The 144,179-nt window shown below is 36.5% G+C and overlaps 1 protein-coding gene across 1 annotated transcript; it reads left to right on the forward strand.

Moving 5' to 3' along the window:
- The first annotated feature begins 2,613 nt into the window (after window positions 1-2,613).
- On the forward strand, window positions 2,614-97,111 carry DNTT (DNA nucleotidylexotransferase). Its single transcript, XM_072871080.1, has 11 exons — window positions 2,614-2,816; window positions 6,754-6,928; window positions 13,290-13,415; window positions 24,710-24,880; window positions 26,157-26,228; window positions 29,263-29,386; window positions 30,711-30,843; window positions 61,404-61,506; window positions 70,267-70,530; window positions 71,987-72,070; window positions 97,025-97,111. Exons 1-11 carry the CDS (start codon window positions 2,614-2,616, stop codon window positions 97,109-97,111), a joined length of 1,542 nt encoding a protein of 513 aa, XP_072727181.1.
- The last annotated feature ends 47,068 nt before the right edge of the window (window positions 97,112-144,179 follow it).

A 144,179-nucleotide genomic window follows, 5' to 3' on the forward strand; every position in this document is an offset into this window, starting at 1 on the left:
CTCTTTCTTAATCTGTGCCTTTGATAATGCACAAAACTGATCCACAGCAAGAATATCAGAACATGGAAATTTGTTCTAGATTTCCCTCCAAGGATGTGAACTACTCTGAACTCCAGGAGACAGTACTTAGATGGAAGAATTTCTGTAAGTTCCTGTGGGTTTAGGCCACTAATCATATGTGGTGGAGAGTAAGGTATTATATGTGGTCGTGACTCAGATACTTTTCCTTTGTCATAAATAAGAGACATGGTTTTTCTCCGCTGTATTTGCTCTCTCCCTAATGCATATTCTACTTTCTGTGTTACTGTCAAAAATATTATAATGTAATGTTGTAGGACAGTAGGATATTCACTCATCTGGGATATGGAAATCCTGTTAATTTTAGAAGGTATGTTTAATAAAATTGCATCATTGGCAGAGACCTTTTCATGGTATTACACTGTGTTTATTAGACAGAGAAAATCTCTTTACATTAGGTTCAAAGCTGGAAATTGATTTCCAAAGGACCTGAGTGCCTAGGTTGCTTAGATATTTTGAAAATCCCACTAGGCTTCTGTTTGCAGCTTTTTGGCACCTAAATACCTTTGAAAATCTGGCTCAAGAGTTATTACAGTAACACAAAGGAATAATAACTTATGTTTTTCATGCCAGAAGGATTTTACTGGCACTGAGCATCTTGATGTTACACTGGGGGAAATTATATTTACATGTTTGAGAGCACTGAATTAATTATAACATAAAATAAGACTTTGTTTAACATATGTAAAGAATCTGTTCTCAAATACATTATTCCTTGTAGGGCTTGAGGTAAAGTAAAGCATTTTACCAAGCCTAGGAATGCCATAAACAGGCAGATGGCCAGTGTTCAATGGTTGATTAGTAGCCTGGAAAACAGACATGGAGCAACTAAAACAGATTGCTCAGCCTTAATGCCAAACCCTTCACTATTAATTTTTTTTTCTTCCTTGGTGCTATTCTTTTGCTTAAGCCTCTTAAAGTCTGCTTGTCCATTTTCCAGTTCCTGTGAAAATATCTTGTATAATTTCAAAATAACCTTGAAATGATTTATTTTGACAATTTTAATGTTATGAATCAGAAAGAGGAATAGATATTTTGGCTTCTGGGTTATCCTTAGGCAAGGGAAGAAATGAACAGTCTAGTCTATGTACTGAACTATGTATATATTTTCTTCATGGCCTCAGGAAGACCCCAGAGCTGAAACCTCTATATTAATTTTTGATGGTTAGTTTCTGTTCTGATGAAAACTGTTTCCTTATATCTGTGATAATACAGTTGAAGCAGCAAGAGCTATAGGGCTGGGAAAATGTCAGTAATACCTTTATAATTTAATTTTAAACTCATGGCCATAATTGCAGGAAACAGGTTTTGACTCATTTTTCCATAACCTAGGTTGTATATCCATCTGTGATAAAATGACTGAAAATAAAATTGATAGATCTGACTTAGGCAGGATTTTTCCACCTTGCTTCCTCTCCTGAACATGAGCAATGAGAATTGCAAGATATAACATTTCTGACACATTCTGAAGGACTGGTAAAATCTAAGTTCTCTGCTATACTAAAAATAAAAATCCAACTTGACATGGAAATGGGGATATTTACCACTGAAGTAGATTTGTGCTGAAATAGATGCACATGCTGTAAACCTGGTTGTTTGCACTCACTTTGCCCTGATGGAAATTCAGGGTGATACCTAACTGGATCCAACACAATGTCTGCAACAAATTTTAGCGTAGTTCTTTGATGACCAATACCCCATCCTCTAAGAGAGGATGGTACATAGCCTCCATAATCTCCTCTGTAGTAGTTTGGAGGTCATTAAGGGCTTAAAAGCAGAAAGGTAGTTACCTTTTCCCTACTCTGCCTGCCACAGATAGCAGTACATTCCAGGGCAAAGAGTAGAGAGCAATATTGACAAGGCATGCCAAAGGTATATTTAAACACATCTCTAATGCTTTCTCTTTGTCTTTCGTTGCATTAGTATCAAAACAGCACAGGATTTCTTTTATTGTAAATTTAATTTCAAAAGCTTATTTTTTGTTTGCTCTCTTAAAAAAACGTATCCCTTTTTAATTGTTAATTACACAGAAGTAGCAAGTGTACAGGCTATTCTACAACATATTTTTATACTGTTATTTAGTTGTATTCTAAGACATAGTTCCTAGCTAACAATAGGAATATTTTTTTTTTTAATAAATTGAAAATTAATCTGCCCTGAAATTTGGGAAAGTGAGATTGGGAAAAGATTTGCAAGCAGTAATTGATGGAACTGGGTCATTAAACCAGCTGAAGATCTGGTTGATATTTTGAGATAATTTTGCTATGATCAATATTATTTGGATAAAGTCTTTATAGGTAATGGCTGTTTTAAGGAATGAAAGTATATTTGCACCTGTCTGGAGTAGTTCTGTGCAAGACATCCCAGCTGGTAGAAAGCAAGTGATATTTCTGCTTGTGTAGCACCTGTTTTTGATTTCAGAGGGGAAACAGAAGAAAATTACTTCAATGGGTGGTGACATTAAATACAGCTGCTGCCTGGCAGAGAGCATGTTATCTCCCTTTTACCCAAGTGAAAACGCTTCTACCTTGCATCATGGACAAGATCAGAGCTCCAGCTGTATTCTCCCAGAGGAAGAGACAGAAAGGGATGCATTCCCCAAACCTTTCCTGCAGTTATGAAATAAAGTTCAATACATTTGTAATTTTTATTATGCAGAGGAAGATGGGGATGACCAGAAGGAAGTTTTTGATGGAGCTGGCAAGAAGAAAAGGTTTCAGAGTAGAAAGTGAGCTAAGGTAGGAAAATGTTTATATGTGTAGAAATAACATGTAGTAATGCTGCTTGAAGCATTCTGACTTAATAAATACAGTCATACAAGTGACTGTGGTTGAAGTTTTTGCCTATGTATTTGGTGGATGTACTTTGCTCTTCCCACTATAAAGATGCTTCAGGATTGCAGCGGGTGTTCCTAAAGCGTGGTTCATTGCTCTTGTCTTCTGGGCAGAGAGCAGGCAGAACAGAAACCCTAGCAAAATTTCTAATTTTTTACCTCTAAAATCTGTGGTTCTAAATTGTCTTAAGTCTGCCAGTTTTAATGTGTCTGCATTTTTCAGTGTGCTGCTTCTCACATGGAAAATAAAAAATGTAAGTTGCATTTGCAAATGTTTTTCACGGGATGTTTCTATGCATTTGTATGGTCTCACCGGAATCAGTGAATCATGTCTTTAGCTGATCTAAATCAGCCATTGTTTATTTCCCCCTTGAGTCAGGTTAAGATTAATCTAAACTTAATGCCCAATTCCTGAAATAAAAAAAAGTTAAATATACAGGAATGGAAAATGTGATGGGTTGAGGGGGGCATTTCTCTAGAACATCTCTGGTATTCTAATATTTAATCTTCCTGTGAGTAATACACTGATGTGAGTCTCAAAGATACTGGCTTACACTTTGGTACAATCTGGAAGAGCACTGGAGAAAAAACCTGGAAATAAAATACCACAGATACAGTGTTTCAAGGTGAAAATATACTCCAGCTGCAGATTTGTCTGGTGGTGTTTCAGTAAGTCAACTCATTTTGAAGGAAGCCTTCCTCCAGTAGTGCTTTTCATGGGTGCTAGTTATATCATTATGCAGTTTTCCGAAAGCTACATCATTATGTAGGTTCTCTGAAAAGCTGGAAGAAAACCAAGTATTGATCATTTCTCTGTATCTGTATGCAGATAGTATACAACTGGGTCCTCCTTATAAAAGCTCATTTCCACAGATTTTTCAATCCCATCAACTTCGAAAGCCTGAGGAGGAAGGGAGGATGAAATAATTTGTACAGCAAGATTCAAGCAGGTATTGAACAGAAGTAGGCAATTAGCATCTGATACAAAACTAATTGAATTCTCAGGGAAAAAAAATTGAACTGGGCTGTTCTGAATCCTACATTAACAATCCATTGAGAACTGAGTAGAGGCTTTATCTGGGCTGCTTTGACACACAGGTATTTATTGCCAATATTCCAGACTTTCTGTAAGTTGTATGCAAGGCAGGTGTTATGTTTAATTTCAGCTTAGCTGCTACTGGATAAAACAGAACTATTTAACTGTTGATTTTTGTTTTTGAAAATGCCAGAGTAAATGCTAAATTTGTTACGTTCTGTGCCAAGAAAAAAGCACAGCTGTACAGGTACCAGAGGAAACTGGTGCACAGCAGCTAAACTGCTGCTGTGAGCATAGTGATGGCAAAGTTCCCAGATCTGCAGCTTGGTACAAATACATTACATATGAATATTTTATATAAAGTGAAATAAACCACAGGAAGCAGAAGTTCTATGTCTCTAACTGAATTTTTTTTTTTACTCAAGTAAAGATGTGACAGTTTAATTAAAGTAGAACCTAACAGGGTTAAATAATAATAAAACCAATAGTATTTCATGGAGATTCACCTAACCTAGATTTGTAATCTTTTAGAATAAAATAAATTGGGATTTTTTTTTAATGGACTCTAGTCTACAAGTTGCACAATAGGGAGAGAAAAAAAATTGGGCTATACCATGACAGTTTTCATAGTTCTGAAGTATAGTACATTCAATACATTTCTTATACTTCCAAAATATAGTACATTTAATGCATTGGAGAATTACATGATAATATTTTTCTGTGGGGTGACTCCAGTGTTTATCATTGCAATTTGGTGATTTAATGAAATCGGTGATTATTGGTATGAATCAGAGTCACAGGGATAGGCCAAGGGGTTTTGTTGTCTCATAGAAAGTAGTTTGCTTTGAAAGGTTGTGCAGTCTGCCTTTAGCAGTTAGCATACATCATTTTTAAAGTCCATACTAACCAGCTGTCTCTACCAGTGGTGACCTGTCTGCTTGGACAGGTTGATGGCTTAACTTCTCCAGGTGTTACAAAAGAACTGCAAAGCAATCTGTCAGGTCCATTTGAAATTTACTGTATATGCACAAGGCTGTCACCAGCATGGGCTACCAGGAGGTTACGGAGGCTTGCAAATGGAGCCAGCTGCCATCAGGACAATTTATTTTCCAATTCTAGGCTCATTTCTATAAAACTTGTCAAGTAATGACACGGTGCCTTCCCCCCGAGAAGTTTAGGAATCTGTTTACTGATATCGGTTAATTTTGGCATATGTTTCAGAGATACTGAGGTCCTACAAGTTTCATGAAAATGGAGAGTTTCCTCCTTTATCTGTTGTTATCTTTGTGGGTGGCAGCACCCTTCTGGGGTGTGTGTGGAGGGGGAACACTAGGAATCAGTCAAAATTCCCTATCAAGTTAGTAGTTTTCTAAACTTGCTGAGGAACATCAGATGGCCAGGTAGAAATTTACAGATCATCCTAAGTACGTATGTAATTCTTTCTTGAAACATAATTTTATCCCTGTCCATTATTTTCCTGTGGAAGGTGCAGAACTGTGTCTTTTTAATCATGAACTATCATGGGATTCTTTCCAATGTTATTCTAGTACATCAACCTGAATTTAGTGTAATAACCTTTGTGCTACTGTATTTTTAAGCAATGTACACCATATAATCTATTGAACAATAACTCAATCTGTGAATTTTATATTCACTAAACTAAGATAATCAGTTTTGTAAGAGACTGGCCTCTCGGTAGCAAGGAAGTGGTCTTTAGATGGAGTGCATAACTCATAAGATTTAAGTCATGAACATTTGACAGTGCCCTGTGTAAAGAGCTTAATGTAAATACAGAAAAGTTAAATTTACAAAAAGATATTAGTAGCTGAAAAGCTTTAAAGAATTACTGTAACAGACTTTTTAATACTGTAAAGCTTTCATTCATTGATAGGAGTATTGGGAAGGGGCTGTCAGGTATTGTAAAGCAGCGTTTTCATTATGGTGCTGCTCATGCAAGCCAAATATTTTCACAGTTCAAAAAAAAAAAGTGTGATAGGATAGTGTCTTTGTCGTGGTTTAACCCCAGTTGGCAACTAAGTACCACACAGCTGCTTGCTCACCCTCCCCTCCCTGGTGTGATGGGGGAGAGAATTGGGGGGGGGGGGAAGTAAACCCCATGGGTTGAGATAAAGACAGTTTAATAGGACAGCAAAAGAAGAGAAAATAACGATAAAAGAATATACAAAACAAGCGATGTACCATGCAATTGCTCACCACCTGCCGACAGATGCCCAGCCCGTCCCTGAGCATCAGTTGCTGCCCCCCAGCCAACTCTCCCCAGTTTCTATACTGAGCATGACGCCATACGGTATGGAATAGCCCTTTGGCCAGTTGGGGTCAGCTGTCCTGGCTGTGCCCCCTCCCAGCTTCTTGTGCGCCTGGCAGAGCAGGGGAAGCGGAAAAGTCCTTGACTGGTGTAAGCACTATTTAGCAACAATGAAAACATCAGTGTGTTACCAACATTATTCTCATCCTAAATCCAAAACACAGCGCTATACCAGCTACTAGGAAAAAAATTAACTCTATCCCAGCCGAAACCAGCACAGTCTTATGGAAGGCAAATGACGCTGAAAGAAAGAAAATGCTGCGCTTAGAGGAGCTGTCAGGCTAAGGTCTTTCCTCAAAACAGAGTCAGTGACTGGAATAGATATATTGTGATATGAAAACGCAACTGCTTCCCACATCCTAACGTACAAGATATACTACAATTTTCAGGAAGTGCATGGTAAGTAAATATGGAAATAACAGCTCTGTATCTGTGGATTCAGGAAAAAAAGAAAACTTCTTTTTGTATACTTCTTGACAGTGACTCTGTCACTCATATTGTGGCCGAGAACAACTCTTACCTGGAGGTGCTAGAGTGGCTGAGAGGACAGGCTGTGGGCGACAGCTCCAGATTTGAACTACTGGATATCTCCTGGTTCACAGCCTGCATGGAAGCGGGAAGACCAGTTGATTCAGAAATGAAGTATCGTCTCATGGTAAGACAGGTCCTTCGGTACGAATACAGTGACATTCCAAATGAATGACTGCGTTTGATTATTTTTATTTTTTTTACCTAAAAACATATATACTTGTGTTGTGCTATAATTTTTGAATTTAAACATTTTTTTCCCTAAAGTTTACATGAGTAATTCACACAGTTTTAATAGATTAAAAAGACCTTCCATACCTTCTGTGTCAGTGTCCGGTAATGCTAAGTTACTATGTCGTCACATGTTACAAACTGTTAATATACATCATTCCTGTAAAAAAAAAAAAAAAAAAAAAAAAAAAAAAGGGTGCTATTAAAGGGGAAATATCCGTCAATGAAGCACTTGCTTTTGTTGTGGTACTTGTGGTATTTCCACAAATACTTCAACATCATGGTAAATGTCCCACTGAGAGCAGTGTGTTTTAATGGGCTCCTGATGGAATACTTTGCCTCTTCAAAACAATACAAAAATATTAAAATCTTTGCTGTTTGGAAGTGATCAGCTAACTGCTGGGCCCTTGAAGGACCTGTGGAATGAAGGCTGCTGCAGTCTGTGGACATGCATTTACAAACTTGGCACCATCAAGTAAAACTACGCTAAGAAAAAAAGCTTTTATTATATTGTATTATCTCTCAACGGGAGCTGTAAGTCAGAGTGTGTTGTGAATGGCAGGCTGATTATTTGGTGAATGTAGTTTGGCCTTTAAGCAATGGATGATGACATATTTTCCTCTGATCTATAGCTGACAAAATGATGTGCTAATTTCTCAGATTGGAGCATAGTGTGAAACGGTGATATTCAGTACCCCCAGTACAGACTGTAAATGATGAGGGTGTGGTAGGGATGCCCGGGTGTGCTGTGCACAGCATGACGACAGCACATGCCACTGGGCCATGAAATAGACCCTGCGCTGTGGATGAACCTATTGCCTTGTTCTGCATGTGCTCAGGCCTCACGGTGATGGATTTAACGTGCACTGGTGAAGAAATGAATTCACACGTCAAGAGAATTGTAAGTCTGATCTAAAACTCTCTCTGAAGTAAGGTGAGGGATTTCTGCTGATTTCTGAGGGTCTGGATTAGGCTCCGTGTGAACTGTGACCCCACTGCAAAACGATAACTGGGAAACCCATGCGCACTGGGACCATGGCAGTGTGGCGTGTACCTTCCTGTGAGGCAGAGGATGCCTGAATATTTAACAGCAATATGGCACTGTTTGCTCTTCTTCATCCTGATGTTTAGATTATGAAGGATGATTCATAAACACCACCCTTCCCCAAGAAAAACCCTAGCTCCCGATTAATTTTTTCAGTCATTTTTCATTGCCAGAAACTCTTTTCGAGGATTTTACATATAAGAATTACTGTTTAATAACACTTCGGGGCGGGGGAGGACTGAATACACCAGATGGAGCTGTCGCTCTCAGACTCAGCATAATTCCATGACAGAATACGTGTTTGTATTTGCAATCCTTTCAATGAAGTATTTTTGCAGTACATTTATAATATTTTCAGCGATCTGCTGGAGGGAGAATAGACCAAAGAAATTAATGCAAAACAGAAAAAAAAGTGAAAACCTTATAACTACTTCATTATGTAATCTCACAGGCAAACAGGTCATGAAAATATAAATACTGGGAATGCAAAGAAGTTTTCTAAACAAGAAATAAATCCAAAACGTGAACAAAATCCTGTGAAGTTTGAGAGTTTCACATCAGATTGAAAGTAAACCAAATTGATGTTTATGTACATCCTTAATTTCAGCAGTGCGTGAAAACCTATAGATTCAGATATCTCAGAAAATATATTTTCATAATTTTTTTTTTCTTCTCAAAGCAAGAAGTGCCTTTGTATTTCTCAAATATCTCCAATGATGCTGAAGCTTACTTTTTTTTTTTTAAATCAATGAAAAAGCTACTGTAAGTTGAACTGCCTTAGTTTTCTTTTATACATAAAAGTCCTTTTGGAATACTGCTGGAGCAGAAACTTCTGAAAAAGGTAGCAGCACTGTCAGGAGATCATCATTATACTTTGAGACTGGCTCTGCAAGTAAGAGCTTGTGTTTTTATTGAAACATAAAGATTTCATGCTAATAAATGTAGAGTGCAATAAGCAAGCCAGTGACAGCTGTACTGTTAACTTTAAAGCTTATAGTTAAGACCAGTCTTAATTATATAGTGGCTCTAAAGTAATAAACAATTCTTGTAAAGCAAACAAGGAAGAGAGAGGATTCTAGAAGTTCAGCAAATATAAAAATAATATTATTGTTGCAGTGTCATCGCAATTTTTTTTTCCTGCTTTGAAGAATGAGTAAGGATTGAAGTAAAGGTTAATTTTCTTTTTAAGTACTAGACTGAATGAGTACATAATGTAATTTAATTGGAGTTTCACTGAAGGCAAATTTGGTCCATTACGTCAGTCTTGTGAAATGAAAGTGAATTAACAAACCTTGAACTCAAGCTACATCATGAAAGCTTTGAGGTAAAAGGAATGGATTGCAGTGGGGGAATGTTTTGGGTGAAATCTTGTCTACATGTAGGTTAGTGGTAAAATTCTCATTAATATCAATAGCAGTAAGATTTCATATTTCAGATCTTACAGTAGCCTATTTGGAAGGTTGTTCTTCATTCAGGACATTTGTTTTAATGCATTACTGAAAAGAAATGCCCTTCTCCATGCAAAACAAGGGAAATAAAGTCAGAGTTACAGACTGTTAGTTAACATATTAATTACAGTTCTCACTAAAGTACATCTCTCCATGGTTGCGAATGATCCGAGAGATGCTCTGATGTTAGTCATTGATAGAGTACAAAAGATTGGGTGATCAGATCTAAGATGATCTGAATTCTTATTGATTCATTCAGTAACAGTTAACTTTTATAGTTAATAGCCATCACTTGATTTAATAGGCTATGGAAGTGTGGTAGCCAAATATCTACTTTAAAGGGAAATAAAAATATTTCTCTGGCAAAGGAATGCCTTTGTCCAGAGACATGTTTCCCACCACAAGCAGATGGGTATTTGGGACAATAGCAGGACATGGATGTTAATATGTATGCACGGGAATCCCTACATGCTAGAAAGTAGTGCTGTTTCCTGGGTAATGGAAAAGAAAGAGGCAGAAGAGAAGCTTTCAGAGGGATAAAAAGAAAGGAAGAGAACCATAAGTGGGTTGGCATCCTCAGCAGCCTTAGGAACTGTGCTGTGACTGAGTCTCTTCTGCCTTCTCCTCAGTCAGAACCCAAAAGTTGTTAGTTATTTTTTTAGAAAGGAAAAGAGATTTATTTCCTTGAACAAAGGATTTCCCTCCACATTAGGAAAAGGAAGTACTGCATCTTTTGATCCCTTGCCATATCATGTGACAGGCAACTCATATTTAACATTTTCCAGAGTGTCTCACTCTGTTGCCTCGTGAAAGAGAGTGTCTCTAACTAATGGAAGAAATCCTTCATACTGACAGTCAGAGTTTCCCAGAAAATAAAATGAAACTTATAAACTGGCTGCCTTCTCTTCATAAAATCCTGGATATCAGCAGACTTTAGTATTTGATCAATGCTGTCTGGACTTTACAAAGCTGCTGGCTGTTGAATAATGTGGCCTGATGCAGTCTCTATCTGCACACCTTATTCACTGCCGCTCCATTTTCTCTCTCTTTGTTATTTCCCTATGTCGTTATACTTCTTTGTGTGGTAAAAAAAAAAGTTTGTCAAAGAGCAAAGTAGTCCCTACAAGATTAATTCTGCAACTAAGCCTCTCTGCTGTGCAGACTGATGCTAGTGGTACAGACTGATTTTCCTGCTTATGCCATGCAGAAAATGTCACTGAAGGAGTGGCAGTGACATTCACTGTTACTGCAGCCTGGATGTGGGGTACAAACTCTGACTAGCTCTAGCAGTTAGAGGCTCTAGTTAAGTAGCCTACACATTTGGATATTTTCCAGTGGTTGCTCCTGTGTAGTTTACCATAATTTCGTTTTAATGTAGTGGAGATATCTGCAAAAAAAGGAATTTTAATGCTTATGTTTTTCTCATATCCTTATTTGCTTCTTCCCAGTACTACAAATTATTTTGAGGTAGTGTGAGTTTCCAGCGTTGCTTGTTCTACACTGTAATTGCTACTGGATTAAACTTTAGGTTTGTCCATTAATCTGTACAAATGATTTTATCCCATCTGGTCTTCACACCAAAAAGCAATACCAATCCTGTTCTTATGTTCTGCTGATGATAGGAGATCATCCCTGTAGTTCTCATGCAGGCATCATAATATTCCCTACAAATCAGACTATAGTAATTACTGTTTGCTAGACGTTTTTGCTGTTGATTTCTAGCCAAAGTTTCTTCTGTTGTTATATATAATAATGTCCTGTTAATTAAAAGCATAACTTTTGCTAATTAAGAAAAATGATCGAATATCTTTGTTAAGGCAGGAATAGGATGTTTGTGCCAGTCTACCACCCTCTTAAACATATAGAGTTGGTGCATTACTTTTGCTCTCATCCACAATACCAGGTAATGCTACGTGTAGGACTCTTGTTCTTTGTTTGTCTACATCCTAATGAAGATAATAGCTTATTATATATTCTATTCAGTAATGTTCTCTTTCTTCACAGTCTTTGCAGCTGGCACTATCATTTCAAGCAGTATATTAGCTGTAATCAATCATAGTTTATATGATTTAAAATCAATTTTAAAGTATAATTCATGAATGTGTGCAAAAGTGGATGAGTTGTGCTGTTGATCCTGGCTGAAACCATTTTGGTCATTCCCAAGAGTGGTCTTACACATAAAATAGCTTCCTTCCTTTCAGCGTATACTATGAAAACTGCCATATAATTCACTGCTTCTTCAGCTGTGCAAGCAAATGTCTTCTTTGTGTGTGTGTGAATACTGTTATTTAACTACTCTGTATCAAATACAAAGGCAATTTTAGCATGACATTATACGTGGGGGGTGTGTGTGTGAAGGCACATCCACATATTTATAGGTTTGCCTAGTACAGATGCTAGCTTTATGTCTGCATGTCTTTGGATGCAGGGGAGAAAGGGCTCATCATTCCATTATGGGGGTGAAAATTTCCTCTGTGTATCTTTGTGATATTTTTTTGTTGTTGTTGTTGAACCATTTCCCTGTGGCTTTTGGATAGTGCAATGCAATAAGTTTTTGACAGATCTGCCAAATGTTTACAGACAAAATGACAAATAGCAAAACATACACAGAAATGCTGAGAACGCTTTGGGTGTTTCCAATGTATTTCAGATTTGGGCACTTTTAATGAAAGCAAAGGAATTAAAGGACTGGGCATATAAAGCAGCAGAAAAGCTGGTGCTAGATTGTCTTTTTCCAGTTGCTTACCGGTCAGGACACTCGCATGTTGAGGACTCATGCTCAGGACTCTCTTTTTGCCAGTGGGGACACGACTGTGTATCCTACCTTTCAGAATTCCCTTCTTCCCACCCCACTGGGGTAGGTTACCCACAGACTTTTTTGTTGACCTTGGTCGATTTTGCATGGAGCAAAATTAGGCAAAAAGCAAATGAGCAAGTAGGTAGCCTGGTGCTTGGGAAACACGCGTTTAAGATTTGGCACCTGGCTCCTTTTGCTTGCTGCAGTGAACACCTAAAAATGATGTCTGAATTGGATCAGCATGTACGGAAGGGGCTGAGTGAGAAACCACATCGTAAGGTGAACACTGGCTGTTGGATGAAAGGATGGAGATGACTCTTCTATGGCTGTTCGTAAATATTTCCTTTGCTTTATAATGACCCGAAAATAGAACATTTAGCTTAATGAATTAAATCCAAACCAAAAAGTTTTATTTCATTTTACCTGGCAGAGGGGGGAAAAGTTTATTTTAAAGTCATATGAACATTTTTCCTCCACCACTGAGTTTAGCTACAGATCGAAAAAGTCAGTCATTTGAGCATCTCTCTCTTCCCCCCTGCCCCTTGGTCTAACATCCTCGATCTTATATTGAATCATCTAGTGTTTTCTGGGAAAACTCTCTGTTCTTTCAAGCTTATCCGCTCTTAAAGCTTTGTAGTTTTTCAATCTTACTGCAATAATAAGAGTAGTAGTAGAGAGACTTGCCATGTAGAGAGACTTTTTTTAAATGACAGTGCCATAGAAAACTCCCTGCAAGAACTTATACAGAAAACGAAAACTCCCAGTAATCACCAGATAAACTGGTATTGTCAGTGTAGTCAATGTGAAATTAAATGTTTTTCCTAGGAAGATGGTATAAGCATTATTATTCTCTTACCTTCTCTTTAAAGGTACATATTTGGGGCTCATAAAACATATTTTTGGTATTTTAAGCTATTTGACAGGTGTGTCACCAACCCTTCTCCCCCCTTTTTTTTTTCCTTGTTAGGAACAAGATCAGTCTCCTCCTTTGAATACACCTGAATCAGAAGAGGCATCATTTATTGCAAGCAAAGTATCTCAGTATTCGTGTCAAAGGAAGACAACTTTAAATAACTACAACAAGAAATTCACGGTAATACTTATCTTATCCATGAAATAAAAACTAGTATAAGTAAAATAATTGATACAGTACTTACATCGGTATTTTCTATGGCACCCTCAGCAAATTCATGAGTTAAACAGGCAGCACAATGATAACAATTTAAAGAAGTTATAAATCTACCATACTTAAATTATAATTGAGTGCAAGCTTAATTGCATCCTTTAAGTATTGCTGAAAGCTTAACACAGTGGATCTTTAAATACACTAATAGCTTGTAAACACATGAATTTTTAAAACAAATGATAGAATAACATTCTGAAAATGTCTTTTAGCCTTTCATCACAGTCTTATTTGGCAAGTTGGAAGTAATGATAAGCAAAAGTTTGGTTTAGGTCAGTCCAAGGTACTTCACAATTGCTGTGCTGCCTTCTCTTTTACCTAGGTGTTCAGTTCTTTGAAGTGTGGTTGTAAGCTTCAGATTTTCACAATTGCTTAGTTATGAAAACAGATTGTGTGGTCAATGTAATTACTTTAACATGACAAAAAAACCCCTTAAATTGTCTAGTTAAATAAAAATCTTAGAGGCTGTCATATATCCTATTTAATGCTCATAACTTTATACGGTTCAATGGGTATGAAGAGCCCGAGTCATCTGGTCTAAATTCCTCTTAAGTTATTGTGCCTAATGGCTCCTCTTGGCTCTAGATACTCAGTAACAACTATTCAATAGGAAACATTTGACACAGAGACTCTAATGTGGTATAGCCTGAATAAATCTGCCATAGTTACATTCATACTTTTCAACTATAACATGAAACACCTCCTCATCTTCCTAAAGTTTTATTATTTATAATTTTTATGCTTTTACTTTGTGTGCCTGTAAATACACACAGATCTTTCAAGTAAATATTATTTGTAAGATCCGTATAAAAAGAATAACAGATATCAGTAATTTGAGAATAAAAAACATTTACGAGGTAAATACTAAAACCTCTGGGAATTCAGAACTAAAGATAAACCTAAGAGCAACTCTGAAATGTCTTGATCTGGGAATGCAAAGTTAAAAATTAAACAACCTACATTTTGCCTTGTAGTGATGCTTTGAAATAATCATCAATTATACCATTTATATAATAGTGTTTATGGTACTCAAGTAGCTTAAACTGTTTGCTTGTTTAAAAATTTTTCCCTTTTTGAGCAACCTGATGGGAATTGAGTTTTGACACTGCTTTGAGCCTGCGGTTGGCTCCAACCCGAATGATTCCAACATTCCCCAAATGACTTCTTTTGAAATGGTTGCTGTGCCCCACCTCCTGCTAGAAAAACAAGGCTGTGAATGTTACCATTTAACCTCTTGAAAGCAGTCATTCTTCTTCACTGTTTACAAATATCAAATGCACGCTGCTGTAGGGGAAGAAGTCAGACCAAATGTAGTATGAGCCAAAGATTCTGTAAAATACTGGCCTTCTTGGAGGAGCAGGAAGTAAGTGCCTTAGTTCTACGCTTCCTGAAAACAGTGGAATGTGGGAGTCTGGCTCTTTGTTGAATTTTGTGTAGTAGGGCATTTTGTCAGTCGCTGTGAAGGTAAAAAAATTAAAAGTAATTATGATGGATAATGGCAAAGTACAGTGGCTACTCCTGGAAGGCACAAAGTTGTTGATTTTTAATTATCATTAACATTTTGAGCACAAAAAGGTCTACAATAAGGTAGTACCCTTTTAAATGATCCCTTTAAACATTTTTTTTAAATTTTTGAAACATCTAATATCTTTATTTGTAAATTCACACAGTATTTTTCCATTTTAAAAGATAGTACTATAACTCTAGTGAATATATAGTTTGTCTTCTAGCTGTTGAATTCCTGAATTTAGTCTAAGATTCAGTTCAAATGAAAACTATGCTAGCAGCAACGTATTAATTGAGTGGTTTCTGTTATACCTGTGTTTCAAAGGAGAGGCAGTCCCTAAATTACTTCCAGGTTTATCATTGCAGCAGTCTTAATGTCAGAGTACAACTTGTATTTGATAAATGAATTTAGCTGAATGCATTAGAAGCAGGGCAGTTTGACTGAAGCACTGAGACTCCCTTCTGTTATCCTATATATCAAACATTTCTGAGTCTGGGTAGAAATTAGGTTTCATAGTGACGAAGGTGGCAGTTTTTCATCCTCATACTTTGAGAGTAACTGTTCTGAGTTCATGCTGTATTTTATTTCTGGAGGTGGTACTGGACAAGTTGATAATGCATATGAGTCTGTCTAGCATCTCCATCTTGACAGCTGTAATGTGTGGTGGGTTGACCTTGGCTGGATGCCAGATGCCCACCAAGCCACTCTATCACTCCCCTCCTCAGCAGGGTGGTGGGAGAAAATAAGATGGAAAAAAACCTCGTGGGTCAAGATAAAGGCAGTTTAAAGCAAAATCAAAGGAAAATAAAGACTTATTCTCTACTTCCCTTCAGTAGGTGATGTCCGGCCACTTCCTGGGAAGTAGGGCTTCAGTACGCGTAGCAATTGCTCTGCAAGACAAATGTCATAATAACGAATGCCCCCCCTCCTTGTTTCTCTTAGCTTTTGTTGCTGAGCAGATGTCATATGGTACGGAATATCCATTTGGGCAGTTTGGGTCAGCTGTCCTGGCTATGTCTTCTCCCGAGATCTTGCCCACCTCCAGCCTACTGGTGAGGAGGGGATGTTGAAGAGACATCATTGATGCTGTGCCAGCACTGCTCAGCAGTAGCCAAAACACTGATGTATTATCAACACCTCTCTAGCTACCAATACAAAGCACAGCACTATGAAGGCTGCTAAGGGGAAAATTAACTCCATCTCAGCCAGACCCAATACCTAATATAACTCCTTAGGGCTGTTTCTCTTTTTCCTCACAACCAAAGCAATGACAGCTGAAGGCTTGGGTGTTTATGGACTGCAAGAGCTGGCCCGTTCCCTGGAGGCCTGCCAGTTAGTCTGCCTAATGTCACAGGAGCCTGATTTTCAGTTTTGCTGTTGTTTTGTTAGTCTTGTATTAAACCTGTAATTCATGTTCTCAAATAAAAGTCTTCCAACAGATTTTTCAGTGCGAGCACTTAGCAAATGCACTGAAGCATTGGTATAATTCACTTGTGCATGCTGTGGGCAGCCAACCATTAAATGACAGATTTTCCCTGGCTCAATGCCATACATCCTGAAAATTAGGTCCAAACCATCTTGAATTATGTGTTGATGATAGTATTTTGTTATAACCACTTTATTCTGTGAGCCAGGGTTTTTCCTTTTTCTTACGATTTTCCTGTTTTCCCTGGTTAGCTTGAAAATAATGTTTTTCGATCTTGCCTATAACAGGGGCACAAAGCTATTATTTGCTTATGCATTCTTGGATGAACTCATGGATTCTTCCTTACTGGACTTTGCCCTGATACCCTGTATCAAATTCCTCTTTCAAATGAGTAGTAGCTGTGTTTGAGAAAGAGTAGTAGTTACTTTTGACATCTTTTAGTCTCTTCGGAAGAGCAGGAAAACAGTCACTAATATGCAGTGACGTGCATACAATGAGGCTTTGAATGTGCTGATTTCTTGGGAGAGACACTTTTGGAAACTTGATTTCTGGAGAAATTGGTAATTAGTGATCAGTTTTAATCTTGAATCCTGTTCTGTATATATTTTACCATGAAGGACCATTTATTAAAACTGAACAGCAGAGATATTTGAGGAGAGCACATGAGGACAATGTGGTGGTTTAACACACTAGATGCAATTTCTATGTTCAACTGTCCCATGTTTCCTTTCTATTGTAATAGCCAGAAAATAACTTACAGAAAGGTGCAACAAACCAGTTTTATATCATGGAATAAGCTACAGAAGGGTTGGCAAAGACTGTGCTAGTGTTCGGGTTTCATGACTATGTTCAGTACGGGGCAAATCCTACCCAAATTAATTTTTTATGAGCTGTTGAGTAGCAGCAAGGCCTGTTGTGTGAAGAATAGACTCGGTATGTCAAATTGCATGCCAAGGAGGAGACAGTGGCATTGCGTGGCAGTTCATGGAGGAGAAATGCAACCACTCCAGACTTGTGGGGCCTCATGCAGTCTTTGGGTCACTGTGTGTCACGTACTGTGGCCTCATGGTACAGAGGTTGGGAACCACTGCCACGGGCTTTACTGATTTGGATGATTCAGGAATGTGCCTGAACACATAGCCCTGAATCCACAGGTGAACTGTAGCTGTTCAGATGGGTAAAGATGCAAAACAAAAGGGAAAATTGTTTCACCAGAGGCTGTACCTTAGCATGTTTCCTTTAGGTTTGTCTTGAACATTAATGCTATTATGGAATATAATATTACAATATTGTTCTCTGGCTCATTTGTAAATAGCTAGCCATCCTCCCCCTCTCCCACTGAAAGTATACGCTTGGGGGCTGCATTGTGTTTTCATGTGGTAAAATAAATGGAGTCATTCTGCTGTGCCCGAGAGGGATTGTTGGATTTGAATATTAATACTAGACTGCAATAAAATCCAGAAAGACATTCTTCTGTGAGGAAAACACAATTTAATTCTTACACAAGAAACTAATTAAGTCAGAGGCAAATGGTTCTGTGATTCTGAGGCTTATTGCTAATGCTACTGAATGTTACTCTGCTTTGGCTGTTACTTATGGTAATGAGAATGTGGATGTTTAGCATGGGAAAGACGCCTGGTTTCCTTTCCACTTTGTTAGAGGAAAAAAAAACCCCAAACCTTTTTTATTTTCTCTTCTTTTGTACCTACAGAAATATGTATCAGTTATGCCAGTGGCTCAAGCATTTATTATTATTCCATTTTAAAACAGACCTCAGGAGAACCTCAACTTTAAGTTTATAATGAACTTGGGAGCTCTATAGGTAGAAAACCACTAACTGAATACATACCCTTAATAACATGTACTGTTTTACTGACATAGCTTACTTCAGTAAAAATTCTCCAGACAGTACATCAAAACAGCAAATTTTGTAAAGGTATGTGAAGTGTATATCTGTCCAAAATGAACTGGTGGTTTGGGCTAAGGAGGAAATATATCTTCTCATTTTTAAGGTAAGTGGGAGACTGCTCCCTAAAATACTGACAGACTATAAATACACCTGCACATACTGGCAACCCAAATTTGTATGTATACATCAAGTCTATGCTGCTTTCTTTGGCCATATTAATGTGTGTAATGTACTTTTAAGATCTTATGTTTCTTATTACACTTTGTGTTTTTATCTGCTGTAGGGCAGTGTTACATGATTGACACTCTAACTAGCATTGCTGTGCTGTCAGCAAATCTTTTCTCACAATTGTCTTGTTTTCTTTCACATTATGTGGAAAAATAGGGAAACTTCTCAAGAGCACCACTCTTTTCTGTTGTAAGAGATGAACCTGCTATTATTGGTTAATATGAGGAGCAGATGGAGCTAACAGATATTTATTTCTAATAACAGTGTGTATACAAGGACCCTGAGATCATGCACATTATGCTATTACTGTTGTTCTCATTCTCTCAGCTCCTTTGTTTCTCCAGCTGATGTAAGATGATGTGATAAAATCTTTGGACCTGGGCAAGTATTGGGCTTTTCAGTTCAGATGCCAAAAATAAAATAAAAATAAATTCAGATTGGACAAAAATGGATCATTTTATTTGGAAATCACTTTACTCAACACTACAGGCTGGCTTAAATGGCATAATCCTCCTTGAAATAAGCACCTGAAAGTATTCCTTTTCTCTCTCTGTGTATACAAAAGGTATTCACATGCCCTATGACTCTTCCCATTGACGCATGAAAGTAGGATTTACACCAGGAAAAGTGAGAAGAAAATTATTTGAATGTACGGTTCATTCTAAATCTCTTTAAAATCACTTTGGTCAGTTTTGAACGGACACCAAACACGGGCAACGGCATGTGATGAGAACTAGGACCCACCCTTTGGATTTATGACTTACTAAATAAACTTCAAGTAGAAAACAGTGACTGAGAGGAAAAGCAATTTAACTCAAATTGCTGTTCTGAGTATAATAGTCTTTCAACCACGTATCATGTAGGGTTTTTTCTGGTGGGTTTTTTGTTTTTGTTTTTTTTTGTTTGGTTTGTTTTGTTGTTGTTTGTTTTGTTTAGCACACTTTGCTATTAGCTCTTTAGCGGATTAAGTTCACCTATACAATGGTATGTTATTATTTTTTTTATTTGTTCTGCAGTAGCATTTGCAGGCTCAAATAAGAGAGAGGCCATTTTTATAAGAGATGCTGTACAAACACATTGTAAAAGACGATTCAAGCCCTGGAGAGTTCATAGCCCTAATAGACAGCAAATGAAAGATAGCAAAGGAAACAATGGCAAGGCGGTCTGGAGCAGCTTTCCAAGGTCACACAGCAGAGGAGCAGTGGGTATAGGCATGGGAATAAGAGAAGTGCCCTGTCCATGAAGCTGTAATGCTTTCTTTATAAAACAGATTAGATTTAAAATATTTTCTTGGTAGTATAATATTGGTGATGTCTGTTCTCGCAGAGTCTTAAACTGAAGTTATTAAAGACTATTTTGCAAGTAGCAATGGAACTGCTCTGACAATCTTGTTGAAACGAGCAGGATAATATGAAGCATAGCATGGGACCATTAGCTTTTTTTGCCTTTCTGAATATGAGCAGACTCATGTACTCTCATATTCATGTTGAATGTTAGTGGGTTAGCTGTTCAGCAGGCATAAACCAGCATAGCATTATTATTTATTATTTTTTTCTGAGAATCGTTCTGATATATTAGTTGAGAACCTTGCTCTTTGTGTTGATTTCAGTGTTGTGATTTTTTTTTAGCATTTATGATATAATATTTTAGTGTGCATTTTTACATGTGCAAGATGCTTACTGGTAAGTTTGCTTTGTTAATGATATTTTATCTTATCAGGTTTTAAATACCAGATATTAAATGAGCTTCAAAATTTCTGTCAGTACATCCATCCTTTTCCTTATTTTTAACTTAATTCAACAAAATCTTTGTGTACTTTTGTGTCTGACCTGCTGGGATCTGAAAGTGCATTCCATCCCCAAATTTTTGCATAGCCCAAGTCTCTCCAATGTACATTCCACAATTTCAGACACGGATGGAAAATTTGCAATAACTGAAGAACTGAAATGTAGCCCAGCTATCTTTCACATTTAGCTAGGGCAGCCCCTGCAGAATACCCTGGAGACTATGAAAATCCCACGTTCTGGAAATCTCTAGAAATTTATTTTCCTGTTAAACCAGTACCTTTTAAACAGGCAATCTGAGTATTGATCTGATTGATAAAAAGACGGTGAGGTCTTTGTAAGAGATACGAAGGTTTAGAATAAACGAGGGGTCAGTAACTTTCCTTTTTATTTCACTGTAAGTAGATTTCACCCGAGATCTAACAGATTGCAAACTTTTTCTCAGCTAATATAGGAGTTTCATGTGCTTTTCCCCTCTGGAATATTATTCAATATGGACTATAGTATTCAATAGACAGCAATTCCACTTGGAGATCAGTTGCTTTCTTTTTTTAAAGCAGAAAGATTTTATCAAAAAGAATGTCAAAAGCAGTTTTATGTAAAAAGACAGATCTGTAATTAATTGCAGCATTTGCAAACAATGTTTTCTACAGGGAATGATGAATATTCAGTACTATTGTTTATTTAAAACAGCTTAATGAGCTTCGCAAAGACAGGAAAACACTGAAAAATGCAAACTAGAAGGATAAAAACGCTTTGATTATATTTTCTCATTGACTGTCAACAGCCTCTGAGTAAAATGCTACATGTGATTGTCTTTTTCAATAATGGTGGTGACACAGTTTTTCTGAAAATGGCCCTCCCGCTAGTAGGAAGGGGCTAATACCTCTCTAAAACAGCAGTGGTACTGGTATACACAGACACATTTATCATGATGGCTTATTATTCAGTGTAGAATACATCTATTTAAATGTGCACGTGAGAGCCTGCCTGTTGGGAGTGAGAGAAAACGTCCCCAGACCTTTTGAGCCTCCTAATCAAGAAGATGGCTTTGCCAGTTGCTGTCATTACTACATACTGCTGAGCAGGTACTTACAAGAACTGTTTTCTGTCTATGTTTTTTCTGTATAGACTATTTTAACAAGAAGGTAGCAATTATATCTTTTTGGTTCTGTCCCCTGATTAATCCTGCTAGTGTTAACCAGAGTAAGAGATTTCTTGCCAAACACTGCTTTCTTGAGTATTCATGTGCACAGATTGTAAAGAGAGAAAAATAAAGAAAAAGAAATCATAATTTTGTGAGTGGAACTGTAAACCTCACTTAAAGCAAGAATTAGCATCTCCTGCTGCATAGTAGGAAAGAATCTTTGAAGCTGATAAAGAATAAAAAGAATAAGAACTTGGGAGAATATCGAAAAAACCCCACAGCAGAGGAAACATCTGACTCCTATCACCCCGCTTGTAAAATATATTTCCCCATTTGCTTTGCAGTACTGTGTATGCTGTGTTTTTTCTTCCACATGCAAACTGGGATGAATCCATGTTGCTTGTGACCTCAAAGTGGTAGTTTCCCCTTTTTCTGCATTAGTTTTCTTTTGAAATAGGAACTATAATGTGCACCTGTCTTTAACCAAAAAGTATGTAATTAAATACAACATAATCTGTCAAGCAATAAATATCTTAAACGTGGAAAAAAAGAAAAAAGAATAGCAGTTGAAGAAATCCAACAATTAGCCACTGCAAGAGCTTTAAAGACAGCTGTAAGGAAGCTAAGGTTTTGTGCATTATTTTTGTAATAGAATGGTTTTTTGGCTTGTTTTCTCAAAGGAGCATTCTCCCCCCTCCCTTTGATTCCTTATACCAAGGACTAGTCGAGTGTAAATAGTGGTAGAAACTTCCAGATCAAGCATCTTGCTGAACAGCTATCTATCTGAAGAGGTCTTTCATGAAAAGTTATGAAAATGGAATTGCACAGCACTTACTAATCAGGGTATCTGATAAATAAATATGCAGCTAAGGGGAGGATTCGTCCAGCAAGATGGACAACAGGTGACTGATTCTTAGAGAGATCAAGGAATGAAGTTATACTGGTGATACAGAACAAAGCAAATTCTCTGTAACAGGCCCTAATTACTTATTCTTATACACTTTAAGATGGTAGCATAGGGGAAAAAAAGGAAAGTGAAGTGGTTTTGTTCAGCTAAGGTACCTATTTCTTCTAAAGAGATACTGTCAATCCAATTAAGATCTCATATTTTTTATTTGTTGAGAGGAAAGTTTTGCAAATCCTAGGGTCAGTAGAGACAACATTTTCTTGAAGATTTCCATTAAAACTTTAATTTTGCATCAATGAGACTATAATGTTTATAATCTGAACAACACATATCAGATGGTCTATTTTTCTAGAACTGACCGAATAATGAAATGTACTATGTAAATAATCTGCATTCATTGTGAAAGGTACATTTAATTTTAAGAAGTTGTTCTATTTTAGTGATCTAAATGATTGTACCTCAAGTAAAATCTTATTGTTGTTTACATCAGGCTGTATTCCTTCAATGCAGGGTGACAGATGCTGTTCTCAATTCCACAGATGTAATAAAGGGATGGCTTCACTGGATTTGCTGTCACATCAGTTAGTGGGCTTGGAACTGACTCCAGTTCACCTGGAGATATTACGCATGTAGCATTTAGGATGTGCAAGGCCTGTTGGTTTTTACTTGGCTTTATCTTCCAATATAAAGCACATTAACACTAAGATAAAAATCAAAGCAAAATCTAAAATTATTTTTGTTTAAACTATGTAATGAGACATTTAATTACAAATGAAATGAAATTGGAGCCTACATATGAACAGTGATCCCATAAACACTGAGGGCAGGAAAAAGCTGTTTAATCTTATTCCTTCCTAATATCCACTGCAGTCATTGTTCTAGTAAGCCATTTGCTGTTGCTGTCTGTCTCTGTGTTACTCATCCTTATTCCAAAACCATTTCTGAACAGACATGTGGACTACAGCTCAGTGAAGTGATAATTGCAGGCAGATGCATGCTGGCAGCCACTTCTTTGTTATTTTGTAATGCCTCGTGGGTCAAAGAAGAAACAGGAGTGAATTGGAAAACAGGAAGGGTATGCAGCAACTGATATAGTGGGACATATGGCCCTTTCAAGGCCAGGATCTGTTAGCTGCTTGTTAGAGACTGGCTGAAGAGTAAGAAATGGGATCTCCAGCAGGACTGCAGGACACGATGCAGTGCAGGAGCTTTGCAAGGCTGGCTTGTTTATGGTCTAGCCTGCCCTGGGCCATCTGAATGGTGCACAAGAGCATCCCTAACAGCCAGGTGTGGGATGCATTTTAGATAAATATTTTGAACAGTGAAAGTCTTTTCTGGAAATGGTACACTCTCAAACATCTCTGAGGAACCGCTTAATTTTGCAGTCTTTAAATTTTTTGAGGTTTTGTGCAAGGTTTCATTAAGAACTCAGATTTTCAGCTGTAAGCCTTCATAAGTTCTTATCTTATATTATTCACAGACTTATTTTGCAGCATTTGTTCTCTCCCAAACCATAGTATTCTACAGTGGGAAACCAAAAAACTGTTTCTCTTCTCCATCACTTTTCAATCTGTTCCCTGCATTTCACTTCTAAAAATTGCTGCTATTAAGATATAGACATATATTCTGGGAGGGAGAGAGACTCCAAAGCTGCATAAATGACATATGGATAGTTTAAAAAAAAAAAATTGTACTGGCAATCTCCAGGTAGTTTTGAGTGCAACATTGAATAAATCAAGCCATGGATATCTGAGGAACCATAAAGAAAATGTGTTTCTGTTTGCATAGGGCATACATCTGAAAGATAAGGAAAATGAGAATTTGTTCCCTAAATTACTAAATAGAAGCATGGGTAGGAGTTCAAAAAGAAGGTGGTTTCCAGTATTGCCACAGACTCCTATTTGGTTGTGTCTGAAAATGAAGATGTCACATACGGACCTGCTGGATTACTTATGTTTGGGTAGAATTCTAAAAATTATGGCGCTATTTCACATTGATTTATTAGATCGGCACAGAATTTGGAAAGTCTATCTCACAAAAGATTTTAAAGTTTGGCTTTGTTCCAGATCACAATCTTTTCCCATGTTTGCCTCTAAAATACAATTTCTATGATACCTGAAAAATTTCAAGTGGTTAGAAAATTATGCTGAATTTTTTTTATGAACTCTATCTTTTCACCCTAGTATAAAGAAATCATTCTTGAATTAGCATACAAAATAACCTTTCTAAGGAGTGTACTGAATAGTTTAAGCTTTTATTAACCTTTAACTTTTTTGTATGCCTCCCCCATCTCTAGGATGCCTTTGAGATAATGGCTGAAAATTATGAGTTCAAAGAAAATGAAATAGTCTGCCTGGAATTTCTGAGAGCAGCTTCTGTACTGAAATTTCTTCCATTTCCAGTAACCAGAATGAAAGATATACAGGGGTTGCCCTGCATGGGAGACCGAGTCAGAGATGTCATTGAGGTAATGTACCTCTGAATTATCTGCCAATTGATTCTTTTACAGATCTACTTTTAGAGGTCACAGAGTGCAGCACTGATATCTGTGTGTATTTACACAACCTTCTGTATTTCCTGTAATAACATTATATTTTCCTTGTTACTAAGAATGCAATGATTTCTGTAAACCTTTTGTAGTAACATAAGGTTCTGTCATGGAACCCTCACCCTTAGGAATAAAGGTAACTAATGAATAAATACAAATTAATCAATAATGCAGTATAATCTTTGTATGTATTTTTTAAAGGCTCACTCTGATTTGGATGTGACAGGTTAACTTAATAGTTTTGTTTGTGTGACTTCTGCCCTTGGCAACATGACTTTGCTCACCTGAATGCTTTATTAGAAATACTATTATTGCAAAACTGGTAAATATTTTAGTACTCTAATGTTAAATCCTACCTTGCTATGAGTTATAGCAGAGCCTTTTATTTAAGTAATGGATGAACTTTACATTCTTACTGGAGCTTTGAGTATTCCCTGCATTTTTCTTTAATTTTTAGCCTTTTCAGGACCCCGCATCTTGGGTGCTGTTATTCCAGCAGGCAGCTGATCAGGGGGTCTCCGCTGTCTGGAGAGGCCGTTGCTGAGTGGTGTGATTTTCTCTGGCTCCTCATTTGCCTCACTCCACCAGTTAAGAATGTAGCCTCTGAAGTGCTCTTTGTACCTACTACTTGGGGACTGGGAATTCAGTTATGATCCCACAGAAAATAGGATGACTTTTGGGGTTTTATTGGTGGGGGTTGTTTTGTTTGTTAGTTTTTATCAGAAAGACTGAAGGAACTGTACATTCAAGAAAAAAATATATCTGTTATTACAATGGTCTTTCTTTTAAGAGAAGTAAACTCAACCAAATAATGAAATTTAATTTTCAGGACAACTCATTGATAGCTTATGATAAATAACTGCTTTCTGGCTGTGAATTTATGAGTAAATAAGTACTGTGAAATATATTCCATGGTCCTGGTTTCTACTTCATCCTTGAGTAAATTTTATGAGTAAATAAGTACTGTGAAATTTATTCTGTGGTTCCAGTTTCTCCTTCATCCTTCAGTAATTTTCTGTCTCAAAAAGGATTGCAGAATTTGATCCTAATGGAATAAAACAATATGCTTGCTAACGATGCTCTTCATGTTTCATGTTTCTACAGGTTGATAAGACTTTCTTTTATATTATTTTACTAAATCTTACCGTAATCTTGATTATTTTTTTTTTTAAAAGTACTGTTTTTCTTTGCTTAGGACATTATTGAAGAAGGAGAGAGTTCTAGAGCTAAGGAAGTGTTAAATGATGAACGATACAAATCATTTAAGGTAAATCTTTTGAGGTTTGTTACTATTGTTTAAAATTGCTTATATTTTCCTCTGTTTAGTAGAGCTTAGACATAACCATCAATTTTATTATAAAGGAACATCCAATGTTAAGTATGAAGAAAGAAAGGTCTTGAATAAAGAGAAAGGGAGAGAGAGAAACTGTGATAGAGTAAGGAATAACGGAGAAATCAGTTACCTTTTTAATTAATGTGATATATATACACAGTTGCCCTGAAGCTTGAACTAAACAATCTCTTTTTCCTGAAAACTAATGTAATGCATACTCTTAGTTGTATGTTTAACCCAATGTTTGGTTTATTTTTTCCTCAGCTGATTATCAGTATAACACTACACCATCTTATTCTGGCATTAAGAAAACACCAGCTGAAGAAGATGACTCAGATCTATTTTAATTTTCTTTTGCGTGAGGCAGAAGGAAGAGGACTGGAGATATTTCTTAGGCAGATTTTAGGTTCAGAGTCATGGTCACACTTCTTCTTTCATAGGGAATCTAAAACACATAAATACTGCAGTTCCCACTTCTTAAATATTCAGTGAATTCTCCACTGGAAAAATATATACAGGAAAAATATTTTTTCAGTTTTATCTGCAGTTTTAGTCTCTAAAAATATCCTGTTTGTGTCTTAAGAAAAAATTTAAATTGGAGAGGAAAAGGAATGGGACTGTTTCATTCTCCCCTGCATTACTCACTTTTACTTCACCTATTGAAAGTCTCTTCCGTTCTCTCTGACCTGTAATACAAGTGTGAAAGGATGTTCAGTGATAGTTGACGCCATCTGTAGCAATACTCAGAGAAGAGGTGTAGATTCACATGTATAGCAGGATTCAGGAACCAGACTTGCCTATTAATGGTAATAAAGATTGAGGATCAGCCATTAAATCTTATGTTTCAGGGTTTAAAAAAATTTCTCGGAGATTAGAATAAAACCTATCAGGGGACAGATTATCTCTAATAAGCTTTATGCCTTGTTTCACATGCCAAAGTACAACAAACTTATGTGGCTCTCTTTAATAAGAGCTGAGCACAGTCTCAACATTTTGGCTAAACTGGCTGTAGCCAGTTTTTCGCAACAATTTTTAATGTGTTTCTAAGAAAGCCAAGAAGAATTCCATAATATTAGTGAATTCCTGAATTTTACTGTTTAGCATGGTTCCTGGTAACTGCTGCAAATCACTCATGACTTAAAAGATCACTGCTGGTCCCAGGACCACAGTTATCAGATGACTGAAATAAATTATGCAGCCTATGTTTTAGATATAGGGTATGTGAATGACGTGGTCAGTTTGTCTCTGTATGGAAGGGGATGCTGCAGAGAACAAGTCCATATAGTTCACTTTCACCAGCTGAAAAAGAGCAATGCTCACATACACAATTGAAGAAATGGACTACCTGCTACTCACACTGCACTCTTGGCAGTGTCTTTAAATTGACATCTATAAATATACTGCATAATAATGGATCTTAGTATGGAAAGAAAAAATATGGGTTGGTTTTTTTTCCTAAAAATTTGGACAGTAGCATAGAATCCATTTTCTTTCGTTCTTTATCCCAATATTAATTAAGTCTCTTGGAATCATTCTAAACCCAGTAATAGACCCTTTTGAAAATCTTTTAGCACTAGCAAAAACATTAAAAGATAACAATCTAAGTATTTAAAAAATCACATTATTTCATAAACACCCATGATTCAGACAAAGAATAGGTAATTTCATCCATTATATACAGAATGTAGAGTAATTCCTATTTAATATTATCCAAGGTTTTAATTCTTCTCTTTGCTTTATCTTAATTATTTCCAAGGAATTAATCTCATTAGAAAACCACAAAATAAGGCTAACATGGTTGGAATTCAGAGGTTGTAGATTCAATGGAAAACAGCAGTTATTCGTGTCTTACACAGCTACTCATTGAATTCTATAAAAGTACAAAGAAACTATTAAGAGCTTCAGTATTGACAAACTGAACATAAAGAACATGCTTTTGGGCAGGCATGAAAGTTTTCCCTCTTGCTTTCATATCACTGTTCATCTGAGATATCGATCCACTGAATAATGCTTACAACTGTGATGTTTTTGCTTTACATCCTTTCTTGGGGAATAAGTTAGTGTACAAAATTATTTTGGAATAAATAGAATATAACCATACTAAAACTTCAGAAACTGTTAGATTCGGGCATTTTTTTTTTCCAGTGGGCAAAATAGTGAAATCTGTACTCAGAATAAGATATAGAGGAATTTAGCTTGGATCACGTGAGGACTGAAGAATTGTATGACTGTTTATAATATGCAAGCAAACAAAAATTACCATTTGTACTTGAAATGGAATCCCGTTTTGGAAAACAGTATTTGGCATGACCTCCAAACATACGTGTTTTATAGAATGCAGTATAAGAATAGATTAGTTGTCTTCATGTACTTACCATCTGTTTCCATGCACCATTGAGGCCCATTGCCCTCGGTGCAGAATTTCAAGAGCCACAGGGTTCCCACTGACCCCATCTCTCAGGAGTGCTGCAACACCAACGTCATGCGTACAACTGGGAGCTGGTAGTGCCTATAATACAAAATCATAATGTCAGTCAAATTAGGAAGATAGTCTTGAGACATCTCCTCTTATTCCATGAAATTAGTGTGAGGGAATCCAGCTACTTAACATTATTGTTTGCATTTCTTAATTGTGCAGTAAAAATAGAGACTACTATCCTTATTCCAAACCTTAGTTGAAAGTGTACATTTAGCTAAATAACATAAAGTTACTGGGGATACTACTGTATTATTGTTCAGATTTCACTTTAATGAGAAGTGCCCATGTATAACAATTGTCTGTTCAACGTAACTATGCAAAGAAAGGAAGCTGAATCTGTATGTTTGTATTACACTATTATTTATCTTCAGTGTAGTATAAGTTCTGCCCAGTATTCTCCCTTTTAAACCTCGTTGTTACCTACTTATTGTTAATTTACTGCTCCTTTAGAAAACAACACTGAAATGTGTGTTCCTCTACTGACCTTAGCAATTTACTTCAGTCTTTGGAGTGGGAGTGAAGACATCTGAGAAGTGGTACAGAATGGGTTTACGAACTGTGGAAGAGGTAAAAGCTGACAAGACCCTGAAGCTATCAAAAATGCAGAGAGCAGGTAAGGTGAAAGTCTCATAAAAACTCATGTCTCGGAGCTCTAAGAACTTGGTAACAGAGTCAGAGGAGGAGGCAAAGTTCATTTATACATCCATTTTCTGGCGGCAACATCTTGTGACTATTAAATTATTAGGTTTAAAAGAATATTTGGTGTAACAGGGCTCCTAATTAAAAATGGTGTCATTATAAAAATATGAATATGCATTTTTTTAATCACTTATGCAGATACCAAATGAAATCTGCTCCTATACACAAAACTATTAATGGGTCATTATTGCACAGGTTGTGAAAAAATTAGAACATTAGGAAAGCCCAGAGCTACTTGTCGGAGGAGACCTGCCTCCTTCAAGGCAGCCCTACTTTAGTGATAAGTCGTATTTGTAATAAAATACTTGTAAAATTACTTCCATAATCCTAGCATGTCTTAACTTTAAAGTGTTAAACGTGATCAAATGAATAATGTTGCTTCCCGATAGATATGTTTTTGTGTGCATGTGTGCGCCATTTCCCTAAATAAAGGGACCCATTTAGACAAAGGACTCAGTTGCATTAAGAAAAGGAGATTATTTAACATGGCGTTCAAATAACGTAACTTTATTTTTGCGTTAAATCCATGTGTTTTACATCACCTCAGAATCCCTTGGATCAGCTTGCCCGCATTCATGCTCCTTTATCCTTTTTTCTTTTACATGTCATATCCAAATGTGAAGCAAGCTGCAGGACTGGGCTTTTTTGATACAAGCTCTGTGATCAGACATAAATATAACTGGGATATTTCACATACTTCTGAGCCCTGTACTTGGGTAGAACCCCATCATTTTGAGAAGAGTGCCTTTTAAAGCAGTACGTCCAGAAATGCCATTGAGGGCAGCTGGTAGGGAAGTCAGAGCTATTTATAAATATTCAGGTTTTCAGCAAGTGGAGCAATTATCCTGACTGCTGTCAGGAAAATGACAAAAATATATATAAACTATAAGGACAAAGATCAGGGAAGGAAGAGACTGTCTTTTGCCTGTGATCCTCCACACCCGGGGCAGGAGACTGACTCCAGGAATGGTGGGGAGGACGGAAAAGACTCCTGAAGAGACTGGATCAAAATGTATTTCTTCCCATGACATGTCCTGAAACAAACCTATAGTTTCAGACTCAAGATCAAGCATTTCTTAAAACTCTTGCCATTAGATAGGGTTCCCTTGCCCATGGTACGAGTTGTGTGGCTTGACTTCTTGGTGAGAGATGGCTATTTCACACTGGGCTTACATAATGCTATGTAGATTTTGATACTTCCACAGAGTGATCAGCACTTTTTTGCCTTTGATTTCCAGGGTTTCTCTACTATGAGGACCTTGTTAGCTGTGTATCTAAGGCAGAAGCGGATGCAGTAAGCTTGATTGTCAAGAATACTGTGTGTACGTTTCTACCAGATGCTTTAGTTACCATAACTGGTGGTTTCAGGAGGTGAGTGAAAACAAATGAGGTCACTTGGCTGTTTTATTCAGGTACACACAAAATTATGTTTGTGTTGCTGAAAAATCAAAGAAACTTAGTGGGAGAGTATCAGAGTTTGTTTTCAATCTTTGGTTTGTTTGTTTGTTTTTTAAATGGGAGAGCAATCCTGACGTTCCCAGGTTCCTGTGTTTTATCGCTATAGATGGTTGGTTTGTCAGAACAAAATCTATCTAAGATTAGCTTGCTGGAAAAATGATGTTTAGATCACATACCGTACTTGAGTGTATTTTTTTCCTCTCTTAGTGGATCTGAATTCCCGAGGCTGAGACTATTGAAGGCCATGCTGGAAAAAAAAGATACGATAGCTTTAAGGCAATCTTGGTGTTTGTTTTTATTTAAGAGAACTTAGTCACCTGAGATTTGAAATGTGCTAAGGCAGCGTTTACAACGTTAGAAGTATACATTGCAGTAAACACTGACTAAATTGAATATACAGCACTGACTAAACTGAATAGAGGCTAATCTCTGTATAGATAGGGAGATCTCAGAACTTCTTTCCCAGGTGATTATTTTTCCGAAAGCTTTTGGTCTTGCTCTGTACAACCAAACCTGAAACTGTTGCTCAGGACATACACAATTCATTCCTTCAGCACTTGAGAGCTTTCCTAAAGCCACACAGCAAAGTATTGAGACTGGGAATAGTCTTCAGGAGTATCAGGTTCCTTGCTCTGTGCTCAGTCTGCTGTTATGTCACTACTTATAGTACGTGTCATGCTCATAAAACAAAAAACCCTAGTCTGCACCTTAAGTCTCCTGCTGCTTAATTTGTTACTTTCTGAAACTTTGACTGTATTTTTAATATAAAAATATCTTTCAAAAATACTTAAAAAATTCTCTTAGAACTCAAAATATGCAGTTCTATCACTCTCTCATGCACCTAAAACTGGCACAAAAGTGAAAGACAGAAAAATGTTAATAACTAACCTATCACTTGTGTGATTTATTATTGTGAGCCTAGATAGGCCTGCATAGACTTGCTCCGGTGCAAAATTAAGACCTTATATGATTTGTAATTGCTATATACATGCACGGTGATTGTGATGAACGTATTTTATCACCTTTGTGCCACCTCATGATATTTATAATTATTCTTCGTATGTCCCACATTTATTGTAAGAATGTTTGCAGCCACCAGCTACATAATTTCTATAAAACAGTGTGGTCAATAAGAAGCATTAGGCTCAAGTATGAACCCTGACCAGAGGTATAAGAACAAGATGAAATTTTACATTCAAAACCTCAAGCGTCATCATTCTGTGAGTCCTTGTTTAAGAGGTATGTGATGGCAATCTGTTCACACTGATGCAAATCAGTCAGGGACTTTGTGTTAGTAACTTGGATATAACTGATTAACATATGTCTAGATAGGTCAAAGAGTTGCAGGGACAGAACTGTTATCACATTGAAAATTCCCAGTTTCTTCTGATCTAATGTATTTTTTGAGCTTTGTTGGCAGAATAGTTGTCTGCAAAGTTTGAATCTCACACATCAAATTTAAGCCAGTTGTTTTGCTTATTATTTCAGGAGGATATCATAGTTAGCCATTCTCTCTTTTATTAAGAATAAGCTTTTGTATCGCTGAATGGGTGTGTCAAACCAGAAGATAAATTATTTAAGTATCTAATGATACCTTCAGTGAGTAATACTGTATATTAATTATGTGCCTTTAAATTTACAGAGAATATATTAAAAAAACTAAGTTTCAAAATGTCAGCCTAAATGATAGTTTACCAGCCCATGGAAAACAAATGCTGCAGTGTAGGATTTGTAGAAAACTTGATTAAATGGATTGAAATACCTCTATTAGGCCACTATATTTTAATTACTGAACTGCAATAGAGTTGACTACATCTGTTCTTTTTTGCCTGTCTCATATGGTGGCAATATTCATCAGCATGAAGTATGTGTAAGCTCACTAGCTCATGGTTTTCAATTAACAAATTATTATTTGTTTCTTTCATTGTTATGTAAATATTTTAATAAAAGAAGCAGGCAAATTTTATTAATCAAATTACTTGATTCCCCCATACTACACCTTGTATGCTACTAATATAAGAGAAAAAATAGCTCATGATTGCTCTGAATAATACATTAATTCCCCAGGACCCAGATTTGTCTTGTATATTTGTTTCATAACTTGGAAAAAATAAGCAGTGGATTGTGTTCCTCCAGGTTTGTCAGGAGTCTTATAAACCTTACTTACTATGCAGGAGAACTGAATGAATTACAAGGAACAGAACTTCCATTAGCGATCTGCAGTCATGGAGATTTGATAGGGTAGAGATGAACTACAGGAAAGTTACATTCTTTTTCCCAAACTTATCAAACCAACCCATGGCTCGATATATTTAATGAGTTACTAGACCTTTTGCATTAGATTCCTGGAATTTCATGAAATCAGATGTTGCAGTATTTCTTTTACTCAAAATTAGAAAGCATAGTATAAAATTCAAGTAAATAATAGGGTTTTTTTGAAACCCCAGCAAACTTGTTCATGGACTTTTCTTTGATCTGATTTAGCTTTCACCTTTAGTCTTCTGTATTGCTTCTTGTACTAGTCTTAATGCTAGTTGGTGTTTATAGCAGCCATAATCATGGATGGTGGTAGATGAACCATGTTTCAGGTATAAATGAAGGAGCAGTTCAAAGGATTAAGAGCAAATGCAAGAGAAGCCACTACCTAAAGTACAAAAGCATCAGACCATCAATCCCTCAGTAGTCAAATTGCAAGCCCGAGTGCAGGAACAGACTTGGCTGGCAGTTGTATGTTAGAGAACAACAGGAAAACAAAGAGAAGGATGGACAACGGACAGTGAACGTGATGGAGTCTTGAAGAGGAGAGACAAGGATATTTTGAGCACAGGTTTGGCTGATAGTCTGGAGTCTGTGTTAGGACACAGATCACTCGTCTGTCAAGGAAGCAGGATTAAGCCAGTAGTTATCCATTTGCAAATGATAGAATGTTGGACTGGAGACTACTGTTTGTGTATCTCTAATTCAGAACGGTGGAAGACTCAGGGGGAAAAACCGGCCATAGACAGGAAGTGAAAATCAAATTACTACTTTGGATCTATACAGTTTAATCAAAATACCAGACCTGCATGTTGTTAGAGTAAGGCATGAAAATTGGAAAAGCTGATGCAATCTTACTGAGAACATACCAAGACCTGTTTCTCTGACCAGTTGTGTACAATTTATTTTCTCTTTTGTGCTAACATTCTGTAGTTTCAACTTAGTCCCCAAATTCTCTCTTTTAGCTTTTCTCAAGGGTCTTATTACTGAAGCAGACTTCAGTGTCTGCTACTTCCTTGATGCCTTTTCTTTCCGATACTTTCATCTTTCTGCCTGTCTTCACAAAACAATAGCTCATAAAACATCTTTAATCAGAAGTGCTTTCCTTGTGTTTTTGGTTGGAAGCGGCAATAATACTACGTTTGGTTGAAGGCAACTCTCTTTTGAGCTATCTGAATCCATAAAGGAATAAAAGCCTTAAAAGTCTGAAAAAGCCTGAAATAAAGGGTCGTGATGGCAACCCTTCAGTATCTCCCTAATTTGAAATCATTCAGGAGCAGAAATGAATAAATTAATGAAGTCTGGATGAGTTTATCCTTTGTTATTCTCCTACAGAAACCCTTAGCTAACTGCCTGTAAAACATATTCCTTGAGTTTCAGTTAGTATAGTTTTGCATGAGAGGTTGGGAGAATTTTTTTCTTTTTTTAAAAAATCTTTTTCTGACACTTATATGGGTCATTTTGAAACAGAAATTACAACACTGAAATGCATGGAAATACAGAAGTAGAACAACTGTAGTTATGAAATAAATAAATCACACCTACACAGTGTGGAATACACTTCATTGTCTCTCTAGTGAGGCCTATCAGCTCGACTGTAGAGAAGGAAGTCTTGAAGATGCTGATAATGCAACATAAAGCATACCATGGACAATGTTATCAGAAAGACTGAATTTACCATGCAGTCTGTTTGAATTGGGAACTCGCATGGCATTATTTTCAGTGCTAAGCCTCTCTTATTTTGAACTGCTGAGATTTAAGACTTTTTTCTTAAAGTTAATGAGACAAATTTTGGGGTGGGGAATAGCTCTTCGTACTACAAGTTACAGAAGCCACTGAGGGTGAAGTTTCTCCTGGGATGGGGAGAAAAACTTTATTTTAGCATGTGACATCCCTGATTAGTACTGTGTTTGTCCCAACTATATCCAAGGCAGGAGTGTAGTTTAGGCTAATCTATGTTATCACTTTTAAATGAGAGTTAAACTGAGCACCTGATAATTTTTTTCCCATTATAAAAAATGTAACTTTATTCTACAAAGAGAATTAAGGGTTTTTCAGTAGTAATAATATTATCTTGTCTTGTATATATTACTGCAGGTTACAGAAAATTTGATACCTATTAGCAATGTGTTGATGCTATTATTAATAATAGTTATTGCAGTGTTGTTAGTAACGACAAGTAGACAGAGAACCTCACATTAAGTTTCATGGCAGTGAAGCTGGAGTAGTTTCCCCCCTTTCTCCTGTAGCTCTATGGAAGGACATGGTTTCACAGAGACTTCAAGAAAAGGTTGTCATGGGCTGAATCATTATCACCACATTCTGCGAGATCCTGGGTTTTTGTGAACTTGATTTAGCTGCTGATATTTGGTTTTGCCACAAGAGGTGATCTAGACTGAGGGCTTCCTAAGAGCAAAAATGCTTGGAGGAAGCATTATATACTATATGTAGTTCATGGCTTCAGTCTCTGTATTGGTTATTCATATCTCAATACACACATCCACAAAACCCAAGTTTGACTGGAGAAGTTCAGATAAGGGTCTGGAATAAGCATTAAATACAATAATAAGAACAAATCATCATGTTCTTTAACTGCATTTCCAGTATGGCTTTCTGTTAGCCTTTGTGTGCTTTGTCCATATGATTCACAAATTATTTATGAATTAGGTTTCAGTTTTCTTGTGTTCCATGTAGCACACTCAAACAGTTGTAGTTAGCCCTGCAGCAGCAGGATTGTATCACTATGATATGAGCACATAGTGCCTATTGACGATATAGTAACTTATTTTTTAGAAATTACCTAGGCATCCTATTGGTATTATGATTTCAGTTGTGACTTTCTCAAATGAGGTTTACTTTGACACACTTTTGTTAGCTTCTCCCATCTTTGCCTTAAGATAGAGTGAAGTAGACTAAGGAGGCACTTTGTTTTAGATGAGTTTTCATATTGCAGTTCTTAAGAAGGTGTCCAAGTGTCTTGGGCCAATGCATCAAGCAGAATAACTAGTACCTATCCTGTATTATTTGTCTTGGTAGGAGGCTAATTCCTCCATCCTGCATCAGTCTTCAGGGAAGTTTTGTCTCAGACTCTCTTATTATTGAATTCTGTTCTAACATGAGCCTAATTGTAGATCACTATCTCCTTGCTTGAATTTTATATTGTCTTTTAGAAATTGGAATTTGAGGCTCTGTAACATTTGAAGATAAGGATTGCTAATAGAAAAGCAGTGAAGAAAGCAAAGGACAGGGTCAGTGTGTTTGTCAGGCAGCACCGCCATGCTTTTGTATATTACAATGCAAAAGGTTCTTTCCTGTGTGCAGTGACATTTCCTGCAAGGCAAAGGACTGCATAAAGGAATGACATGGCACAGGACTCTGGTCTTTCCTGTTGTGTATCAAGAAAATAATTTAAAGATATCTCTCCTTTCCACCTCAGAAATAAAGTAAAATGAAATAGCTGGGACAAAGAAACACTTCCAGAGATTATTTTACAGGCTCACACACTGATAAATAACTAATGTTATTGTGGCACCTTAATTTCAGAAATGAGACTTCTATAAGGCATCTGGAATCACAATTATCTAACTGTATTGACACATGCTCATAACTGAAAGAATGTGAGATCAAATGTATGAAGAATATTACACTTGCCAAGCTCTTGGTATATACGCAAGACTTCGTGGTTTATTTAACTGAGCTAGTCATGTGGTCTCTGAGTGAATTCCTTGATAAGTCCTGATAAAAAAGCTCTATTTGACCTTTTCATATTGGATACTCCTAATAAAAGTATTCTTTAGCAGGCTGTAGAGGTTCTACAACGAGGCTAGAACACCTGACATGACTCCAGATCTTTGTTAGGTTCTGAGAAATAAATGTATTTGAAGTCCTATTGTGCAAATTGTTTTCTTTCTGCTCAGATCTAGGATTAAAATAGTGCCAGACTTCAAATGAATATAATTAATTTAGCAAAAGTTGCTTTCATTAAGTTTTTAGACAAACTCAGAAGCAGAGGTTCCTTATTTTACTCTCACCTTGTCGTTATAGTGTATCTTTGCATTTACACTATCCTTAGACACAGTTATTTCAATGCTTTTTTTTTTTTACTTCAAAACACAAACTATAATAAGGGAAGATATAAGCTGTACCCACCTGCTCAAGTCCAAATACTGTAATTTCTGCTCACTTTCCTCCACTGATATTATACAAAGTAAAGTTTTTATCTGCTGTTATTTCATTTTGTCAGGGAGAAATCTGCTATAAAGGAGCTGTGAGGCAAGCTGCTCACTGAACATTTGAGCTGAATCGGTAGTTTGCACACACTCTAATTAAAGCAGATCCTAGAAGAATCTAGCAATTCTTCCAGCAACAGATTGAAGAGACTTTTTGGATATCATTCACGAGCACAGCTTTGCCTCTGATAAACTATAGTCCACTTTGGATAAGGCTTTTAACCCAGAGATGTTCTAATCTGATCTAGTTGGTCTTAAAGTTTAGTAAAACAGCTTCATGTTACCAAACTCCCTAAGTTTAGAAGCGTTTGACCTTGAGGTATTGGGATGCTCTGAATAAAAATATTCTGTGGCAGGAGGTAGAGGTAGTACAACTGGGGAAGAACAGAGATCATCACTAGTTTCTGCTTCTAATCTTCCGTAACCCATTAAAAAATAAGTTGAGAAAGGAGAAAATAATTTTTATCCAAATTAATGGCTAGCCAAGTCAATTTAGAAGATAATCTATTGGAGTAATATTCAGACACTTCCTTTTTTCATTAGAGCTTTGATTATTTTTCCACTCATTTCATCTATTATTAGCCATCATGAAGTAGAAGCTGATGAATAAGGTATCTGGGAGTCATGGATGAGAACAACTTTGTAAGAATACACGAGACAGTTGAGTAATCAGCACAGTGTATTCTTTCAAAACCTTTTAAAAACTGTCTCAGCGATCCAAGTTTTTTTACATGCCCTACTCTACTCAAACCTTTACCACTTTCACAGGTTTATCAGCTCATAAGAAGGATGCTGTTTAGTTATATATCTCTTTTCTCTCTAAAGCTACTTCAGGTGCTGGGTCCAGAGTGGAGGTGGCAATGCTATTGATTTCTTTGAACCCAGAGGTTTTGGACTGTATATGTAGAGCCAGAAACTCCCTGGATTAGCCTTACAGTTTCCATGGTAACCTACACCTCCTGGAATGCATTTGTAACAAACTTAGCAGTGTTTAGCGTTTTCTGTTTCCTATCATTGCTGATGATGACTACTAGTAAGTCAGCCTGAGCAATGCAAGCAATGTGCATACAGCACGATATGAAACCCCAGATTATATTATTTTAGGAATATTATAAATTCTTCTGTATTACCATTTAATTTTTTTTTAACTGAATTGGAAAAAATGAGAATGAAAGCCAAAACTAGGGGTAATGTATTTCCTTGTCAGGCAGTCAATCTGTAATTTTACTTATGTGCTGATACATGATCAGATTTGTTACCATTTTAATTCTAGACAAAGTTTCTATATGAAACTGGCTAAAATCTTTTAAATTACTGCCTTGATGACTGCTTTGTGCTATTTACAGTATTTGTTGTTATACAGAGTCTAAGGAATATTGGCGGTAGTATTTTCAAATTACAAAGGCAAACTTGTAGAAGTAAAGCAACATTTCACAAGTATGCTACTAGGAGTAAGATAAGGTTCTTTACAGTTAGATAATACTGTAAGATATTTCTTCACAATTCATATAACAGTAGTGTTTTGTTCATTTGATATCCAAATCTGATATTCAATGTTAAAATGAAAATCAAAGTATGCAATGAATAGAAAAAAATGCAAGAATTTATAGTAAAGATGCAACTATTTCTAGTGCAATAACAAGACTAAAATTCACAGGACTCTGACTGGTTTTGACCACAAATTGTCAATAGGTTGCCTTTTCCTATAAGAAGTTATTCTAAAATAGCTTATGAAAGTTTCCAGTTGAGCTTAGGCTGATAACTACATAGATAAATTTGGCTATTATCAGAGGCAGAAATGTCCTGTTACAGAGGACCCTGCTGATAGATGTGGTGAGATGCAAAACTTTAAAAGCAGCAACAATAAAAGTGAGTCACAATAAGAGAGGAACTTGCTTTTAGCAGATAATTTATGTATGTATATATGTGTGTACAGTAATAATACACGTATATACAAAGACTCAATATATATGAAGAAAGAACAGAATTACAGCTTATCATGGTATTCAAAGAATTTTTCTCCTTTTGCTTTTTTTCTGATTTGCCCTTTGAGGTCACTTTCAATCATTTTTGGTACATAAGGGTCAGCCATTTGACAATTCTGGGTTTCTGAATTATATGGAAATATTTTTAGAATGCTTGCCACTGCATAAAACCAAAATGTTAATGGCTTCACTACGTCAAATTAAATTTTAATGGCCATAGTTTAATTTTTCTTCTAGTCTGTTCACATCCTTTAAGTAGCATTAAATGTGATTCAGTTGTCTTCTAATATCACAGCTGACCTGAAAGCCTTTTCAATTAGCCTTTTAGATGAAGCAGATCTGATACATTTTAAATAAATAAAGATCTCTTTATTGGTTAAATGCTGATATTCACAGCTCATTTAATCCATTTATTGAGATGCAATGTCAAAAGAACAACAGTTTCTTTGTGCAATGTTGGTGAATAATGTGTAGAGGTGAGACAAAAAAAAATTACAGCATCTCTGTTTTGTAAGTGAATGGTATTTAAGAAAGAGGAACTCAAAAGATCCATTTAAAATTTTAAGAAAGATGCCCCACTGAGAAATGAAGAAAATTATTTTCCAAGAAGTTGCACATTGAAAACATTTTAGAAAATGGTGAGAAAAAAATAGTGAACTAAAAATGCAGAGTTCCCTCCTAAATTTATTCTGACATCTTGTAAATAATCTAAGCTCTAAACGGTATATGGATGTCCCATGTTTTTAAAATCTGTTCATTCTATATTAATGTAATATGTTTTTATTTAATATTTTCAGGGAGTATTTTAGTGTTTACAATGTCATATGCCTATTACTTATACAAAAAGTAATAGAAATTGTTAGAAATCTGCTGTAGTTCATTCAAAAGCATCTTTGATGTTTCCATAATTCTGTTTGATGTTTGTTCTCATTTTTGGATGACAGTTTCTCAAAACCTTCACTATATAACAGAGATGGCCTACTGTGATAAAGCCTTCACTGTGTATGGGGCCAGGCATGGGGAAAGAGGCTTCTGGGTTAATGGCTCAGCATGGGATACAACAAAAGCAATCTAGGGTGTCTGTTACGTAGAAGAGCTGGGTTGAGAATGATTTGGACCATAGATGTATCATTTCCAGTTGCTTTGGTTATCAAAGTGTAAGAGAATGGTATTGTCATCAGCTAGAGAAGATTTCAGCACTGACTTTGGTTTTGCTGGTTTAGTTGCTTGTATGAGCATCAGATTATAAGCTTGCCCACAAGTAACTTGCTTTCTCCTGATGTAAAGTCCTAGCTCTGAAACAAATAGCAGTCTATCATGATGGCTGGCTCATTAGACTCACCTAAATGGAAAGAAGTGGTGACAGCTGTCAGTACGAATAACAGTACTTCCAGCTTCAAACTCCAGCGGCTTGTGCAGTGGCACTTCTTAAGATAATATACCATTAGAATTCCAAAATGTTAAAACAGATTTTGCATTATTTACACAATTTTCGAGACAAGTTTGCCAAAGTGCATGTTTTGAAAAGTTATAAAAGGGGCTTATAATGCAACTATTTATAGTCCTAATATACCAATGAAATATACTTAATAACCTATATTCTACTGACCATTCCCATTTTAAAACTGTTAGCAATAAAAATTGTTGTGATTTTTATTATGCTAGGTTAACTAAAAATTCAGCATTTTAGAACAGTCAATGTATGCAGTACTGATTACTATTAGCATTATGAAAATGGAACATGTAAATTACTCAGTTCTGGTATGACTTATTTTGAAAACACTTCTCTGTTTTTTTGGAAGGGGAAACGCTCTGCCTTTCCTTGAACACGATTCTCTCAAATACACGATTCTTCCAATATACAAATACGTCATTTTTCAGTGAGCATAAAATATATATTAAATAAGCTCACAAAAGGTCTTTTCCACAGGACACCTGCATTGGTGCTGATACCATTTGAATAGGATACCATTTAATCCCAAAAAATCACATCCAGTCCAATGGCCCCAGCCATTATTATGACATACAATCTGGGGCTGGGGCAAGGGGGCAGGTTGCATCATACCGAGCATGTACTAAAATTGATTTATCAGTATAATTTTATAAGCTCGAAAATCTCCTTCCTACACTAAGGGTGAACTATTGCTCTTTGAATGTTTTGGTAATTTGGGAGTAGATTAGTATGATATGTCATGGGGGAATAAAAACTGTTCTGATTAAAAGGAAGCTGTACAAATAATTGGTACCTAACATTAACATGTACGGAGATGTATTCACAGACTGAATGAGCTTCATTTTCAAAATTTGTAGAGAGAAGGACAAGTAATTCTTTACAAGAAAATCTCAGGCAAGATCAGTGATGATAACCTTAGAACTATTCTGTAGCAGTCATGTTATATGTGCTGCAGTTAATTTGAAGTGCATAAAACAGGGCTCATGCAGTTTGCAGACTCATTCTTTTTCATGTTACTGATATTAGATATAATAGGAATATGATAGAGAATATGAATATCTAATTTTTAGTAAGTTTTGATTTTGTCACATGCTTCACTGTAAGAAAGTCTAAATTCAGTGAAGAAATGAAATTATTAACTCATTTTGGAATTTTATTTTAGTGGCTTTTCACTAATGTTTGGTTGGGGTTTTTTTGAATACTGGGGGACAGGAGAATTTGTATGTTACTATTTGGGAACAGGGAATTTTTATGTTACTTTATCATACTATTTGTATGTTACTATTTGGGAATAGGGAATAGGGAATTTGAAAGGGAATGCTGACAAAGTGAATATTGCAAGCCAAAACATATCAGTGGTGTTACAGAACAGCTCTATACCCAGAAACTACGATAGTGAATGAAGCAGATGATACACTTATATTTAGGGTTAGTTGGAAAATATCTGTCAAAGTGTTTATAAGTATTGTTTGTTTTCTGTGAAAATTTTCAATTCTTCATTGAAGAAATGGACAGAAATGCCATTCTGTTGCCTGGTAGGGGGGGCTATAATTCAAGTGATTTCTATTTCTTTAGTGAGTTGTTTAGTCAGAATTTCTCTTCCATGACGAGCCTCAGCTATAGAAGTTTCATACTACATTGTGTCATTTCACCTAAAGACAGGGGTATGTGCATCATGGAAGAGGTAGTCAGAGGCACAGAAACCTTTGTAAGTGTTACAATGCCTTTTCAAGATCACTGAAATATTTTGATTCGGGTTTTGGCCAAGAAATTGAAATAACAACTTGGATTAAAACATTTCTTTCTCATTTATATTTAACTGTCCACACAAATCCTTCTGCTTTCTCCCATTTTCCTGACCAACTCTGCTAAATCTTCATTGCAAATAATAAAGTGATTAGAGAGACAGAATAAACTATCAACTATAATTATCACTCAGAATTTGTAGCACAATCAAGCACCAGCAAATATTTTCCAGTCATTAGTGATTTTTTTTTTTAATGGTCGGGTTTTTTTGCCTTTTACATGGATATTCCAGGGAGGCATCATATTTTCAAGTACTGCTCTGAAAAGTCACAATAATCAGAGCGTCTCTTATAAACATTTGGCATGAAGACAGCTAATATCATGCATTGATTTCTGAAATGCTCAGCCAGTGAATTTAAATGGACTGATTGTAATACTCAGGTCAGGAAGTATGTTGAAGTAGGATATTTAAAATATACTACTTGAAAAGTATTTTCTGTAAATGGATGAGCACTAAGGGTTTTACAGGCTGTCCCACGACTAAATAGCTATAGAGTAAAATATATTCATGATAGTACATAAAACTGGTAAGTAAAAATCTTCTAAAATTATAGAGCATGAGGTACAAGGAGGACTATTAAGATAGTGGAATATATTCAGGGAAAGATGAAGTAGCAAGATAAAAAGAAAAAGAGACAGGAGATTTCAGATAAGGTGGTAAGATAAAAGAAAAACGTAAAAAGGTCAAATCAAAGACGTGCAAGGCCTTGATGAGATGGGGATGCATAGTTTGTTAGACAGTTCTGTTCCTTAGATTTTATCTAGAAAATAGTTTCATTGGGGTTCACCTGCTAAAAAGAGGATGCCTTACAAAATCCAAGCAACTCAAGGTGGGAATGGAATGAAGAGAGACAGTAACACTGTCTTTGTAACACTGAGATACCCGCAGAAGAAAGTGGTACTCTTGTCTAAAGGCAAATCGAATCAAAACTGCATAAAGGCAAACTGAAACAAAACTCTGCCAGCAGTCCTCGACAAAGTTCCCATCAGTAAAGTCAGCTGTAAGGCAGTGTTAATGGGCCAAGGATAGAGCCTGATTATGTATGATTATGAGATTTAATTAATGTGTTAAGAAAGAATAGTGTTAATGATGCTTAGCCAGCTTTCCATCAGACATATATCGGTGCACCAGAAAACAAGTGTCTATTTCTTATTTTGTTTCAGACAATTGTGCTTAAGCATCTCTTTATCTATGAACTCCAGTGCCTGTCCCTAAGCAATTCAGGACAGAAGTTGAAATGATTCATGACATTTTCTCTTGGTTGCAGTCCTTCTTTAATGTGTGTTGCTTCCTCTGAGAGCTTTCTGATGCCTCAAATATTTGCAAGTATATTTCTTACTATTCATATAGCAAGATAATTTTGTTTGTTAGTATGTTTTACTCATAAGTGTTTCAGGGCATCTACGCCAGAGATGAATTTGTTCTGAAGATTTTGCTCTCTGTTAGTGAGAAGTTACTAAGATGAACAATATTATTCTGTGGTTCACTGTTTGCTAAAGAGATTCTGCAGGCTCAGATGCCAGACAGTCAGGGTTTGCAGGATCAAATGCTTGTTGTTTAGCGTCAAGAGATTAAAAAACCAGTTCTAATTATAATATATAATATACTGCATCACTTTTACCATGGTTTTATTCCTAGAAAGCTGGCTTGAAAACAGGATATTTATAGCAGAGTTTACTCATTACTGATTTACTCTTTAGCAGAAGTCAAAGTTTATTATAGGCTAGTTAGTTGCTGTAAAGATGGTTGACAGCACAAGCAAAGAATGACATTTTCCTGGCAGATAAAAGAGAAAAAGCTCATGAGAAAAGCTGCAAGCATTGGTGACCTTGTATTATGGTTAGAGCAACCAGAGGGTACGTTTTGCAGATGCCTGTGACCAAGAATAGCCATAACATTTTAATTAAGTGTGACATAATAGTGCTAATGGTGTGGGGACATGATAATGAGGAGGTAACTGCTGGCTAAATTTTTTTTTGTTAGGATGTGAGTCAGACAGGACATTTTCTACATGTCAGATAACAAGGAAAAGATTAAAAAGGTTAAAATAAATCATGTAGGAAATGCCTGAATTACAAGATATAGCCAGAAATAGTCCTTTTAGTTGCTTTCAGTTTAGGAATGGTAGAATTTATTATGGATTGTTGCTATGCTGTGGGAGAGTTGGATGGAAATGTTTCAGGCAATCTTTTTGAAGAATGGAAAATCAGCATTAAATAGAGAGCAGCAAAACCTGATAAGATAGACTCAGTTATAATCATCAGCTATGATAACTGTTCTATGATACTACTAGGTGCTATCTTGGAGAACAAAAAAAAAAACCCCAAAACCAAAAAACAACAAGCCATTGAAATGTTGTGGATTCCCTCTTCTCACATGCAAATTTAGAAACTCATATTAGCTCATATACTAATAACCTTACACTCTCTATGTTATGCTAATGATCAAAGACTGCAGAAAATTTGCCTTTTATCTTGGCATATGTTACACCTAGACAGAGTTCTAGCTGGTAAACACAGCAAGCATTCCTGGTTATTTGATCTTGTTGCAGAGGTTACTGTGTCCCGTTGCACCTAGGTTGCCCGTGGTAGTAATACCCTCATTGAACATTGTTGCTTATGAAATGTCTTGATGTTGATATAATAGGATGCATTTGTATCACTACCATAAATAGTACTGCATCCAGACTTAGTAAATGTAGACCGTATCTCCACCATTCAAATATCATAAATGACATGTGAACAACCTATTGGTACATTCTAGCTAAAAGGTCGGTGGGAGCCTTGACACTGATTTCAGCTGAATCATGACAAAACAGAAGGATACTTTCATCTGATTGTTTGAGAATTTGAACTGGCAAGAAATGGTGACCCAGGAAATGCCTCAAGAAATAAAAATATGTAGCTACAATGAAGATGCCCTTAAAATATGCCCCATTACCCGAGATCACACAACAATGCAGGTTGAAAAAGTCAAGATTATATTCAGAAAGAAGTCAGAACAAGAGTTTAGAGAAATATGACATGGCTGTTTCTTTGAGATATTGTTCTGGCTGGTTCTTCTTTGAAATTAGCAGATATTATATTTCATTAGATGGAATAGATTAATAAAATATCTTAAAGTAATCACAACTAAAGTAGAATTATACATATTGCCACAAAATGCCAGAAAGTTCAACTTCTTAAATCAGCTTCTCATGTCTTTGTGACTAACCCAAATGCATGAACAATTACCTGCACTCTTCAGCCATCATACCTCCAGCTCAAACAGAAGTCTTAGTCCCATTTTATGTTAGAATTTGGTGGGGATGTCTTTTTTATTTTTTATTTTTTTTTCAGTGGATGCAAGCAATCTATTTCTCAGTTCAAGGAATTTTAATAGAAAAACTGTCATGTTTATATAACTTCCAGTACAGCTGAGCAGGAAGCAAATAGAAACCTTTATTTTTATGGTAGGTTGATTCTACAGATTGTCCCATCACTGCCAAGTAAGTGAAACCCAGGCTGAACAACTAATATCATTCAGACATTCTGAAAATGCACGTTTCCTTCCTTGCATGAACTTTAATATTGTCTTTTACATTGTTTAAAGTGAATGTTTTGATTTTTGGAAATGCCAAAGTAGACATGCATGAAAAAGAACATTTTGATGGAAGTTTCCGTGACAAAGGGATATGACAAAGGAATAATCCATTTGAAATTCTCAAGAGAATTAGCTAGAGAGAGTTAAAATGGACTGGGATTGAATGCACGTTTTCCATCTACCACCAGAAAGCTTCAATACAGCAAAAATTGTTTCTATAAAGCTATTTGTTAATTTTGTTGTAGTGTCAGTATAGAAAAATACCTTTTTCTTTCTTCTTTCAAAATAAAATATCATATCTTAAATGTTAGCTTATATATAAATGAGGTTCTGAGTAAGATGAATAGAAATATAATTCTGAACCAAACAATTCTCTTGGACAATAAAAATCTAAACTAGTAAATGGAAACTGCCTTAGTTGCAAAATCATTTTTTTCTAGTTAAAAAAAATGTAAGTGTGACAAATAGCTTCATAAAAGCATTTTTTAAAATATACAGCTTTCATAATTAATAATGCAGACTGTTGTCTACTTATTTCAGTAAATAATTTGAATGCAGCTGACCTGTCTGTTTTCTCTGCTGCATTATTAATGATGTTGAAGAGATCACTAGGTTATTGTTCTAGCAATATATAACTCCCTTAGCTGAGGTTTTGGTTTGCAACTAATGCTGTTTGAAATGTGGCACCTGAGTAGATTATGTACCAGCTGAGATGGAAACAAAAAACTGGAAAACTTTCTGACTTACGAATCCAGAACGTCAATGCATTTCAAGCATTCAGTTCCACCTTTAGGCATTTTGAGTACATGTATAATCTACAGCCAGCTCTTGATTACTCCATCTAAATACCTCACAATGGCAAACTTCATTCTCTGGCAGAACACAAGCAGAAAGTGGACACAGCACCTGTATTTATCTTGAATCAGAGCAATATCTATATATAATGATTAATCCAGATCTAGAAGGGTCCAGCTCTCTCCCAGTTTGTGGTAGCCTGTCCTGAACAGTGCCAGTCACCAACTACCTCCAAAGAAGTCAGACAGAAGACCTAAAAACCTTAACCACCTTCTTTCATCATCTCATATTGATTTATGGTTGGATAGAGGGGGAGAGGTCATTTTCTTTACCTTTTTTTCTTTGTTTTTTTCCAAAGTTCATTGTACTCTCTGAGAGTTCACTGAAACATCTGCAATTTTTGAGTGCACTGATCTCTTTGTTGTATTCATAAGTAGAGGTAGTTGAATTTTCTTCATTCTCTGTCTGCATAATTCTAAAGTCTTTGTTAAGCCTTTGAATTAGGCCAAAAGAGACTAGGTATTTCAGGGTGTCTGAGCAGGTCTAGTCTGAGATGCCTGCTCTTATAAATAATAAAAATGTACCTTCTCCCTAGTCAAGCCTGATTCTTCAGTACTTACTACATATTTGTTGTGGTTTAGCTTCAGTCAGCAACTAAGCACCACACAGCCGCTTGCTCACTCTCTGCCCCTGGTGGGATGGGGGAGAGAACTGGAAGAGCAAAAATAAGAAAACTCGTGGGTTGAGATAAGAACAGTTTAATAATTGGGAAAAAGAAAAAAAAAATTGTAATGAAAAGGAAAACAACAAGAGAGAAAGAGGAACAAAACCCGGGGGGGGACGGGACACCAAACCAAGTGATGCAACTGCTCACCACCTGCTGACTGACGCCAGCCCGTCCCTGAGCATCGGTTGCTGCCCCCCAGCCAACTCCCCCCAGTTTCTATACTGAGCATGACGCCATACGGTATGGAATAGCCCTTTGGCCAGTTGGGGTCAGCTGTCCTGGCTGTGCCCCCTCCCAGCTTCTTGTGCGCCTGGCAGAGCAGGGGAAGCGGAAAAGTCCTTGACCTCTGTAAACACCACTTAGCAACAACTAAAACATCAGTGTGTTATCAACGTTATCCTCATACTAAATCCAAAACACAGCACTATACCAGCTCCCAGGAAGAAAATTAACTCTATCCCAGCTGAAATCAGGACAATATTGGAATATGTTCTTTTTTTCTGCAGGTTTCAGAATAATTAAAATTTTACAATTTCTAGTAACCAAAGATACTGTACCACTGTCATACAGACTGTTTCTTAAGAGTGAGAAAGCTTGCTCCATGTTATCATAGAATATGCTGACAGTTGAGTTTACAAATGCAAAACTAGATATACATTTTAAGACTAATGTATCATCTGCATACTCTTACCTTTCAGCTTAATATATGAGATCCCAAATCCACATCAATACTCATTTGGAGTGTATATCTTTTTCAAACAGTGTTGAAGAGGTTTTGCTTCGCCATTGATTGGCACTCGGCAAAATTTATGTATGCAGGAAGTTTCTATGATGTCATTTGAAATGCTTGATTGGAATGGAGTGTAATTTAAAGGATTTGCCAAGACAGCAAAAGCAAAACTTCAGCAATGTATTTCATGACTTTAAATAAAACTGTGACAGATTGGTATGGTACATTTCATAAGCTTTAAAAGCTTGAAATTATATGGACAGCTTCCAGGTACAGTTGCATTATTTACATGAAATTGAGACAGCACTCTCAGTGATTCAAAGCTTAAGCATAGTTTTGTTTTGGTTGGTGGAATAGTGAATTTACTTCAAATATAGAATTCAGAGAGCCTAGAGCTGTTAGAAGCAAAAAGTCTTCTTGTGTGCAAGCCAAAAAGGGATAAATATTCAACATCAGGGTATAATTCGTGACAGCCACATTCGTGCATTTATGTCACAGAAAGCTGGAAGACAATAATGCCATCTAGGCAGTACAACTATTATAATACATAGAGATAGCCATACTTTCTAATTAAGAAGTAGGTGACTAAATTCTTACATGGCCATTATCCTACTTTGCTGTCTCAGTAGAAACCAGGCTGGTAAAGGACTAGTTTTATAAACAAGAGTGTGTAATAAATTTAGTTGAAATTGAATTTTGTAACTGTTTTTCACAGATTTTTTGTGCGTGTGTGTTTTGACAACTCTGCAGTTGAGTTAAGGTTAAAGGGAATTAATTTCAGCATGTGAGTAATTAGGTGGTCCTCCTCAAGATAATACGTACAAAAATAGGTCAATCAGATTGTTCATAATGTTTTTGTTTGTGGAATAATGTTTTCTGGTAATTTTTTTTTTTTTTTTTGGTCAGATCTTCAAATTTTGACTTTCATTAAGTTTTTCACAATGTTCCACAACTTCATGTTTTTCTTAGATATCCATGTATAAAAGAATCCTCATGCAGATTTATGTTAAACTGAATATGCTTTGAAATAACCATTTGGCTAAAAGTCCACAGAAGCCAATATATAAAGACACCATTCACCATGCATTCCTTTCACAAGGCAGGGAAAGAAATCTTTTCGAGGTTTTGCATTATAGTATTTTTAACCCATTAAATAATTTTTAATGCAGATAATCTAATAGAGCTTTATAAGATCAGTGGATAAATTTAGCAATACTGCTGATCATTTAAGTTCTTCAGTTGAATTTGTCAGTTTGAATTTTCTGATTTGTCTTTTCTTCTTATTGCATTAAAGTAACATCATATGTCTGTTAAAGCAAAGCTTAAAAAAAGACATCAGCACGACATGAAGAGGAGTACCTAGGTGTCTTGTAGTCTGAGAAACAGTGTCTAGGTTTCTTTTGGGTCATAAAAGGCACACACAGTTAAGCATAGCATGACATACGCTTGGTCTTTGAAAGCACATTTAATGAGAGACTAGGTGAATGGCACGCATTACTATACTTTTTTGAGGCAGTGTAGTCACTGAGGGTGAAATTAGGTTTTAAGTAAGATTTAAGTGGTATTGCGCAGGTTTCGCACTGGTTCTCCTCACTTCAGTGATTTTCACCCTCAGAGCATAACTTGCAGAAATATCCAGAGATGTGATCCCTTCTGCTGCAGCAGGTGACACTTCTTTATCCTGGCTTGATACAAGAAAGATTTTAAGTAATGCATTCTCTGCATTGTTAGGCATTTCCCTAGAAGTCTCCTTGAACAGCAGCTACTGATGCTCCATAGCAGTGATACCCTGATGAATAAAAGAGAAACTAGAAGTGCTTGTTTTGTGTATCCAATATTAAAGCTATATTCCCTTATGCTGTATAAGTAAAGTTTCTGCTCCTAACGGGAAAGGGATTTTTTCATTGCTACTTCATCGCAGAGTTGGATTAGCTTCAAAAATAAAATAAATAGCTTCCATAGCTATGGAAAATGAGTTCTGTCCCCAGTGAATTAGAATTAGTGTTACACTGGGCAAGAAAAGTAGCATTTTAATGAAGTGTCCACCCTCAAGCACCTCTTCCAGAGAAGACACCTGTGAATCTTTGCCAAATACTTACGTAGTTCAGCTGGGTTTATGTTGAATTACTTGGGTGGGTGAAGAAGCTGCTATATGCTGTCTTTGGCAATTCAAACCTTTGTAGAAGTCTGATTTATAGCTGCCCAGGAGAACACTGGCTCAGTTTTCACTATGTTTTCATTTTGGAGACAGTCTAATCTAAAATTATTTTATTCTTAAATCAGTGGGAAAAGCAATTCTGCAGACAAAGCTACAACAGCAATTTTTTTTTACCCACAAATTGCCTCAAAATGAGTCAGAGTAACTCTCATAACTGTATGGTATCTTTTCAGTTAAATATATCATTAATTCAGTTTTAATTTTAATTGTCTTTGCTGGTGGCAGAATTTATTTCAGTTAATTTAATTTGATTATTGCTATTTCAGACATTAATCAGCATCCTATTAAACCATCTCAAAGATATTAATTATGCCCCAAAATAGCCCTGTGATGTACAGTCAGGGAAGAATTAATCCTCAAGGGACAGGAATTCCAGAATTTCCTTTGATATGGAATACAAAATTTCAGTCAGTTTGTGTTTAGATTTCCAGAAATATTTAACTCTCAATTTTTATCAGCTTGTGTAAACCAAGTCCAGTAGAGTGACTGAAATGCCGGGCACTAAAATCAGAGTCCAGCCTCAAGATGTTTGTGCAAGTATTTTCCCGCACTGGCACTTCTCATCTCAACAGGCATTTTATAGTACATTACCACCTATGTGGCATTAGAAAGAAAAGAGAATGAATTTTGACACTGGCTGGGAACCACTAGCATCAAACTGCCTTCAAAGGCAGCTAGCATCTAATTCAAATAACAAACCAGGAGAGCAGAAATTATCGCAAGAAGCCAGATATTCCCATACCCATATCTATCTTCCACGGAGCCCTGATCAGATCTTGCTTTATTGTTTTCCTCATTACTTCAGGCACGTTACTTTATTTTTGAAAAGCAGGGACTGACTGCGTGTGTGGACCATTGTTGGGATTCATTCACTCAGGATGAAATAACAAGTGACACCTGCCAAAGATACTTGTATGTGCAATGTAAGGTGCAGAGGATCCTTCTCGGTTATTCATTTTTTAATAACCATGGGCAAAACTATGATCTAGGATTTGTAATTATCCATTGCATAAAATAACCTGATAATCTATACAGCTCTCTCTTCCTATTTACCACCCCAGTCCTGCAATGGGAGGCTTCCCTGAGTTTCAATTCTGGAATCAGAGCGATCTGTGATTCCAAAAACTACAACCCTTAGGAAGCTTAGTATGTCTTCATGTGATAAATGGTATAGATGAGCCTTCTGACTATCTAATTTGATGAACTATAAAATGGTATCTTGCCTCTGGCATCCTGATCAATCTTATGTCTTTGTCATGTTTAACCTCCCTTTAGGTGGAGGTATAAAGATCATGCACCTAGAGAGCAAGTGGAGCTGGTGGTAGAGTTCAGCATGTTTGAGTGCTCCTGGTTTATACCGGCTGAACGTTCCCTCTTCTGCTCTCCCTCCGCTGACAAAGTAATCATTGCACAGTGTGAGTCAGGCTTGCGAACAGTTACTTTTTGCATTCTGCTGTCTCTGCTTTCTCTGTGTCAGTGGTTTTGGATTGTTAACTTTGGTTGAGCTGCTTTTGCAGTTCAGTGAGTGTTTATTTTCTTGCTACCTACTCTATATGTATGTGAACCACCATTGCATTGACACTGTTGAATCTAAATATTGTTTTGAAAATGTGGAGCTGACTTGAATATTAAGGAAAACTGCTGAGCTAAAGCTGACAGTGATTTGAAGAACAGCTTATGTGTGGTGTACAGGGTTTAGCTGGTCATTTATGATAGCAGTGGACTGGTATAGTATGATGCTGCTACTTAGGCTGTTAATACTCTTTACAGTATTGATCAGAATATGTAATTGAGAGTTTCTGAGGAAATAACTTAAAATAAATGTTACAGCATTTTATTGTAATTTGGAAGATCCTTTCTGTCACAAACAAGATAATTTTCTAACTTTTTTTTTAGCTATTACCCAGTTCTTGTTGCAAATGAAATGAGAATGTTGCAACCATTATAATTTCTTCCATTCAACAAAATCCTTCAGCGTGAAATCACTGCTGCAGAAACCCTTGCACAGATATGGTTCTGTTCATTTCCTTGGAAAGAGCCTTTGTTCTTTCCTGTCACTGTACTAATTATATACCTAGCAAAGGCCAATGTCCTTTTGAGTCAATAAAGCTACTTACTCTAGGTCCAGATTTCAGACCTGAAAAAAGGCCAGAAGAAAGTGTCCTGAAATAATTAATTTCTGATTAAATTCTGAATTTACTAAATTCGCTCAGGCAAAATATTCTGAGAATTTTACTTATTGGTCTACTTCGCATTAATATTTTATTACATTGCTAGTAACTTATACCTGAATATGGAACATTATGGAACAAGGTTTTAAAAATCTGTAGTATTACAGCCAAGAATGATTCTTGGCTGAATGAAATCTGTGACTATGTTGCAATCAATGGAATTTTTCTCCTCTGGCTGTTAAACAGTCCAGGATTTTACCTTCTATATAATAGTTGTAGCACTGTTACACTCCAGTACTTCCAGCTTAAAGATTTTTTTTCTCTTTATAATGGGGTTTATACAAGAAAAAGGTGTAGTTCTTCATAGTTTGAGTGACAGTAACTAAGAATTATTTTAATATCTGGCTTTAAGAAATTGTCCATCTCTTGTTCAAGGTCTCAGCAAAGACTGCTTAATAAGCAAACGCACAAGCATGCAGACTACCTGGGATTTGGAATAAAAATTTCTGTTCCTCTTCTGAGAAGACACATGCTGGTGGGAGACAGGTAGTAGAGGTACCTTAATCAGGACTGCGGTTATTAGAGACAGAATTACCATGCCACTTCTATTTGGTCAAACTCAACTGATGCCAAATAATAGTTCTACATTGCCAGTACAGTGGGAGTTAAATCAGACCCAGCGTAGAGGATACCTCCCTAGAGTAAAAATATGGCATCAGTATCAGAATAGTCAGAAAGAAATCTTTGAACTATGTATGCATGCGTGTACATGTTTAATTATAGCTGTAATTATATGTTTGACTATGCACGCACACTGAGGCTACTAGAGTTTTCCCTCAGGAACATGCATTTTATGTTACTTATAAATTATTTTTTTGCTATATCTAAAAGGAGTGATTCTGCTACTTATCCAAGCTTTCTCTTTGCTGCTTCAACAAAAGTTCTTTGTGCTATGTCACAATTTGTCCATTCCTTCAGCTATGTGTAATCTTCTGCAACGTTTAATCCCTTTTCCATTGCCACACAATCATCACTTCAGCAATTGCATTTGCTCTTCCTAGATGTTTATGCATATTGCTCATCTATATTCAAGGAAATATTCAAATGGCCTCACATATTTTCAAATCACTTGGGGATGTCTGTCTAGAAGCTGTCCTCCCTGCATTTCCCAAAAGAAGAATGCAGAGAAGATGACACTTAATTTAACATGTAATGAATTCCCATATTTCTTTAAACAAATAAAGGACTTGTCATTTTTTTTATATCGGCTTTCAGCATTTTAGCTAGTATCCAGCTTGCTACACAAAGGGATTTCAGCTGGATTGCTTTTAATCTGAGCTCTTTGGAAGGAAGGGAGAGTTATATCCTCTGATATTTTGTGCACACTCTCCACATGCTATCTGAGGCCCGCTCCATGTAGTTCTGGTCTGAGATTACTTTTGCTGATTTTCCTAGCTTTCTCTATCAAAATGCAACTATCCAATAAAATGGTCAGGAAAGTGAGAGTTTAAAAATCTTACCAGTTTTATGGTGAATATTGGTTGCATAGCAATTCCTGATGGCCTGATTTTTTTCACTGTATTTCCTGATAGCAATCATTCTCAGGAAACTATTTCACAGCTATGGGTTTTCTCTTATTCAGTGTAAAGGCCGCAAATTATATGGGTAAAACATCCATTAACATTTTTTAAAACCATTTCAATCTGCCAAATCTGAATATTAATATTATCATAAATGTACTGTTTAGTAAATACAAACCAGTTTCATCAAACAGACTAACTCAGAACATTAGCCAATATCCAATGTTTAAAAGTTCATATGCCTTCCTCCACAAGGAATATTTTCCCACAGTTTTAACAGGAATAAAAGGTTCAGCCAAATAGAAAGAAGCCTGAAATGTCTATACCAAATCTGTTTCTGTTCTCCATTATTTGTCCCCACTTCATTATGTTATATTTTGTGGCAGTCAAATGAGTATATGATTTGAAGATTTATTATGTAATTAATTATATGCAATGAACTTGCTTTATTTCAGGAACCCCACATGAATTTATGCTTCTTTATTTATTTAATATAGTTGATCAGACGTTGGAAATGAGCACCTGTTAGTTGTTAGTCTTCCAGCTTCTTAAATATATATGCTTGACTTCATGCAAGTGATTAAAGCCTCCAATATCAGTGGCGGTGTAAAGTTCAGTATGCGTGTGTAAACACTGAAGGATTTAGCACACATGCAACCTCATCCAACGCTTATAATGCTACCATTATGCCAACAAGAATTTTGTCTAATAAGGAATAGATAGGATTTGCTTAATAAATGGAGACTTGGCTATGCTGTGACTGTTACAAAATGAAACAAATTATTTGGAAATTTTCCATCTGTTTTTTGAGAAACAGAAATACAAGTTGGCCAGCTTGTCTCCAGTTCAGGCTCTGAGAGTGCAGAGCCAGTGGGCCACAGTCATCTCTGATGATCTTTCTGAGCAGCTGTTGAAAACCTTTTTCTTCTTCTGAATATTAAGTGCCTTCTTCCCCAAAAAGAGTGTTTAAGTGCCTTTCCTAAGATGATTGGCAGCTGTGAAGAAAGAGTATTTTAGACTGCCCTGGAAAGCCTGATGCAAAATTGGATTCCTGGTCCAAAATTTCTAGCCAACAAAGCAAAGTTCACTTTGCATTTCTAATCAGAAGTCAGGCAATCATTTGTTATTTAGCGGACAAGGACAGATCTGAGGTAAATCATTCAACCTGAGAACTGTTTTCACACAGAAGTGAAGTCAGAGTTTTGCTTGAGAAGGATTTGTAAAAACTATTATAATAATCCCACTTGGAATGAAGTGTGAACCTCTGAAAACACGAAAATGCAGCCTGTAAAGCAAAACATCACAGTGACTCATTACCAAATAACCTAAATAAACCAAGGACCAATCTAGTACAGTGTTCAAGGTTTTAAAGTCAGAAGTCATATTTATGATCATCTAGTACTGCAAATAGGCCATTCAGTTAATCACTTTAACGGTTTGAAGGACTTCACAGAAGACTTTTATCCAAGGATTTATCCTATTCATTCTGGTTTATTCCACAGCAGGGTAACAGTTGGATTGTCAAAAGAGAGACAACTTTTACATCTATCAGAATATGATTCTAGGAATTTGAAAACTAACAGACACATTTTAAAGAGCTGTCAGTGAGAAAGAATAAGTGAGGTGCACCCAAGAAGAAAAAGTCTAATACAGAGCCTGTAAAATCAAGCTAGGAAAGAATTCCAGGGAAACAAAAAAATACCTAGATCTGTGTATTCCTCCTTATTATTCCAATGGTCTCTCAATGCTAAGCATACAGGAGTGAGAATGTCACTGCAGTAGAACATAAAATATTTTTAAAAATAAATTATCCATATTGTGAAAAAAAGGGAGGAATCATATTATAGGGCAAAATTATAAAGACCTGAAAGAAACCTAGAGGCAGAGGAAGCCCGTGAAGAAAAACTACAGTACAGCAAGCTTAGCTGGAAAATACAGGGCTGTGTGTATGTACTGTGAGTAATGGCAGACTTGGATACACAGCTTGACCATAGCTGAAGAAAGGGGCTGCTCTTGGAGAAGGGCCCTCACAATTGAAGGAGGCTGATAGAGAAGATGGTGGTGAACAAATCTAGGACTTAGACTGCAACATTTCAAAGGAGAAATGCCTTTCCTTGGTTAGCAGGCAAAGCCCAGCATATTTTGGCACCACTGAGAAGGGAGTAATATTTCTATGCACAATACAATGTCAATAGTAAAGGTAATAATAAATCATTTTAATGACAGATCCATCCAAAGTTATTGTGCTGTCTGTGATTTTACTTCGATGCTTATATTTCCTAGAAATATGCCTGAGCAGGAGATGCAGTTACTCTTATAAACATAGGCTGTTGATGTTCACTTTGTATTTCACGTACTTCAAGGGCTTGCACAAGGTTAAGAAAAGCTTACAGTTTTACCTAATGCAAGCACACACATGGAAATACAGTATCACCTTCTGTATCCACTTGAACTCTGTATAAGCACAAAGATTGCTAAACGGTTTTCAGGGTTTTGACACATAACTCATTGCTGCAAAAAAGTGGTTGAAGCTCCTCCATTAGTGAAGTCTTGTGAGTGGTAGAGAAATGTCGGTCCATCTTTCTTCAACTAAAGTCAGTTTATCAGAATTGTGATTGATATGGCTTAGCCATTATATAATATCCTGGGATTTCAAAATACTCTGCACACAGACTACTCTAAAATGTCTAATCATGCAAATATTGCCCTTGTAGAGTGAGACAATATGATTATCCTTTGCCATATTCATATATTTAAGTTTTAGTCATAATGATAGTTTTGTTGGATGACTTGGAATCTAGATTTTGTATTAAAACAATAACAGCAAAAAAGAAAATTCCAACAACCTTAAAGATAATTCATCAACTACTAAGAAACACTTACCAGCTTTATAAAAGTTTAGTCAGCTAAGAATTTAACACAGTTAATTAACAGTGCTCTGTCTTTTATAGTCTTCAGGCTTGAATAAATTATTAGGACAAAACCTAAGCTGTGATTTCAGTTCTGCAAGGTGCTGGGTTTTTTATAGCTCCAGCCCAACAAGGATTTAGGTTTAGATTTAAAGAAAAGAAAAAGAAGATGTAAGTGGCTCTGAATAGCAAATCCAAAACTTGAATCCATGTCCTTTTCTCTTCAAAGCCTCAGAACCTGAACTCCCCAGTCATGTCCCTGATTACTCTGCTCCTTTTGCTTCATAACAGCCCCAGCATTTCCAGGTATAAGCAAATAATTTCCCAGATTCTGCTTATGCCCAGGTGGAATCTAGAAACTAGACAGATTATCACTCTCATTTCACAGGAGGCCTAGAAAATAGACAAGCTCTGAGCAACTCTCAAACACATTAAAAGGATGTATATTATTTTTTCTAAAATGTCATTGCAGCTGTTTTTATTTTTAAAGTAGTACTCAAATTTTATATAAAAGCCTTGTGATTAGAGTACGTAGGCAGTGGTGTGCCAGAATCAAATCCCTACATCTCCCACCATCCATTAGTGTGCTAAAATCACGAGCATGGGTGGATTTATGCCACCCTGCAGTATAAAATGGGAGATTTGTAGAGCCAGGAAGAGAGAGTGTGATGTAACGTCCTGACTAGGATGCCTATTTAGAGAGGAGAACTTTTAAGACTCTGCTCCCTGCACCAAGCACTGTGTCTGTATTTTTTATTTAAGAGTCAGTGGATGACAAATAACTTGGCTGTGAAAACATCAGTGTTCTCCTTCCTGGATGAGTGGTTTTAATCCAATAGCTAATAACAAGTAAATAAATAACCTGCAGACACTGGCGTGGACCCAAAGGCTATCTCTGAACTCTGGTCCTGGAACTGTACCCCAGTGGAAGGCAGAAGGAGAGGAGACTGAGGAGATGCCTCCTGTGAAGCAGGAACATTGCCAATATTCCTAACTGAGAAAAGTAAGGCAATAAAAAGATGAGGAATCACTGCACCAATCACTGGGCTACCAAATGCAAGACAAAACCAGGCACTGATAGCATCAATTTGGTGTTTGTTTTTCAAACAAAGTGTTTGTTTTCATTTTAAATGAATGATGCTTAGTTAACCCCCTTCAGTTTTTAGATCATGATAAAGCCCATCTGTAGCCCTGTGTAAGGAACCTGCTCTCTTGAATGTGATGGGGTTTGAAAAAGACTGCAGCCTGCAGCGTTCCTCTTGATGAGCTTCAGGAATGAACAAGAGATTGAGGTTTCATCTCTGAGGCACCTAATCAGGTGATGAATTCTGGGTTTTCATATCCAGTTTGAAGACCAGACGTCTGGCACCCTGGTGTTTAACTTGGATATAATCAAGTCCAGTATCATATCTAGTCTTTAGGTATATGGTTAGCTTTAGTTTCAATGAACTGTTGATGTGCATATAGAGTTAGTTGTTGATAAACAAATACATACGTTTACGTACTTCCTGAGCTGGGGACAGAGCACCTTGGCACTATCCCATCCTATGTGCCCTTTATGTAATTTTATGAATACCCATGGTTGTATGTTTTTATGTATACACATACAAATATATAAATATATATGTGAAAAGCCCTACTTTGCTGAAATCAATGGCCACATTCCCTTCAGCTTCAATAGAATGATGGTCTGCATCTATGTGCACTTTACTGCATCTTTTTGCATGATTTACAAGCCGTGAGCAATATATGTTATACAGCTTTTTCATTTACTAGATTGTTTTTCTATTTTAAGGAAGGTAATAAATTTTTCTAGGATGAAATACATTATTTGGTAAAGAGTACTAGTGGAAATTAGACTAAACGTTCCAGTAACAGCCTGACAAATTCAGCCAGAAATTAATCCAATGTGCATTAGTTCAAAAAGAAGCTGAAATATAACTCTGACAATAACAATCATTTTATATTGTGTGCTTTTATATGAGATTTAAACACTCTAACTTCACAAATAAAAAGCATTTCAATAAATGGTCTCTGTCTTGGGAAATAGATGGCCAGTGAAACACCTTGGATTTCTTGGGATTTTATGGCTGGGTTGATGCAGGATTTTTTAGATGTGGTTAACCTAAAATATGTATGTGTTGAGTACCAGAGGAAGAATTGGGAATCAGCTTCCCATTTCCTCCTTTGATTTTTTTTTTTTAATAATTTTAGGCAAGTTTTCTTATGCCACTTTCTGCATCTCTAAGATAGGAATAGTAAATTCCTTCCCTTTGGAAAAACATTTTGAGACACATAAGTAAAAGGTGCTATGTAAGAGCTTTGGATTATTATGGTAATTTAAGAGGTAATGAATGTCATCCTACAAAATAACTCAGAAAGTATTACATGGAATACTAAATGTTTTTTAACTTCTTGAGTTTGATTTGCTGTTTGGTTTTTAAGCCTAGACTGATGCTTTGTTTGAAACTTCTTTTGAAATCATTTCCACCTGTTTAAGCAGTTTTGACTTTGCTGCAGACACGGCACAATAGTTGCATTGTAGTGAGTTAGACTGCTTGTCAAATGTAAAACCTAGATTTTAATTTCCTTACATCTTGCTGCTAACGTTGTTCAACTATCCATCAGTTAGATGATTTCCTGTCATGCAAATGGCAGTTGACATGTCTGCCAATCAGTCCTGTTCCTACAGATTTCCAAGTTTAAGAAATCAGATTCAGTTTTATGCACTAAGAGAATGAACTATATCATTAAATACAAAAAAAGCAAATCTTTTGTTTTGTACAGTTCCCATTTTCACTGCTTGTATAACGATTCACAAGTTCCCTGAATACTGGACACAGTGTTGAACTGAAACACACCTGAGCTATAACATCACGTACCCTTGTGGACATGAGCAAGAGCAGATTTTTCCCATGAACACATAAAAAAGATTTGGAGATGTGCTACACTTAGGTGCCACTACTCCAGATTTCGGATGCTTACTTCACCTCCTGCATACTGCACCTAGTTGCAGAAATAGCTCCTCTGCTCCTTTCTCCTTAGGCTGGCCTGGCTACAGCCAGTAAATAGATGTGTATGCAGTCCCTGTTGCAGTATTTAGACCAAAATGAAAACCTTGTATTGGTTCTACAATCCTCAGACGAATTGCACTGTAAGATAAATTTTCAGATGTTCTCAAACATTTTATAATTCTGAAGGGAAACATTCCGATAGCATGCTTTTGCCTGTTTTCCAATGATAGCTACATCTTAATCTGACTTAGGTTTAATACATTTGGTAAGTGGATGAAAGGCAAGCTGAATGCTTAGACTTAAATGCAGAAAAACAAGAGGTTATGACATCATTTTTCATTAAGAACATTTACAATTAAACTTTGCACATATGGATTTAATTGTGAAATCCTTAGTGTAATAAACAAGCTTTAGTCACATTAAGGCTGAACTGTTCTTGAAAAAAAATCAAGCTCAATCTCTGCAAAAAGCATTGTTATATTTTAAAAAAGAAGAAATGTAAAATACTCAGAGATTTTATGTCTGCCATTAAAAGAAACAATAAAATTATTCATAATCACAGTTTTGTTCATTAAAGTGTCCATCAAAAGCTAAAGAATAATATTTAAGCCTGCAGTATTCAGGCTGGCAAGTTTATCTGCTGTTACTGCACTGGATTCATAATATGTACTACGGTATTTTGATTATGCTTTTTTATCCAAAGATGACTGAAACCTTCTTTTCTGGGACTTCAGGGGAAGAAAGAGAGAGATTTAACATTACCAAATGGATCTGCAGTATCTAGTTGAACAACAGAGAAAATACATCAAAAAGCTTGAATTATTGCTTAACAAAGAACACTGACAGACCCGATAAAAGAAATAAAAGATTCCATTTTGATTATGTTCCAAGAAACATTGCTATCACTTTATGCTGCAAACTCTTTTTATAATGCAGCAAAAATATTCTCTTCGAAAGTACCGTGAAATTCAACAGGAACTTAACTCTTTTAGTCTTTTTGCTATTTATTGCTTCTAGGGGTAAGAAGATTGGCCATGATATAGATTTTTTGATCACCAATCCAGGACCAAGAGAAGATGATGAACTTCTGCATAAAGTTGTTGACTTATGGAAAAAGCAGGTATGAACTAAATAATATTTGGCCAAAAAAGACATGTTCTAACAGCACTGAATTAAGCCTATGTAGTGCTTAAAGAATGTTGACTCCTTTTTACAGATGACTGCAATATTTTGAAATTAGATATTTCTCTATTTGGTTATTAATCATGATGATCTAGGTGCATCCTCCAGCTCTGAATGTTAAAGTTGAAGGTTATATCAGAAGTACTCAACATACATTCTGTTATATCTTACCCTAAGAATATGCAGCTAGTCAGAGGTAAGAAATCAAGCTAGGTGGAGTTTTGAGTGACACAGCAAAACTGTTCTTATACTTTGAAACAAAACTGTATTTAATTTCTCCTTGAGATAGGAGTAGGTTCTCCCAAGGGGAACTACTTCAGGGAGCTCCAGCTTTAATTGTAGTGGATTTGGGTGTTGGAATTGTTCATCTAAGGGTTTTGGTTTTTTTTCTATTCAGCTTTCTTCAGTTTCAAGCAGCTTTAAAGTTGGAAGAGTCTGAATTATAACAGGTGCAGCTACCTCAAAATATTCCTGGGTCAGAAATATAGTATGTTGGGAATAATAAACTTTTGTTTCTTCTTTTACCTTTCTAGCCAGGTAAGGTATTTTTCAACATTTACTACCTGTACTGTTCAAAGGAATTGAGTACATTTCAACAAGAAAAAGGCCAACACTCTGTCTGAGGTGAATCACCAAATGCCCCACTGTGAAGTAAAGTCAGCTTTCAGTGCAGAAAGCCAAGCCTGGAGAGAATGCTTTTTAATTGATTCCTGAACTATGTACTTTAATTAATGTATAATGGGTTAACACATGAAAGACATTAAAAACATCCAACCAGACAAAAGCTTATCTGACTGTATAAAGTTATCTCTTTCAAGGTAGTCAAAACCTTTCAACTGGCTTTAATGGAAGGACTTGAAACTTGTTTTTTTCCTGGTAAAATACAACCTTAGCTGAATTCCTCTTCCTTCAGTTGACTTTTGGTCTTTGAAATGTTAACAGATTATTATTAATTTTTTAGATTTCTGTGACTTCCATCCTAATTCTGTACAGAAAGTTTATGTATTGAAGTAGATTGCTAGCAGGTGTAATTTATCATACTCCAAGGAAAAGCAATGAAGCTGTGGCAATTAATGAGTGCTGAGGAGCTACTCTATTTTTATCTTTTCATTATTTATGTAAAGTTTCTTTCTCAGTCATTTACTCCCTTTATTCTAAGAAAAGTTGCATTTCTTCTTGGAAGCTGTCATTTTACCTTCTTAAGCAGACTTGAACCTCTAGGAAGACATGTGTGGTTCCTCCAAAAATCCTGTTTATTATCACACAGCAGAAGGGAAAAGTGATGACAGGCTGAGGCTAGAGCCTGCCCTGAGTGCAGCCTTTCATTCCTTCTCCCATTCCATCACACTCCACTTACATTAATGAGAATAATGGCTGTGATCTGAGAAGTCTGGCAACTGCTGAAGCTTTTCAGGTCACTCTGAGCTGCTTTCATTAAATGGAATTGAAAGGAAAGAAATAGAAAATAAATTGTTCTTGCTGATTTTTTTTTTTTAAGGATAAAATTTGGCAGAAGTGACTGCAGGGAGAGTATGGGAGGTCAAGGGTGGCCAAGGGTTTGATGAAAAGATTAGGATTCCTCTAGGAATCCCAGCATGAAGAAAATGTCAGAAGTGGAGATGCACAATGGCTGTAGAAACCAAACCCAAACAAGCTGGGGATTGTTTAAAGCTATGGACAAATATTTTCTGTGTTCTGTTTGTCCTCCAGAATTTTTATGGCTTATACTACTAGATATACTGCCTCTCTACTGTGGCAGTTGTAATATACAGGCTTGTACTGGCACTACTAAAAAATAAGCTGCCAGCAAAGTCAAAATGCAAAAAAAGAAAGAGAGGAATTATACTCCTCTTGCCTTTTTATTACCTTTGATTTCTAAGGGGGAGAGGGGGACACAAAAAACCCCAAACCTAAAGCACTTTTATACTTTTTGACAGTACACCTGTCATCTGCTTCACAGCTTTCTACTTTTGTGCTACTGCTTCAAAGCCCAAATTCATCAAAGAACATCACTGAGGTCACAATGTTGACTTCCTTTCGGCAGCTCTTAGCGAAGGATTCCGCAATGTTTAACTTCTAAACTATGGACCTCAGCCTTATTTAAATAGTTTAAAAGAGCCTTTTTCTTAGCTGAAAAGTTTAATGTAACAAGATCCTTCCATTGAAAGCTGTTGAAAACTAACTGGTTAAATCAACACCATCATGCACTTTGATGCAGCATCACCAGGGATAAATGGGCTGAGGAACACAGAACACAAAGTCTCCATTGAGCTTCAAAGTAGAGTGGCAAAACGGAAAAGCTGCAATGCAGTACACAGGTTATGGTTTTAATGGTTCCAAAAAGCTTCATAAAGAAAGTAAGAAATTACTTCTGTGGGTTAGAGCTTGGAAGTCCGTGGGCAAATAGGCTGAGCCATCTGTGTCGATGCAGCCCCATTCACATACTGTGTAAAGACATTTTCATTTTTTGCTAAAAAACCTGTATAACTATCTTTAGCACTGTTCCTGTTGTTACATATGTACTTTCAACAAAGGAAGAGATACAATTACTACAGGCATTCCTGCACTCTTCATTTTTTCCCTTTGTACTCACCTAAATATAATGTTGCATTTTTATTTTGGCTTTTAGGAAAATGAAGAATGTAGATGCCTGCCTGTGCTTACTTATTTTAGTATATTAGTGGTCTGGTTTAGACTCTATTATTCACCCTTGCTGAGGTGAACAGGTCAGGAAGGGGAAGGCTTGATGTCCCATTAAGGTGGATGGTGAGGAGCAAGTAACCAGTCTCACTTTTTCATTGCTGGAAACAGTTTTTTGTAAACGGGGTTCACAGAACAGCAGCACATTCATTATTGAGTGACAGCTGGATTTTAGAGCAACAAAACCTGTTTCTAAGACAAGATACAGAAATAGTTAAGAGGCCAGAACAAAGAGCTTATTTTTTTCAGATGAATGCTCTGCCCATAAGGATGCAGAGCTCCTTTGTGAACACATATTGCCTCAACATTGTCTCACGACTCAATGCATTATGAATTTTTTGTTGCATTCTGGCTCAGCTTCAGCAGGAGCTGAGGACATTCTTACCTAAAATAGATGATTGCATGGTGGTTAGAGTACTGGACATGAGAGAACTTGGCTTAAATCACATTAGGAAGAGGATGGGGCTGAATCTGATTGTCCTGCTTGTGAGGCTGCATAAAGTAGGCAGAAGTCTTCCTTTCCTGCTATGTTTTAAGTGAAGATCCAGGCAGCAGTGGCATTTCTTATGACATCTGATCTTTCTGATGTGTATTGTATATCTGTATGTGCGTAAGAATGTATGTATATGTCCCTATCTATCAATTTCTCTTGCTCACCAGTGCAAATACTCATTCCATAGAGAGAGGGAAACATCTTAATTCCTGGACTCCCATGCTGGTCTGTCCATTGCTGTCAAAACCAGGCTGTTCAGGACATGCCCAGAATTAGACCATTCCGATGTACAGGGAACTTCAAGATGAAAAAGGGACCAAGGCAGCTGATCAAGCCTTTGATGCCATTTGCTAATGATTCCTCACCCTAATAGGCCTGACTGCTCCCAGGCATCAGTTCCTTGAGCTGTTCCACTTTATAGAATTCCATACATCTCACCTAGGTAGAGATTTTGCTGAACTAATGTGCCTACATCGTATTTTGGATTAGCTATAGGTATTTAACTGAAAAAAATAAATCCTGTTTCACTTTAGTAAACCATCTTAGAAAGAAATTAAGAGCAACAACATATATACATTTCAGAAGAACATACTGGATTACATTTTCAAATGGTATAAAATGGTCCTACTTAGCTTTAATAGAATTAATCCAGCTACCAACAATTATGAATAATGACAGCTTGTAACATTAAAAATAAGATAGGATTTCATTTAATTGAAAAGGACAAAGAATGCTAATGACCATCTTTGGATTGATTTTTCAGTTATTGATTACATATTTTTCTAAAAATTCACATTTTTCCTCAGTTTGATCATGGATTTACTCCAATATCGATGCTATTGATGTGCCAGCACTCAGTCCATTTAAGTAAAAGTGCATAATCATTCTAAAAAGGGAAAATTGTTATGGGTATTAACATAACTGCCCTAAAAAAATACATTTGGTTTTGATGGTGTTGTAAATTTGAGAAATGAAAATGCCCACATTTTAAAACTTGATTGTGTAAACAAGGTCTACAGCACTTTATGGTGTATAAGATCAAGCTGAAATTTGCAAAGAACTGCAGATTCCCTGACATAGAGTAATGAGAAAGCTGTTTTGCAGCTAGCAGTAGCCAAAACTTCACACAATCTTCACAGCTGACTGCCCCTTCAGGCAATACTTTTTTCAAAATGTACAGAAGCGCCATTTCAGCTTTACTTTATGGGGTGATGGTGATGTCCAGTGCCTAATCAAATCAGGTTAACTGGAAACATTATCCCAATGGATATGACCTAGGCTTTAGCTCCTATTTAAAGGTGATATCCTGGCTTTGAATTAGGTTTCAACTCCTTGTTGAACTCAGCACATGTGTAATTGTTGCCTAATTGCATTTTTTTTTTTAAGTGAAGTAGATATTTACAGTGGCCTACATGCTCTCATGCTCTTCCTATTAGCTTTAGAAATTGCCCAGCCAACCAACTATGAGAAAACACTACAGAATGATCCAGATAGAGGTAGTCCTAGAATATCTTTCTAGTCCCACTTGCTAACCGTGGCCAACTGCAAATACTGAAAATGTATTCAGGTAGAAGACATGGCTAGTCAGCAAGGCAAAACAGCAGTAGGAAGGCTCCAATAATGATTTGTTGTAACTTCTTCATGATTGCTTGATGTTACATTTCAGGGACCCCAGGGAGTGTTCCCTTGAATTTCCTAAATATGAAAATAGGATGAGAAAAAAAAGAGAGAAGGGACCGATCTTTAAACGCTGTGGCTTAACAGGCAGAATTTGTACTCTTCAAGCAGCTGAGAGATCTCAAAGGGAGGACCTTTAGTAAGTATCCAGGATGACTTTAGGTAAAGGGAATTTCTTCATTTTCAATGTGGGCAATACAGCAAGGACTGACATGTCAAGTTTACCCTGTTTTCATTTACGACTATATATTCCTGTAATGAGTAGCAAGCTGGAAAAAATGACTCTGAAAACTAAGTAAAGCTGATGCAGAAGAGATCATCTATAAGATGATAACACAGCTAAGTGTTAGAATGAAAATATTGATGAAGAAGAGGATATAGTGTATGACTACAAGTTGAAAATGAACATCTTAAAAGGCCTGAGCATTTTATGTCAAGGCCATTTTGTCTATTACAGACACACAGGTAATACATAATCATACTCCTCAAGAGCTTGCAGGCTAAAAATCCAAGTATGGGATACTGGTGGCCATGTGTGACTGTCCCCAGATCTCAAAACATTTCCTAGGTGCTTGTCTGCTTGCCCGTGAAGAGAGAAACCACTGCAGGCTGTGATATCTTGCTGGATTTCTCAAGCGATCAGAAACAAAAATCCTACTAAGACTTCCCACCTACAGTAGGAATTCCATTCCTTTTGTAGTCCATCTAAAGATGGGCTTTAATTCCTAATTTCTTGAGGAGATTTCAACTTAATTTGAACAAAGAGGACACAAACACTGATACAGACTGTGGCAAATCTGCAAAACTGGTGATCTGAGCACACTGTCTACGAACAGCATACAGGTACTGGAAATGTAGATACTTGGAACTACAAAATAAGACTTTAGCAAAACTTAATCTAGTTAGGATTCTGCCTAGGGAAATAAATTATTTAGATTCGTTCTGGGATATGCTATGTAATGCCCCAAACCTCAAAGAGCAAAAAGGAAAATGAAGCAAAAGATGAGAAAGCACTGATGAAGTAGCTGGAAGATTTTTACAGAGAATGGAAAGAATGTCAGTGCTTAATAAAAGCTTGAAGTCATCAATTAATGGTCAATGATCAATGACATTAAAAGCATTTTTTAGAATTAAAAGCAACAAAATTAACCTGAAGGCAGGCATAGTTTCATCAAAAAGAGTGAGATAGTAAGCAGTTATGCATTGACATTCAATAGCTGTTTTGAGTCTATATTTGGAAATAGCAAGCATCAGTGCCTTGTGACGTTGGGGTGAAATTAAGAAAAAATTACTATCTGTTTTAAAGATGGATGTGAGAGAGCACCTGCTAAAATTAAGCATTTTCAAATCAGCAGACTTGGAAACTAGTAATCCAAGAGAATGAGCTACATAAGGACTTTTCTCATATTAGTTTATAATAAATCTTCAAAATCAGGAAAAATTCCAAAGAAGTAAAAGAATGTCAATGAAAGTCAAATAGTTATCATTGAAAAGGTTGGCCCAGTGACCCATAAAACCGCCTGTGACTGATTCCCAGTAAAATAATGGGATTGTTAATTTGGAACTATCATCAACAAAAACCTGGAGGCTGAAAATATAATAATACCTATCAGTGTCTCTTCATGGAAATCATATCTTAAGTGTTTTTGTTATGCTTTTTTTGTCAGAATTATAGCTCTGAGTGATAAAAGTAATTTTATTGATGTAAAGTATTCTCTAAGGTATTTAACATATTATCATGTAAAGTTACCGCACTTGTGCTATATAAAAGAAAAAATCAAAACCTGGTGTTTAATATGGAGATATTCTTCCAAGAATCAGTTCATTGTCACCTGTGTTCCTAAGAGGTCTGACCTGGAGACCATTGTAGTTAACCATCGACAACCATCAAATAAAACCACTTCTATATACTCTCAGTTCAATATTGCAATTAAAAAGAAACCCCACAAAATTAATATGATTCTTTACCATATATTAAGGGATATGTTAACTAAAAGTCAGGAGGCATTCTTGACCATGCTTTTTATGGTGAAACTAATATAAGAATTCCTAGTCCAGAGGAAGGAGAATGTGTAAACATTTGAGGGACTTCAAAGGAGAGACAAAAAATTGATCCAAGAACCTAAAGAAATCCTGATGATGGAAATTTTAAGAAACTGAGTCTATTCATCTCATCAGTGAGAAATCTGAGAAGTGGGTTTGATCAATGTGTAGGTTTAAAAAAATGTAAAAGGAGATATGAAATGACATGTGACAGTTGTCTTGTTGATCTTGAAGATGAAAACTAATGAGGTTATCTAGTCAGAACGTGAGGTCAGGAAGTTCAGCTTAGTAGTTTTCCTTCTAGTAATAACAATTAAACACCTGATAGACTATGAAGAAAGTGGTTTATGCATTATTGTTGCTAACCTTTATAACAAAGTTAAATTTCTTTTGCAAAGGAAAATCTCAGAAGTCTCTACTTTCTGTGAAATCAGGAGCTCAGAGGAGGCAATCACAGTGGTCTCCTATATTTTATGAACCTATAGGAGCTAAATTAAGGCTGAGTGTACCAGGACTTAGGCACACATCTAAGTGTTTTCATCATGTGGAACCACTCTCAGAAAGCGGAATCTTTTTGCCAGCTGAGCCCTCCTGCTAGAGATGGCTTCAGTGACACTGAGCATTGTTATATTATTATGCATCAAGCTCCATTTCTATTCTGAAGACTCAGAGGTGACTGAAGGAAGTGGTGTGATGGACAGTATCTGCTTTATTTCTTTGTTATTGTGTATTTGATGTTTTGTATTCTTTAAAAAGGATGTGCTGGGCAGCAGAGAGAGGGATGGTGCTTTTTGCCTTGTCCCAGGTGCTGTGCTTTGGGTGATGAGAGGTTTTCTGGCTGGTGAGGGGACATTGCACTTTACCTGAGGGCAGCTGAACATGCAGAGCTCTAAGAAGCTTTGCGAGTACAGGGTATGAGATGTATTTTCCTGAGATGTCCAGGAAATCAGTAGCCTTGGAAGCTGCCTAGAAATGCAAAGAACAGGCACAAAGACAGGCCTGAGGAATGACAGAAAGATGCTTTTCCTAAGGGCCTAGAGGGGATAGTGGAGAGTTTACTGCAGCCCCGGGAGCCATTGAAATGTTGCTGGCTACAGAGCAAAGCTGGAAGAAAGCACTACCTCTTTCCACCCAGCCCTTCCTACAGTGCTGGATTAGAAGGAATTAATTTACAACGCTCTATTACTTCCATTTTTCTCACTCTGAATGTTATTATAAAAATAAAATCTTGTTTATGCTTTAATAAAATCTGGCTCTCGAGGATCAATAGCTTTTTGGTGCACGCCCTTCAAACAAAAGGCATGGGCAGGGCCATTCCATGTCTCTGGAGACTCCAGACCTTGTGACAAGAAAATCTCACACAACAGACACAGTCCAAATGCTCTGTTTGGAATCTGTCAGCAAGACTGTGCTCTGGACTAATCTGTTTTTCTAGATGTCTGCCACGTGGGAAAGCATCAATCCCTACTCAGAAATTTCTCTTGACATCAGCTACAAAAAGCTTAGGAGGAGAGGATGGAGGGGAAGAATTGCAAATATTGTCTCCTTAGTACAGGGCAGGACATCGCCACTATCAGATGACTACCACTGCAGATTTCCCTTGGGATCTGGTAGTGTTAAGTTGCAGCTGTTTCTTTTCTCTGCTTAGCCCAGATTTGGCCCTGCACAGTTCTGTGTTTACTGAAACTGCATTTTACATGAATTTTTTAAAACAACTGTCTAGAAACTCTGGAATTACAGTAAAACCAGTCCAGCACTTCAATGTGAGCAATGTCTTCTCTTTAGGGCTTACTCCTGTATTGTGATATAATTGAATCAACATTTGTAAAAGAACAGCTACCAAACAGAAAAGTTGATGCCATGGATCATTTTCAGAAGTGTTTTGCAATTTTAAAATTATATCAGCCAAGAGTAGACAACAGCAATTACAACACGTCAAAAAACTTTGATATGGCAGAAGTTAAAGACTGGAAGGCAATCCGTGTAGATCTGGTCATAACCCCCTTTGAGCAATATGCATATGCTCTGTTGGGCTGGACAGGCTCCAGGGTAAGTAACCACAACAGTCTATGTTTTCTTAGCATTGCTAACCAATTTTTGCTATTGCAGGACCATTCAGAGTTCATGGATTTTTAAAAAATGTTCCTTCTCCCCACACATCACATTTCCTGCTGTTATCAACCCATGATCATAGGTTGGAGCTGATGAACTAATCACTGACATTTATGGATGTCTCTCTAGAGGAGTTAACATCTATTTTCCTTTAAGCTTAGTGTTTAGGTTCATGGCTTGAAGAGCTAGATTTTCAGTTAGTTGCATTGTCTTTTTACATCATACTAGTGTTAACAAGCAATTTAAATGGTTACTGAGTAGAGAGATGATTTGGAAAGTGTCACAGAATTTTACAGGAAATTAAACATTTGAGGAAGAGATGTTCTGAATTGGAACTTAATTTGTTTCATAGGAAATTGAAAACAATTTGACATCTTTCTTTTTGGATTAGATAAAATGTTTTCTTTCAGTTGTATTTTAATTGAGTGTTTTGTAAAAAATTGGAAAAAATTAGAATTTACACATTTGTTTTGAACTAGAATAAAATATGTTTTGACTGATACTTTAATAAGTTAAGAAAACTTGAAATGACAGCTACTTTCACAATAGACACTGTAGTCAGTGGGTATAATATAAAATAGTACAACATTTTCAAAATAAAAAATTCTATGTAAACACAAACTCAAAACTCAAATGATTAATCTATTTCCAGACAGAATTATTTTTTAATCTGTTCTACAGGCTTGCCTTCTGATGTTCATTTTCTTAGGGAGTGATTACATGGTATAATGGAGAGCTCCTGAGCCTGCTCGGAATGATCTTTTTGATGTGCTAGAAGCAGTACAGGTGCATTGCCACTCTGTTTGACTCCGGTTAATTGGAAGCAGGATGTTTTAGACCAGGCAAAATGCTGCAACTGATGTATTGCTCTGCTGAGCTGATGAGTTACTTCAGTCACTTTTCTGTTTTGAGATAATAAAATGTATTTGTTTGGACCTTGGATTAAGTCCTGCAGGCTTCAGGGTCCTTCTTATTCTGGAAGTGTTTGGCTACTTAAAAGCCCTTCTCTCAACTCTGTAGGCGGGTGTCTACACTAAAAATGCACTTTGTAAGGCCCTTTGGTTGAGTAGGCAATGGCTCCATCTTTCTCTGCCTCACTCAGCTCCTACTCCCTGTTGAGATAATTCACCTACAGACTGTGGGAGCCCATCATAGGCTGTACATAAGCTTACTTTCTTGTACAGTACCCAACTACTCTTAGACTAACCAACTGATGGACCATTGCCTATCAAAACATTGTGCTTTCAGATGACCCATTTTTTCAGCCTGTTGTCTTTTAATAGAGGTTATTTTTACATGTTCATTTATTATTTGGTTTGGTGTTGGAGCTCTTATACAAAGGATAACAATTTTGATTTGTCAGAATTGCTCATATTTGCTATATCTTTTACAGCAATTTGGACGTGATTTGCGGAGGTATGCTACTCATGAAAGGAAGATGCTATTGGATAACCATGCCTTGTATGACAGGAGAAAGGTACTGTTTATTCTCAGAAATAAAGCCATCGTGTTTTTATTTCTGAGTATGCACCTTCACAAGATTTAGTTTCACTGACAGAGCCTGATTAAATCTGAACAAGTAAATCCAGAAATCTTTTTTGGCATTGCTGAGGTAATTTCTGAAATTTAATAAGAAACATACATTAGACAATGGTGTTTGGAAGGAATTGTGCAACCTTCACTGAGAAGGTTGAGAATAACTCATCTGCAAGTATTTGAAAAAACTATTTTACTGTCCCATTTCAGAATGAAAGGTCATTTCTGTGTCACAGGCACAATTTCAACAGGGATTGTGCTGACATTTCAAAGGAAGAAGGGATATTGAGTGGTACAGGCTCAACTAGAAGGCCTGAGGAAGTTTTTGTAGGGTATGATACTAAGTGGCGATCAGGGATCATCCTGCTTTTAAAGCCCTGCATTCAGAAGTCTATGTGGATTCTGTTTAGTTAGGCTTGCTAGTCTTGGTAGTAATTGGTAGTATTTCTGGTCTAAATGCTCTTGGCTGCAGTTATACTGATCTCTGCATTTATCTGGCTTAATGTCTGTGTTTGTATTAGGCCATTTTAATAATAAGCAAAAATCAATATTGAAGATGTTTATTGATGTCATTATAGGGGAAGGCAAAAGTACCATGTCAAGATTTTACATTAATCTTTCCTATATATTTCTTAAAGAAGAGAGACTGCTTTTAGCATCTCTACTTACATGCAGCATTGTCTCATTCTTTGTGAGATGCAGCAGTGATCTAAGCCCTCACTCCATTTCAGCTGTCTCCCTATGTGCTTGTCAGGCTCAAATGCTACAGCATCCTCAGTTCACATAGAAACCTGGGGAAATGATCAGACTAATGATCCATTTAGTCAAATATCCTGTCTCCAACAATTGTCAATACTAGATGCTTCAGAATAAAATATAAAATCGCATAATAGATAAATATGCTATCAAATGTCTAAGGGGGGATGTTTCTTCATGAACTCAGGGATTATGTCAGTGTCTTTCTGCCTGCCTTTTATATTTTGAAAGCATTCAAAATATAAACTCTTTGCCTCAACATAATATAGCAAATGTTATTATCCTCAAGTTAATATGTGCTCTGTTAAATAACTTTTTGGGTGTAACAGATAACTGCACTAGGGAAATACAAAGAATTTAAGAAATGCCAGTGTTATTTTTTGTGTGCAGAAAAATTTGCCTGCCTGGTGTACAACTATATATCATTAAATCTACTTCTTTTACCCAGAAACCTGATGCATTCAGTAATGCAAACTGGACACTGTTCATTCATGAACAGCATCAATCAGTGTTATTTTTTCTTTCTTGTGTTTAGGCTTTCTATCTGACGTACCATTCAAATCCTTCTGGGAAAGAAAATGTGAGTGTCCGTGTGACTTTCACTGGACTAGCCAGGATGTTTCACAGATAAATGATGAGTTTATCTTCACAATGCCCTCTGGGAAGAAAGATGCTTTTGTCTTCCCAAATTTTCAAGTAAAGAACTGAGGCAGAGAAAGATTTAAGGCCCTAAAAATCCATTGCAGTTTGGCCTGAATTTTCTCCTGTTGAGTATCTGCCTCAGGACTTTGAAAAATACATAGACTTGTGTATATCCGTGACATGTTTCCCAAAGCCATCAGCTGTAGCGGTAACTGAATTTCCAGACATTCTACATGTCAACTTACATTTCCTCACTGCACTGCCCAAAAACAAAGAAAAAGAATTAGTGGGAGGACTGAGAAGCAAGATTTTAAAATTTTTCCTTATTACTTATTATGATGCAGGAATTCTATGACAAGGGCAAGGAAAAAAAATCAAGCCTTTAGGGCACATTTCAACTGTCTTGACCATGAAGTCCTTAATTGAGGACTTCCATATATCAAATGAATGACATGAATGGATCAAATGTCCCTTTCCGCTGGGGACTCTGCTTTCAAATGTTTTCCCCCCAGAATAATATCTAAGTCTCCCTTTTCTCATTTAATCCCAGACACAGCCAGTTTACTTCCCCATTTGATTTTCTGCTGCAAAACACAGACATACTATGGGTTTCAAAACAAGAAGTCATGATAGTCTGTTGACACAGCAGAATACTCTTCTTGTCTCTGCTGCATTCTCAGAAATAGCTAAATTACATTAGCTGAAATTTTCCACAAAGAAAGAAAATTCTAAGGCAGATTTACAATATGAAAAATTTCAGACCAGGCAGCACTGAAGTTATAATCTACTTAAAACAGGGTCTTTCATCAAGTAGTTCCACTCTAACAAGAAGCAGGAAGACACAAATCCCCAACCCCTCCCTTGGCTTCTAAGTATTCTACTTTTTATAATCTAATGTGTTAAATTCAAATAATTTTTTTCTTATTTTTGACTTTGCAATTTTGTATTAAGGTATTCCCATAAAGGTCATTTTGAACAAAAAGCCCTCCATACTGCCACCCAGTGTGTAATAAAGTCAAGAATGTGCATAATACAGCAATGGTGTCTGTAACTGTGAAACTTGAGATGATGACCCATAGTGGAAAAGAAGTTTGCAGTAAGTTGTGTGGCTGCCAAGGTTGATTAATTTTTAGGGTCATCAGGTTAGTAAGCCTAAAATCAGTGATGAAAATAATTAGTAACTTTAGTGCTGTTTCAGGGAACATATACCCAAACTGTGAAATGTTTAGGGTTTTTTTTCTTAATTTAATTATGAAGACTAGAGAATCTTTTTTACTGTAATTCTAGGGCCTTTATTGAAAAAACATTTGACTAGGGGGAACACTGAAAACATGGGTGTTTTATTTGTACCGTCTCTTAAATTTAAATTGGAACGTGAACATATGTATTTCATAAGGACATTTTTCTTTGTGGTAGGAAATCTTCCTTTCTCAAAGGAAGGCTTTCTCAAAGCTAAAAACAATCAGGAAGCAGATATCCTTGTGTAAGCTGCTCAAGATCCCTCAACACAGCCTTAATTAAGGTTAATTAGGGACCATAGGTAAAAACTGAATCACATCGTTTCCATATTTCTCTCCTTGTTTGCTGAAGAGAGGTTACCTGATGTCACTGGCTCTGTCCAGGCAGACAAACTTTCATGCACAACTCTGTAACAGTCACTGGGGTATAATTCAGGAGCTGGGCCAAATCCTTTCTGCTTCATTCTTCTTCTTTTATTAGTCTGTGTGTGTGTGTGCAGCAAAAGGGATAGAAAGGTCAGGGAGAGTCAAACTAATTCTCAATCCTGATGATGACCAAATCCTTTCTTTGAAAACACTTGTCTGTCGTCATTTAAAATTTTGCAAGCTGGTATAAGAAGTTAATAAACCATGCTATAGCGAATATACTTTGATTTTTTTTTTTTTTAAATGGAATGTAACTGGTGCTTGTAAGAGAGTGTCTTTCATTATAAAAGAAAACAGTTTCCTGGTTTGCTTTACATTCCAATATATAACTTGGTATACATTATTCTTCTATATTAATATTTATCAGCCCTTTGGCACTGAAGCTTCCACTGTGGCCCACTGCCTGAAATGTGATGTGCGTCAGAGAATCCCAGTTTCCAGTGTTCAAGGGGTTGCATCAGGAGAGAGTCCTGGTTACTTTAATGTATTTCCAAAGGGATTCTGACAGGAATAGGGAGCATTAACACAGACGTTAAGAATCAATTACATAGCTTTGCAGAGGGGAACAAACAGAACAGGTATTTCCTCCAGGGACTTGTTACAAAGTTACACTGTGAAATTATTCCTCAGCCTTGATTTTTTTTTTTTCCTAGTGTGAATCTTTTTCATATATTTGTGGGTTTTGGAAGACAGTGTGCAGCTATCAAACTAATGTTTTTTTTCAGTTCTGTAATAAAAAGGGCATTTTGTAGATCTTCCTTTGGTAGGAAAATTGACATAAGAAAAATTGAAAATTTACTACCAATTATCTGTCAGCCTCTTTTTCATAAAAAGATGAGTGGATCTCCAAATCTGTGCCTCTTTAGAACTGTGTCCTAAAGCTACGAAAATCAGCACTTGTATATATCAACTTGAAGTATGAAGTTTCTGTGATTTACGTCAACTGGAGATCAAACCTTACAATGATTCCCATACGTATAGAATGAAGGAGTTTGTTGACCAGCCATCAGGAAGAAAGAGAAATTGTATATTCCCTCTGTCTTACCATATTATTATTGCTATTGCACTGGCTACAAATGGCACGACACATCTATGAACCAGGTCAATAAATTCTCACTGCAAAACTTTCCTGATTCATGAATGAACAATATGTTCTCTAAGTAAAGTAGAAGTGCTTTTGCGAAAAGGAATTTCATTTTTCTGTGTGAACCGTAAGTCAGGTCACCTGAACAAAAGGCTCTTCCTTAGAAAAATTAAGGTCTTTAAGCTGGAAACCATGGCATCACTGGTTGTTTTTAAACCCCTCCATGTTGGATTGGGAGTCATTTATCCCTTAACCCACTATAAAGAATTTTTGGTTACAACACGTATTGTGTCTAGACTTAATCAGGAGCTAATGAGTGTAAGCACTTACCTCTTTATGTATTTATGTAACATGGTCTGAACTACAGTTTTTAGTCTGCATGTATATATACAGTTTGCCACATACTGAGATTTTGCCACATACTGAGATTTGAAGGGCACTTTTTTGCAATGATTAAAAGTTTGTGAGGTACTAGGGCAATCACTAGCAAGTTTTGACAACATTATGACAGCTCTTTAACTGGGTGAAATGGAGAGAGATCTAGTGGATCTAACTAATGAAGATACAGCTCTAAACCTTGTTTTATTTTTGAACACCTGTCTTTAAGCTGAATAACTATCATCTGCTTGCATGAGAATGCAATAAATATGTGATTTACTTTCAATTTAATGTTTTATTATTTTTAAAGTAATTTTTAAAGTGGCTGGCAAACCACAGGCTTTCTATTCTTAAAGGAGTAGCTGTCCTTGAAGTATGAGTGCTTCTCCCCTTTTACAGTGTCAGCAACCTGGAATAAGGTTCAGGAACTGTAAAGGTTGTTGGTTGCTCCTTTACCAAACTCTGGTGCTGTTAGCTAGAGTAGAGTATCCTTGTCATGCAGAAGGGCACTGCAGAGAGTGTCTGAAGCTGGACTCTATGATACTGGATTTTTGCACTCTTCACCAAGAGGGCGGGTAAGACTAAATGTCGAATGACTGTTCTCCCATGAAATGGCTCTCAGACTCAAGTGTGTGCTTTTCTTCAGTAAGAATATTACTTAAGGAAAAACTTCCTCGTTCTCCAGAATACGAAATGCGACGGTCCAGTCGGCTTATAAACTCAGCATCATCGTTTGAAGTTTGCTCCACCATAAATGTACTGTCTGATTATCTGTCATGCCTTTACTTTGTCTGTATGATTAATCTCATCCAAGTCTCCATTTCTTCTTAATTTGACATCATTTCATTCACTTTTGTAGACTCCAGTGTTGCTGCCTGCTTTCTCCTGGGTACTATTAATACCACTTCAAAATCCAGGGAATGACTGTAAAAAGGGTGGCTACAACTTAGTGGTGTAAAATGTCAGTTTAAGAAGTTACTTCCCTTACCCCAGTATCGAAAGGATCCAATAGGCCCTTGTGAGTTACCTAGAGAGCTGCTGTAGCTCTGGAAGACATAAACTATGTCTTTCTGCTGAAATTGAAATTAACCAGTTTTAAATATAGCTTAGCCTCCAGGCTATAAGCACTAAAATGAAATTCAAGTTCCAAAAATTTCATTATCAAGAAAAGCTGTGGTTTTAATTTCAGCTGATTTTGTTTTAACTTCTGTTATTCTGACATTTGCTGTTAGCTGCTCTTTGGCATTGCTGCTAAACCTTTTTGTTTCTTGTTACTCTTAAAATTCCACAGGAGCATAAATATGTTGGATTCCTTTTTTTTTTTGTCTGACTCTGTGTCCCTGGATGTTATCTGAGGTTGCAGCTTGCAGTTCATAAATACCAGACTTGTGATCCTGTTCTTCCTTATGGCTCATCCATTTGAAGATCCAATTCAGATACCCAATCTTTGTTATAAACAGCTGTAGATTTGCTGCAGTCTGGCTGGTTGAAGCTCTCTCTACTCCCTCTGGTTCTCACTAGATATAAAAGGTCCTTCTTCAGCTTCCAAAAAACCTGATGTACATGGTTGTTAAGACACTATGCCTGTCACACGTATCTGAAGTGTGTACATTGATGATTGTGAAGACAGTTGTCCCACAAACTTCCATTCCCATTGAGGAAACACAGCCTAGACAACCATTAGCGTTTAAAGGAAAGGGTGAATGAGCAGGCTGAAAATAATGTGATGTTTTATCAGTTTGATTCTTCAGGGTTGTGCACTGTCCAAGCTCTGAACTTGGAAATGTCTTAAGTGCACAGCCAAATCACTCTGAAATTTATGTGTAAAATTTTGCACATACTACTGGTATTTTGGATCAACAGAGAAAACAATCTAGAGCAGCTGTTAACATGTGTGGAAGGCATTCGTATGCAGACTGGAGATAATGTCTGGAGATGACCTACTCTATTTGTGCCTTTTCTTTCTCTGCAGTAGGTCCGTTCTTGCCTAGTACATATGTCTTTTCTTGTATCACTTTGTAACAGGGCATCGTGTCAGGCTGGTGTGACACACAGATGTGATTACAGTCAGCCAAAGGATCATGTACCTGTTCCATGTGACATCGGAGGGCATATTCAAACAATTTTTAGGTTTTCATCTTCTCTGAATGTTTTCTGATTCCTCTTTTAATCCTGATTTGGCTTGTGAAAAGGCAACGTGAGAAGGAAGAAAGCATTTTGACATTTGGAATGAAGTGACGATTGTGTGAACTGAAGAGATCACATACATTGTTGTAATATAGCCTGAGGAAGGATGATGGTCCAGAGGTTTGCCTATTAGCTTGCAACTTGGGTCCCACTGTAGCCAAATTTTCTCTGTAGTTTTAAGCAAGTCATTTAACCTTCCTTGATCTCACGTCCCAACAGTAAAACCTAATTCCACAATGCAAAGGTACAGTAAGGATAAGTAGCTAACCATTGTGGCAAAAACTAGTTCAGTTTAATGAAGGATTTTGATCGGTCAGCATTTTGCCTTTCCCTATAACTGGGAGAAAGAACAAATGTTTAATGAATAATTTTGATCATTCAAAATTTGCTTGTTCTCTTAATCAGAGGGAAAGTCAAAATGTTGACACTTTCTACAAAGGGCAATGCTTTTTGAATCTCAGCTTTGGAAACAATCCACAGATCAGACCGTTCCAAACCCCCAAAGCTCAGACAGTTCTTGGGGCTGCAAGCTCTGAGGCACTCGGCTTGGCTGGCTGCTCCAGGCTTGTGGAGCCAATAAGCCCTGGAGACCCCGTCTCTGATGTAATTAAAATGACTTATTTGAACTCAGGCTCCCAGTAGCCTGTCAAGCAAGTTGTTGAGAAGGTGGGCAAGCTGGCAGGAGCTCAAATAGGCTTAGATTTTTAAAAGTGCCTGGTAAACTAGATTCTATTGGATTATTATTTTTCAGGGCAATATTTTGATAATTACATCATTTTTATGGAACACCCAGGTTTAAGTGAGTAGGAAAATTTCAACAAAACAAAATTCATTAGTGTTTTGCTGAATAGACCTGTTCACAAGGCAATGGGATGTTATGTTTGTGTGACTGTACATGTGTTCAAGTAGAAATATTGTTCCCTAGAACTGTCTTTTCTCTGGGAATCTTAGGAAGTTGCATTCCAGTGGTTCTCAGCCAGCAGCATCCATTTATCGTGTTTCTCTGTAGAGCTTGGTGTGAGGATGTCCCAAACTTAAGTACAGAAGATGCTTCTGAAGGATCTACTGTGCTATGCAAAGCCCAGCCCTACCACTTATACCATGGATAAATTTGAGTTTTTAAAATGCAGGTTTTATCAACCTTTTTTACTATTACTTCCTAACTAAACTCCCTTATCTGAATTAATTTCAAACTAGTACCATTACCAAATGCTTCAGAACCCATATTGTCAGAAAATAAGCTGCTTTTGGGTTGTTTTTACATTTTGGTAACTATTTGGAAACCATTCCTTGTAGCTACAGTGGAGAAGGATGTTTAAAACTTCCCCACTGTACTTCACACAGTTTCAGCTGTGGTGGGATTTCCTATTGTTCTTTCCTTTCGTTGAAGGTATATTCACTGTTCTTGATGCCATTTCCTGTTCAGCAGTTACTCAGAGCTGAAGAGCCTGGCAGAAGTCTGCTGTATTCAGCATCTGAGCTGTAATAACTTCCCATTTCACAGGAGAAGACTCTGCAGAAAACAGTAACTAGTTTCAACTGCTCCATGCCAGAAGTTCTGAATGATATATTTCCTCAAATCGTTAACTTTTGAGTACATAAGAGAGCATGGGCTAGATGCATTAAGCTGCTGCAGGTACTTTTCTCTATTCCTGTTTTGTAGCGGGAGATTGCTAGGGATGGCATGCGGAACAGCTTCATGGCTGGATCATGGCCATGTAGAAAGTGTCTCTTTCCTGCACCTTTATCACACCACTACCCAGTGGAGATCCTCAAGCTGGTCGTAGGATCCGAGGGTTGGATTTGTCTTGTAGATTTAGATTTTTATCTTATATAAACCCATATGTTTTCACAATAACATTCCAGAAAATCACTTTTAAGTCCAATTATTAATTTATGCAGTTCAAGGCAGCAAAATGAAGTCGTGTAAATAATTAGCATTACTTTTTTGTAAAAGAGTAGCTGGGGTTCCTAGAGTATAATAGATTGATGAAATTATTTGCATATGAATGTTCTTGCACTAACATTGTGGGTTCTTGGGTTTTTGTAAGAGGAGGGTCACAAGCTCAATGTTATTTTGAAGTGTCATTGGAGCAGAAAGCAGTTATTAGTTTTATGTCCTATGAAAATTTAAGAGGAGAAATAGCTGCCTTAATGTTTTCTATTGTTAAAGAAATATTGGAAAAAATACGACTCTCTTTGCAGAAGACTGTATATGGTTGATGACAATTTTGCATTTAAAAACCATTGTGTGAATTTGAATGCCATTAAATGTTATTTAGTTGTTGAATAGCAAGAGAAGCAGTTTATATAACTGCTCTGAATAGTAAATTCACAAGATGCTCTGAAAACTTCATAGTGGGACCCAGCTTTGCAAAACATTAAGTGCTGTACAGTTACAATGAAAGTAGTAAAACCCTGTGCTCCCAACTTTTTTTAAAGAGAATATTTAGTTTTCCTTGGGAAACCAGTATAAGCATGAAAGGGGAAAATTTATCCTGGGATTTCTTCCACACTGTGAAGATCGCTATTGCACAGTCTTTAATCACGTGCCTGCAGAAAGCACTTCTGTTTAGGAAAATCCTTAACTGACTCTTTAGGCAGGGCTTGCCCTGCCTTTGCATATATCTGTAAAGCCAAATGAAGGTGTGCTTGCAGCCCAGGTAAATGACTATTATATGACTGTAATGCTTTGATGAGCTGGCTCAAGGGTGTATGTAAGTTTGCTGAGTTCTGCTACTACCCACCTTTTGCCCAAGTAGTTGCCTCACAGACAACCACAGTGTTTGCAGCAGGCAGCCCATCCAGTCATGCCTGGCAACATACTTGACCTTCTAGCCTCCCCCATGATATTCAAATTTTTCTCTGGCTGCATCTAAGTCCCTGTTGCTGGCATGCCACTTAGCCAATAACTTTTATTTTGAAGTAAGTCTTACCTGACAGTGACCACAATGGTTGGAGAAGTTATGTTTGTGTGGTGGCTTGGCTTAGAGGATGGAAACAACTCTGAGGAAGCCAGACTGATTGCAGATGGCTGGGTTGTTACCTGCACTTCCCAGAACTTTGTAAACAGGTCTCCTAATAAAAGGCCAGCTTTGTTTTCCAAGCATTGATTCTTTTCTGTCACTACCCAATATGTTTTTTTCTCAAAAACATGTATCGCTGGGAAGAAGAGCTGGCTATGATTCTATACCCTCATTTTATTACATAAAGATGTGTAATATTCACACGTGTTTAACTGTGTATTCAATAGTTATAATCTCAAAATCAGTTTTCTTGTGTCATCTGACAACATTTACTCCACACTACCTTTCACTGAAAGAAGTTGCCTGCAGAAGTTTACTTGCACAGTTAAAGAGACCTTTTTTATGATTCTTTAAAAACTGCATGTTATAGTCTTATTTTGGCAGATGCTGCTCTAAAACTATGAAGTTATAACAGTGAGACAGTCAGCCTTGAAAAGATCTTGATGAATTAAACATGCTGCAGCTGCAGAGTTTGCTTTAGATGTCTGCAATAATGACTGGATTAAAGCTAAAGTAAACATAAAGATCCAAAGTTTATAATATTGATTTCCAATGTGATTATTACTACAATTAAACACTGAGTCATTGTAAACAGATGCACATACTTTCATTTATATTCCAATTCTTCTCTCTCACTCTCAGGAAAGTGGAAATTGCATGTGATTTGGGGGATTTGTTCTTTTTGCACCTGGTCTATTTTTAAAAATTAAGAATTAAAATAATCTACTTTTCTTACCTCTTGGTAAATTAAAAAATGATTATGCATTTTCTTCCAAAGTGTGCTTTTCTCCAGTGTTCTCTTAGCAGTTTAAATGTTTCACATATAGCATATGTAGTTCATTTTTACAAAGTCTGCATAGAATTCATGTATATATTTAGGTAAATTTAATCCCTTTGTAATAGCAAGCTGTACATCTAACACAAAGATAAATGTACCTAATTGTTGTTTCCTTCGCTCGGTGTGTTTTCTGAACAGTTCTGTGAAACCTGCATTGCTAATGAAAAGAGAGAACTCTCTCAAAATGCATAAATAGGTGCAGATCCAAAATATTTTGACTATACTTTTTTATTCATTTTAATTTCTAGGGCAGTACAGAGCCAACCATTTTCAAGTGTTTTAATTCAATTATTCAATCAGTATGCTTGGGTAAGTTATTGAATGTGGGGCAGGTAACATAGTCTCAGATTTTCTGTTAAAAGAAAAAAGAAATTGGTTGAGAAGAAGCTAGGTAGAGAGGAAACTGGAAAAGGAAAGAGCCAAGAGCCAGAGAGGAAAATGGGGTATGGAGTGGGACTGAGAATGGGAAGTCTGTGGATGTACAGATTTGATAAGGAAATGCAGAGTGGCTTGACAAAGCGATGGGGAGTAGAAAGGCTATATTTGATTAGCAGTTGCATTGTGGAAAAGAATCTGGGTTGGTTGAAGAGACTGATCTGAAAAGGGGCATTGAAAAACTATGACTGGGGAGAGATATGAGTGGAAGTTTGATGGACTAAAAAATAAATTCATTAGGCTAATGCTCTAAGGTGGCAACAAGAAATGGCTAAACTTTAAATTGCCCCAAATAACTGAGTAAACCGTGTTTATCTCACTTTACTCTGGCTATGGCATGAGTGGAGCCTGAAGTTGCATAAGAAATCTGAGGGGAGAGATCCAGGCTTCAACTTAGTATAGGGAAGTAGGGAAGAGAGGGGGCTAGAACAGATACAGATTGTAAAAGCTCAACTTGCTAAGACTGATTGATCCTACATTGGCCTGCAACCCAAGATAGTTGTCAGTACTGTCAGCAAATATTTGTTAGCCCTGTAGCACAGTATATTTCCTGCTTAGTGAAGGAAGCCTAAATATGTTACAGGAATTGAAGGAAGCAGTATTTCTTTGGAGAAAAAGAAGTCTCTATGCCTATACATAGGAAAACTGAATTAAGGTTAACATACAATCAACCATATTCTGGGTTTTCTTAAATTGCAAGTCTTTGATTTTGCAATCTCAATAATGTTCTTTTGAAGTGGTTTGTTTCTAATAATCCCATATGAATTACACTCAACTGTGTTTCATAAAATCCAGGATTCTGCATTTTCTTGTTTCATCCATTCATATGAAGCTTTATAAAGCAAAATACAATAAGACAGCTTAACAGTGTTTGACAAGCTAAAGCTACTGTAAATAACATAGACTTAAAGTAAACCAGAAGTATAGCTAAAGTGGAAAAGGAAGTAATCCCTGTTAATCTTTTTAGTGACTTTGTGATAGGACACAGATTGTTGGAGAACTACAGGGGACAGTAAGTTTTTGCTCTGTTTTTGTTTACAACAATGTGCTGTTTAACATGTTAAATTTTTTGCCTGGGTTGTCAGATAGGAAGTTCCAAGTTTCTTTTCACTTTGTGTGCCCAAAACTGAAAACATATTCTTGTAGTCTGGATGGTAATGTATTATACTCTATTTACTGTGGAATGTTTTTAATTATTAAAATTGTAATGGGAGATTGGATACAAAACTACATAGTGTTTTGCAACAAAGTAACCACACATCTGTCATTGTAAACAGAATAGTTCCATTTTTTGCACAGCATGGTCTTGTTTACAAACTACATTCTAGCAAATAAAAAAGTGCTCATTCAGTTAAGTCAACAGATAATATTAATGGTTTTTAATATTTTATTTTTCAAAGTGTCAGCTCTTCAGCACTGGTCTTTTTCTTTCTCCTTCATCAAAGCTACTTGGAGTAAGTACTTTGCATGTAGAAAGCCTGAAGACATTTTTTTACTCCATGTTATGAAATAGTTAATAGGATAACTGCCTAGAATGTCCTAACATTAGCCTGATTATTCTGTTTTACTCAGTGAATCTACTTTTTATTGTTCAGAAATTTAATATGAATAAACCTATAACTAGAGTTAGAGAATAGTTGTAAGATAAATATTCAAGTATGGTATTTCTGATTAAAAGCACAGGACATGTCCAGTGGTAAAATGAAATGAGAATTTATGATTCCGGCTTCTATTACCTTCAAAAATTATTCATGCCCAGAATTATTAGAATAAATTCCACTGCACTATTTTGCATCAATACCATTACACATGATTTTGCCTGAGGGTATTGAGTCAATGGGTAATGCTTGTAATACTGCTTTTTCAATCATGGTTTGTTATAATGTCATTTCAAAGAGTCATTTTTTTCTCTCTGATTTATTTATCATCTTATTTGTAGCTGGATTAGGAGCAGATTAGTTTTTATTTTAAAGCAGGCAGGATGATGTGAATATTACTACAGAAAATACCAGTTAAACATGAAAATTACATTTGGAGATAATATAATGTCAGAGGCACTTCAGGTTATTTGCTACTGAAAACCGTTCTGGTACCATCAAAGGGAAAATGCACAGTGTCTACACAGTGCTGTGGAATATTGTTCTTGAACTTGGTGAAATACTTCACATTTCTAGCACAATTAGTACTTCAGCATTTATGTTCTACAATTATCATGAAATAGTTTGTACTGTTGATATGTTGATATGAATGTACTCATTCATAAACATAGCATAAATATTTAGCAAAATGTCTAATTACAGGCAAAGCAAAAATCACCAGTCTTAAAACAAAACCTCTCCAAAAAACCAAACAAGAAAAGATTGGGAAAAACAAGGAAGGAAAAACACCTGAAAGTTGTTAGTTGTATTGTTTAGGAAAGTACTAGAAGATGGATGCTCAGATAATATAGCAATCCCCAAAATATAAAAAATGTGTGTTGACCATAATGAAGATAATTACTACTCAGAGTAAAATATACTAATGGGTAATTACTACACAGTTCCTTAGGGCTTGATTCTGTCATGTTTTTTCAACAAGCAGTGTCTTATTCTGAGAAAGTTGTCTCACTGACTAGTGATGGGATAAAATGCTGTCCCTCTCAGGCTGGCTAGCAGCATGAATATCAGGACCATGGAGAAGTTTCATTTTCCATGTTACTTTCGGACAGTGTTCATACTACACAAGATAATAATTGAATACAATTATTTGAAACCTCTTATATAATGACAGGATTGTATGCATTTTTATCTGGAAATTGCTTTACTTAGACTTTTTTTTTTCCTTTCTCTATTCCCTCCTCTCCCTCTCCATAAAATCATTTAGCTTGCTGTGAAAGTTACTGATTACAGCGATTCTTGTTAGCACTCTGTCTACCCTAATGAGTCAGCTAATGATTTCAGAGAAGTAGCCACCATTTTATGGATTGATGTTACATTGTATTCCCATACTTTCATTGTAGATTGAAGGCACTCAACCTCATATCGTTCAGCGTACTACAGGAATTTATGGATCTTCTCTACAGTTGCTTTACACAATTCTGGTGTAAAATTGCAAAGCTATTTGCCACACTGAAGCTCTGAGCAGATTTATGTTTTCCACAAAAGATGTACAACATTCATTCTTTTAAAGTTAACAGTAGCATAGAGAAGGAAGATAAAATAGCTGGCTTCCTGATCAGTGTTTGCACAGTATGCCTTCATCTTGGTCATTACAAGTAGTAAAGAGGGAGTGGAGCTGGTGCAATGCTGAAGGTAGGCTGCATGGCAGAACATGACAGGCCTGAATGACCGATGGAAATCTTAGTGCAGGGGCTGCACCCGTTTATCGGTGGCCATAAATGCATGGACTGGGGGGGCATACATCCAGCTGTTGAAAGAAAACAGAATCATAGTCCCTGTGGGTAAACATTCACATCGCCAAATTCTGCTACTGAAGTCAATAATTTTTAAGTGTTGATGGCAGCACTGGGCTCCTGTTAGTTATTTTAGTAAAAATCTCTATATATTACCATGTGTATTCCTTTTTGACATATAGCATATAAAATGAAATCACAGCCTGCTGTCTTGGTTAGGGTGATACTCAATGACTCAAGTTCTACATGGTAAGGGTAGAAAATAGCATGGAGGGATAGATATTCAGGGAAGATTTTAAAGAAATATGCTTGAGAGAGGCTAGCTTTCACTCGCATCTCTTGTATTATTATAAATCATGCCAATCAGGTAATGTTGCTTGTCTTTAGGTTAGTAAATTCAAATATAGACACAAGCACATGGTAATAACTTCAGCAAAATGCTTCTTTTCTTTGAAATCTGTTCCTTTCTACTACTATGGAGAGTTATCATGCATTTTCTCATAGGTTTCTTCAAAGCTTGTGGCTTATACCCTTCAGAGCTATTAGCTGGCCAAGCTAATGCACAAGCTCTGTCTGCAAGAAATAACTCCAGAAAGTGATTGCTTTTGATAATGGGGAAGGTGGAAATAGCTTTTTGCAAGTAAACAAGTTTTGAACAGTAAGTGATTGAAATGCCTAAAATTTGCAACATCCTTCCTCACCCTCCCTTGCAGCTGCTATTTTTGCTGAGTCACTTTGCAGGCACCTTCCCCTCAGAAACCCACTCTCTCAGAAATACCTTAAGATAAAATAAAAACAGGTTAATGTTTTTTATTCAACCTGCTGCAGGGCTTTATTAAGGACTTTTCGTATGTGTTGCACTCATTCTCCCTGTGAAAGTGCTGAACTGCAGAAGCTCATCAGCAGGTTCAGTATTGTAAGAAGTGTTAGCACAGGAGGCACCATTAGGAGGTCCTGTCAAATCAATCATTAACACTCTTCTCCATCCTGTTTTTTTTGTCTTTTGCTAGGCTGTTACTGACATCCTCCTTTTTGTCCTTATCTCCTCCTTTGTTTTTTACTTATTTTTAGAAAATGTTACTAGCATCTCCATCTTTATGATTCCAGGATACTCCTAATTGAAGTTGATGGGGATCAAGAATATAATCAACTCAAAGTGTTTATTTTGGGACTTGCAATAACCTAATTGTCAATAAATAGAATGTCCAACTAGTTGTGTCATGGAGTGAATTTGGATAATTTTTCATCAATCAGTCTCTATAATCTGATTATGTCTCTTCCAAGTGACCTTTCTGAGAGAAGATGTAAGTGCGTAGCTGAAACAGAACATATGTTCTCCCTGTCTTGTCTTCTCTTGGGCTTTCCTGACTCAGGTTCTTTGACAGTGGTCCTTGTACTTGCCACATCCAAGAATTCCTAGACATCTGCATTCAGTGCATTCAGTGGTTGGCCTTGGAACTCAACTTTTTGTTTGAAAAATATGCTTTCCTTGCCAGAGGTTGACTTTTCTGTGACTTCAGTGTTTTCAAGATTTCTTTTGATTGTGGGCTAATGGAAATATTCAGGCTAGTAAGGCAGAGCAGGCTTCCCAGGTGAAAAGCAGCAGTGAACTTGCATGATTTCATAAGACTTGTTTGCTAAGGTTCACCAGAAATCCATGAAGCTCACTGTAGTTGTCATGGTTTAACCTCAGCCAGCAACTAAGCACCACCCAGCCACTCGCTCACTCCCCTCGGTGGGATGGGGGAGAGAATTGGAAGGGTAAAAGTGAGAAAACTTGTGGGTTGAGATAAAGCCAGTTTAATAGGTAAAGCAAAAGCCATGCATGCAAGCAAAGCAAAACAAGGAATTCATTCACTCCTTCCCATCGGCTGGCAGGTGTTCAGGCATCTCCAGGAAAGCAGGGCTTCGTCACACGTAATGGTTACTTGGGAAGACAAACGCCATCACTCTGAATGTCCCCTCCTTCCTTCTTCTTCCCCAGCTTTATATGCTGAGCATGACGCCATATGGTATGGAATAGCCCTTTGGTCAGCTGGGGTCAGCTGTCCCCGCTGTGTCCCCTGCCAGCTTCTTGTGCACCCCCAGCCTCCTCGCTGGTGGGGTGGGGTGAGAAGCAGAAAAGGCCTTGACTCTGTGTAAGCACTGCTCAGCAGTAACGGAAACATCCCTGTGTTATCAACACTGTTTTCAGCACAAATCCAAAACATAGCCCCATAGTAGCTACTATGAAGAAAATTAACTCTACCCCAGCCAAAATCAGCACAGTGGTCAAATGAAAAAGCCTGTAACATTGGACTGTTTTTAATTTTGCACTGAGAACTTACTTTTCTCCTCTTACTGAATTTGTGTACTGTCAGTCACAGGAACTAATATTTAACTCTCGAAAGTAGGAAGCAACTGGAATTATATTGATATAAACCATTAGATGTGTGTCTAAGGACTTTTAACTTCCAGTTGACAAAATCCATGCAGCAGAATTGAATTATTGAATCATATGAACTTCTTCATATAAAATTGAGCCAGAAAGATGCATGCTTTTCTAATGTAATAAATTTTTTTGCCAAATTTTAACAACTAAGATAACATATTGTTTGCTTTCTGGCCTCTTTGTTCCTTCTTTTTTTCTTACCTTTCAGGCAGATCTCATGTCTGTTTTTAAACAATTTTGTAGTGCAAGCCCCAAAATTGTTTTCCTTGCAATTCTGATCATACAATAAATGAAAATGTGACTAGTTCAAGCTTTGAAATGTCTGTTTATTTCTTTTCTCTTCAGTCTTTCATGGGTTAGAAGAAGCTGCTTGAGGCTATTTTCACATATTACATTTAATAATCATATATCAAGAAACAATTTTATGTACTACTGCTACCTTTTTAGAAAAATTTCACCAATCATTGTTTTAGCATTTATAGAAATTCTCCCATAAAAGTGACAGTTGTGTGCACCTATTCCAACTTGTTTGTTTTATTTCTAATTATTGTTATTTCTAACATTTTCACAGATGACAAATAATTTAATGCTATACCCATTTATTGCCAGAATCTTGCTCTGAACTCAGTAAAATATGAACATCAAGTACAGAAGATAGCTGCAGTCAATCCAAGGATTGCAGGAAAGGTTACAACAAAAAGACTTCAATGTACTGTTTTGTGGACACATGATTGTGCAGACATTTTCAATGCAACGATCAGACTCCCTCGTTAGCTGAATATCTTCAGCACAGTATGCAGGAGTTTAGGTCAATATAATCTGAAAATCATAAATCATAAAATAATGAAATATATACCTACATTGTAAGGTATACATTGTAAAAGGCTGATTTATTAAAAGTAGCATCTTCCTAAAAGTTTCTGCAGTACTGGTGTGACCTATGTCCAGTGTTGGTGCATCAAGACTTGTTCTAGCAAAAACGGCCCTGTGGCAGAGAACAGGTAGGGTAACGCTCAGGTCAGGAAAACATAGGTGAACATTCCCACTCCTAATCATGTGGAAAGTGCCTGCTACTTGATGGATTACTTATGTTTCTGCCTTCACAATTCTTTCTGTAAGCTCATTTTATTCATTTAATTAACAGCTATTTATATTTTTTACAGGGTATAAATGTTATTAGAGCAAATGGAATCAGAGAAAAAGGGAATGTGAGCAGTTTAATACCTTTGCACCTTTAATAAGTCATCCTAGTGTATTCTGTAAATTGTAGGTCTTTGGTGTTATGGTGCACTGCTTCACTGACTGCAGTGGCCTTTCATATCTAGAGAAGTGCTTTCACATCTTGAAAGCTATTGCAAGCAATATAAGTAGCATCATCTCTGCAGTAGTCCCAAGTATCTTTAATTAAAACTCTTTAATTGACTTGGCATAAGTGATGACATGTGAAGATGTCACTAAAGTGACAATTACATATGTAAGATAAATTTAAGGTGCATTATGATATCTTTTACTATGGTTGATTAAGCAAGTCCTGTTGTTACCGTCATTTGTCTACAATTGATTTTACCCACAAAACTTATTTTTAGAATGGACTCTGTCCAAGCACAATGAACAGTTAAGTTCCAAGTTTGCAAATGACAGTCTGTCCTCTTCTCTTCTGTTGTTCATTTATCATTGTCATGCTTACTGCCACTGTAATAATTCCAGACATGTAAAGTGATGGGGGTTTAGACTGCTTGGTATTTATCATTCAGTATACTGGAAATACTACAAAGTTAGACATGATAATATTTCCATTATCTCTCCATTTTAATAATTTAAAAAAGGAAAGCAAATATTAAGGTAATTAAACTGATATGAAAAGATGTCACATGTGAAACACCGTATAAAAATTAGTGAGAGAATACCAAAATTAAATTACGAAATCCCTAACTATCCTATGCAAGAGTTTGCCATTTTAAAGTATGCAACATCATCAGGATACAAAGAAAAGGTTAGAATAAATGTATATGCTAATGACATTCCCAGATACTTGTCTAGAAGCAAAGTTGTATCAAACAGTTTTGTAATTTGTTAACAAGATACTGTTGGCAATATTCTGCGTCGTCCACTCCTCCCCCTGCCCCCCCAATTTATTCGATGAAACAGTATGTCAGAAGGAGTCCAGACAGACCTTAATCATTATGGCCCTTCAGGGTCTTTTGCAAAAGGAGGGAGGGTGCCTCCTACACAATGTCGTAGTTTTCCAAAGGATAACGAAATCCACCAGAGTATGACTGCATTCTTTCTGAATTACAGCTGTAGAGCAAATAAAAGTCAGCTCTATGAAAAGAGTAGGAAAAATGAGATATGGAAGGAAATTCTTTGGTCTTTGAAAGGGCACGATTTTGCTATGTCTTATTCAAGAATAAATGCTCAAATAATGTATAAAGTAGAGTTGGGCCAGTAATCATCTAGGAAACTTCATAGTTAATTCCAGTTTCTCAGCTAATATCAAGCGTGATAAGGATTTAAAGAAAGAAATGAATCAAATTTCCACCATGTGTCTCATCTTCAGAACAGTGGGTTGCACATGAACATATGTTGTACACGCAAACCTGGAGTACTTTGCTCTCCAGCAGATTCTGGTGGTTCAGAACCATTACATCTAATTTCACCAATGATACTGTCTATGTGGTCCTACTGGCTTTTATTTTGAGGTGCATGTATTCAAACTAACTTCCTAAGTTCATCTTGAGATGATGAAAATAGTAATGAAATGCCACGGTGACAGGCTGAGAGTTATTTATAGTATTACTGAATTATAATAGATTACTCAATTTAGTATTTTGCAACACACTATTATTACCAAGCTATTTGGTAATAAAAAGTAGGATATCGGTCTCCTTGGAATCTGATTAAATGTGTGCTTTTCAAGAAGGCTGAGTTAATATTGATGGAGAGCATGAGTAGACTTGGTTTCAGAAACTTTGTGTATACAAAGCTGGCAGAGCAGTGGCGGGCAGAGCAACAGCTCCTATGTCTCCTGAGTGGGCAACCTCAGCAAAGTATTGTTTTGTTCAATGCAGTGTCAGGAGGTTGCTATCACTGCAGTATTTTTCGTTCCTGACCAAACAGTGGAAAGGAAGATGGATGGCCACAGTAGAGGCAAGTGTGGGCTGGGTGTCTAAGAAGTATAGTTTCATTTCAACAGCCTAAAGAATTTATCTAGGCTCACTGAAAGTACAGGTTGCTAAATACATGAACAGTGGATATTCAGTGGCCTAAATTTTCATATAATAGCAAGATCCTTTGTGTTATGAAAATCAAGAATTTGTGCACAGCAATTTCTAGTAACCTCTGATTTCTTGGGATCTTTTCTTCTGCGTCTTTACCGGACAAATTGCTAACCATATTTTAAGGTTTTGTATCTTGATGCGTAGGGTCAACCTATTACATTGAACTACTCAAGAAGTAGGTTAAAGAGACACATGGAGGTACTCCAAAATGGAAGAGCAAAAAGGGGTCTGAGGTGCTTTCCAGGGCATTCAACTTTTCCTGATTATTTAAATGATGTATGTACGAAATCAGTAAAATCAGTATTTGCTCCCCAAAAGAAATGTGCTGTTGGCCAATGCTGATTTATATAACTAAAACTAGAATTCTACTTTACTGAGTAGTGGTTTTGTTTTGTTGGCTTCGTCATACTAAAATGTGAGATGAAACCAAGTGACAATAGTAGTATAACATCTGTTTGAACTTTGGCAGTGCTAGTTAGGATATCATCAAGCAGTGCTAGCTCTGTGCCTTCACTCTCTGCTTCTCTTTCATCAAAACTATTATTGATCATTAATGCCAAAATGAAAAATAAGAGGTAGCAGTTCACATAAGAAAACATTTGGATGGCAGCTGTTCTACATTAGGTGTAGTTAATGGTCATGTTTGCAATCACAAATGTAATATTTACATCCATTGAAATAACAGAATTGATTAAATGAGATAAGAGCAGAGTGATACCAGCTGCTCCAGAGCATTGTTTTTTGTAAGTTTGATTGATGTTGATTGGGCATGTCTTGGATCTGCTGAATATCAATAAGAAGTTGAAAAAAATTCACAACTGGGCAAGCAGTTCCTTACTTCTCTTGAGCAAAAAGAAAAGCAAAAAGGAAGAAAGAACCGTATTGAATGCAATAATCAAATTTGCATGACTGTATAAGCTCTGCATAGATTGACAAAGAAGAAAATCATAGGTTATGATTAACATTAATAACACTTACATTGCTAAAGCAGTTGGCAGATATCAGCTAGAGATTCATTTAGAAACATGGCTTGTAGCTACTGAGAATGGTATTCAGCGTCAGATACTTTGTATTAGAAATTTTCCCTGTCAAGCAGATGAAATGAGTTTTGCTTGCAGAAAAACATAAAGTGACAGAACAAAAGAAATGGGATGCAATTTGGGGTCCCAGAGATATGAAGAGCTTCTATTAAAGAGTATCTATAACATCTGTCTACAAGTGTAAGATCTTTTTTTTTTTGTTTTACTTTTTTGCAGTAATGTACGTCTATGGATTGCCCTCTCTTGTTCTCAGTAATAGTAAAGACCAACACACACACACACACACACACACACACACACACACACCCCCGCCAATCCCTAAAATCCTGTCCTCCCAGGACATACTCTAGGAACAAAATATCCCCAGTATTGTTACCCAATGGGCAGTTATCAATGTCTTCTTTCCTTTTAGTGTGTTCAATATCTTCTTTTCTACCATTTTTTTCTAGTCCTGTCTATATGAAAAAGGATCAGTTTTTCCTTGGTCAGTGTTTTTTGTAGGTTACTTTTATTCCATGTCTGACATTTGAACTTCCTAAGTAAAAGGAATGTTACTTGTCTATGCTTTATAAGCAATCTTTGCTATTGTAGACACAACTTTGAACTGTCAGTTCATTATGTATATGTGATTGTTTTCAGCTTTTCATACTCGAGCAATACTCTGTAGTTGTCTGGGGCACTGTCCCAGAGTCTAAATACTCATATGCTGAGAACTTCATGGTGGAGGATACAATCCCTTAGAAAACTGGACTGTTTTTACACTACAGGTGTCAAAGCAAAAAGGCATAACATGTTTGTCCTGATTTGATTAAAAAAAAAAAGTCCCTGAAGCAATGGGCCAAATTATTCCCTCAAATTTCTGATATGGTGTGTTTGGATATGAAAATTGTCTTATATAAGTGGAATTAATTATGGGAAAGTGAAAACAACTTCGTATACCTTGTTAAGTACTTTCACTGTGCACTCTAGTAACAAATCTCTGATCCATATGGAATGTATCACTGCCTGAAATCAATGCCTTTATAGTAGAGCTTAATACAATGTCTACTGACCTCAGTGCAAAAGACTTGGTTTGGGTAAAGTGCAATAGATACATGACAGTTCTGCAAATGCAAATCTGGGGAATATAAATGCCAAAGACTTAATGTGATAAGCAAGTGACTTCTGAGCTTGGCAAGGCACTATTTGTGAAGACTGCACTGTACATATTGATACAGGACATTACAAAACCAGATACAATTTTAAAAGTTACTTTCTGATTTTGTAGTATATTTTTTTTAATAACACAGAACACATTATTTCATGTTGTCATAATTACCATTTGCTCTAATTATCTGCCTATTAAGATTGTTTTTGTCTAATTAAAGATGAACTGTCTCCAACTGAAATTTTGCAAATGTTCCATATTACTTCACTGTATAGCAATAATTTGCTAAGAAAGATAAACAACTTAGTAACTTTGTATGGATTGAAGAGGATAACAGCCAGAACTGCTCTTAAATATCTACTTTGCTGGTTGGGAACTCTGGAAGAGCAGAATCAGAACCTCAGAACCTCGTATTCTGTCCTTTCTGTCCTTCCAAGCTCAAGGGAACACTGATGGCCTCTGGCTCTGTTCACTCAGGAGCATCTGACTTCTACCATTCAATTTAGTCTTCATAACCTTTCTAGCACAGTTAAACTGGCTTTCATTCTACTTTGTAGCACTGAAAAATAGCTATTAGGAAAGCTGCCAGCTTGACTGCTCTGGCTGTTGGAGCTGAACAGCATCAATGAAAGATGGGTCTTTTCTGTAGTGCTGGACTTAGAACTTCAAATTTCAAATACCCCTACAATGAAATGGAAACAGGTTTCTGATTTTGTTGAATCCCTGATAAAATTTGAGTCCAGCTGACAATTATTGTTGCATTTCACTTTAGGGGTTCAGTTCTTCATTATGCCTTGGCAAAACTGTGGCTCCTTACAGGACTGAGATATGGATCAGGCACTGGAAAGAATGGGCCTGATGGAGAATAACAAGAAGCCAGTGGGTACCAACTGATAAGGTGAATTTTACTGATGATGCACAAGCATATTTCAGGGGCAGCACGAGGCTGCCCTGGGCTCAGCAGTTTTGCTTATTCTTTCTGGCTCATTGTTCTTTCTGCTATCCTTCTGTTGATGCAGCAGCTTAGACAGTGTTATGTAGCCTTCACATGCTCTGGTGCCATAGGGCTTGGCCAAGCATCCTCAAGTCTTTCCTACCAGTGTTGATCTTCTCTGCTGACTGATAAGTAACAGAGGGGCTGAAAGGAGAAAGAGTGAAGTGTCAGTAACCAGAGGCAGGATCTACCTGTTCCAGTAATTTGCCTGCCTGCTGCTTTCTGAGTCCCTTGAGTTATGTGATCTCAATGGGTGTAAGAAACAGGGAAGCACCATCCAGATCAGGGAGTGAAGGAGACCAAGAAGGGGAGAACACAGAGGAAAAAGAAGGAAAAGTTGTGAATCTCTGGTGCCAGAAGTTGTTTCACCATACCATGAGCCTGCTCTGATCTACTTATGGACTTCTCTTCCTGACCTGTTCCCATGGGTATGCTGGACAGCATAGCCCTCCTGGAGGCAGCGCTTAGCAGCTGAGAAAGCAGAAGTGCTGGCACAAATGTTCCTAAACTTTATGGTAGTCAGAGATTTTCCCAACTAAGTGGAATTCATCAGTGGGTAGTTCTCTAGATTTTCCCAACTAAGTGGAATTCATCAGTGGGTAGTTCTCTAGACAGCTTCTCCTCTTTTACAGTAGAAAGTAAATCTAGAACATTATGAAACCTTAACCCTGAAGTTTTCATGACACTGGAATTTGAGATTGTTCAGAGCTGAACACTGATTGAGACTTAACTTCAAATGATTCAGGAATTGTTGAAATATTAAGTATTCTTTTTCAATAGAAATGAGTTCGTTCTTGTTTCCAAACTCCTCTAAATGGTGAGGTTTCACTGTTTCAATGTTCATCTACCTTAGTAGCTTTTTAAATTAATATTGTACTTCAGTGATGAAAAGAATGCATAAGGCTATGTACTTTACTGTATCAGTGATCTTAGGGGAAGTAGGGCTTGTGGGTGGTTCCTGTGCAAGAAAATTATCCTGTGTTATCAGAAATGCAGATATGAAAAAACAAAACTGATTTTTACTGTAAAACATTCATTAGGAGTGTGTGAGTGTAAAAAACCAATTGCAGTTGTTGATCCCTCATTTTCAGCTTGCTTTTCCAGATGGAGTATTTTGACTTTTAAGATAAGCCTTCTGTAAGTATTAGAAATTTGGAAAGCATTGATGCTTTTAATGCTTGGCTATACATAATTAGTGTAACCATTGAATCAGCTTAAATGCATTTATAGAGAACATTAATATATTAGTTTAGAAAATGATGATTTTATTAAGAAAGTCAAGCTATTGACCCTCATGGAAGGGAAATGTAGGTTTTATTTGAGTTCTAGTCCTAATACTTGTGCACAGAGTCTTGAAAAAGAAAATAAAAACAAAGAGTTGTAAACTAGTCATTAGAACTGAAAGCATCAAGCAGCATTAGAATTATTTTTTAGCTTGTTTTCACATTTCAAGGTCAGCACACTGATGAAGACAGTGTATTCTGTAGAGGATACAATGGGTAGAACTGTCAAAAATTAACTCCTTTTAAACAGCAAAAAAACATCAATTCTAATTTCCCTCTAACATCCTTATTGACTTTCTATTTTTTTTAATTCTTTCACAGAGGATCTTTCTCAAAGCTGGAAGTGAGGAAGAAATCTTTGCACATCTTGGCTTGGATTATGTCGAACCATGGGAAAGGAATGCTTAAAATGCTTTGCCAGTGTACATTCATCAGCTGACAGCAACAGTCTTTCTGCCTCTCTTGCAGTCTGATTTAGATATATATTAGATATGTCTCTATGACAACTAAAAAATTTTAAAAATATATTAGTTTGAAGCCATTATACATGCTGATGTTCCTAGAAAAGAAGAGTTTAAGTTCTTCCGAATCCTTTCCAGTCTTTTCTGGTTTAGTCTTTGAAGTTCCTACATGGGATTGACAAGATAGAGCTTGTTTTTTGGGGAAAACTTGGAACTGGTGAGATTTTTGCTCGTGATAGGAATTTAACATTCCTGTGAATAACACTTGCTTGTTAAAATACTGTTAGCTATGACAATACCTAAATAATACAAAATACTTGAGCTGAGTCCCAAAATTACTGAAATGCATGCTTATCTTTAACTGAATTTCTTAAGTATTTTGCTGAATCCATATATAAAATTGCTGCTGTATATAAGGCTTAATGACCTAGGCAGTAATTAGCCTGGCAGTCTCAGCAAGTTGAGGCTTCAGCTGTAATATTTTTCCAGGTGGGGCACCACTCTACAAAAACTGTAAACAAGTTGAGAATTCAGTGAGAGTTAAGAATATTTCACAGGAAGGGATTTTGGAAAGTAAAAGTGGAATAACTCAGTAGCAATATTCAATTGTGAGGAAAAAACCCTATAAATTTGGATTACTGATTTGGACTAAAGAAGATTTAAGTGGTGATGTGATGGTCCTCAATTGGGAATTTGAATAATAACCTGCATGAAAACAACTCCTTTAACTGTCAGGCTGGTGGCTGCTCTGGGGTGACAGATTTTAATTGTCTGTGCTCAATTTAGATAGCTGGAAATTTATTTATTAGTAGGTATATCTGCATTGGAATGGAAGTTTACCTGAGCTGTTTGGCTATTGGCTGCTCTAGAATGATATTGCCTCTTTTTGGTCAGAAATTAATCTTAGATGTAAGAGACTTTCTGATAAAAGTAATCCTATGAGATATTTTGGTTTCAGAAAATGTCCAGGTAGCTCTTATGACTGTAATGATAATGAAGAATTTGTAATGCATTTATCCTTTAATGAACAAGGGCATTTAGTGCTTTAGTACATGAAGTTACTTACTGACCATCCATTTGTCATTTGTAGAATAAAGGTGATTAAGAACACCAAGACTGGTCAAATAATTTTCTTTCTTAAAAGCCCGAACTTTTTTTCCCTGTTAAGGCTGATTTCACATCTTGGCATGACAGGGGAGAATGGCAGTGACAGGGCCCTGCACAACAATTATTACTGACAGTAATGGCTTCCCATATGCAAACAATGGCAATACTCCACGGCAATGTAGACTTGAAGTTTCTACACATGCATAAAATATGCCAAGGTTTAGAAATGTAGTACTTAACTACAGGATGAATGACTTAAAGTGCAAGTGCCAAAGCTTTTGCTGGTAAGAGAAAATTAAACAGGAACTTCTGAGAAGCTGCTTCCCCAAAGGATGATTTTGTTAGTACAGTAGACAGGATAGTACAAGTATTAACAAAACTTCCAACATACAGTTTTATATGCAACCACCTCTTTCTGGTTGTTAAAATAGGTAGTAGCTGTATTTTTGTGAAATGTATTCATTCATTATTTTGGTTAGACTCAGTACTATAAAAACACTTTGAAAATACCAGTTCACATTAAATTATATTTATTTGTTGCCCAGATCTTTTAGGATACTGTTTATGCATCCCACTTTCTATCTCCTCTACTGTATTCATGAAAAATACTCTCATTCAGTTTTTTGCATTTATTTGCCAGGGTAAAATGTTACAGGGTCAGGTCCAAACATGATTGTAGGAAAATGAAGCCTATTTCTGAACAAAGGATCAGGTTTTGCTACAAGGACCTCATTCAATAAACACACCCATCTGGCTCACAGGTAGTGGGGAGATATCCTAAGCTTTAGCAAACAACCTGAAACAAAAGCTAAACAGGAATGGCTTTACCAGACTTACCGCAAGAAATGCATGCTATGCTATGAATCCATTCTAGAATTTGTGATAATCCTAATGTTATAGTACAAGCAATTTAAATTCTGTAATTTAAATCTAATTTGATGTCATTAGTAGAAATATAGGCAAGACTTTTTTTTACAGATTAGTTTTTTTACAGATTAGTTACATGACAGTTTTGATACTAAGCAAAAGTATGCTGATTTTGTTTACTCATTCCATTCAACTGAGGAATGGACTTTTAAGAGAACTGCATCGCAAACTATTCTAAAACCTCAGTCAGAGATGTAGAAAAATGTGATAACAGTATAGAGTTTTATTCTTGCCTGTGCCAATAAAACTGTCCTTTTTAAGTGCAGTTTTGCTAACTGAGCTGAAAATATAACACTACTTTCTAAATTGCTCTAACTAGAAAGCACTGGCATTGCTTCCTGCCTTATTGTGCTGATGTATGAAGCACCTTCTCTGTGTTTTGCTTCAGGATGCTGACACTTAAGTAGCAGTGACATTTTTTCAGTCCTAGTGGAAGAGAACAAAAGCTACAGTACCTTATCCAAATATACTTACTACTTGGCCAACGTTTATCAGAAATTATACATTCCAGTTGTGCTGTTTCTGCATACTTCAAAGCCACGGAGGAAATATGAAACATTCTAATTTCCACATAAAGAAATGTTTGAAATTCATAACTCCCATCTTGCCTGCCTATGCATCACTTATAATTATACCACCTGTGGGGGAGAAGATACCAAACACAAGTTCTGTCAGCTCCTTCAAGATTGGAAGAAAACAGCGTATCACTTTCTTCTTTTCTTTCCCTCAATTTTTCTGAACTTTTTTTAGAACATATTTTACAAAGAATGAAAAACAGGATTACTCACTGGATCAAGCATTATAAAAAATTACAGTATTGTTAAATGAGGGGTTAGATTAAACAGAAAGTCAGATTAGGTGACCAGGATGGTTTGACTATGAAGAAGATGATAGCTTCTGTTATGAACACCTCCACTGAAGAAGCTGGTACCCCAGTCACTATCATAGCTACTGTATGCAGGACCATCCCTGATAGCACTAGTCAAACTCATTGTGTATGCAATGGCAGAGCCAGAAAAGCATAAACTCAGTTTTTAGTAAACAAACTCTGAATCATAACATGATGCTTCTTGCATCAATTAAATCTAGTCCTAGAATTCTGAACACTTAGCCTTGTAATGATTTCAGTTGTTCTTGATGGTGCTAGTCAACTGAGATCATAATTAGAAAAGATAGAAATCGTATGGGACAACTGGGATGGAAAAGGTTAAAGGAAAGAAAACCTTTATCAGTTGAGCATATCTGGATCCATGAGAGTACTGAAAGTTCCATACAGTGTGGTGGAACTGTTGGAGTCAATGGTAATGGCTTCTGAACTCATGAAGGAGAGGTGAGGCCTGGGGGCCTGGAAAAGGACAAACACTTGTAAAAAGAATAGACCTATGTTTATAATAGGAGGAAGGGAAGAGAGAAGTTCAGATCAGTGCACTTAATATCTCCTAAATTGCTAGAATGATTAATAGACTTTATTTTTAAAGCACCTAGAGGAAAATAAAGTGATAAGTTATTGGTAACGTGTTCATGAGAAACAAATCATACCAAACTAATTCAGTTTTAAAGTCCCTGGAGGCTGATTTTTAAAGTGCCTGTCCCTCCTCCCCTGCATCTATGCCAAGGCAATTTGGCAAGTAGTAAGAGGAGAAGGATGATTGGTTTTATAAGCATCTACATACTAACTCTCTAAAAATTGATCAGTGATTCTATCTCTGGGAAAAACAGGTAAAAGTTAAAAAGAAAACCACTGTATTTCTTTCATGGTTTGTGGTAATTTGTGATTTGTCAAATACCTCAGATAATGTTTTCCAATGACAAACATGGTATAACATACATTGTATAGGCAACATAATGTAGCCATTAAAAAAACAATCAACAAACAAACCCAAATGCACAATCATACAAATGCTTTGCTACAAATCTCTTAAGGCAAAAGCAATGAGATATATTTAGATTGGTGGGTAATAATGTAGTTAATGTCATCAGTGAATCTAGGTGGTATAATATACTAAAGGAAGAGCTTATTGTATCTACACAACTCTACAAAATTGCAAAGCCAGGCAACCTAAATATTCGTACAGCTGGCATTATAAACTTGAAGCCACACAAACTTTCTGGAAATTACTGGAAATCTCCTATCTGCTGCTATTTTACATAAATAACTCCAGATCTTAAAAAAAAAAAAAAAAAACCCAAAGATCTGCATACCTTATAAACCCCAAGTGAAATGTGTTTTCTATAGCTTATGGGCAGAATTGTTTGGATTTCTCAGGTGAGGCCATCTTATGCCTTAGTATGAAAAGTATTCTTTCACTTGTTGAACAACTATGATAGTTTCTATGATAGTTTCCTTCAGAAATTGCAGTTAAAATAATCAAGTCCTGGGTCTAAAAGGTTAATTGAAGAAGTCACATAAACAAATGAAGACAGGGAGCTCTGAAAACCTTCCACAGAGGTTAAGCTTCTGCTGGCATGGCTGTCAATCTAGCTAGGAGACAATGCTGCTGGCTCTGCCTTTAAGGGCCCAATAGGGGCCATATCCATAAAAGTGTCATGTGTACAGCAATAGGTGAGTCACAGCTTCAGAGCTTTCCACTTCTAAATTCAGCTAATTAGTTGATCTCTGTCTGTATACACGTCCAGCCTCCTTGTTTTTTCTTTTTAATGTTTCATTTTACAAAGAGGTCTAAGCAATCTTTGCCCCTGCTGTGTAGATATACTAAATGCCTTTTGTTGTAATCAGGATGCATCAGATGTAACTTGTTTTAGCTGATGATGCTCCTTAGGAAAAAAGATCAGTTCACAGTCATGGGTAGTATTCCCCCTTTAGGATCTAATTTACTTAGGATGAATTGTCTTGTGCCTGTTTACAGCTTCTTTTGCATGATTTGTGGTATTATACATTAGGTCTGTCAAATTCTAACTCTGGATTGGGTCTATTTATTTTTAACTAAAAATTTGGATCTTTGAATGTGGAAATGAAATGCCTCCACGTGTCCTATACCTCTGCCATAATTCTACTGTGCATGTGTGGCCTCACATCTTGCTCAGGTATCTACAAAGCGGGTTGCTCTGGGAGTGCCTGCTGTTGATACTTAGAATCCCAAACCTGTCTACATGGATCATTTATTCCACATTTCCATTTCAGTTCCTTTTTCCTGTATTCAACGTTACAGTGATTTGCAGCTAGAATGTGATTCTGCGGTGGCCAAAATAAATGCCAGTTTAAGTGTTGAACATTAAAAACACAAACCTCATAAACAGTATTCATCAACTTCTGTTTGTCCCCCATCTTCTCCCTGGTCTCTGCTTCTTTCAGTTTGCATGGTCATTTCCTTGTTTGAAAGTTGTGTGGAATACAGTGAAAATGTACTTTGTGCCACCCTGGCCTGAAGTGCTTTGCTGAAGCCAAATATTCTCTGTTCTGGTATCACCTCATACAATGTCAAATCATAACTAGGAAAGGCTTTCCTCCATGAATGCTGTTCAAATGCCTTCAGAATACTTAATTTAAAAATATACTTAATGACTTCTTCAATAAATGTGTATTATAGGCAACCCATAAAATCTTAACCTATTTTTCACCTAATGCCTCCAAATAAATAGTATTCTCAAATATTACTGGAAATACAGACAATCCATATGAGTTGCATTGTGGGGGCTACTGAACTACATATCCCAGAATCCCAAGTGCTTTGGGTAAATGTTATATCACTTGGTTGATCAGGATCAATCATACCTGGAGCTAGTGACTGACTATGGGGAGAGAGATCATGCATTGGGTAAGTATGAAGGCTCCCAGTTTGCTGTGTTTTAGTAAGTAAACACACTTATTTGAAAAACAAGCTACTTTTTTTTATTGTTGCAGACATTTGATTCTAGTTCCTTTGTGACTGTGCAGAAAAAATAGTGCTACATGGTATATTGCCTTTTGTGTTGCATTCTCTCCAAAATCAACATGTTAATTCAAAGGGATTTTTGGAAATGGCGAAGCTTCCCAATTCCTTTGCCATTATTTTGAAGTTATAAGGGAAAAACATTTATATGAAAACAACTCAGAAGCATTTCTATTAAATAAAGAAAGCCTTTCTAGCAGGAGTAGCATTATTTCATGTATTTGTTGCTATATATACACACACTATATCCAAATTATCCTAAATTTTCTGTCAGCTTCAGTGTCTTTTTCTCTTCAGGAAGCTATGCATTAAGATATAATAGAAAATAGCAAGAAAAGTCTCAATTTTTAAAGACTAGGTGGTTTCTCTGCCAGGGGAAGTGTAGATTGTATTCCAGAAATTGGTGGTTGCAACATGGGGGAAAAAAGAGCAAATAATAAGAACCTTATCGCAGCACTTAGAAGATAAAATAGTAATCTTTGTATATTTCTAACCACTAAAAGAGAGATGATTTGGAATTGTCTTCACAGCTGGGTAGCGAGGCTGAAGAGTTTATATAGCTTCAGAAATGGAGCTTGACAAGGTTATGTAATTGTGTGACCAGGTAGGAGTGTTTCTGCAGCTGGAAACTACTGCTGATGATACAAGTCGGAAAGTGTTCAATTTTTGGTAGCCTAAGGATGGTTGAAAGACCATATGGTCCTGTGGATTCCATAACTGTACTCTGAAATGCAAAAGATCAAAGAGACATTGTTGAGCAGGATAGCTAGGATCTACTGCTTCTAGTGATCCTGAAATCCTTGTGTTCTGGTGTAAACTATATTATGATATATGAGTTGGTTTTCTACGTTTTAAACTAATCTATGGTATCAGAGATATAGTTTGGTGTCTTTGGCCTTTTGCACTACACTTTTAAGTGTGTTAAAGGCTGCTAGAAAGTATTTTTTGTGTTGGCAGTACATGAGTGGGAAGTGGTTGTTCTGGAAACCCTTCCAGACTAGTTGCAGGGCTATAGCTGTTGCAGGGCACTTGACAAATGATGGATGATATAATTCGAATCTTTCATGAAACCAACACTAAGAAAGAATCCAAATACCACAAATATCAGTATGTAACTGTTTGGACAAGACATCAGAATTACAGAGGGAATATGGATATTTCTCTCCCGTTCTGTCTCACCCCTGGCCCCGAGTTAGATCTAACTTCATTAGGGGAAGAGGACATGTATCTGAGGAACTCCACTGTCAACTACAGAACAAGTGCTGTCCTTCTACTGCTTGTTGAAGGGGCTTACAACCCCTTTCTTTACCTACTTGCCTGAAGAACCCAGAGGTTCCATTTGACTGCATATGACCAGAAACTGGGATACTAAACATCTTTAAGCAAATTTCTGTCGGATGCAAATAAATGGGGCCTAATGAACCATGTTTTTAAAAAACGATGCTGCAAGCCACTCTGGTACATGTGTGTATACAGGGAAAGATTTTCAAAAGCACCCAAGTGAGAAAGAAAGTGTAGATGAGTGGGCCACTCCACTGTGAATTTTAGTGACAGATGGCTGCTAAGACAATCCGCGCTAAATGATAAATGACTATACATTAAAGCCTACAAACCACAAATAAACACAAAAAATGCCTCCAAGAAACATTTGAACTGAAGTTTAATGATTGTACAAAATTACTAGCAAATCAAGAATTATAAGCTGTTAAAAAGAAGAAAGGCTGCACATAGAATAAATATTCTTCTAACTTAAGGGAGGAATGGACAGGTATGAAGACTAATCAGAGCTGTCAGTGATGAACTTATTACAATGATTCTGGTCCCTGAGAAATCAAAAAAGAACCTCGATGAGATGTGCTTAAACCCCCTAGAAGCAAGTACTTCTCACGCCCAATAAGGTGGGTACAGACTAAATCCTGCAAAACCAAACTTCGATGTATAAGGTAGGACAAATTAGTCACAGACGAATGGGCAAGAATAATGAAAATGTGCAATGATGAGCTATTATGAGTTACAAATTTTAAGATAAGGTTGTAATAGTTGTAAAACAATAATGCAGGCCTATCTGAGAGCTGACATAAATTGCATTAAATTAATAGAGTTCAAGGAAAACAAGCGACTTAAAACCTTATAGTATGATAAACATCTATCTCAATGGGCTAGTTGTGACAAACGACTATTATCGGTAATTATTTTTTACTGGTAGGAAAGCGGAATAGTCTTTTCAAAAGTATCCAGCTTCCAGATTCTATAATCTCAGCAATTCCTTATAAAAGAAGTAAATAGCATTGACAGTTATTCTTATTGCAACATGAGAAATTAATTGGAGAGTGCTTATTTTAAGAAGTAAATCATGTTAAAGAGACACATGAATTTTGTAAATTATTTTGCATAGAAAATAATAGGCAGAGGTTTACCATATGAAAAGGTATACTGTCATTGGTAACTCATTCTTGTAACAAGACCTTCTATTCTTCACCAGAATCCCCCCAGACTAACTAGTGTATTGATACTAAAATCTAAATTACAGTATTGGCAAGAGCTAGAAGTTGTTGAAAACTATTATGTCTAGGGAGGTTTTGATTGAAATAACAGGGCAAGAAAATTGTAAATTTACTTTAGAAGACACTGGATCTGTATCAACAGAGAAACGTGTTCAATAGTTTGTATGCAAGGCCATGTTAAATGTGATTCAGACTGGATGAATAATGAAATTGCATCACCATTTTAAGTTACCCACCCATGACATCTTTACTTTCTTTTTTTTTTTCTCCAGAATTTTTCTCTTTTTTTTTCTCCAAACTTTTTGCTTGTGTAGATGAGGAAAACTGCTCATTTTCCCTTTTTATCTCTTCAGAAAGATGACACAAACAGCCATATAATGTTGAGTACTAGTTGAATTTCACTGCAAACAGTTTATCTAAAAGCAGACAGAGAAGAGATAACATAATCTCAAATGATTATGCTGATATATCAATCATAGGATGCCACCCGGTTCTCTAACAGAACAGAAGTTTAAGCCTAAAATTCTTAGCCTTCTATATGTTTGATTCATATTCTTGCCGTTGTATGGATTTCTTATTGTAAAATGCAAAAGTCATGTTTTTAGCTTTTGGTCTTCATACAAAGCTGATCAAGAAAGTATTATTAGGAATTGCAGTGCCACATCAGACCAGTGGTCTTTCCACTGCAGTGTCCTTTCTTTGATCTGGGTTGTTTCACAATTTGTAGAACACTTCCTTAACTCCTTAGTTAAGCACTATTAAACTAAACTATTAAATTAAACATGCCAGTCACTTCTGTGCAAACTATTAAACTAAACTATTAAATTAAACATGCCAGTCACTTCTGTGCAAAACCAAGCAAACTATGTAAAACAAACAAATGTTAAGACACCTAACAGCAGCACAGTGTTGGGCAATAATTGACTTAGACGTATGAGGAGATGTTTGCTCTCATGGAGCACAAACCAGACTCTAGACTTCTGAATCAGGAGACCTGTTTCAGCTCACATTGTGATGATTTTAAATTGATGAAAGGCTTATTGTCTTTAAAGAAGGTTGGGCTCATTTATGGCAGTGAAAGAACTGGATTACACTTGCAATGTCTGTGTGGGATGAAACTCATGGAAGGAAAAAATAATCTGACAATAGGAAGTTCATTTGAATCAAGAAAAACCTGTAACCATAGTCAGAAAGTAAGCAAACAGAGAGTTCATTTATGTGAAAATATACCTTGGATACTGTAAAAACAGAATACTGTTGGGACCTGCATATATTATTTGATGTATCCCTTTAAGGACAGGGTACTCCAGACACTTCTTAGTGTCATTCTAGATTCCAGGATCCCAAAATAATGGAAAAAAATAATGTAAGTTGAGAATAAAATCCAAAACAATTTGGATTTTTTTTTTATTTCGCAGGACCATCATCATGCCCAAGAATAGTGAAGTTACTAACTTTATCTGGCAACATATTGTTCAACTTGCAATCATTTCACTTTATTTATGCCTGTGAGAAATTAATGAAGTAAGTTTATCAAGTTTTGTTTCTGAGAATATATTACTCAGAATTAGCTCATAGCTTAGAAAATTAGGAATTCTTACAAAAGTAATTCCATTTTTGAAGTTGAATATTTAAGAACCACGAACAGAGTAAGTATGCACAGATCAAGCAAATGTAATAACAAAGTGTTATCTCTCTTGCCTCCCCCCCTTTTTTTTTCTTGTTTTTTTGATAAATCTTACCTTTAGGTAAGATAAATCTTACCTTTCGCTGCAACTGAGAAAAAAAATATGGTTCCCTGATTGTATTATCAAACTAATTGATTTTTACAAAGATGCTATGGCTATTAAAAATATCTTATCAAAACACAAAACTCAGTTTATGGAATGCATTAGCATTCATGACTGATAAGGCAAATGTGAATTATGTCACGGTACACTCAATATACCATCTGCTCCAGAAAGAAAAACATCTGTTGGTAAATGTAAACTGTGGAGCTTATGTGGTATGCAATATGTTCAGATACTGTATGGAATAAATAAATTGGACGTTGACAATCTATTGTGTTAGAAGCATTCAACTACTTTCTTATGTTGAAAAGAGGAAGAGCTCAGCTGCAAGTATTTTTGAGATGGTGGAGGAAATTATTGTGCCATGTCCCATCCAGATGGCTTTTGCTGAAGCCAGTCACTGACAGGCTGCTGCAATCATCATCTGCAGTTATGAGATGCTTTAACATACCACGGACATAGATGAATGTGCTCCTCTACAGTAGAAGTTCCTGTGCTTGAATTTTCATGATGGTGATGACACTGCGATTTGTGATATTGTTGTAATTGGCTGTATTTTCTGGCTTATAGGATGAAAATCATGATCATGAAACATGTATATTCATATGTATGAATGATAAAGAAGACTGTTGCATCTTTAATAATGATAAATAGCATCAACACATGAATATAACTGCATATTTTCAATGTGCTGCACTAATATTAAAATGGAAAACGGGCAGTAGTTTTAGAATTCAAAGGGCCATGCTAACCCTTATAAAATCTAATCTAATCTTATAAAATCTAAAATCTAGCCCTTGTAAAATCTAATGCTTTTTTTTTTCTGATTTAGAGTATCCTGTTTTCAGATTTATTTCTTCAATTGGTTTTAAGTGCTTAGACAAAGAAATTCTTTTTTTTACAACTGAGTGGGAGAGCTGAGGCAGAGGTGAAAGTCTCAGAATACCACTGTTCTGCATCCATATGCTGTCATAGAAAAGGATAGCACCAACAGTACTTCAGAAATTTCCTTGACAACTCTCCATCCATTCCTTGTCAGCTCATGGAAAGCACAAAGAGTTTTTAACATATTTAACAAACTGTTAAGTATGCAAAAATGCATATTTGAACATATATCTAAAAAGGCAGAAAACTTATAAAAATGTCAGGATTTTTGTTTTAGTTTAAACCTTCTTTTTTTCTCCACATTGTGAGAGGGAATTTATCGTAATCTGTTGTTAAACAAGTCAAACTAATGTTTGTGCTAGTGATGGTTTGCAGGTTCTGTTTGTTTAAGCATCTTAAACTACTAATGTTTATTTGCCAGGGAATAAAAGCCATTCCGTGGTATGCACAATGCTGGTGTTACTCTATTGTGGAGTAATCCAAAAGATTGGGAACCCTTGCTCAAGAAGGAGATTTGAGCTTCTCTAATTCTTCTCTGCAAGAACCCTTACAATGCTTTCATAGTCAGTCTCCACACTGCTTTCGAACAGCTCTTAAGCTTTTTACTCTAGTGTTGTCCTTGCATGTCACTGTTTCTTTTCTTCAGTTTTCCAGCATGTTCACATTCATTTTCAGGCCACAGATAGCAATGGAAGAATGCTGCAGACAAAATATGTTTAAACTATTTGTTTGGATCAAACTCTGTTGAGTCTACTGTTCTTCATCGTACTGCTAATACCTGTGGTACTCTTGACTCCATGTATCCGTTATCTGACAGAGCTTTTTATCCTTAAGGATCTCAACTGAAGCGAGTCTCACAGATCTTTGTATTAGTGTTAATTAGCACATTTAGTCACCTGCAAAGAACTGACTGACCAAACACATGATGAAAAATCTTTGCAAAAATAAACACTAAAAAAAGGTAGATGTAGCAGTCCTTAAAAACTGTATGTTAAATTGTTTCCAAATATTGCTATGTTGTAAGAAGTATATTCTATGGATTGATATTCAAAAGGGATCAATGTGTGGACTAAACTCTTTGCTACAAATGGCTTCCCCAGCTGTACTACCAATGCTCTAGTAAAAGTATCTACTTTTAACCCATATCTGTGACATAACTGAGCCACACATCTTCTCGTAGTAGACTTAGCTTAAAGTTTTGCTTCTGTCAATTTTTCCTGGGACTTGCAGTTAAAAAAATTAAAAAATTAAAAAAACCCTTTTAAAAAATTGGGGTGCAGATAGGTTTTTCAGGTCTCCTCTGTATGAACAGAGATAAACTCTATAACTGAACATAAATGGTTTAGCAAATTCCAGAGAAGACACAGGCAACAGTGTTTTTGATAAGCTCCAATTTGTCAAAAAATAGATTTGGAAATACAGACAGGTTCAAAGCTGTCTTGCTGCAAGAAATAAAAGCACAGTCCAAGATATCAATACCCAGATAATAAGAGTGGTCTATCTTTCTTAGTTGAAATAAAGACAAGTTAATAGAATAGACATAAGCCTTAAATATCAACCACCAGCCTAGCAGCTCTCTTCTCTTTTTCATATTTGGACTGAATGTTGGCTATAGCAATGGCTATGTACTAAAGAGAAAAATAGCAGCTAAACAACCTTTGCCAGTAAGAATAACCTGCACTTTTTTTGTTGAATTTAGATGGAAAATGTTACAGCACATCCAGTAGTGGAGATCAGACAAATGATGTAAGAACAAGAAAAATGCCCGAGGGACAGAAGGTGCTGAAGCAAGATATAGTTGAGTATCAGCATCCATGCAGGGGCACACAAACATTGCCAAAGAATTTGGCCTCTAAGTGCCAGCATATAAATTAGGAACAGTGCTGGGCCAAGAATGGAATGCTCTGAGGGACATCAGAGCTGAGCTTATGCTCTGTAGGAAATTAAAAATCCCACAACAGCCCAAGGTCAGAAAGTGACCACCGGTCTGCAAATTAGACAAGACTAACATAGGCAGTATAGGAAAAAGACAGTACTTTAAACCTCAATCTCCTCATTAGAGTCCTATGGTGCAGTGATGACCGAAAGAACACAAAGAAGTGCCTAAAAAATGAAAGTATTTTAAAATTTTTATATTTCCTCAGTCATGTAATTCTGAAATAATTCATAGCAGATTTAAAGGAGATATGGCCTTCAGATGCAAAAGACAACTAATTGAAAGCTTACACAATATAGAAGATTTCTAAGTTGAGTGATTGTCCTAACAGCAAATCAAAGCAAAATGGCAGTCAAAAACATTTGACAAAAATTTAAAAGGTATAAAAAAATTATCAGCAATAAAGTTTATAAATTATTACTGCAATATTTCAGCTTGAGGAAACAAAAATAAAACTGTAGCTATATGATCAGTGTTTTTTATACTACTTAATGTAAGTCACACTGTGAATCTGGGGACCTTCTTAAACAGGTGTTTACACTTGGCAGGAAACATGGAAGTGTGTGTTGAATAGTAGGTGTTGGTGACTGCTGTGGAGATGTAAAATACAACTCAATCATTGTGAATCTGTAGAATATGTCAGAAATCTTGTTTGAGAGTCTTTAAAATGAAGGAGGAAAGTCTGAGAAAACACACAAGGGAGTGAAATCCAAGAAGCAAAGGGGATGTGGGGAGTGAGGCAGTAACAGAAGTCACAAGAAGCTGCTCTCTCCTGGGAGAGAGCAGTGGTGCTGGCAGTTGACAAGCCAAGATGAAGGGCTGTCTAAAATGGACATAGAAGAGCTGGAGGAACAAAAGTTTTAAAAATAATGCTTTAGTAAATAAGGCCTGAAGAGAACAAGTTGCTATAAAGCTAAATACAAATAAAAGTGTGAAGTAAATGAAAGGTTCATAAGGAATCAAAGCAATGGCTATGATTCTCCAGATCGCAGTTCACCAAGCAGTCAGCCTGTCTTTTTTTTGCAGGGCTGCAATAGAGAGGACAGTGGGGGAGTTCTCTTCCAGTATAGGATGAGATTTAGGTATGGTGCAGATTGCCATATCTCCTATGTGATCACAAAAATCCTTCCCTTTTCTCATTCTGTTTTAAGATAAAAATGACACATTGCAAAGTCAGAGTAGATCTAAGGCTCGTAGGAGCCCTCCATTGCAAATACGAGATTCAGTGGTTAAAATGGGATCAAAGAAATTAATATGCATTATGCAATTTACCTCTAGTTATGGAGGAGGATTTTCTGTAGCTTTCGTGTTAGTTACATTCTGCACTTGCAAATGGTGCATTATTTATTGTATGCATAAAACTCGATTCTCTAAGGTCTGTGAAGAGCTTTTTTATTAAAAAGAAGTGGCAGCATGTTCTGTTTCTTGATATCACACCAACAGCAAACACTAAAGCCCCAACAGCAAACACTAAAGCCATGAGTGCTGCTAGCTCCCTTGATTTGTATCAAGAGTATATTTAAAATTTACATTAATTTTTTTTTCAGAGGATCATGGTTCTAACAGACTGTTGGATATTTAAAATGTGAAAGACGACAGGTTCATTAGTTTTTGTTTGTACAACTTTTAAAGCTAAGAATGTAACATAAATAATACAGTATGTTATTTTCAACTGGTAAAGAAATAGAACAGCAGCTACCTCAGAACATCAACTCCTGTTTACCAAGATATTTTTGAGAAACTGTGCTACTGTGGTGAGAATATTACATACATATTCAAACTCTGCATTTATTATACCCAGTAGTTAAATTTAAATTATTATGAGCCATTTGGCATGGGAAATACCATGGTTTCTGGCTTTAACAGTTAAGTGAATTGTATTTCTAATAAAGAGAGATCTTGCAGTATGGTAAACTATCATTTTCAGTTGGTGTCCACAAGATACAGTTATAGCCCTGCTGTAACTTCCATATCTGCTGTTGTTTCCTCTCTGCTTATATTCTGCTTCTTTCTACTCATTTATCAATTATAGACATTTTCAGCTCACTCTCATTTCATTTTTTTAAACATTGACATTTTAAAAGAAGCAATGAAATATGAATGCAATATAAATATATAATGTATAATATGAAACATCTGTTTGGTTTCTTTATTGCTAGAACTCAGTGGCAGGCAGCTCATGGATTAGATGCTGGTCATAGTCCTCCACAGTATCTCAGAGATCTGCAAACTATTTTCTAGTTCCATATGCACGGATGGTCCTAGGATGGGTCTAATGCAGGGAGGAGAACTGGAAGCTGTGATGGCGACACAAGGCAGTTCCCAATGAGATGAAAGAGCCTGCCTGGAAACAGCTGAAGCATAGGTCTGGAAAGAGGAATGAGAGATTTTAAAATAAGGGGAGACTAAAATAGGAAGCTGAGAGGAAGAAAGGTGACATTGCAAAATGTGCTGTGTTTCTCCTCTTCTGTTTATCTTCTCTATACTAGTCTTAATAGTGTTGCTTTCATCTGCTCCTTAGTGGCTCCCTAATAACCTGTGTGGTCTGATCAACCATTAAATCTTTTCTAATTGTTTACACTAAACAGCTTCTTGTTCTGTGTTGCGAGTCCGTGTTCCCTTTTTTGAAGACTTTACTATTGTGACTGTTTTATCTTCCTAATTGTTCCAGTGCTCTCTCCTTCTACACTCCACAAGGTTTTCATCTTCTTTCCTACGTTTTTGTCTCCTGGACCCATTGTTAGCAGCTTCCTGTTTCTCCTGTGCCAGTAACCCTCATCCTCCATCACTCAATCCTCTCATCCATCAGACTCATTGATTGGTCCATCAGTTATACACATTTCTTAATAATCTGACCAAATTAAGCTTCTTGTTGACAGCTGTTCTTGGGGTTAAGTGGTGTGTACTTTTAAACATTTTATTTGTAGCAACGCCTGAAACTTTTAAATGACATTTGAGTTGTCATAACTCAACTGATTGAACATGTGGACTATTCTCCAGGGCATGATGAGATAACAGACGATGTTTAAGAGCTCACTAATACTTAAAACCTCTTTACAGCGTAGAATTGGAATAATTATTTTCATTACATACATTAAGGAACTGAGAGACACAGTAACATAATCAGTTGTTCAAGGTACCTAGCAGCAAAGCAGGGAAAAGGTCTTGAAACTTAGTCCTGTTTTGACACACTAGGCCACACTGAGACAACACTTGTTCTGACTGGACTAAGTCTTTTTTATCTGGAACATATTACTAAGACTTTGTCAGAATAGCTACTATTTTGAAAATGTTTGAACTGATGTTGAAAACGATTACTATTGCATCGTGATAAGGAATCCTGAATAGAATCATACTGACAAGTTTGCCATTGTGCTAATAACTCCCCGCTTGTCCTCAATGTTTACATTATTTTCTAAAACTACTGAAGGAACAAACACTTAAATCACAGGAACAAAACCAGAATTCATTTTCTCCTTTTAGAAATAATCACAGGGTTTTGAGAGCATATGAAACAGAGAGCTGTGATCCTTGCCCCAGAGGAAATGACCTTTGTTCTTCCTATGGTTGTGCTCTCCGGTTATTTTCTGCTTCTTGTCTTCTGAAAATTATTCCTGAAATAATCTTTCCTAGAAACTATAAGCCAGCTTGGGTCCCTTGGACTCAATATGCATTAATAGGTGGGATGTATTAGGTACCTTTCTGGAATTCATCTCCTGCAAGCCAAAGTGTGGTGAGTAAGAATAATCAGGAAATTTGCTCCAAAAAGTCATTCTGGAGCTGGACTAAAACAGCAGTGTAGGTGCACCCAAGGACTCAAAAGGTATCAGAAGATTTCTACATGCCAACTGTCTCTGTCTCCCCCTGCCCTCCCCCCGCCCTCCCCCCAAAAAAACCAAAAAGAAAAAATTGTTCAAAAGGTCTGCAAAAAAGTCTGTTCACTCTGTAAGTTTTTGGTGGTACAAATTAAAACTTAAAGAATGCAGAGCCAATTTCTCTGTTAAGCAAATTCTGCTAAGGTCAGTAGTAGAGAATTTGGTCCCAAGAGCAACCTCTGTTGCACAGTTTAAAATCTATCATATTTGCTGTTTCAAAGGAATTTTCTATCGGTGCTCCATAACAACCGTTGCAGGAACAAAAAGCCAAGGGCTGCCCTTGTAAAAAGTTCCAAATTCACTGATCCTTTTACTGGCACTAGCTTTTTTTTTTTTTTTTTTTTTTTAAATCCTGCAGTATCTGTTTTGTTCTTGTAGAAAGGCCTCCTGAGAGGTAACGCCTCCACTTATGCAAGGCAGGATGGAACTCCATCTGGGATTTAGCATGACCATCACACATGAGAATGCTAACAAATTATTCCAGAATCCTGAGAGGTCTCACAGTCTTATGTCTCAGACACCTCAATTATCATGAATTAAAACCTACACTGAAGTTTTCTGTGAGACAAATATTCTAGTTTTTCCTCTCAAAAATACTTTTGACACCCAGACAAGAAAGATACCCAAGCAGTGAAGACAACTTCAACCATGCTGTGTGTTCTTGGCTCATGAATCTGTATCTACTGGGATGAGTACTGATGTACACAAAAGCTGAGAAGCTTCAAACAACTGAAACAATGTTCTTTAAAACATTCCACTATAATGTTCCTCCCTTACCCCTCCTACAGAAAAATCATGGTTGTTCACTGAAGGAACAGTGGCTATTCAGACTTGAATTAGTTTTAAGGTCCGAGACAGCTTTGAAGGCTAAAAGCTTGTGGACTATCAGGGTTAGAAATGGATGACTATAAGACTCCTGGGAATCTCCCATTACGAGTGGTAACCAGCTTTTGTTTCTCTCTCTGATCCACAGAAAGTTTTTTAATAAAAAATGAAAATGGCCTCAAATAGATTAAAGGATTTTGTGATCCTTAACATATTATTTAGCACTTTTATTCATGAGGCCTCCATGTTCAGACTTACAGAACAAACAGAACATAGCTTTTGCAGGTGAAGGGATTGCAAAAAAAAATTGAATCAGCCTTTGAACAATGGTTTAAAAAAATAGTTTTCAAAAATTCATGCAATAGTTCTAAGAACAGTTTATTCCAAATAAATGCCCAAGTTTGATTATTGCAGATTTATAAATTTCTTCTTTCACAGTTCCAGAACTTTTTGCTCCAGAGGCCTGTTTGCTCAATATATTGTTATGCTTACCACTTCTATCACAAATTCTATCAATTTGAAGTCCCACAAATTTGGAGTTTCTCACATAATATTGAAAAATTGTATTTCTAGTTCATTTCTTGGCATGTAGATGAGCCACTGATCTTTAATTCTTACTTGAATCAGGAATACAAAGGAAACAAATAAGCTGATGTATGCAGTAAGGGTAAAAGGAACAGGAAGGATCCTATCAAGTTTGAAGAGTTCTTGAATAATTCTGTCATTTCCTGCAGCATTTGTTCATCCTCTGCATACTTGCCCCAGATGGAACTTTATCTACTCCTGCAATTTCTGTCTGGGCTTCCTAAAGCAAATTTTCCTATTGCTGGGGATAATTTAGTTCAGAAATTTCAATGGGGTTTTAATTGTTTGTTTTGTGAAATTAACAAGCTAGATTTCTAGTAATGAGATGGGGAATTATTTTTCATCCATTAGTGTACAGCTTTCTTCACATGATATTTAGATAATACAATATAGAATAGCTACGAGCTGCATGAGTGCCTGGAATATACAACATGCCCAACAAGACAATAACTGGCAATAAGAATCTTTTACTTGATGATTGTTAGTATTTAAAACCTTTATAAAAAGAACATTGCTTTTCAAGAATACCTGGTACTTCTGTCATTTCACCATTCCTATGATATGAGAAATATGACTGTGAGAAACATGTTGGGGGCATGGCATCAACATATATGCTAGACTGTTCACTACGCAGGTTGCATAGGAAAAGTTACAGGCTGAAAAGATCTTGGTTTATTACAGGCTACGAAACTTCTGGGCTGTTAATGAACAACCACTACACTGTAGATTCAGTTAAATTAATAAATAGTAGGACTAGTTATTTATTGGTCTGAAAAGACTGTGCTTAGATAAATTGAGGAGCATTTAAATGAATGTGTCATCAATATAATCCTAAAAATAACAAAATGACAGAATCAGCATCTGCTGGTTTTTGGTTGGGGTTTTTTTTTTGTTTGGTTTTTCTTTGCTACAGTACAAAGAGCAAAAAGCAAATCACTGCCAACTCTATAAATATATAAGAAGACATAGCTTTGTAAATATTTAAATAATTGTTAAAATAACCTTTCTAGTTTGGTACAATAAGCATTGTGAACTGGCAAGTATTATGGTTCCAAATGTGCTGCTTTCTCAGTTCTGTAATCAATGCAAAGATATAATGGGCTTTATTTTAAAGGAGGATTCACCCAAGTGTATTGTGTTTGTTTAGATGGTTTTGTAAGACATCAGTTGAATGCTTTCTAAAGCATTTGAAAAGAAAAGTAACATTTTTTTCAGATGTGCCACTGGGATTTAAGTAAGCATGCAAAAATATTTGTACATTTTTCAGCTTCATAGCTAATAATTCTTCCTGAAAATCAACACATTTCATACCCCCTACCCCTGCCACCGTTCTCTTGTACCACACATTGATCAGGTAGTCATCTGCAATGATGGCTGAACTTTCCAAGGGTGTGGTTGCATCTTTGCCAAGGTCACATACCACCATGCTGACCTAGAAGCAAGCCAATGACTAAATCACTGTTTCCTACCTTTTTTTTCTGCTCCAGCAAGATATTATGTGTGTCCATCAGTGTGGCACTGCTATGGGAATGGAAAAGTTGTGCAGAGACTGTGCCTCCTCTGTGACGCTGCTAGACTCTGCCAAGCAGCCAGGAGTTGTCCTAGGCATTCTGTACATGAGGAAATATCCCATATAGCTATTTTACATGCGTTCATTGTTGGACCCACTTATTCCCTCTAAAGAATGTATCTTTCTTTAACCTGCTTTGGAAGTGGATTACACTCAAACACAAAAAGACAAACATACAGAAGCACAGGTTTGCTTTCAAATGAAACCAGTGAGAAAGAGCTGTTATACTTTAAACTACCACCAAGCTTGTTTTACAAATGCTTTCTGATATGAACAAGTACCAAAACTAAAGCTTTCAGGGAGTATGAATGCAATATAAACTAGTGAAGAACAGCTGATAAGAGGTAACAAACTAAATTATTCAATTTGATACTTCTGTTTTACCAAAAATGTATAAAGCGGAAAAAAAGTCCACATAAAGAAGTGCCAGAATATTGTTTTGCTTTAACAGTGTATTTTATGTCTTGGGATTCATGTTTCACACCAGATGTAGGATGTGCTGTACAGTGATGAGAGAAGTAAACAGGAGCAGGGTTATAGTAAGATGGGCTGGCACTACGCTCTTCCCTTAGTTATTCCAGTCCCTAATGAACTGGGCATATTTTTCCATTTTTTAGTACTTTCCTTTTGCTCCGTTCTGATAAATGTCCATATGTGAGCATGGAACATGCCTAAACCATTAATACTTACATATTAGGATATCATTTTCCTTTCCCTGAAAGCAGCGCTGGCTTCTCAGAGATCATCCTCCTGATTATTCAGAGTGATGATTTCTTAAAGTACACTTAAGTGAGAGATGACAATGTACCTTAGAGCCACCCCCAATCTTCCACTCCATGTTCACATTCCATTACAACGAACTCTGGTAGAGTAAGACCCTGGAGAGTAATGTTTTTACAGTCTCATTACTATCTAGTGTATCAGACCACGGCAAAAACATAGCTTAATGAAAAATATATCCTGTTACAGTGAATGATCACTTGGCAGCAATGGTTATTTTAAAACTTTATCTAAGGCCTTTAAACTAAGCTTTCACCATCTGTTCTACCTTCTAATTATACATGCAAAAAGAACATAATTCACAAGTGTATCGTAAAAGTGGATAATGTAATTGATTAAATGATATTGCTGCATGTATGTGTGTTTGGTTATTCAGTGCCTCTGTTTTGCTTTTTAGCTCATAAATCACTCTGAATACATTGTACAGTGACTTTTTCTTGGCAAACAGGCAAGAGATGTACTCTCTCACATTTGAGGGGAGGCAATGAACTGATGATAATGATGGATGGAAAGAGAATACCAGAGAGGTACAAATACTGTCAAACATCAAGTATGCATGCTCCAGTTCTTTGATGGAGTTGGACCAACATGCTCTCTTGCAGTACTTCAGAACATGAGGACCTACGTGGCAACTGTCTTACATTAAATAAAGAGCAAGGAAAATATTGCTTGCTTAAATGGCATCCAACACTGTGCATATAACCTTTTGCATGACATTCCAATATCTGTGCATTGTTATGAATGGAGATCTTGGAACTTTGTTTTTGCTAAGTCATCCAGGTGCTTATATTACTTTCAAAAACACTACAATGAATTTCATTTCTATTACATGCTAAGATTAAGTTCAACTTGTTTAGGGCCTTAGGGAGGAAAAAAAAGCCTGTATGTTAAAACAGCTAGGAAAAAAGGAAAAGCCACAGTAAGTGGAAAGAAAAATTACTTGTAATTTGTTACCACAAATAGGAAATTAACTGAGTTCACAGATTTCAAATAATAGTAAAACCTGAATAATAGCATAGCCTTTACAATACTTAATTTCCTTAAAACTAGCAGATTTTAGTGAATCCACAGAAAACTCCGTCTGGGAACTGACACCCCAGCTTAAGGTCTGTTTTGATGAGAGCTCGCTTAGGCAAGATGAAGTAGAAATTTGCAGTGCCTTCTACAAAGCTCTAGTAAAATTGTAGATTCCCTTCAGATTCATCTGTTTGAAGATGTACTTAGTACCAACTGGACTTCCATTTCATTTTACAGTGTTTCTGGAGTAACTTTTCTACAGTAATATATTTAATGTACATTTTGCTACACATGGTGTGTCTGAAGTGTGTACATAAAACACATTGCACGAGAATGCATTTCGTACTCATTATGAAATCTGTTTTGAAAGATGCTTAAAATTAAGCAGAAGAAAATTTCATTGTTAAATTTTTAGCATTCTATCCATTTAGCAGTCTATCCATTTATGCTGTAGATTCTGTGATTCCCAATACGTTTTAGCCGACTTCCTCCCAAAAGCTCTTCTCTATTTTTATCTTTGTCCCCTGATTTAAGCAGATAAGGTGAGAGAGTTCTTTGTGACATTAATGTATATTTAATCCAGATCATTACTTGGGTAGTTTGGCCTCAATCTTCTTCCAAGGACTATAGCACACACCCCAGTCATGTCCTGTCATGTCTTTTGCTCTTTCTTGAATGTCTCCTTCCCTCATTCTGACAGGTAATTTAGAAAGCCTGCCACATATCTTCCTTGCATCTGATTCCACTGGATGTGAATTGATTGAAAGATGGAATGTAGTGGAACAAAACAATCTGTAGTATGTTTGAGTATTTTAATAAATATTTAAAAATATTTGTATTGACTTCACAAGGATTTCCTAAGTATTAGTAATGCAGTCCAGAGCACTCCCGTGATTTTGCCAGAAAATAACATGTGGTTATTTCATTACGAGATTTTTTTTTTAATATCAATAAATAATACTTTCCTCTTGTGCTACTATGTAAAAAAGAAATTTATGCTTAACATCTCTTTGCTTGGAGGTAAAATAAATGGAGTACGATGGAGTGTTAAAAAGCAAATACGAAATGTTAGGGAAGCATAAAACCCCTCCTAAATCCTTAGATGAGTACATAACACAGCTATAATCTGCAATGATGTATTGCTCAGAAGAGCAGACAAAAGAGGCAGGTGTCAAACTCGGCACCTATATAAATCAATAAAACCCATAAATTAGGCAGTGATACTTCACCTTAAAACGTATGGACATATGCAGTCTCATTTACTTCACAGGGCTGAGCCACGGCACATGCAAGGAGATGGGAGGTCCAAGCACAGATTGTAAATGGTAGGATTAAAGCCTTAGGACTGGAGCCAAAGCCACTCGAATCAGTGGGACTTCTTATGCTGATTTACAGCAGACTGTTAATTGGCCCCTGAATTATTTATTATGAAACCTGAACAGATATTCGTTAATTTATCCAAACTGTTGCTCATGAATGTAATTTTTGCAACTAGCCAGTCCTCTGCCAGTGGTATACTGGCACATTTTGTCAAAATCAGCTTCACAAAAGAAACTGCTGTCTGAAACCAGAAAAATATCTAATTATACCAAGTTCAGAGCAGGTTGCTATTTTGGGGGTTCATTAAACTAACTCAAGTGGATGAACCATTTACTTTTGTTGCTAAAATATTCATATTCTTCTAGAAGTCAACAGCAAGTGAGCAGTTTTCTAGCAGAAAAAGAAATGATACCATTCCAGATGCAAACAAATACCTCCAATCTACAGCTGTATATGCAAGACCTAATTTTATCTTCTTTTTCCTACTTTCCACACCACCATTCTCCTTTCGCATGCTCTGTATTCTGCTGATCCACTATGCTTCTCTCAATTTTTTAAAAGATTTATTTTATATTGGATTTTCCTTCCTTTATATTGTCTTTTTGTTCATTTGTTTTTTAAACTTTAGTGGAATGTAATTCTTATACTAGAATCAGAGTTTAACTTTCAAAACCACATTTTCGTGTTAAGTTTGAAAGTGGGAAAAGGAAAAAAAGAAAATCCTTATTATACTCAATCTTTAAAAACCTCAGGAGAGCCAGAAAAGAAATCTTCAAGGGTTCAGTATTTTTAAAAAGAGATTAATTCTTTCTCTAAAGCAATGATTTAATATGGCAGTTCTTTTGAGTTTTTCTGTAACCAGGGATCAGTCTTTTTTTACTTTCCAGTAACGAACAACCACAGAGATACTGACTCAGCTTGACAATGTTTATAGTAGATGTTATTTAAACTAGAATATAAATGATTTTGAGATATGAAGTCAGTTGCAGAAAGACTCTAAGAAGCTCTCTGATCAGTGATGAGAAATTGTTCACTAGATAACTGTAATTCATATGGCTATCCGCAGAGCAGAGCTTTTTTGGACAGCTGCCCAAATTCACTTCATCACACACTTAAGTTTAATTAGACTTTGTAGACTGATGGATTATAAAGCCAAAAGGGGCTATTGGGATCATCCATATGGAACTGCTTTGCAGCACGGGCCGGAGACCTTTGCTGAATAAATCCCCATTCCAAGAACAAAATTCTTTTCAGTCAGGTATCCACTTTTGTTGTAAAAACTCTGGTGATGAGTTGTAACCCTTAGTACCATTGAACCAGTGTTTCCTAACTACCCTTGTTCAAATATCTTCCTTACCTGAAGCTTTATACCAGCTAAAATCAGCCCCTGAGCTCATTCTGCTGCCAGGGGCCTGGAGAGGCCCCTGCTCTCAGCTGCCTGCCCGCCAGACGGCCTCCCACTGGCGAGGCTTGTGGTGGGGCCTGGCCCTTTATGTTTCCAGGCTGTTTCCAGGCCCAGCTGGCAGGGTCTGCTGGCCATGGGCAGGGTGAGGCCTGCCCTGGCCTCCTGTGTTTTCCACTGTGAAGGAATGGCTCCCTGTGCTCAGGCAGCTGCCTTACAGCCTGCTGCCACACCTACATGCCAGGATGGGAGCAGCCTGTGCAGAAGGTACTTTTCTTCTTCTTTCTTTTTCCCCCCACCCTCAGAAACAAGGATATTAAAATCGACCTTTCTGCCCTGCAGCGCAGGGGCAGGGCTGGTGCCTTTACATCATTTAGCAGTGTGGCCCTGTAGGCGGAGGTGCCTTGGCCGTGACTGAATTCCTGTCAGGGCCTAGCCTGGCCTGGCTCTTCCTGGGGGACCAGCTGCTCTCTCAGTCCTTCCAGCAGAACTGTGCTGATGTGTGGGAGCCAAGTGGCTCCATATGACACCAAACCAGGTCTCCTCTTAAACAAGGTCCCCTGCTTGGGGACGTTGTGGTCTGGATGGAGCCCAGGAAGGTGGTAGGCCACTGGAGCTGGATTTTAAAATTTCTGAGTTGCCTTTAATTAGTCAGCAACTTACACAAATATGTCCCTAAACAGGGAATGTAAGTCTACTTTATAAGTGAGATTGTCAGTTGAATTTAAATGAGTATACAAGGCATGCAAGTGTAGAAAGGGATTCCATATAATAGACTGACTGCTGATAGTCACGCTTCCCATGGGTACCAAAAGGAAGTATCAAATAACTGCTAAGAAATGGCTTTCAATGGCAACCGGTGCAGATATTTGGAAATCTAACAGTGTCCACTTCAGGTGGTGTAATAAGCACTCTGAGAGCTCCCTTTTTAGCTCGCCAAACTTAAAATTGAGACTGTGTTCTCCATGCCTTGATTCTGCCTTTGGAAGTATACATGCTCATAATTAATTCTAAAAGGTATTTATTTTTAGGCAGATGGAATCTGTAAAAACTGAATGAACTGATCTGTAAAAAAAGAGAACAAGAAAAAATGTTCTCAGTAAAAGTGAAAGAACAGTATTTCTGGTTTGGGGGGGTTTTTTTGTTGTTTGGGTTTTTTTCCCCAACATAAGAAGTGAGTAGTAGCATAGAGTTATTTACTTGCGTGCTTGTACTTACCTGTACTTTCAGAAGTTGTAACATTCAGACTTAAAATGACCAAGACCTGTATCTGTACTTGAGCCTGATTAGCATTTATACTCTGCAGCTGATGAAAACAAAGCTCAGCTGTAGCTTGAAGTCCATGAGGGTCATGCTGACCACTCTCTGGGTTTGATAATATATGAATAACCTTCTTAGACTAATACTAATTAACTTTGTACAGTTTCTGCTGTAAATTATTTTCTGAGCCACTTAGGACTGCTCTCAACCAATTGCATACATGGCAAAAGGTTAATTGTTTGTGAAAGACAAAGAAAAGGGCACCTCTGTGACTCCCAGTAGAAATTAAGAAAATAATGAAATCTTTCTGTGGGAATTCATCTTACTTCATGTGTGATGTACCAACTGCAAAACTTCTGTGATATTCAAATATATATTTTCAAGAGCAGTGTTTGACAAAAACAGCGTGTACATTTATGTAAAATAAGGGCATGGATTTCTTCTTTGTTCAGAAACCTGGCTAGCACCAGATTGATAATTTAGGCTTGCCTGTTTTGAGCAGAATTATATCATAGAAATATATAAACCGCACGTATTTCCTATGCCGATCAAGGCATGCTGGGCTGTTCAAATTAGCCTACAGAGTGCAGGAAAATTGTACTTACATACATGGCAACCACTATCAGACAAATAGGGATTGCATAATTATTGTGGCATTAAATATTTATGTGGCATATCATTACCAGAAGAGACGTGAATTGTCAATTGCACCCAATAAACGACAAAAGAAACTGCATGTGATGCCACACAATGATGTAGTTTTTTTGAGCTTATTTAGAGCTGATTTATAATGCAGAGTTTATAGAAACCTCCTCTATTTTTTAAAGACATTTGTAATATATTGTCTCTTTTGTTTCTTTCTGACTTCCTTATGAAAAAACTCATCTACAGAGGTGTTGGTTGAAGAATCAGAAATTGTGTAAAAAAAAAAAAAAAAAACCACCAACTTTTAAAAGGAAAGAAATAATGTGACCTTGTCAGGAAATTATTTCTTCATCCTTCACCCAAATTACTGTCCTTCTGCTCAAGAAACAGTTGTTTCCTCCTCCCTCATGCTACCATTTGGGCTTATACTTCCTCCTCTGCTTGGTCGTCTAGAGTTGATTGTGTAAGCAAAGCTGAGATCCGTCAGCTTTGATGAGCCTTATATGTGTAAAGATCTCACATGTAGGGAAATAAGGCAGGGTTTTGCAATCCAGATTTGTAGAACATTGTGGTTTTCTGTTACTTGTGTGTACTTATACATACTGTTCTGTAAAAATAACTAACATTTTGCAAACATGAGTCTGAAAGCTGTGAAGTATAATAAAGAGCAGAAAAAAAAATCTTTCGGAAAATGGATAGGGGTAGGGAAATAAAACAAAAAGGTAGAAAGTTAGTGTGTGGGAGACCTGATGGTGGAAGTAAGGTAGAGGTAAAAACCTGTGCTTTTGCTGCTAAAAGTTTTACTGATTATTTCATTTTGCATAGCTCAAATGATTGGGTAGGTTAAGACCTAGGCCCTGAGTGGCATTTATGGTGCAAGGTACATTTATCTTGTATAACTTAGGACTACTTCACGTTCTTGGTCATCAGTGTATAATCAAGCCCTAGGTGAAATGTCAACTTCATTGAATTCAGTAGGGTTTTTCTCATTGCTTTAAAGAAGGGCCAGACTTCATGCTTATATGTATTTACTTCTCATGAGAAGCAAGCATGTCCAGCTACTGCATGTTCTCTAAATGGGCAGACATGACATTTCCTTGTAGGATAGGCCAGCTGTTCCTCCCCTTACCAGCAGCAGTAGAGTCAGTAACACCAACAACTAGCAGAACTTCCATTGCCTCTAAAGCTTCTTAACAAGTGAGTAACATTTGAGTAGATGTTATTATCCCTAGTGTACAGATAAAGAAAATTAAGTATAGATCAATGTATTCTATTTTTAGAAAAAGATTTTTTCACACAGAACTTTTAAACAGTTCTTCTTTTGTTGCAAAGGAAAAATGAATCATTGATAAACTAGAGGCAGCAGAGAGAAGCTGTAAAAACAATTATTTTTACTGAAAATTTGACAAGGAGTCATGTCATACCACTCTGAATTGACACTGACAAAGGTATTAGTTTCTGGATAAAGTTTCATTTGAAAAATTGATTTAAGATGATTTGGGAGAAACAATGGAGAGAACCTTTAGGATCTAGAATGGGCTGGCTGATTTTGTGGCTGTAACCTATACAAGCACTAATGTGGGAGAAGTTTTACACCCTTAGCTTACTGACATTTTTTCTTCTCTATGGAGCTTGATTAATGAAGGTTTGATTACTAGAGGTTCTGAAACTTGTTTCTGACCATATGGGAAAGCATAACATTTTTAGGAATGAGGAATGATCTGAATATCACCACAGAATATTTAGAATTCTAACAGAAGAAACTAGGAAATATTCACTTCTTATGGAAATGATATCTACCAACTCACTGGAGATGAAGGTTGGAGTCTTTTGCAGTTGGGATCTGTGGAGTCATGCTCTAGAGAGGACAGTGGTAAAAGGGTTGTTTTTCTCCCATATAAATAGAAAGGAAATTAAATAGTTGTTGCAGTACATTTCTTTTTGTAGTCAAAGTTGTATGCAGGGGAGAGAAAAAACAAAACAGACAGTGACATGTTTTTACACTTGAGACTGGCTTCAGATTTTTCCCACAGCCTTCTGCATTCAGGTTACACAAAACCAAGGAATTTGGCAAGCTGACAATACCTGGCCTTTTTGGCAAATGGTATCAGTCATACAGTTGTTTTCTTGTCTTCTGCAGACAGGTCTGACTGAGGAAGCACTACACTGGCTCATGTACCACTGTGTGAAGTTTGATGTGTGAAAAATACTAAACTTTAGAGTAGAATACAAACTATAGGATATTACAGTATTTTGATTTTTGGCATGCAAATATACACAGTTTGGCAGTGGCTATAATTGAAGAAAAGAAAGAAGGTTCGCATAAACACTCTAGAGGAAGAAGGCCTCTAGAATCTGCAAACCTGGGTATGTGGCAGCTTACACAGTGAAGGCAATTTCAGCAAAAATCAAGGAATAATAAAAAAAGTGAAGATAAGGAATTACAGTATCCAGCTATTACTACTCTAAAAGATTAAACAAATACAAATACGTTATTAAGAACACCTGTTTCATTTAGGTTTTTTATTTTTCTTGTTGACGAATTGCTGACATATTAAAGCTTTCAGTGCTTTGCTCACAAAACTCCAAATAGACCAGAAATGTGAAGCTCAAAAGTCTGTTGTCTTTTAAAAAATGTTTTGATTTGGGTTGTTAGGATGTTCGGGGAAGGCAATTTTTCTGCACCTATTTAGATACTGGTTTGTTCTTGATTTATTTTTTTTAATTTAATTCTAGTACAACATATATTCATTGGGTCTAATAGAAACAAGTCTGGAAACTTTCCATCTTCCCACAGTTTTGATAATTTATATCTACTGACAATCAGGCATTTGTTTACTATATAGAAGGGTTAACTGTTATACTCCATTGTCCTAGAAATACTCCTTTCTTTTTCTGCTACTGGGGAATAGAAATAAGAATGCATGAACTGCCTTCTTTAATACCACTGACATTCCTTTGTGACAATATTTCACAAAACTTTCCTTGTTCTGACTCCATATTACAACACGTTTTGGAGGCCTTCTGTAGCCCCAGCCCTTTTTCTCATCCAGACATAAGTATGAGCTATTACAATGATATCAAGCCTGTTTGCAACTGCTAGAAGGGGCTCTGTATTCTGTCACATCTTCCATAATTTTTTTTAATTCCTTACATCTCTAAAGGACATTTTTCCAATGTTGGCAATCTTTTCCTAGTAAAGTTTCAATATGCTGAGAACGGAATAAGCATTCAGAATTTAGAATCATAAACCTTTCCATCTCACCGTTGTTGCTTTTTTCCAAAGAACAAATTAGACTTAGAGAAATCTTTATAGATGTATAGTCTTGAACCTTTTCCTTTTCCATATTTTCCCATGTTAATTTCCATTGTATGGTCCCTTTTTAAGGACAATTATAATGATAATGAGCCATGCATTGTAATACTTCTATAACAAAGAAGTAATAACTATTTATTAACATGACAATATATACCTATTAGACAAATAATACCTTTTAAAAGAATAGTAACCCTTATTTTAAACGCAAATTGAATAAAATATCAATAAAAATGTCATAAAAAATAACAAAGAGAACATAATAACATTCTTGATTGTATTTGATTTAGCTGCTTTTAACAAAATTTATGTTTTAGACTCAGTATTACTGCAAGATTATTTTAAACTAGGAATTTTATATTTTAGTGTTTTCTGCTTTTTTAGATATGCAGGGTTATTAGGAACACTGCTTCTTTTTTATTTTCTTAAGACTATTTAACATAAAGAAGGCGATTTTGTAAAAATATACTCACATTAAGATCCATTCCAGATTAGCTTTTGCAGCTTAAAAACCACAGAGGCTCTGTTTTCATGTGTTCTTCAGTTTAAGGTTCAAGAAATATTTACAGGATCTTTTTGGTTTAGAGGTTGATGAGTCACTTTACCAGAGATAATTTGGAAATTCTGTTTATTTTAGAATATACTTCTCTTTATTCTTAACAGTATTCATTCTTTAATCTGTATTTGGCTTAACAACCAGAAGGTGGAATGTTCAGGTTTTCCACTTAATTCCAGCTTACAATTCATTGTTACAATCATGAGTGCAGCTGGGCCACATAGCAGTGCGTTATGTTCTTGTTGTTACTTAACCAAGGAAGACCACAAATGTTATGCAAGTCTGGTGAGTTGAAGGCTTAAAAACAATAGTAATTGTAAAAGTGGTTTATATTAATATGACAGTGATATTTCTATTCTTGTTTGAAAATATCTGGACAACCTGACTGAGAGGTCACTGTTATTAATGGTGTTCAGTGTTAGGCTGAAGCAATTCTAATAAGGGCAGAATAAGGGGAAAGAAAAGGAACATTATCCAGGAATACCTGTGTGTTGAGATAAACAAGTTCAGTATATTACTGAGTCCTTTCCAAAGAGCTGACACTCTGCAAGGATCTCAGCAAGAGGTGGCCTAGGAGATGAGGGGAAAGTGTGTGATAACAGTGACAAACTGCAACTATTTGGCTAAAAGAGTAACTCCATTGGAAGCTTCCAGACATAACAGAGCTGTGATCACTTCAGCTGGATAAGGAGATGGACTTTCCAATTACAGTTCTGTGTGAATTTTGTTCAGTGCCACTTCCATATGGGAAGGATAATAACTAACCCCTCATCAGCTCACTCAGCCACCCCTATTCAGTGGCCTCAAATGTCCTGGTATCTTCAAGCAATCAAAAAAAAAAAAATTGAGGAAATAGTTCTGTAGGTGTTTATACAGAAATTCACAGGTTTCAACAGTTTTATGGTCTAATGGAGCAATTTCTTTAGTTGCTTTCTCTAATCCACTATAAACATGATATTCTTCTTTTGTTACAGAAATTACATGTACTGTAAATCAGTAACCCTGGTTCTACTTGTCCATCAAATCAGTTTTATTTCACTCCTTTAAAAGTAAGACCTCTTTAAAAGACAATCTAATTTTCCCTGCAAGCTTTCTGCTCATAAGATTGGGGGTGGAATAGATGTTTGTCCATAGCTAATTACTTTTAAGTGTATCAAAAAGACTATTTGTATCTATGAAGCAAGTAGAAGATGCAGTAGGCCCGCCTTTGAAACCCAGTAAGTGGTAGAAAGGCAGGCATTGATATAAGTAGGCCTTGATCATTTCAGGATGCTGGAGAATTTTAGAAGGTTTTAAGTTACTATCTAAAAGATCTAGGATGGTGACAATCTCAACCCTGTAACTAACATTCTTTTAGAATTAAAATCAGGCATTAGGATACTGCTTATATTTGGAATAATTATGAAGTTGGTTTATCAGCTTGAAGACAATGAGATAGGCAAGTTTTGAACAAAACACGTACCTTTATGATAGTTTGTTAACTTCTGCTGGAAATGTTCAAACGTTTCCTTGCAAATGTTGTAGCCCAACTGTCTTTCATGTTTGGAGATTAAGTTGGATTTTACAGAGCCTGGATGAATTATTGAATGTGTGCATGGTTACAACTTGAATGTCCTAGTATTAATAAAAAGTACTATTTTATAGAGGAAGAGAAACCCATTGTTGTAGTGAAGAGAATATTTAATAGCAATGCATGGCATACACACCCCATTTCTCCCTATCAAGACCAACTAGGAAAGACGTGTTCCTTGTTGGAAGCTGTATGACATGATTTATGCATGCATGCTTCTGAAATGTTTGGGCAATAATAAATATGATAATATATTTATCTCTAGCTTTGAGTACTCAACCTTAATGTTTGATTCATAAACAGAAATTTTGTTCTAAAAGTAAAAGCACCCCAAAATGGTATCAGCAGGTACTTAAAATATACTTGCACTGATTTCCTCTCTGGATATGTGGAAATATTCTATGTGAAGATTATTTTTAAACAATCTTCTTCACAGTTAGATGTATGATTAGAAATAGGTTGGTTTGGGGTATAGTGGAGGATACTGTGTTTCTCAAGATAGGACAAGTTCTATATTCTTGGTAAATTTTTCATATTACAAACCCGTAAATACTGCTACTGTTGGCTGAAGCAGATGGGAGCACTGCTAATCATCCGTTTAATCAGACATTTTATTTTCTGAAATTTGCAGATATAAAATCCACATTATTCAAAACTTCTAGGGATTAAGCCTTCTCACTAGAAATGGCAAATATAATGGCAGAAATCGCTTGTACTTGGACAGATGTCTGAGTTTACTTACTGTTAGTAATTTTTAGTATTTTTTCTGTAATACCATAGCTAGCAAAGTGTTACTGACTTTATTAGTTTCAAAACAGTACAATTTGCTACTGACCATGCTGAGAAAATAATGGCTTTGATCATGAAAGCTGAAAAGACAAATGCTGCAATTTTCAGTAACACATTTATAGTTTGTGGCTAGAGATTTTCATGCATTACAGCTTTTATAAGGCTTCACATGTGTTTCTGACATATTTTGTTAGTGTTCCATATTTTAATCTTAACATAAACAGGATAATCCTAAATAGGAGTGGTTGTGTGTCTGTACATTTAAGGACATAGGTACTCATGTCATATTCTGCATATCATTGAATATTTTGTATATATATTCTGTATATCATTCTGTATCACAGTATATTAAATGACATGCAAAATATTAATCTCACCTATTTTATTTATAATCCCATGGCTCTCCTACAGAAGTTCGAACAGTAAGGTTGGCAATATAAGTGTTATAATACTTCACAGTCCCACATCAGTTTCATACCCAATGGGTTAAGGCAGATTTGAGTTCAGGACTGTATTTGAGCATCCTGACTGTTAGGGTACCTCTTGCTTTCATGAGCTTTTATTTCTAATGGTAGAAATCAGTTGTTATCTAATTTTAGGCTATGCTCAAAATAAAGCTGAATGCTAGATTCTTAGTTCTGACTCTCATGTAGAACCAAACAATAAGAGTAAGCTTTGATCTGCAGAATTGAATTCTCATATGCCTCCATCTTTATGATCTCTGTAATTCACAATGTACTTCTCTGGTGTACACTTTTTCTTTTTTAATTTACCTGTGTCTACAGACTGCTATGAAGAAAGCAAGCAAGAACAGCACTAGCAAAGGCCCTAGAGCCTATGCCACTTTGATATATGTTAGGGAAACTGCTCATTTACGCCAAGAATAGATGATTAGTTGATTGGTCACAACTAGAGAAGCCTAACAAGTGCAGTTTCTATAATGCATCTACCAGGAGAAAGTACTAAATAGACCTGGAAAATTCAAAAGGCCAGGGAAAATAGGCTATTTGTACCTGGGTAAGAGGCTGAGGAAAAAATGAAGTGTTAGCCAAAAACCATCTCTTTCTGGCTGACCAAGGCAGAAAGGAAGTGTTTTGAAACAGTTTTTAAACAGTTGACTCCTCAGGATGGCCTATGCCTTTGCTTCTTGATCACCAGTTGCCACTACAACCACCACCTCTAGTTTGGTTTTGTAACTAATGAAGTAGTTGACAGTGTAAGTCTAAGTTATGTATCTAAAAGTAGTTTTAAGCAGTAAAATGTATTTAAACATATATATTTATAAATATAATTTATATACTATTATTTATATTAAGATGTAAGATATAGTTATATTTTTATTCATATAGTCGGTGATCTCTTTTGTCTGTATCATTCACCTAGAGCAATTATTACAATGAAATCCTCTATGAATAGAAAAGTTTATGCTTACATAGGGCTTAAATTTAATCATGTCTGTTGAATGCTCATTTCTTCCTGCATCTGAAACAACTGTAAAATAGGGGGTTGGGTTTTGTTGGAGTTTTTTTTACAAATAATTTAATAATACATTCACTGACAATGTCAACTATGATTTGTAAACAAACTTGATCTTTCAAAGAATTATTCTTACTGTCTCTTTTATCATTTTCCACATAAAACCAATCAATTTACACAGGCCACTGAAGAAATATTATTCAGTTCACCCAAGCTAGAATCAGAAGCTACTGGTGTGTGGCATCACTTTAAAAAATTCAGATACAAAAACAATTGAGAGATTTTTATTTTCAAGTTCAAGATATTTGAAGCAATGTTCTTTGTGCGCTTTGTCGGAATCATTTTATGCTGGAGAGCATATTTTCCCTGTATAAAAGTAGAAACTGCTTATCTCAGTGGTGAGGAAAGTCTGTGCCTCAAATACAAATGAGTAAGTAAACTGACTTCTGAAGAATGCTTCCCTGTGCTTGTAGTGAAGCTGAGTTCTTGGAGGAATACTGTCGTTCACTCAAGGCTTGTGAAGGGTGGTGTTCTAAAACCTTTTTTCCTCTTCATTTACAGTGCAGATGGTGCAAACATTTAATCCAAACAGAAAGTATTGTTCAAATAGTCTAGACAAGCTATGATCAAGAGACCACAAATAGGAACAACTTGGTTTTGAAAACTTTTTATCTGGTTACAGGAATAATGGCTTGAAAATCAACCTGGCAATTTTGCATGATTAGAAAACTGATATTCATGTTGATTTCTCATCATGTTTCCAAATGGAAACAGGTTTCTGCCTGTCGTGGTTCAGCCCCAGCCGGCAACTAAGCACCATGCAGCCGCTCGCTCACTCCCCTCGGTGGGATGGGGGAGAGAATCAGAAGAGTAAAAGTGAGAAAGCTCGTGGGTTGAGATAAAGACAGTTTAATAGGTAAAGCAAAAGCCGCACACGCAAGCAAAGCAAAGCAAGGAATTCCTTCACTACTTCCCATGGGCAGGCAGGTGTTCAGCCATCTCCAGGAAAGCAGGGCTGCATCATGCGTAGTGGTTACTTGGGAAGACAAACGCCATCACTCCAAACGCCCCCCCCTTCCTTTTTCTTCCCCAGCTTTATATACTGAGCATGACGTCATGTGGTATGGAATAGCCCTTTGGTCAGTTTGGATCAACTCTCCTGGCTGTGTCCCCTCCCAGCTTCTCCTGCACCTGGCAGAGCACGGGAAGCTGAAAAGTCCTTGACTAGTGCAGCAACAACTAAAACATCTCTGTATTATCAACACTGTTCTCAGCACAAATCCAAAACACAGCCCCACACCAGCCACTATAAAGAAAATTAACTCTATCTCAGCTGAAACCAGGACACTGCCACATATTACATATCATTTATCTCATAGATGACTTGGTGCATCTCAGTTTCAATCTCTCAACAGTCTCAGCTACTCCATGCACAGAGCTGTTCTCTTGTTTTGACAGGCAAAGACACATCAAAATCAGGTATTAGCCACTTTTCCATGCCACTGAGTCTATATGAAGAGCTTAGGAAAATGAAACCAGAGAAAGATATTTAATTTTTAAATTTTTCAGATTACATCAAGTCTGATGCTTATGCAAAAATAGAATCCTTAGAGAGCACCTTTATACTGAAATAAACACTCATATTTATTTTACCCAACTGAATGACCATCTGATTTCGAACGCTTCATTTCCACATTGTACAAGTGTATTTAAACTCATAGGTGTGCTTCCGGCCCTAGACACTGTTTTACTGAAAAGAAATAGGTAGAGACAGTGCAGCTGATCTATTTTTATATCTTTGGATGACTTTCTTACACAGCACTGTTGTGACATCTGCATGATTCACAAAGTTTAATATGGTATGTTATAAATAAAAACTTTCCCTATTTTTTGCTTTTTCTACAGTCTCTGTAATCCACTTTGTGCTGTTCTCAACACATTTGGTTAAAGCATTATACTGTAGAGAAAGTGGATTTTATGGGCATGTAGGCCTGTTCTGTGACTGAATTTCAGTCATGGACTTGTCTCCATAACACTTATTTCCATCGTGGTCTGAAGGTGCAGAGTCAGTACAAGGATTCTGTGTTTTTCCCTGTAGCATGAACTACGTATTCAGGTAACTTTTACTGGGCCTGTCTGTGTCTTCTATTGAAAGTAAGAATGAAACCACAAGAGAGAATCAGCATTTGATGACAAAGCTGACTCAAGTTGCAGACATGTGGTGACTCTGAAATTTATTTTTTTCCACTCGCAAGTTTTAGCTTGAGCTTCAGTCAGTATCCATCTGAAAATTCACTTCCAGGGTAGAAATTACTGAAATTATTTCACTAGAGATGTTTTGAGGCAGGTCACCAGGAGAATCCTTCAAGGGTTTGTGCTAGGACCAGTGCTTTTCAAAGTATTCACAAATGACTTTATGAAGAGGCATGAACAATGAGGTGAAAAGGTTTATATGGCTTTATTGGTTTACTGGTTATCCAGAGTATTAAAGAAAAAGGTGAACTATTGAGTAGTTTCAGAAGGATATAGCAAGACACAAGACTGAACAATAAAAAGATTAAATCCAATCCAGATAAATGCAAAATCATGCAAGAAAGCGAAAAGTCCCAATATCACATTCAAAATAATTGGCTCTGAGCTGGCCATTACTATGCAGGAGTGAGAATTTGGGGTTACAGTAAGTCCATGAATATGTCAGTCCAATAGTGACCAAAAAGTGTTATGAATTATTAGAAGAGAAGTAGAGAACAAAACAAAGAACATAATAATGTTAGACTATACATCCATGCTTTTATCTCGATAACTCTGGACTGTTCTGCTCCTATTTCAAAAATGTGTAGTAGAGCTGGAAAAGGTTCTGAGAAAGACAGGCAGGATGATCAAAATGACGGAACAGCTTCCATACAGCTAAACGTAGAGAATTTAGAAAAGGGTACAGTTAGAAATTCGGAGCTGCAAAATCCTCTGCTCACTATCCCTTACACTTTGATTGTTCTCCATAGTATAAAGCTAATGTATTTCCTATGGCGTTGATCAGTATTACTGCAAGAGGTTATCATAACTTCCTCTGGAATACCATTTCTCTCACTATTGGATTTCATTGTTGGTGTGCACAACCTTCAAATGTTTGAAGAAGGATATCATTCATTCTTGCCCTTATTTAGTTAAGGCTGTATACTTATTTGCTTTACTTTCATTCCATGTTTCTGCTGCTTATATTTTTCCTCATTGTGTTACTTTTCTCTAAGTTTTTTTCCTTTCGTTTCCACAGAGCAGAGAGCCTGAAGCTGCTGGAGGTGGCAAACACTCCTAACACTGCTTAACAAGAGGTAATATCATTGTGGAACTGAAAGATGTTGAAGCAATGTACAAAAAAACCCATAAATTAGGAGGAAAATGGAATTCAAGCAAATAGCATTTATCAAATCAAGATGGAGGAGAATTCAAGTGAATGCAAACAATAAATTGACTCATTCAAGTTATTTTTAGCTTTGAATTTTCCCTGAACCCTCCTGCTTCTGTGTTCCTTATGCCCATAAATTTGCTGATCACCAGTGTGTAGCACTGCCCATTTTGACCACTGCCTGAACTCGTCTCTCACAAGAATCTATAACTCACGTCTTCCTCTTGCTTCAGTTACATTCACATCCAATGCTTGTTACTTCATCTTCTTGATCTTGCTCTCCTGATATTAGGAAACTGTTCAATTTTTTTTTTTATAAATCTATGACATGCCAGCCTCTGCCTAAACATTGTTATTTGTTCTCCACTTAGGGTCATTTTATCTACAATCTCGTCATAATGCCATAGAAGCCAGAAGGACCCATTCAATAATTTAGTGCAGTATATCACAAAACCATTTAATTTACCCACCTATTCGTATTTTAAACCTCATAATTTGGACTAGTCTATTTCTGTATTTTGAAAACTAAATTGTTCCATGCCCAAGGAAAAAGAATAGGAGAGGACAGAGAGCTGCAAATGACTAAGGTATTTTAGGGAGGTATGTATAGCCAGCATCATAGGTGAAAGCAAAACTTCCAAATTCTTTCTGTTCTCACATGCAAACGATTTTGTCACAGCGCAGATCTGAGGAGCAGTTTGACCCTGGGTTTGTGAGCAAGCTATGCCAAGTAGCTGAGGAACAATATACTTTTTTTTAACTGTTTTTAAAAACAACTCTCACTTCTCTGATACAGCAGTGTTAGTCAAGGATATCTTCTCTACATGTGATGAGGATTTTTATAGGTACTTTACAAAATAATTTACCGTCTTCCTACAAATTGTCTTAAAATATCTCTTTCATTCCTTGTCAATAGTTTTTGATTGTTGTCTCCCTTTGCCTTCTGCTGAATATTTTAACATGTTCATTACCCAACAGCCTTCCTCCTTCTCTTTCTGTAGTTTACATCACAAACTGCCTACTGTATTTTATTTTTTTTGGTGATGATTTCTGGATACAATTTATATGACTGACAGCCAGTAAAGTAAATCTGTGTTGTATCTTTATCAACAACAGGTATGATTGGTGTTAGTTTTTGAGGTCTTTTTAATGAGCAAGATAGACTTTGGGTGTTCTTTTTTCTGAGGTTCTCTAGATCACACTTGTTCTTACGTTCACTTCACTGCACTATGGTTTTAAACTCCAACTCATAGGGAATTTCTCCATTATTCATTAAGGGTAATGGTCTGAAGTTCAGTGAAGGAAAAACTTTTTGGTAGTTGAAAAAAGCATTAATTGCATGAATGATACTGGATCTGAGTTACACACGTCACCAAGAATGAGGCTGCCATTTTAGCATTTGCCTGTTAACTTCAGTCATTCAAAATCCACTTGATTTCCTAGACACTGCAAAAGGATTGTAGACAATAGATGACATAACAGGGAAAAATGGAAAGTAGTCAGGACGACAAATATTAAAAGCTTTTATTTTTTTCTAGTGAAAAGCTTTGTCCTGGGGCTGCTTTCATACTAAGATTAAAACATACCAAAATCACTTTTTTTTTTTTTTGTCCTTCTTCATACCATTGAACATGTTTGAAAGCTAGGAAGTTGTAAAGCACTGGGTTTAGATAGCAACGATAGTCTTTGGGAAACAATAATGACAGCATTCATAGTCATTCCCATTATTTAATATAACCCCTCTGTCTAATCATAATTCACCATACATTTGGAGCTAGCTGGCACAATTTCAGACTCTTATGACCATCTTGCTCGGAACTAGGGGCATGAAGGGATCAACTCTCCTTTTTTTGATGCAGACAGGATATTCCAGAGTTGAGCAGGTCACTATAATAGACTGTTGATCCTTTGCCTTCTGAGGATGAGAATTATCAGATTTAGAATGTACCAAAAGCTTGCTTTTCACTGGGCAAAAGAGTAAATTGGAAAGGGGATGACCAGCATATTTCTTCCACAATTGTAAATCTTAAGTCTGAAAAGGTATGTTGTCCAGTTACAGTTCTTGTACCATGAGGTTTTTTTCCTGCTAGTTCTAATAAAGGGCTGTGTGGATTGATGCTAAGAGTGGTGATGGCTAAAGCTTAGAACACGACCTAAGAAATCAGAAGAACAGTTTGAATTGTATTTTAACACAGCAGAGATTGTGCCGACTTAAAAAATACTGCTAGCAGAATCATTTGAGGGCAAAAAGAGTCCACTCCTCACTGTTTGACACACTCTGATCAAAGAAAGTGAAAGCTGAAGGTGATCTCTCAGTAGTCCAGAATGAAGAAATCATAACTCATAGTAATATCTCTAACTTTGCCTGTGGCATAGATGGTAAATTGCTTGAGTTTGCTAAGAAATTGCTTTATAATTTCTCAACCATTGCAAACTGGAGCAAATAATCTGCAAGCCCCACCCTGTCCATGAAGAGTATACTTACCATGTATTACCTTTCTGTCTAGCCACTTAGAAAACACTATTAAAATTATTTCAGTGTGCAGGTGAAAGAGAACATTTCTCTGTTTCATATCTTTGCTAATCCTTATGCAAGGACGGATACAAACCAACTTGTATGGCTATACTACTAGTATGTGTTTTAAGATTTTCTTGGAATTTTGTTTGTACTTGTTATTGAAACCAAGTTCCCCATTGCATAAGAATTCAGTTTCTTATGTCTATATGGGAATGACTGTCAAGCTGTTAGGTTGGTTTTTATTTATTGTTCTTTATTTTGGTCCACCAAATACTTTAAAAAGGTCTGTGAATGGTGACTAAGAAAATTGAACAACTTGTTAGTACCTTTTAAATTAGCTATGCAGGACTCTGCCTCTCTGTTGAAAGGGAAAAAAAAAAAAAGATTAGGGGGTACAAATTGAAAACAGCTGAAAAACATTCCTAGGTTTAAATTCAGAAGATTATTTCAATAAGAAAAATTCAGTCTTTTTTTCCTTTAACTTTTTTATGTCTAGAAAATAATTACATAGCTTTAGGCTGCCTATGTTGAGTTGAGAATGAAGTGAAAAGCCCGTGTATTCTTTTTTCCATCTTCTGAAAAACGATAATTTTACAGTTGTTAGCATCCATCTTCTTTCAAAGATATAATGACATGTTTTCTTCTTATCTATCCTTAAAACATTAAATCTTTTATATGAATTGCTTGACAGTTTTTGAAGGATAACCTTTTCAACATCATAAAATAAATGAAAATGGTGAAGGATTTAGATTCAAAATGCTTTACCAGTGCACTAATAATTTGATGAGCACTGCTATCATTTTTCTAAAATGGCATTAGATTAAATCTTACTCATCCAGCAAATTCTTTTGAAGAGACTCACCTTTAAAAGTTGATGACACAAACCATCTTGAAAATGTGATTGTGGTATTTGAAATGCCCTGTCTTTAGAGTCAATTATTTATGATGCATGTTGAATATTTTGTATGTTTCTTTACAAGACTCATTACCTTAGTATTATTATTTTAAAAACTAAACTTACAAGGACATAATATAGTTCCCTCTCCATACTAAGATCTTGTCTCTGGTAACTTAGCACATTTTTCTCCAGGCATTCATGTCAGCAGCGCACGACCATGATGTGAAAGGAAATTGTTTCCAACGCCTCTAAAATTGCTTGCTTGGCTTGAATTAATCTTAATCGAATTTCTGTCTGAGATGTTTAAAAACCTTACAGAATCTCATTCTTTGAGCACAGCTTTGCTAATTTGATTCTACATTCCAAAGTGACGACAAATTTTGAGGCCCTGCAGGGCTGCTGTTGCTGATAATGTTTCTATGCGGGTGGCATGAACCACACTGTTCATTAATGTGACATACCTTTATAATGAATGTCCTCATATAATAGTTAGGCATGCAAGTTCATTGTTTTCCCATTTAACTGTGTTGCCTCCTTGTCTAAGGGACCAAATGTGTATTCATTCTTGAGAAAGAAAAACGAAGAAAAATACAGTGTATTTATCTTCAGATATTTAAATTGGGAAGAAAGACAAATTACTACCCTTATAAATGTGATTATTTTTTAATCAAGACAATAAAAAACCTAGAGATTTGCCACAATAGAGAAAAAACAAGGGCAGAAAGATCTGTATGATATCATCAAATGACTTAGAAATTACTTTGAGTTTGTAACACTTCAAATAAGTTTCAGATGCCTGATGAATTGAATTGTTTCTTTCTAAATGAGGAACCAGATCAGAGTTTCCAATTACTGAATTGTGTGTAATGAATTCTCTTATATTATAGTATAACTAAACTTAAAATGTTATTTAGTTGTACAACATTTATTTTAACTTGAAGTCCAAGATGTTCCTGAAGGTACTTTTTAAAAAACTCAGCTTCTGTAAGAAAAACTGTTCCTATTGATATCAAGTTGGTCAGAGTGAGCTCCAAACACTGGATGTTCCTTTTTGCAATAAAAATCAAACATGGTTAAAAATAATAATCTCTCTCATTAGAGTTTGAGAAAAATCTCACTGAAATAGTATTGTGTTAAAATAAGAGTAGCCTAAGTGTGTTGTCTAGTAATAAAGCATATAGAATCATCCATAAAGAAACAGTCTATATACTGAGAAATGAGGTATCAGGCCTCAATTTGGATTTTCTGTTTTCTGCACTGATTGCTCATTCAAAGAGCAGTGGATATTCTGTAGTATTCTTTCTGTAAAACGGATTCTACTTGCTGTAATACCTAATATGGAACAAAGCTGACAGCAGTAAGCAATGTATTTTCCTTGGCTTTGCCTCACATTTTGTCACCTGCAGTATACCCCATCACAGATTAACATGATGTATTGTAAGTATCCTGATGCAGACAGGAAAGTCAGACGTGCAGTTGAAGTTAGGAGAATAATTTTATTTTTTATTCTAGGTGATACTTACCTAGCTCTTTGGAGCTATATATGTGTAATTCATGAACTTTGCAGCTTTGTGGGTAGAATTAAACTTTGCCATACATTTTTAGCAGGAAAAATAAGTATTTTTTAGAGATATTTTTTTTCACCTAAATGTCAGACTCACATATAATGTATTATTCCTCAATGCATTTATATAATTTTGATGGGTATGCTTACCAATAATTAATATTTTCTTTCAGATAGTTACAGGGAGAACATGCTTTAAATAATGCAACTACCTTGTGCACGCATCCGTATACAGATATGTATTTTAAAATCATGGAAGACAGCCGTGCTATTTAAAGGCAGTCTTACTCTCTAATGGACATTTTCTCACTGTAATCAATGATTACAGTTGATTTCAACAGCAATATAGGGGTGACAGTTCCTGAAGTTAACTCTAACAGTTAACTTTTCCTGTTTTCTCCAGTATGCTGGGTTCTTTTGTGTGAAGCAACCAGCTTTCCACCTACTATTTTATACTATATTATGTTCTTCACCATACATCATTGCAATGAAGTTTCTTTTCTGTAAAGCAACATCCAGTCTCTTCTTATGCTCCACAGGGATTTCCTTAATTTTGGCAAGTCCATTATTTTTCTGTTATCTTCATTTTTTCAGTATGCTACTAAGCTAGCAGTTCCTCTGAGTGGGTGAGAAAAATGCTGCTTATGTTTTATGACTTTTATTACTTATGTAATCTGTTCTACACAATTTCTTTTTTAACTTTATTCCTGTTGACCCTGCAAAGATAGATTTAGCACCATACAGTTTGATGGCTGTAGTACTGTCTGGTTGTTTTTCAGTAAGGTAGTTATTCTATAGCCTGCACTGACTTTGGTAACCTGCTTTGACCCCAGTATCTGCAGAGAATGAATTGAGAAAACTCTCTGTGAGTAAATCTCCACTTGGTTATCATACTCACTTCTCAGATTTGAGAACGTGTTTTTAAGCACTATGAAGTGATGTCTTGAGAAGAGGTGACCTTTGAGGGTTGGAAAGCAAAAGGTCAGGAAAATGAGTATGGGGTTTTTTCTCCTTCTCTATATCCCATAGAACAACAGGGAATTTGCACTGGTACGTGCATTATAGTGGTACTAACTCCTGACAGAAACTCTTTTGTGCTTTAAAACCCTATTAAAAGAACTGGGAGAAGGCAGTGGTGGCTACCAGCTTTGTAGTCTTGCTCTTCCTATGAATTACAGGGCATTGCTTGTGTGGTGGACCTCAGAGAGCTGCAGATTCTGCAAGCTGGGGCTGTTGACATAATTTGTGAAAAAAAACCTCATTTTCTGTTCCTTTGTGGGTTTTATCACATTGGGAAATGTTCTGGGTCTCTCTTCAGTGTCCTGAAGAACAAATGTTCAAATGAACAAATGAACTACAAGAGCAAAGAAGTGTTATTTTGAACAGAAATACTGTAATTCTTTACATAGGTGATCTTGTTTTCCTTTATTAAACTACCTACTGGGACAGAATGACCAAAAGTAGAAGAAACCTAAACTATTGAAAAAGTCAGATGTAAATGTCCTTAGATTTCTTAGTGAAATAAACTTATCTGATAAAGGTTCTTCCAAAAGACCCAGTCCATCATCTGCCACAATATCAAAAAGAGCTGAGTATTAATGTTTAAGTCCTCATTCAGCAAATTATCTGAGCTGAGTGCAGAGAGGTGACTGTAAAGCTTGTTTATGACTGCATTTGAAATCACTACTGAATCATTCTTGTGAATTTAGCTTTGTGCTTCTTGATACACAAATCGGCCAAATATATTTCCTTATTTGTAATTCCCTGCTGTGTTTGGCAGCAGTGGCAAAGTAACTTTAGACTTTGGCTAACATGGGAAGTCTCTCTCTAAGACAGAAAACAAATGCACAAAATACCTCATAAAACTGAGAAGAGATGAGCGGGTTGTAGTTCTCCATTTCATACTTGTCCGCTCTTGTAGAAGTGCCAATGGACAGTAGCAGAAGTGCTCTCCAAGTTAAATATTTGCAGGAATGGCTCCATATTCTGTGGCCCAGTGCAGGCTTGTAAGGCCAGTTCCTAACCTGGGTAAATGAAAATATAGTTTGGTTTTGTTGTTTTTTTTGTTTTCCTTAGGGAGCACTTCTTGTCTTTTAAATACTTTTATACAATCCTGAAAAGCTTCTGTGGTTTGCAGAATATATTTGATTGAGAATCTTTGACTTAGCCAAAACTTCCTAAAGATCACTTGCCTACATCACTAGACTAGTTTCTGGTCCGACTGGCCACAATGTGACTCCTACCTTTAAGCTTATCTCTAAATAGGAAGGACTAATCAGAGGATCACTTTGTCTGCAATAGGACGTTAATTTCACCTTTACAGATTGCTCTGAATGCTGGAATGTGGTGCATGGCTCCAGAAACAGAGTGCAAAATAAATCTTGTCTTAGAGTCACAGTTTCAGTGCTGGTTGCCTTTTGCTCTATGTAGTGTGGGTTACAGGCTGGTCTAGCCTTTCTCTGAAGGAGGCTGAGTACCATTTTTAGGACTGTCTTCTTATGATGCATATAGATGTAGTAGCTCTTTGATTTAAGCGACTGTGTTCAGGAACAGGAGGTGAAAGACCCCTCATTGCAAAATTCTGAGCTGTGAACCAGCTGGAGTAATTTGGTTCTTTGGCTGCACGTGCAACAGCAGCCATTGCTTTCTCCTTCAAGGTAATGATGGCGGGCCAGAGAGCATCATCTTGGGGACTGGCAGGGCACTTCCACTTGAGCTGTAATGAGATATGCCATCCATCTTCATTCAGCAGTTGTATTTTATTGCACTTCTGTGTGCATGACCTTGGTCTTCTACTTGTTATTCACTTTGCAGCTCCTGTAGCATGGTCCAGGGAGTGAAAAGAGTGAATTTTGTTTCCTCCTTCTCCTCTGTGTGGGTAACTAGGAGCTGTGATGAGATGTGACTACTGCTTCTAAGTTAATTTGAAATACATAAATAAATACTTGCAACATTGAAAATTTGAGTAGTATTGGCTATCATTTTACATAGAGGAAAAAATACTTCTTTAAACCTGTTACTAATTTCTTTAAAGTTGCAATCTTTGTAAGCACAAATAGAACATAATATAATGAAAACCTGTTTGGATTGCATGCTGCTGAAGAATCAGTGCAGTAAAGTTCAGCCCGGTTATTGGATTTCTATTGCTTGGCATACAAATTTATAAATTAAGAGGCACATATAAATACAAATTTACATCTATAGTACTCAGGAACACAAGAAAAAACAGTCTGAGTAGTTAAAAAACTGTTATTCAGTCAGATTTTTCTTTAATTTGCCAAAAATTGTGGAAGAGTATTTACATGACTTGTCTGCACCCTGCTAAACTTTTTCACAAAGATTTGCAGGGATGCTTTGCTCTAGGTTGGTAACTCCTTCTCCAAACAAGTGCTGTGTTAACCCAGCAGCACTAGCTCACTGGTCTTTGAGAATTGCCTTTATGGCTTGCTGTGATGCTGTGGCTGGTTGGACCGTGACAAATGGGCTTGCTTCCTGCCGTTGTGAATGAGTGCTTTGAAGCTTCTTATGTCCTTTTAAAGCTGACAGACCTGATCTTCTTTTTATTATTATTTTTTAAAGGAAGGTTGGATTTTGTAATATTTTGTATTTAGCTCTAAATACTTTCACCTTACCCATGTCTCAGCCCTTTCACAAATCTGCACCTTCTTCCAACTCTCCAAAATTCCAAACAGCTACTGCCAGTTTGTTTTATACAGTGGCTTCATCCATGTTGTCCATCTCCACCATTGCTCGTTCTTTCTTTCTTTCTTTCCTTTTTTTTTACATCTTCTGTTGATTTTTATAAATTTTTTTATTAACTCTTACCACCAGAAGTTAGCTGAAACCTCTACCTGTTCACGATGACTAATGCTTGGAGTGCTCTAAGAGTATTACCAACAGTTGTGCAGTAAATTTCTACTGACCTTCTGAATTTGGCCTGCAAGCTTATGGCAATAAGTGTTGTCTTATGTTTACTATAGAATTTTATGGAGGCCAGTTGTCCACCCCATTTCCCACATTCCTCAGGGGTGTAATCAGCTTATTTAGATAGCAGTAGTAGTCGTGTGTGCAAGTGGGAGAAGGAGCAGGCTCATAATTTAGCCTTTTCATAATCCCTTTTCACTCTACATTTCTTCCTTTCCCCTCTTATCTAGTACTGGTACTTTTGCTACCTGTATCAAAAACAGTAGGGAAGAGAACATAAAAAGCAACTGATCAGAGTAGTGATGGGTAGAATTTTTTTGGTATTATAAATGGTGCTATCATCCACTGATCTAAAGCTTGCACTGATATAAATATCAAGTGGGAGCAGTCTACACATTCTTTCAGAAACAGCACAACTGGGAGGATTGCACTGATATAAATATCAAGTGGGAGCAGTCTACACCTTCTCTCAGAAACCACAACTGGGAGGATTCCAGAAATCACATTGTCCCTCTCAGGGGACAGTTCAACTACAGTGTGCTCCCTGTATTAGTCATGAGATTGTCTTTAAAATGCAGTCTATCATCTAGATAGAGAGATCTAATTTCTTAAAGCTGTTGATTCTCTGAGACATCACCCTAGTATGTTCCACAAATTACACAGTTCAGAGTAATATATTTGTT

This window comes from Ciconia boyciana, chromosome 8 (genome assembly GCF_034638445.1).
Source record: "Ciconia boyciana chromosome 8, ASM3463844v1, whole genome shotgun sequence".
NCBI lineage: Eukaryota > Metazoa > Chordata > Aves > Ciconiiformes > Ciconiidae > Ciconia > Ciconia boyciana.

Bases quoted from the DNA above. Each gene is read 5' to 3' on its own strand.
- DNTT (XM_072871080.1), top strand. From the start codon at position 2,614: ATGGACAAGATCAGAGCTCCAGCTGTATTCTCCCAGAGGAAGAGACAG. The intron at 6,929-13,289 runs GTAAGACAGGTC...TTTCCTTGTTAG, and splicing joins AAATGAAGTATCGTCTCATG to GAACAAGATCAGTCTCCTCC. The intron at 61,507-70,266 runs GTATGAACTAAA...TCTTCTCTTTAG, and splicing joins TTGACTTATGGAAAAAGCAG to GGCTTACTCCTGTATTGTGA.